Source organism: Malaclemys terrapin, chromosome 2 (assembly GCF_027887155.1).
Source record: "Malaclemys terrapin pileata isolate rMalTer1 chromosome 2, rMalTer1.hap1, whole genome shotgun sequence".
Lineage (NCBI taxonomy): Eukaryota > Metazoa > Chordata > Testudines > Emydidae > Malaclemys > Malaclemys terrapin.
This window is the reverse complement of record NC_071506.1, coordinates 257,501,006-257,645,184: the sequence shown is the minus strand read 5'-3', so window position 1 is coordinate 257,645,184 and position 144,179 is coordinate 257,501,006. Positions and strand designations below refer to the sequence as shown.

General features: G+C 42.1%; 1 protein-coding gene and 1 long non-coding RNA gene across 2 annotated transcripts; both read left to right on the top strand.

Annotated features, from left to right (window-relative positions):
• Nucleotides 1-76,045: 76,045 nt before the first annotated feature.
• Nucleotides 76,046-77,343, top strand: LOC128832104 (uncharacterized). The gene is made up of 2 exons (XR_008443898.1): nt 76,046-76,205; nt 76,610-77,343. It is a non-coding gene; the product is annotated as an uncharacterized LOC128832104 (long non-coding RNA).
• Nucleotides 77,344-78,448: 1,105 nt separating this feature from the next.
• KIF5B (kinesin family member 5B) lies at nt 78,449-143,439 on the top strand. Its single transcript, XM_054020903.1, has 26 exons — nt 78,449-78,810; nt 88,702-88,789; nt 91,452-91,525; nt 92,031-92,135; nt 92,596-92,644; nt 93,047-93,102; nt 93,185-93,272; nt 95,077-95,201; nt 97,717-97,821; nt 98,284-98,429; nt 103,292-103,440; nt 106,389-106,582; nt 107,474-107,542; nt 116,093-116,299; nt 121,582-121,725; nt 122,776-122,964; nt 128,094-128,211; nt 128,580-128,641; nt 128,731-128,840; nt 129,589-129,690; nt 132,568-132,628; nt 132,726-132,797; nt 132,953-133,057; nt 134,339-134,555; nt 138,139-138,271; nt 140,826-143,439. The coding sequence occupies exons 1-26, from the start codon at nt 78,685-78,687 to the stop codon at nt 140,830-140,832; spliced, it is 2,901 nt and encodes a 966-aa protein (XP_053876878.1). The 5' UTR covers nt 78,449-78,684; the 3' UTR covers nt 140,833-143,439.
• Nucleotides 143,440-144,179: the final 740 nt, after the last annotated feature.

Below are 144,179 nucleotides of genomic sequence, written 5' to 3'. Positions count from 1 at the left end.
CAGCACCTCCAGCATGGGAGAGACCACCTACTGGCGTTTGCCTGGCTGGAGAGGGCCTGCATTTTGTTAAGTCTTCCTTCCTCATCAAAGGAGAGAGAAGGACCCAGCCTACAGGCACTAAGGGGCTGGGGAAATTTGCTATTGAGTCTCAGCTGCCCTGACAGACCATAAAGTGTGAATCAAGCCCAGCAGTACTAAACCTCAAGTTCTTCTTTGAGTGATGTATGTATCCCTATGTGGATTCCAAACATAGGTGCACATGTGCCAGATCCGGAACTGTTCATAGTAGTGTCCGTTGACCCACATGTGCGTCATGTGTCAACTGCGTAGCGCATCTGAGGTTTTAAGAGGCTGTGCAGGTGGACGCTCCTCCAGTTGCCTCCTACGACCGCATGGCCAGAGTTGGATCCCCTGTTCCTCAGTGCTCTTAGCTCACTAAGAGAACTGCTCTCCATTGGTTTAGTTCTTAGTTGTCCGTTTGCTAGTTGTTAGTTCTTAGTTACTTAGGTTTCTGTTGGAGTTTTTGTTGTACTTTTTCCCCTCCAGGAGCTTCTGCCCAGCCCCCAGACTATGCCCTGACAAGCTGGTTTTAAATACTGCACTTCCTGCCTGTGCTCTTTCTCCATGAGCGACGAGCACCATCACTGTCTCTGTCTTGGTGAGACTCATATCGCTGTCCGCTACTCCATCTGTTACTCGTTCCCACCTCGTACCCATTTAGCCTCCTCCATAAGGAATTTGTATAGGCAATGTGCCCATGTGCGCAATCGGATCCAGCAACTACGGATCCATCAGAGTAATGCCTGCCACTGGTGGCCAGTGCCTCCCCAGACCACCTCCTGCCTGGCATCAGCAGCACCAGCCTGTCCAGCCAAAGCCCATTCGGCGCACAAAAAGCACGTCCATGGCCATAAAGGTGGCTCCCCGACGGGGCCGCCTCTTAAGCACAGCGTTGCCTCCCTGAGCCGTGCCAGATCGGGTAAGAAGTTGTGCGCTGATCCAGACGCTCCTGCTCCAAAGAAGTCTCACATGAAGCACAAATCCAAGCACCACATCCCACCGGTGCCACTGGCAGCCCCAGTGGTGGATCCGCCACCATCACCTTTAGCTCTGTCCTTTCCACCAGGCCCATCGGGACTTGCGCACCCAGCCCCGAGCACACTGGGCCATCTGTCCCCTCTTATGCCCATGGCTGAACTCATGCTGCCATATGCTAATTCACCTCCACGCCCCATTCCTTCAGGCATCCTCTGTCTGTCATCTTCCTTGGACAAGCCACTCCATCTCTAGTCTTGACCGCCGCTCTGCCTTTCTCCAGGCACCCTTTGGGCACACCTTTACTTCTCTTGGATCGTCTGGTCTTCACCCAACCTGCTCTGACGATACTGCGGGCTCCAACAGCCCCACCCTTACCGGACCTGTCTTCAGACTCCGAGTGATCCTTGGAACCAGACACTGCCTTCTCGCCTGCCCAGACGTACAGCGCAGAACCCTGGCACCAACCATACCATCCGCTGTACGCTCCGCTGGCTGATCCATGGTTCTGCTACCCGCGGGCACCGCCAATGTCTACCAACCCCTGTGCTTGGCCCTCCTAGGCTACTTGGAACCCTTACCATGACTGAGGCATGCCACCCAACCTGCATCACCACCCTTCTCTGGCGCATACTGCTCCTCCCTTTGTGTATGAGGAGCCTTTGATAATTTCTGCTCTGGCAGCACCATCATCCTCTCCAGTCCATACGGGTGCCTCTTTGTCTCCTGATGATGCTCTTATCCCGCCCACACTCTTTCCCCCTGACAATCACCTGCAGTACCAGGACTTGCTTCAATGCATGGCTACAGCCCTCAGTCTGCCTGTCAAAGATATCCAGGATCCACAACCTGCAACCCCCTGGACTCTCGCATGCAGCCAGCCCAATCCATTTGGCATACCCCAGCCTCTTGTGCCTTTACTCCAAAATGGACGGAGTGCTGCTACTTGGTGCTCTCCAAGGGCATGGACTTTCTCTTCATCCACCCACCCCACAACTTGCTGGTGGTGCGAGCTGTGACCAAGCATCCCCACCAACATGTCCATTCCATGCCGCCTGACTGGGCTGCCAAGAAGTTGGATCTGTTGGGCCACAAGGTCTACTCCTCTGGTGGCCTCCAATTTCGTATTGCCAGCTACCAGGCCATCCTGGCCAAGTACAACTTCCTTTCATACTCTAAGCTGGCAGACTTTCAGGCCTTCCTTCCCCCAGAAAAACAGCAGGACTTCCAACACCTTGTGGATGAGGGCAGACTGGTGGCTTAAGCAGCTCTCCAGGCCCGGGTTGATGCTGCAGACACTGCGTCCCGGTCCCTGGCATCCAGGGTCATCCTCCACCAGGACTTGAGACTCCAGTCCATCAGCTTCCCGAAGGAGGTCCAGACCACTCTGGAGGACCTTTTCTTTGAGAACAATAAATTGTTCAGTCACAAAACGGATGAGTCTTTGCATTCTCTCAAAGACTCTTGTGCCACTCTCTGGTTGCTGGACCTCTATATCCCAATCCCAGCTCGCCGCCAACAACAGTCATCCTTCCGACCCTGTCCCCGCCAACAACTTTTCAGCCTATACCCCCAGCACCCACCTGACTTTTCCCACCATCACCCATGTTCACAATGATCACACTCTTCCACTACATCTACTTCTTCCATGTCTATCTTTCCACAACGTCCTCCCAAACAATCCTTTTGACTCCTCCCTTGAGACCTACGAACCTTCTTCCACCCCTCCAACCGCCCCGCCGGAGGTTTTCGGGGGTTGCCTCGCCCCCTTGGCTCACAACTGGGGCCAGATTACCGCCAACTGCTAGGTGCTGGACATTGTCCACCAGGGCTACCTTATCAAATTCCTCTCTCTTCCACCCCACCGTCAACCTCAGCAGCGCCAGGGCACTTCCTCGCAGTTCCACCTTCTCAGAGAGGAAGCGGGTGGCCTCCTGTGGAGGGGCACCAGAGAACTTGTGTCGCACTCCTATTGAGGCTGGGGCTTCTACTTCCCCTATTTTCTTGTGTTGAAGAAAGGGGGTAGCCTCTGCCCTATTCTGGACCTCCAGCTCTTGAAAACATTTATCCACAGAATCAGTTTCCGGATGGTCAGCCTTCCCCTCGTTCTCCTCTCCCTTCCCCATGGAGCATTGGTTCGTGGCTCTCGCTATGAAGGATACCTATTTCCATATCCATATCCACCCCTGAAAGTTCCTCTGATTCACAGAGGGCTGTTCCCACTATCCGTTCCAGGTCCTCCCCTTTGGGATCACTACCGCCTCCCATATCTTCACGAAAGCCTTCGCCATTGTGGCGGCATACATGCGGCATGTGGGTCACTCAGTGTTCCCTTATCTGGATGATTGGCTCCTCATGGCACCATCCCGAACCAGTCTCTTGGCCACCATCTGGACCCTACGTTCAATCCTTGATGCCCTAGGAATCTTCATCAATGAGGAGAAATCCACCCTTGTCTCTACCCGCTCTCTTATCTTCAGAGGGGTTCGTCTGGACTCTATTGCAGCACGCACCTTCCTTCCTTCCTTCCTTCCTTCCTTCAGACCACTTCTCTGCACTCATCACGCACCTCTGTTCTCACCCACTAATGCGCATCCGTCAGTGCCTCTCCCTTCTGGGCCTTATGACAGCATGTACCTTGGTTATACCATATGCCCACCTCCATGCTGCCTCCACCTGTGGCTCCACTCCATCTATGACCCACTGTCCGACCGCCTGAGCAAGCAGGTCCTCATCCCCCTCCCCCCCCCCATCGGTCCTGGCCTCTCCCAGCTGGTGGCGCAATCCATCCATGCTCTTAGCCAGCATCCCTTTCATATCCTCCATGCCTCACACCACCCTCATGACGGATGCCTCCCTCGTAGGCTGGGGCGCTCATCTGGACAGCCGCACAGCTCAAGGCCTCTGGTCACCCAGAGAAGTGCAGATGCACATCAACATCCTAGAGCTGGGGCCATTCGCCTTGCCTGCCAAACCTTTCTGTCCTTTTCTCAAATCTCACAACCTTCATCTGTTGTCCAACAACACGACAGCAGTCATCTATATAAACAAACAGTGCGGGGCTCGGACTGGTGCCTCCAACACAACATCACGCTCCAAGCCATTCACCTTCCGAGCACCAGCAACTCCCTGGCGGACATGCTCAGCTGCTCCTTCCATGCCAACCACAAATGGGAACTTCATGACTCCACTCTTCTGTCTCTGGGGCACAACGTGTTGCAGTCTCTTTACCACACCAGAGAACTACAAGCTTCCCCTCTTTTGTTCCAGGGGAGGGCTCGGCCCAGGTTCCCAGGGCAAGTCCTTCCTCTTGTCCTGGACCACCAGCCTCCGCTACGCATTCCTGCCCATTCCCCTGCTCCCCCAAGTCCTGCACAAGGTGTGGCATGACCGTGCGACTCTTCTCCTTATTGCCCCCACCTGGCGCACCAGTACTGGTACACATCTCCGCTTGTCCTCCAATCCATCTGTGACGTTATTGATATAATCTGGGACCATATAGAACATGGTTGCAACCAAGGTCCTGTAGTGGCACCAAATCTTATATAAAGGGGGTCAAATGAGGTGTCGTAGACAAGGTTATAGTTTGCTGGTTATGATTATGCTGTCTGTGTGTGTGTGTGTGTGTATCAATTTTGTAGTTGAAGTTATGAATATTGGCTCTATACTGTCTGTATTTCAAACTTATGCAATGCTTCTGGGAAACATCCCAGACAAGTTGGTGTTAGCTCTGCCTAGCCTGCTTGAAGGACCATCAGCTATACAATTGACCCATTGAGAGAAGGCAGATATGCCTTGCAACTCAGCAAAGTATGCAGGGATTGGCCCATGTGACTCCAGACTCCATTTTGCTGTAATTTTCCACAGTAAGGACAAAGAGATGTTCTTACACCTGGAAAAGACTATAAAGGGCTGCTGCAGCTCCTCCATCTTGTCTTCAGTCCTGCTTCTTACCTCTGGAGGGACTTTGCTACAAACAGAAGCTCTACACAAAGGACTGATGACCCATCCCAGCTGGGGATGTATTCCAGAGACTTGATTTGAACCTGCAGTTTATTCTATTGCCGCTGCAAGCCTGTACTAAAAACTTTGCCATTACAGTATGTAATTGATTCCATTTAACCAATTCTAACTCTCATCTCTATCTTTTTCCTTTTATGAATAAACCTTTAGATTTTAGATTCTAAAGGATTGGCAACAGCGTGATTTGTGGGTAAGATCTAATTTATATATTGACCTGGGTCTGGGCCTTGGTCCTTTGGGATCAGGAGAACCTTTTTCTTTTATTGGGGTATTGGTTTTCATAACCATTTGTCCCCATAACGAATGGCACTGGTGGTGATACTGGGAAACTGGAGTGTCTAAGGGAACTGCTTGTGTGACTTGTGGTTAGCCAGTGGGTTGAGACCAAAGTCCTCTTAGTCTGGCTGGTTTGGTTTGCCTTAGAGGAGGGAAAAAACCCAGCCTAGGGCTGTAACTGCCCTGTTTTAAGCGATTTGTCCTGAATTGGCACTCTCAGTTGGGTCCCACCAGTACCGCATCGTCACACCATCTCTCTGATCTCCTTACGCAAGCGAACAGCCAGCTGACATCCCAGCCTAAGCCCTCTCCATCTCATGACCTGGTATTTGGATGGGGCTCATGCATAGACAATACATGCTCCTCCTCTGTCCACAACATCCTTACCCATTGCCGACGCCCGTCCACTCGAGCATGCTACCAAGCCAAATGGCATCTTTTTACCACCTGAGTGCAGCACCACCAGCACCACCTGCACTCCATCTCCATTCCCACCGTCCTGCATTATCTGCTTTCTCTCCATTGCTTAGGCCTCACCCACTCTTCCGTCCATGTCCACCTGGCCACGCTTAGTGCCTTCCTTCCGCCTGTGGATGGGTTTTCCATTTTCATCCACCCAGCTTACCTCCCTCTTCCTTTGCAGCCTTCTCAATGCCTTCCCTGCCATCCAGAAGCCTTCTCCTTCCTGGGACCTTAACCTTGTCCTTTCCATCCTCACCAAGCTGCCCTTTGAACCATTTGCCACCTGCTCCCTCACTCATCTTTCCATGAAGGTGATCTTTTTGATGGCTATCACCTCTGCATGGTATGTTAGTGAACTGGCAGCCCTGATGGTGGACCTTTCACTGTCTTCCCTGTGCCTCCATCCCAAATTTCTCCCCAAGGTGACCTCGTCATTCCACCTCAACCAGTGCGTGCACACCCTGATCATCTACCCCAAACCACATGCCACTCCTTGAGAACATGCACTCCACCCTCTTGATGTTTGGCGGGCTGTCATAACTATAAAGGGAAGGGTAATAGCTGTCCTGTGTACAGTACTATAAATCCCTCCTGGCCAGAGACTCCAAAATCCTTTTCCCTGTAAAGGGTTAAGAAGCTCAGGTAACCTGGCTGGCATCTAACCTAAAGGACCAATAAGGGGATACTTTCAAATCTTGGGGGGGGAAGGCTTTTGTTTGTGTTCTTTGTTTGGGAGTGTGTTCGTTCTCGGGGACTGAGAGGGACCAGACATCAATCCAGGTTCTCCACATCTTTCTAAGCAAGTCTCTCCTATTTCAAACTTGTAAGTAAATAGCTAGGCAAGGCGTGTTAGTTTTCCTTTGTTTTTTCAACTTGTAAATGTACCTTTTACTAAAGTGTTTCTTTTTGTTTGCTGTACTTTAAACCTGAGACTAGAGGGAAGTCCTCTGAGCTCTTTAAGTTTGATTACCCTGTAAGGTTGATTTCCATACTAATTTTACAAAGATAATTTTTACCTTTTTTTTTTTTTTTTTTTTTTTTTTGCCACCTCCACCCATTGGGCTCCAATCTCCCCCGCCTCAGTTACAGTTTTGGGCTTCCTATCTAGGATGTACCTTTTTATTTCCTCAGGAACACCCTCTAAAAACTGCTTCATTTTTACTAGGGACAGCAGATCTTTCAGAGATTTAACATTTGCTCCTGATACCCAGGCATCACAATTTTTGTTAATGTGGTAGGCATGACGGGTAAATGACACATCCGGTTTCCACTTTAGGGCTCTGAACCGCCGACGGGCATGCTCGGGTGTTAGCCCCATTTTGAGTTTGGCCTTGTTTTTAAAAAGTTCATAACTGTTCATGTGTTCCTTAGGCATTTCAGCCGCCACCTCTGCTAAGGGTCCACTGAGCTGCGGCCTCAGCTCTACCATGTACTGGTCTGCAGTGATGCTGTATCCAAGGCAGGCCCTTTCAAAATTTTTTAAGAAGGCCTCAGTATCATCGCCTGCCTTGTAGATGGGGAATTTTCTGGGATGGGAAGTGGTACCTGGAGGGGGGTTGTTAGCATTGGCTGGTGCATCCTGCTTAGCTTTTGCTACTTCCAGTTCATGCTTCCTTTCTTTTTCTCTCTCCTCCATCTCTTTCTCTTTCAGCTCCATAGTTTTCTTGTGAGCCTTCTCTTTGGCTTTTTTCAGCTCCATCTCTCTTTCATGGGCCTCTTTTTTGGCTTTTTTTTCTCTTTCTTTTAGCTCCATCTCTCTCTTGTGGGCCTCCTCTTTGGCTTTCTCCTCTCTGTCTCTCAGCTCTATCTCTCTCTTGTGGGCCTCCTCTTTGGCTTTTTCTTCTTTGGTAGTTATTTTCCTGTTTTCTTGTGCTGGGTCACCCCCTTTGCAGTTGACAAACTGGGAAGCTCTCAGCTCTGGCTGCTGCAGAGTTAACAGTAACTTTCTAACTAGCTACTCCCGAGGATGTAAAAAGAAAAAAAAACAATTCAGCTTGTAAATACCTTTTACCAGTCATTTGCTAATTGAACCCTTCTCTTAACAAAGGACCTGTAAAAAAAAAACTTAACACCTCTGCCTTCAGGCAAGGAGAGATAAGATATGCATCTATCTACTTCCAGCTCGGCTTTCCAAGCAGCTAGAAGGAAAAAAAAATCTCACTGGCTTTTGGGTTTAAAAATGATCCCACCGCTCCCACCATGTTAGGACTGAGATTCCCACTTTGAACTTTAGGGTACAAATGTAGGGGCCTGCATAAAAACTTCTAAGCTTAATTACCAGCTTAGCTCTGGTTCGGCTGCCACCATTTTTAATGGATTCCCTCCCTGGGAAACCTTGAAAAACCTTCACCAAATCCCTGGTGAAAACAAATCCAACCCCTTGGATTTAAAACAAGGGGAAATTAACCATTCCCCTCCTTTCTCCCACCAACTCCTGGTGAATCAAGATCCAAAACCCCTTTGGATCTAAAACAAGGAAAAAATCAATCAGGTTCTTAAAAAGAAGGTTTTTAATTAAAGAAAAAGGTAAAAATTATCTTTGTAAAATTAGTATGGAAATCAACCTTACAGGGTAATCAAACTTAAAGAGCTCAGAGGACTTCCCTCTAGTCTCAGGTTTAAAGTACAGCAAACAAAGAGAAACACTTTAGTAAAAGGTACATTTACAAGTTGAGAAAACAAAGGAAAACTAACACGCCTTGCCTGGCTATTTACTTACAAGTTTAAAATAGAAAAGACTTGCTTAGAAAAATGTGGAAAACCTGGATTAGGCTTGGCTGAATATTATAGGCAATTTGTACCCCACTACAGCCAAATCGCCGCCCCGCTAACAGACCTAACCAAAAAAAAACAGCCAAATGCAGTTCAGTGGACTAATGAGTGTCAAAAGGCCTTTAACCAGCTTAAGGCAACACTCATGTCTAACCCTGTGCTAAGGGCCCCAAACTTTAACAAACCGTTCCAAGTAACCACAGATGCGTCCAAGCAAGGCGTGGGAGCAGTTTTAATGCAGAAAGAACCGAATCAAAAATTCCATCCTGTCGTATTTCTCAGTAAAAAACTGTCTGAGAGGAAAAGCCATTGGTCAATCAGCAAAAAGGAATGCTATGCCATTGTGTATGCGCTGAAAAAGCTACGCCCATATGTTTGGGGACGGCGTTTCCAACTACAAACAAACCATGCTGCGCTACAGTGGCTTCATACCGCCAAGGAAAATAACAAAAAACTTCTTCGGTGAAGTTTAGCTCTCCAAAATTTTAATTTTGAAATACAACACATTTCGGGAGCTTCTAACAAAGTGGCTGATGCACTCTCCCGAAAAAGTTTCCCAAAGTTAACTGGTTAACAATTGTTTTTGAAATGAAACATATTGTTAGTTTTTATACAATCAGTAGTATGTCTAAAGGTACATGTGTCTTATTAACTCTGTTTTCTCCTAAAACTCCAGGAAGAAATCACAGCCAGTGTGGAACCAAACATCCAACACTATCTGTGATTTGGGGGGCGTGTCATAACTATAAAGGGAAGGGTAATAGCTGTCCTGTGTACAGTACTATAAATCCCTCCTGGCCAGAGACTCCAAAATCCTTTTCCCTGTAAAGGGTTAAGAAGCTCAGGTAACCTGGCTGGCATCTAACCTAAAGGACCAATAAGGGGACAAGATACTTTCAAATCTTGGGGGGGGGAAGGCTTTTGTTTGTGTTCTTTGTTTGGGAGTGTGTTCGTTCTCGGGGACTGAGAGGGACCAGACATCAATCCAGGTTCTCCACATCTTTCTAAGCAAGTCTCTCCTATTTCAAACTTGTAAGTAAATAGTCAGGCAAGGCGTGTTAGTTTTCCTTTGTTTTCTCAACTTGTAAATGTACCTTTTACTAAAGTGTTTCTCTTTGTTTGCTGTACTTTAAACCTGAGACTAGAGGGAAGTCCTCTGAGCTCTTTAAGTTTGATTACCCTGTAAGGTTGATTTCCATACTAATTTTACAAAGATAATTTTTACCTTTTTCTTTAATTAAAAACCTTCTTTTTAAGAACCTGATTGATTTTTTTCCTTGTTTTAGATCCAAAGGGGTTTTGGATCTTGATTCACCAGGAGTTGGTGGGAGAAAGGAGGGGAATGGTTAATTTCCCCTTGTTTTAAATCCAAGGGGTTGGATTTGTTTTCACCAGGGATTTGGTGAAGGTTTTTCAAGGTTTCCCAGGAAGGGAATCCATTAAAAATGGTGGCAGCCGAACCAGAGCTAAGCTGGTAATTAAGCTTAGAAGTTTTTATGCAGGCCCCTACATTTGTACCCTAAAGTTCAAAGTGGAAATCTCAGTCCTAACACGGGCCTTAGCCTTTTATCTTTATCTTAATTTCCCCCCGCCTTCTTTATGTCTACTCGACTCTTCATCACTATTGCAGAACGCTGCCGAGGCCACATGCTCTCTCTTCTCAGTGACTCTCTAAATGGATCATCTGTGCATCACCAACTGCTATACACTTTCTCGTGTCACGTCCCACTCTACGCGGGCATATACTGCTATATTGGCCTTCCTCGCAGATGTCCCATGGCATGATATTTGTAAGATAGCCACCTGGACCTCCGGCCACACCTTTTCTGCCCATGATGCCATCACCCCTGCCTCTGCAACAGATGTAGCAGTCGGTCACGCTGTCCTGCACACCGTCTCTCTTCTCATGAGCCCTCGTACCCACCTCCGCACTGACCACTGCTCGATACTCTTCCACATTTGGAATCCATATAGTAACCATCACTCGAAGCAGAAGAAAAGATTACTTACTGTAATTATACTCTTAGATGTGTGGTCCTATCTGGATTCCAGTCCCACCCTTCAGCTCCTCTGCTCTGGGCTCCCTTCCTTCTGGGTAAGGGAACTGGAGTGGCGTTGACCTGTACAGCCTCCTTAAAGCCTCGGACGCACCACATGGTCAACACACAACGTGTGCAGATCAACGGACCCTACAATGAACAGTTCTGGAGCATGGCACGCATTCACACCCATAGTTGGAATCCAGATAGGGACGACACATCTCGAAGAACCTCCAATTACAGTAAGTAACCTTCTCTCATGTGCTTAAGTTGGTTCCTATACATGTTGATATTCTTCCTATACAGAGCCCATCACCATTAATACCATAACAATATGAAGAGGAGGAAATATTTGTGGCACATTTTCTTTGAAGTGAAGTGAAATCTTACTGCTTTTATGTATTCAGATGCAGTATATGATATAACAGCCCTAAACAAAACAAAAGAATGTAAATAAAAATCAAACTGCTTAATTATTAATATGTTAGCCCTACAGTCTTCAACAGTTGTCCTATGTTCTCACTGGTGGCTTCTTAGCCCCTGAAGCCTGCATATGGATCTGTGCAGACTCACTGAAGTCAGTTGGGGTTCACCTACTCATTACAAGCACAGGGCCATGGACTGTAAGGTCTTCATGATCAGGACTAAAATCCCAGAATCCTCAGATTGAGGTACTTACCTCCTATTGAAACCAGTGGGAGTTAGGCACCTAAATACAGTTGACAATGTGGGCTTCTGTTTAATTGTGTAACTCTTGTAAATGCTTGTGAATAACATTACATATGTGATTAGTGCCATTAACTTCTATGGGACTACTCACAAGAGTAATGTTACTCATGTGCATATTCATTTGTAGGATTGGGCTATGCATTTGTATAACACCTAGCACAACTGGTCCCTGATCCTGCTCAGATGATTCCATAATATAAACAATGTTATCCTAGCTATGAGTATTATCATAATACATGGTAGAATTCATTCATGAGCACTTATGAATTTCTTTTAGTTTGGTAAAATCAGCATCTGTATTATTTTCATTGGTATTAAAGCCTGGTAGTGCACAGCATTGTGTCATTTTGAATTGGTTTCCAGCTCCGTTCCAACTGTTGATTGCCTTGCCTTTAAAAAATCATCATTCCATTCACAGGCTACAAATGAATAAGGCTTGAACAGATGTTAAATAATGTTTTGTGAATGTAGGGCACTTTATGAACCAGGTTAGTATTTCCTAAATACAATTATCTCTCACACACACACACACTGGCATTCAGGTTTATTAATTGCAGCTATTTGATTTCATTTGCCATGAACACTCCTTAGCTAATGTTGGGTGAAATTATCTCATGTGCAGCAAAACATAATACATTACCCAGTATGTGTTAACAGAGAGAAATAACAGTGCTTAGCATACATTGGCATCAGATGCAGATTTTGTTTGCCACACATGGTCAATTGCTTTAAAAAATCTGAATGTATGAATCTAAAACACATGTTTTACTTTGGGCAAACATTGAGGTAAAAAACATTCACAACATTATTATGGACACAGCACTATCAAAACTGCTTCTTTAGAACATGTTCACACATCTCATAAATCAGAGTACTTAAGATATATGTATGGGACTACATCAACTTCATAAAGTTGTTCTTGGCAACCAGCCTCTCACAACTAGGCTGATTAAAAGTTTACTATAGTTTGAAGCCAACACAAAATATAACATAAGCATATACTTGCCAATGGCATAAGTTCTAACTTTGTTTACCCTGGGACCTTTAAGACTCAAGGATTCTCTCCTGTCCAGAACCTCACCTTATATGGAAGGACATTCCTCCTCACAGTGGGGAAGACAGGATGCAGCTCCCCTGTGGAGTATGTGCCGCTTCTGTCCAACTGAAGCACAGCATTAGTGTAAAGCCTCCATAAAACTTCACACATCTACTAGCCCAGGAATCAAGAACTAACTAATTTCAAACTCACATCCCTTTGTGGAAATATGTTGCTACTGCTTGTCTGGCCCAACCTGTAATTTTAAAATTGAAACTGTTCAGTGGGTAATAACATGAGGATTTCATATTTCTAAAACCAAACTTGCTCTTTATTAACAGAACTTTTAGCAGAGGTGTTGCAACTGCAGCTGGCATTCAAACCATAGGCAAACAGAGTGGCTTCCTGGTGCCTCCTTCAAATGCTTGCCTCCTGCAATCTGTGTTCCTTCGTCCAACTCCCATGCAGGTTGCTACATTTAGTATGTCATTTACAAATGAGAAGACATGATGTTAGAAATCTGTTTAAGTTTTAAGTTCTATGACTGCCCCAGTGTGACAGACTGTACCCTATATTAGGCGTGGCCAAACCATGGTTTGTGAACCACATGTGGCTCTTTTATAGTTAGTGTGGCTCACGGAGCCCCCTTCCCCCCCTTCCCCCATTCTCCACCTACCAGATGTGGGGCAGGAATTTTGGGGCTTCTGCTCTGCAAGGAAGGAGGTCTTGGGGCTTTAGCCCTGTGGGGGGGGCGCATCAGGACAGAAGCCCTGCGCCCTGGCAGGCACCAACCCACAGGGCAGATTGTGTGTCTTGCAGCTCTCGAACTTATGAAAATTATTGGATATGGCTTGGAGGGTCAATAAGTTCGGCCACCCCTACCCTATATTCATCCTTTTTACAAGACCATGATACATTTTGTATGAAGTATGCGTTGTGAGGTGGTATTTGAAAACTCATAACCTGCTGAACATTATTGTCTTGGTAAAATGTTTATCAACACTGTATGTAAAGTTATAAGATTCTTCTGTATAATATTGCTGTAACATGTGCCAGCGTTAGAAATGCAGGCCCAAACCCACCTTTTCAGAGACAAAGACAAACTGGCACCCTCGTCAGGTATCAGCATAATTCAGATGAACTGTTATAGACTAGTTAAGTGGCCATTCTGTCGTAGTAAGATAGGTCTGAGTGAGAACTTTACACATTGACAATGGGAAAGTTAGGAGCTTCGAGGAAGAATGATATAAGAATGGAGGGGGGGACACAACACAAATTCTCTCCCTCCTCTTCTCTTCTCACAACATCAACAAAGCTTGAAAGACAAAGAAGGAAGCATTACTGAACTGGGGTGGGAGGTCCTGGCTGCTATTAGCTTTTGGTGAGAGAAACCTTTTTGCTTTAAAGTTCACTTAGCTTGTTAAATTTGTGATTTATCTTTTTATTTTCTTTGTAACAATTATGATTTTGATGCCTCATTACTTGTAATCACTTAAAATCTATCGTTCTGTAGTTAATAAATTAATTTCATTGTTTTATCTAAACCAGTGTGTTTGGATTGAAGTGTTTGGGAACTGCCACTTGAGATAATAAGGCTGGTGCATGTCATTTTCATTGATGAAATGATGGACTTTCGATGAGCTTGTATTGTCCTGAAGAAGAGAGCTGGGCAGTACAAGACGTACATTTCTGGGGGAAGGGTCTGGGACTGGGATGTTGCTGATGTTGCCTTGTATGTAATTCATGAGTGGCTGGCCAAAGCATTCATTGTAATTCAGCTAGGAGTGATTTTGATACTAAAAACTGTGTGAGCAGGTCCAGGAGTAGTGGTTGTCATAGCAAAGCTGTGTAAAAGGCACCCGAGGTTGGAGATTTGAGGGGACACAGCTGTCAAGCAGTCCAGATTGTACTCTGGGGAAATGTCACACCCAGGTAGTATGACATCTGCATAAAGGGTGGACTTTAAATGATGCAGAGGAGAGTTCTGATCTAGTGTTCAGAGTACATGAGCAAGAGTCAGGATCTCTGGAGTTTTAATGCAAGCTCTCATTCAGATTTCCTCTGTGGTCTTGGACTGGAGCCAGTCAGGAATCGTCTGACAAAATAGTTTTCCCTCAGAAAATGCCAATTTGTTGGAACCAAAATGTTCCGCAGAAACGTTTCGAGTTTGATGAACTTCTGCCTAAATGAAGGCAGGGTTCTAAATGGAAATCGGCTGGTATCCTGACCGCTCACCTAGTGGGCTGTGGGAAGCGTGGGCTTCCAGGGCCATACAGCCTGGAAGCCCTGGCCCTAGTAGGGGCTCTCAGAGTCTAGGTTGCTAGCTCTCCCGCAGGAAGCCTGAGAGCATCAACTCACTGTCTGCAAAATGGGGGACTTCCAGGGCTGCCTCAAATCCTGGAGGATGCCCCAGGCTTCCCTTGATGGCAGCCCAGGGAGCTGGGGCAGCTAGCTGTTCCATTTTGGCTTTGGGGGAAAAAAACAACATGGAAACGTTTAAATTTTTCAGAAACTAAATCTTTTGAAATGGCCTTTCTGTGTGAAATTTCAAAATTGATAGTTTTAATCTGAAAATGTCAGAATTTCCCATGGAACAAAAATTAAAGTTTCAACCAAATTGGACAAGTTCCTTACTTCTGCCTCATTTTCCCCATAACTAAAATATGAAGTTATATCACCCACCCGTTAGGATTAATTAGATGATGTTTTGAAAGCACTTTTGGCTCTCAGTGCAAAATTTTAGTACAGCCAGTATTTCCAACTCACTGTAGTGTAGCTTTTAATGTAGTCAGTTTTGACTTCCAAGGGTTTATTACACTATTAAAAAAGTGTAAGAGAGAGAGACAAAATTATTTAAAGTGGAAATACCTTCTACAAGTACCTTCTTCTTGGAGCTCTCACTCTTCTGCTTATGATGCATTGCATTACCAAAGCAATCCCTGCATAAGAAAATGTAGAAGCCTGATCATTTTAAAAAAGAAACAATCCAGACTAAAAGCCAAATCCTAGATACAGGTCATAATTTCATTCACATCAAGTCTCCTTGCTGACTGGAATTGTATTTGTAAAAAATATAAGAAGGACAACTCTTAAGAATGCAGCACTGTTTTGCCTAAACCCTGATATATTTGTTCACTGCTGCGAAATGGCTAATCAACCAGTCTCTCTACTTTGATACAGGTGCTACCCCTTCCTAATACAGAGATATTCACAGGCTCTTACAGAATCAGGATATTGAAAAAGGGAAGGCAGATTTTTTTATATATATATTTTTGTAACAGTTTCCGAGAACAAAATCAAACGGAAGGAACTGCCCCAACTGTTCAATGGGTGTGAAGTACAGTTCTGGCAATGGATTTATTAACAAGACAGAAGTTTGCGTGTATATCTGGAAGAGGAAACAGTGCCCTCTGGGGGCTCAAAAGTTCATATACGATACAGGTTCCTCTTGCAATTGTGATGTTTCCATTATCATCTGGCTCTTGATATTTGCTTTCTGAATTAATACCAACAGCAGTTTCACATTTTTCTAAACTCTTTGGTTGTTTTAAATCTTTATTCATTTGTTTTTATTAACAAAAGTACCTATCCTTTTTAACCTCAAGTGACATAATAGGAATATTGTTAGATGCATAGGTTATTATTTCTACATAGTTATAATTGTGCATGTGAATAAAAAATAGCATAGCCCCTGCCCTGAGGAACTTAGTCTATTTACATGACAAGCACAGCTGTGGGTAGCAGGAAAGGGAAGCTGGGCTGGGCTGAAAGACAGCTGGAGGAAAGCCCTGCTTTAGGGGAGAACAGTTTCCTTCAGAGAGCAGAGGGTGTATGATAGTTTCACATGAGTTGTAGTTGGCACTCAAATAAGATGGTGATGGACATGGTAGGGGAAATCTGAACAGAAGAAAATGGCTAATTTGGTTTAAAAATTATTTTAATTTGGGAATAAACAGAGGAGAAATCCTGTTAGAGGCTGGGAAATGTGATCATTTAAATCCTACAACCAATGGCTCAGTGAGTTCCCATATAATCTGTCACCCTTTAAGAATGCCAGTATGAGAACCACAGAGCTCTCCTTTTGACCAATAAGATATCTTGGGAGGGGAGAGGAGAAAGAGAGAGAGAGAGTCACAAGTCTTGTGATGGTATCATACAAAAAAAATCTGAAAGCAGGCATTCAGCATTGTCCCAGACTGCTGGAACTTCTTGGCTTACTGAGGGGGATATGGCTCCTGTTCAAGACATGGCACTCAGTGCTTCTGAGCACCGGGCTTTGGCAGAAATTTGGTCATCATATCCTGGTTTTAAATCTGCATCTAGCTTCTTCCACAATGATCTCTTAAGTGAACATTTTCCCTCTGCAGGCCAGGACATCATTTTTACCAAAGCATCAGTAGGAGTCACCATGCCTAGCTATCATGGCACCACTTGTGTAGCCTATTAATATATACATGCCTATTGAGAAGGCAAGTTTGGCATATTTGCGTTCTCCTTGTTCTTTGATTTCCTACATACTCTTAGGAATAAGGGAGTAAGCTCTCGTATTCTCTCAGGGTGTGAACATTCTGATCAGACCAGAGAAGTCAGAATTGAGGGAGCTGCCTTTAAAAATCCAGTACCTCACAATATCAAAATCCATTAACTCAGAGACTTTTCCTTTTTTGTTGTTTGAGGGAGGATGGGGGAAGGGTAACCTCCTTCTCTGGGAAGCAGTCCCTTTCTCTGATGTACTAGAGGGGAGGGGTCTGGCTCTGACAAGGAGCATCTTCCAGTGAACCCGAAATGTATCAATGAAAAACATAAAAATAACACTGCAGCAGGTGGCTGTACAAACTATTAACAACTTTGCACAAAAACAAATGGAATAACATCATCAAACCAACAGATGTGCAAGGAAGGGCAATCCCGGCCGAGATGGAAGACGCATCCAGCATATGAGGCGTCTAGAGCATTCTGTAGGTTTTTCAGGGCTGCATTTAATCAGCAGAATTAATCTGAGATATACATAGTGGACAATTCCTTCCCAGTTCAATTTGAAACATGCATTAATGGAGATGACTTTAGCGAATCCATAGATGTTATGCCAACATTTATTGTTGATGAATGCATTTAGAGCTTTCTCTCCAATCTATCCTTCAAAAGCAATGATAGTTTTTCTAATACATTTATATATCAGAAAGAATGGAATGTTCTAACCAACTTTCCCTGGCATGTCAATTAACTTTAATGATGGTGGCTAGTTTACCCTGGAGTTGTGCAATTAATGCAAAACAACACCACCACCACCTTACAAGTATTCTCTAGAATTATTAAGTGAATGAGCTTTGGGCATGTTCACACCTTTTTAGCATTCACATTCTATTGTGTTATCAGAAAGTGTCCCTTTGAGATTCTCCATCCTCTCCTTAGTGTCTCTGCTTGGTGATATGAGATCAACCGCTCTAACCAGTTATTTGTTTTGATACATTGGGATTTCCTTTTAATGGAAAGTAATGATTAATCTGGTTAAAGAAAGAATATAGATGTTTAGAAGGTGTATAATTGCTAGTGTAGGGTACCAGTGTTATGCTGTGTTTCTGGAAGTATGAGATATTACCTGTTATAGCACTATTGTATATATTTACCTACTGGCTAATCAATAATACAAAATTTATTTGTTTTAAAGAGTTCCTCCTTCAGGACCTGACCCAAAGCCCAGTGAAGTCAATGAGAGTCTTTCCACTGACTTAGGCCTGGTCTACACTACGACTTTAATTCGGATTTATCAGCTTTAATTCGAATTAACCCTGTAACCGTCCACATAACGACGCCATTTAATTCGATGTAAAGGGCCCTTTAAATCGATTTCTGTACTCCACCCCAACGAGCGGAGTAGCGCCAAAATCGATTTTAGCAATTCGAATTAGGGTTAGTGTGGCCGCAATTCGATGGTATTGGCCTCCGGGAGCTATCCCACAGTGCATCATTGTGACCGCTCTGGACAGCAATCCGAACTCGGATGCACTGGCCAGGTAGACAGGAAAAGCCCCGCGAACATTTGAACTTCATTTCCTGTTTGCCCAGCATGGAGAGCACAGGTGACCACAGATACCTCATCAGCACAGGTAACCATGCAGGCTGATAATCGAAAAAGAGCACCAGCATGGACCGTGAGGGAGGTACTGGATCTGATCGCTGTATGGGGAGAGGATTCAGTGCTTGCAGAACTTCGTTCTAAAAGACGAAATGCAAAAACTTTTGAAAAAATTTCCAAGGGCATGATGGAGAGAGGCCATAATAGGGACTCTGAGCAGTGCCGCGTGAAGGTCAAGGAGCTCAGACAAGCCTATCAAAAAACAAAGGAGGCAAACGGTCGCTCCGGGTCAGAGCCGCGGACATGCCGCTACTACGCCGAGCTGCATGCAATTCTAGGGGGGGCTGCCACCACTACCCCACCTTTGTTCGTGGATTCTGGGTCGGGGATAGTCTCGACGCCTGAGGATTCTGCCGATGGGGTAGAGGAGGAGGAGGAGGAGGATGAGCTTGCAGAGAGCACACAGCACTCCATTCTCCCCAACAGCCAGGATCTTTTTCTCACCCTGACTGAAGTACCCTCCCAAGCCTCCCAAGCCAGTACCCAAGACTCTGACTCCATGGAAGGGACCTCAGGTGAGTTTACCTTTTAAAATATAAAACTTGTTTTAAAAGCAAACGGTTTTTAATGATTACTTTGCCTGACTTTGCATTCGCGGTCAGTTCAGCTACTGGAAAAGTCTGTAGCTACTGGAAAAGTCTGTTAACGTGTCTGGGGATGGAGCGGAAATCCTCCAGGGACATCTCCATGAAGCTCTCCTGGAGGTACTCCGAAAGCCTTGCCAGAAGGTTTCTGGGCAGTGCATCCTTATTCCCTCCTCCATGGTAGGACACTTGACCACGCCATGCTTGCAGCAAGTAATCTGGTATCATTGCCTGACAAAGCCTAGCAGCGTATGGTCCCGGTGTTTGCTGGCATTCAAGCAACATCCGTTCTTTATCTTGTTGTGTAATCCTCAGGAGAGTGATATCACTCCTGGTAACCTGGTTGAAATACGGGAACTTAATTAAGGGGACAGAGGTGGCCGTTCCTACTGGGCTGTTTGCCTGTGGCGGAAAATAAATCCTTCCCTGCAGTTAGCCAAGCGCAGATGGGAAATTGGCCCTGAAGTTTTCCGCGTTTGGCTAGCAGGGTTCTTCCCTGTTACCAGCCACGCGGTGGGGGGAGGGTACCGTGATCATCCCAGAGAATTCATGGCGAGGGGGGGGGGTCGGCGGCGGGGGGGGGGGGTAGTTTGGTGCCTGCAGGGATCTTCCCTGATACCAGCCATGCGGTGGGGGGAGGGGTACCGTGATCATCCCAGAGAATTCATGGCGGGGGGGGGGTTAGTTTGTTTTCTGGTGCTGCTGAATGTTAACAGAAAAACCGCAGCACTCTACTTGCCTGAAGGGGCCCAGACAAGCCCCCCCACACTGCCCCCCCCCCAACTGGCTGAGATTGGCCAGGCTTCTGCAGCACTCTACAGGCTATGCTTGGTATGTGGGAAAGGAGGGTGCAGAAGCTGTAAAACAATGGCTTACCATGGCCGCATGCAAGCCGAATTCTGTTGCCCAGACCTGTGATCTCTAGCAGCAAAGCCACAAGCACTCAGCATTAAGAGGCAAAATGCGACCTTGCACAGAAATCACATGTGCTATGTAATGTGAACAGTGTTGGTCACCGTGAAAGAGTATAAGCATTGTTCTGCAAAATGTAGCTTTTAAAACAATTCTCTCTTTTTTCCCCTCCCTACAGCAGCTGCAAATTCCTCAAGCCTCCCTCCTCCATCCCGAAGGTTATCACAGATAAGGCGTCGTAAGAAGAAGACGCGGGAGGACATGTTTTCTGAAATTATGCAATCCAGCAGGAGTGACAGAGCTCATCTGAATGAGTGGAAGGAAACAGTTTCAAAGTATAGGAAAGAAGTCAGTGAACGTGAGGAGAGGAGGGACCAACGTGAGGAGAGGAGGGACCAACGTGAGGAGAGGAGAGACGATCGAGATGAGAGATGGCGGCAGGAAGACCAGAGGATGAAGGATGCAACGCTGGGGCTGCTCCGGCGTCTGGTGGAGGTTCAGGAACGGCTGCTGGAAAACAGACTGCCGCTTCAGCCCCTGTTCCACCCTCCCCCCTCCCCATGTTCCGTATCCTCCTCACCCAGACGTGTAAGAACGCGGGGGGGGAGGCTCCGTACACCTTCCCATTCCACCCCAGTAGACAGCCCAAGCAAAAGGCTGTCATTTTTTTAACCTTTTCTTTGTGGCTTTTTCCTTCCCAGCAATCCTCCTCCCAAATACCACCCGGGTTCCCTCCCTCTTTTTCTAATCTATTAATAAAGAATAAATGATTTTTAAATGATAGTGACTTTATTTGGTTTGAAAGAAAGCTGGGGGAAGGGGCAGGGTGGGTTCCTTACAGAAAATCAGTCAGTAAAGGGGGAGGGTTTTCATGAAGGAGAAACAAACAGATATTTCACACGGTAGCCTGGCCAGCCATGAAACTGGTTTTCAAAGCTTCTCTGATGCACAGCGCTTCATGGTGTGATCTTCTAATCGCCCTGGTGTCTGGCTGCGCGTAATCAGCAGCCAGGCGATTTGCCTCAGCCTCCCACCCCGCCATAAAGGTCTCCCCCTTACTTTCACAGAGATTGTGGAGCACACAGCAAGCAGAAATAACAATGGGGAGATTTCTTTGGCTGAGGTCAGAGCGAGTCAATAATGAACGCCAGCGACCTTTTAAACGGCCAAATGCACATTCTACCACCATTCTGCACTTGCTTAGCCTGTAGTTAAACAGCTCCTGACTCCTGTCCAGGCTGCCTGTGTATGGCTTCATAAGCCATGGCATTAAGGGGTAGGCTGGGTCCCCAAGAATAACTATGGGCATTTCAACATCCCCAACGGTTATTTTCTGGTCCGGAAAGTAAGTCCCTTGCTGCAGCCCTTTAAACAGAGTAGTGTTCCTGAAGACGCGAGCGTCATGAACCCTTCCCGCCCAGCCCGCGTTGATGTTGGTGAAACGTCCCTTGTGATCCACAAGTGCTTGCAGCACCATTGAAAAGTACCCCTTGCGGTTTATGTACTCGGTGGCTTGGTGCTCCGGTGCCAAGATAGGGATATGGGTTCCGTCTATTGCCCCACCACAGTTAGGGAATCCCATTGCAGCAAAACCATCCACTATAGCCTGCACATTTCCCAGAGTCACTAACTTTCGTAGCAGCACCTGAGTGATTGCTTTGGCTACTTGCATCACAGCAGCCCCCACCGTAGATTTGCCCACTCCAAATTGATTCCCGACTGACCGGTAGCTGTCTGGCGTTGCAAGCTTCCACAGGGCTATCGCCACGCGCTTCTCAACTGTGAGGGCTGCTCTCATCTTGGTATTCTGGCGTTTCAGGGCAGGAGACAGCAAGTCACAAAGTTCCATGAAAGTGCCCTTACGCATGCGAAAGTTCCGCAGCCACTGGGAATCGTCCCAGACCTGCAACACTATGCGGTCCCACCAGTCTGTGCTTGTTTCCCTTGCCCAGAATCGGCGTTCCATGGATAGAATCTGCCCCATTAACAACATGATCTCCAAAGCACCGGGGCCTGTGGTTTCACTGAATTCTGTGTCCGTGTCCGTGTCCATGTCCTCATCATGCTTGTCGCTGCGCTGCCGCCGCCGCTGCCTCCTCGCCTCGTTTTTCTGGTCCTGGCTGAGCATAAACTCCACAAGAACGCGCGAGGTGTTTGCAATATTCATGAGTGCTGACTTGACCTCAGCGGGCTCCATGCTTGCCGTGGTATGGAGTCTGCAGTGTTCACCCACCCAGGAAAAAAGGCGCGAAAATGGTTGTCTGCCGTCCGTTGCTTTCATGCAGGGAGGGAGGGAGGGAGGGAGTGAGGCTGTACCCAGAACCACCTGCGACGATGTTTTTTGTCCCATCAGGCACTGGGATCTTAACCCACAATCCCAATGGGCGCAGGAGACTGCGGGAACTATGGGATAGCTATGGAATTGCTACCCACAGTGCAACGGTGCAGAAATCGACGCTAGCCCCGGTACTTGGACGCACACCACCGAATTACTGTGCTAGTGTGGCCGCACTCATTTGGACTTTATACAACCTGTTTCTCAAATCCAAATTATCTAAATTCGGATTAATCCCGTAGTGTAGACATACCCTTAGTGTACTTGGGATCAGGCCCTCAGCCTCCCATGGTATAAAATCTCTGCACATAATTTTTTATAACAAAGGACCAACACCAAATGGTAACACAACATATTACATATCTTAAATGGACAGAAAAAAGCAAGAATTAAGGGGCTGCCAGATTTAAAAATGAGTCCAAATTAAAATAGAAGAGAAAATAGAGCGAAGACAACTAAATTAGAGTTCTAGGAAATAATGTTAGTAACATTAGTCCTCTGTTTCATATAGCTTTGTATTAGCATCCCAACTAGCCTTCTTTTCATCTATCAGGTTTTTGGCAGTATCATAAGAAAAACCCTTAGTTTAAATATACTTGACATTCATTAAAAATCATGAACTCCATGATTGTCTCATAGAATCACATTCACTAGTCCTAGAAAATACTATAAATTCATCTCCACTGTCAGTGCAGGATTCTCCCCTATACTATCCTTTAACAAGTTTTACCCAGACTAGTGGTGATGTCTCTGCTGTTTGTTCCTACCATGACATCCATAAACTTTTCTACTTGTAAACCCAATGTCCTATACATTTTATACCAAATAGCCTATACGCCATACACCAAATGAGCTATACCCATCCTGCAACAAGCCAACTCAGTCTAGCCAAGCTAAGACGAGGGAACAGGCAACATTTATTGATGGCTGTTGTTCATTTAGTACAATTTGTACTTTAACTGTTGGCAGAATAACAAACTGGAGGAGCTCGTGGCCAAATCGGCTTTCAGCTGTGCGTATGTAGCTGGCACTTTCTTTAATAGTGAGCCCCTTCTGTCCATCCGAGGAGAGAATGGCACAGAAGATAAAATTTCCATTATGATGCATTGTCTCAGCCTCAATTTGGTACCTGTTGTTGCTATATTATTTTTGTATTGCCTCGTTTTACAGATTTCTATCACTTCCGTTTTACTTCCAATATTATATTTTATATATAGAAATTGAGCTTTACACCTCTGTACAAAAAATAACAAAACATTCATTATAATCCACAAACCCACAGCAATCCAAGAGGATAGACAAAAATTACCAATTTTAAACTATGTTAAGTTCTGCTGAGTGTGTATTTAATCAGCCCTTAGTTTTATGGTAATAAGTGATTTCCATTCTTTTTTATTTTTACATCAGCTCTCTTTGCAAGGTACCATACTCCTAACATGTTTTATGGATCAAATGTGGAGAAAGCAAAATTTCTGCCATCTTGTGGTACCAAAGTTTACTGCAGCGAGGCAGCACAGTCCCTAGTGCATTTACATCATGCAGTAAATTTACAAATAGTAGGATGACCATCCATCAGAGACTTAGGTGTGCAGGTTGGGGGTTTCAAAACATGCTGTTATGGAGTTACAATCAGGCACATGAAGTGACCATCATTATGTGGCTTTGAATGAATATCTAGCAAAAATCTTTTTAAATACCATTACAGTGAAGCTAAATATCATTATTAGTATTCGTAGTAAATATTATATTATGGCAAGTGTCCAAAGGTCTCCATTGGAATAGTAATATATTGTGGCTTACAACTCAAATCTTATCTGTGATACAATTTTTGTCCATTGTTTATTGTCATGAAGTGGAGCTAAATGCAGCATGTTCATTTGAGCCATGATGAACAAAATAACTTGCCTTCTTGAAAAAAATCTGTATATATGAAGGAGACTGTTGTCTGTAGGATTCCATCTGATTTCTTGCAGAAGTTGGAAAGTGTGTAGTGAATAGGGCAGGGGACTGCAGGAAGAGGAAGAATAATCTTATGATTAAGGCAGTTGAATGCTGCCCTGGAGAACTGGATTCTATCTCTGTCTGACTTGGAGTTCCTGTCTCATGCTGGGCAATTCAGTTAAATTAAATTGTGTGTTCCTTGTTTTCTTGGTGCCCAACTTGATATCCTGGGCTCTGATTTGCAGAAGTGTTGATGCTCACAACTGCAACTGAAGTCAATAGAAGCTATGCTTCCAATATATAAAATGGTAAGTAATCTGAAAAATCAAATTGGGCACCCCAAATTAGTGGACACTTTCAAAATTAATTACTGTGCTTCAACTCTTATCCTTAAATACCTTTCACTCACCTCACAGTGGTATTGCAAACTTAAATTAATTGTTGTTTGTGAAGCACTCAGATACTGTAGTGCTGACACCAGAGAAAATCCCATGAGGAAATTAATATATTGCGAGCAAGGTTTGAATTTTAATTAAAAAGGTGTAAGACCACATATTGAACAATTAGAATTAAACAAAATATTGAATAGTGAGCACTATCCAGCATGTGGACTGAATGAGGCAGGGGTCCTGTGGGAAAAACAGTATGACCCAGATCCATGTAGGAACTTAGGCCTTGTGATGCAAAACATCACAACACCTAACTTTTAGGCACCCAGAAAATGCCAGGAACAGCACTGTGATCCACAAACCTAGGTTCCCCATACAATGAACAGGAAGAAATAGCCACCTTAGACTGTGAGCTACAAAACCAGCATCTTAGGCAGTGAGCTGCCTAAGCTAGCGAATGAGAGACACCAAGCCCGGGGGTCTAGGGGTGTGTGCTAAACCCCACCCCCTCACAGTTGCATACAGGAGGCTCCCCCTAGCCATTTTGTTTTGGCTCCGCATGCAACTTACGTGGCCACAGGTTATCTTTCACAGTTTGTTACTTGCTCTGGGGCATATAGGCAATAGGCGCCTGGATGTCTATCACAAGGCAGTAGTGCACATGCTCAGGAGGGAGATGGGTATCTAGCTTGAGGCTGCACTGTGAATTCCCAGAGGCAAACGCTAAGGCACTGAGTGAGTTTAGGTGCCTATAGAGTTAGGTAACAGCCAAGCAAGAGTTTGGTGGTTCACAGTGGTGCCTAAAAACAGGAATTAGGTACCTAAGTACCTTTGTGGATTGTACCGTTTGTGATCATTAAAGGCTGTATCATAATGCATATGCACAAGGGAGCTGAATTAAGGTTGCTCAGGCAACCTTAACTCTAGCATTTCCTATCTTTTTTAAGTGCTTGATTTACATCCTTAATATGTTCTTTAACACAGTTTTGTATGTACCATATAAATGGTCAGATTTTGGCTCCTGGTGCATCTCCTGTTCACCACTACAGAAGCATTTAGGGACCATAAAAGGTGTGCAATGACGTTTAGGAAAACTCCCCTGTTACACTGTAGGGAATATGTGGAACACTTAGTGACATTGTTGATACCAATATTACAAATTTGCAAATGATCTGACCAGATAGGCCATGTAAGGTATTTATGGAAATTTTATAATTTGCCAAGTATGATAATCTTGTTTATATGTTTGTATCACCTGTGTATGATGAGTTACAGATATACCCTGTATATCTATATTTCCAAACTTGTGCAGTGTTTCTGGGTGACACCCCCGACATAATGGCATCAGCACTGCCTTGTCTGTTCAGTGGCCCATCAAGAGTCATCAGCTGTACAACAAACCCATTGAAAGGAGCCAGAGGACACCTGATGAGTCAGCAAGGCATGAAAGGGCAGGCTGATGGACAGAACTCTAAGGCTTTTCCATGCCAGGTACGGTGAAGCTTGTGTTTGGGACACAGGAGGTACAAGCCACATGGCAAAAGGAATATAAAGGGCAGCTGCATCATAGATTCTAGGACTGGAAGGGACCTCAAGAGGTCATCGAGTCCAGTCCCCTACCACATGGCAGGACCAAATACTGTCTAGACAATCCCTGACAGACATTTATCTAACCTACTCTTAAATATCTCCAGAGATGGAGATTCCACAACCTCCCTAGGCATCATCTCCATTTTGTCTTCATGATTCTTGCTTCTTACCTCTGGAGTAACTTTTCTACAAACTGAAGCTCTGAACAAAGGACTTCATGACCCATCCAAACTGTGGATATGTTCCAGACGGACTTTCAAGCCAGCAACACACCAATACTGCTAAGAACCTGATATACAGACTTTGTAGTCTTATGTAGATATCTGATTGCTTATCATTTAACAACTTTCTTCTTGTTCTTTTTTTCCCTTTAGTTTTAGACACTAAAGGATTGGCTGGCAGCATGGTATTTTGGGTAAGATCCAAACTAATATTGACCTGGTAATGTGGCTGACCCTTTGCTCACATATGCAAAATGTTCTTCTGACCCCAGAGTTTTTAAGTAACTTCTCACTGTACTGGACCTATGTACTGATTGGGAGCCAGGAAACTGGAATGCCATCAAGGGGGCTGTGTAATTTTTTTTTTAACCTTCTTGATAACCAATGTGGGGGATCAGAAGCACAGTTTGTGACTGGTTGGTGAGTCTACTGCTGTCCCTTTTGCAGCCTGCCCTGCCTTTGGCATTTTCAGTGAGGGCTAGCTACCCTAGGAACACTGGGTCACATCTCTCAAAGCAGGAACAATGTAAAGCTGGCAAATATGGCCCTATGCTGTCCCCCTTTACAGTACCTGGCCAGGGGCATACTGGGGCAGGAGAGGGAGTGGTCAGAGCATTCTGCACGCTGGCTATGGGGGGCTGCAGAGCAGCGCATTCTGGGCACAGCCCGATAGCCGTGGCAAAGCTGCCATAAGTTGGACCAATAATTTCAGTGAAGAAACACAAACAAAACTGAAATAAGAAACACAAATGGAGAGAGGGGGAGAGCTTGAAACTAACATAGGCTGAAACTCAACAAGGTCAGGAAAATCAAACATCAGTGCACAGACCCCCTACAGCAGAAAAATAAACCAAGAGAAAAGTCAAGCCAACTAAGGGGCATATTTTATATCGCCCTCCCTGCTGCGCACATGGAACTAGTGTTAATGTCAGTGGCACTGAGATGAAAATATACCTGCAATCATTCACTAAGTGTCTTTTGTTTTCAGCTGCTGAGTTTGTTTTCTTCAAAGGGCAAACTGGAGGAAGCCATCTACCGCCACAGAAGTGGCAGCCATCCAAGAACTGATGCTTGGTACAGAAATTGGTTGAGCAAAACAGTACAAGTGTTCTTGACAAAGCACTTTAAAAAGAATCATAATGTAGGAACAGAAGGATATGGACAGCATAGTCAGCTGTACACTGCCAAGACATTTCCCGTTAAGGCATCCTCTTTAAGATTTGTTTTACAGACTCAATGGATGGGTCACTGCAAAAAGTAATTTTCCCTCTGCTGATACTCTCACCTTCTTGTCAATTGTTGGGAATGGGCAACGCCCACCTTAATTGCAAGTTTCAGAGTAACAGCCGTGTTAGTCTGTATCCGCGAAAAGAAGAACAGGAGTACTTGTGGCACCTTAGAGACTAACAGATTTATTAGAGCATAAGCTTTCGTGGACTACAGCCCACTTCTTCGGATGCATATAGAATGGAACATATAATGAGGAGATATATATACACACATACAGAGAGCATAAACAGGTGGGAGTTGTCTTACCAACTCTGAGAGGCCAATTAAGAGAGAGAGAAAAAAAAAAAAAAAAAAAGCTTTTGAAGTGATAATCAAGCTAGCCGAGTACAGACAGTGTGATAAGAAGTGTGAGAGTACTTACAAGGGGAGATAGTCAACGTTTGTAATGGCTCAGCCATTCCCAGTCCTTATTCAAACCGGAGTTGATTGTGTCTAGTTTGCATATCAATTCTAGCTCTGTAGTCTCTCTTTGGAGTCTGTTTTTGAAGTTTTTCTGTTGTAATATAGCCACCCGCAGGTCTGTCACTGAATGACCAGACAGGTTAAAGTGTTCTCCCACTGGTTTTTGAGTATTTTGATTCCTGATGTCAGATTTGTGTCCATTAATTCTTTTGCGTAGAGACTGTCCGGTTTGGCCAATGTACATGGCAGAGGGGCATTGCTGGCACATGATGGCATAGATCACATTGGTAGATGTGCAGGTGAACGAGCCCCTGATGGTATGGCTGATGTGATTAGGTCCTATGATGATGTCACTTGAATAGATATGTGGACAGAGTTGGCATCGGGGTTTGTTACAAGGATAGGTTCCTGGGTTAGTGGTTTTGTTCAGTGATGTGTGGTTGCTGGTGAGTATTTGCTTTAGGTTGGGGGGTTGTCTGTAAGCGAGGACAGGTCTGTCTCCCAAGATCTGTGAGAGTCTCTGATGATGCGCTGGAGAGGTTTTAGTTGGGGGCTGAAGGTGACAGCTAGTGGTGTTCTGTTATTTTCTTTGTTGGGCCTGTCTTGTAGGAGGTGACTTCTGGGTACTCGTCTGGCTCTGTCAATCTGTTTTTTCACTTCAGCAGGTGGGTATTGTAGTTTTAAGAATGCTTGATAGAGATCTTGTAGGTGCTTGTCTCTATCCGAGGGATTGGAGCAAATGCGGTTATATCTTAGAGCTTGGCTGTAGACAATGGATCGTGTGGTGTGTCCTGGATGGAAGCTGGAGGCATGTAGGTAAGTGTAGCGGTCAGTAGGTTTCCGGTATAGGGTGGTATTGATGTGACCATCGCTTATTAGCACAGTAGTGTCCAGGAAATGGACCGCTTGTGTGGATTGATCTAGGCTGAGGTTGATGGTGGGATGGAAATTATTGAAATCATGGTGAAATTCCTCAAGGGCTTCTTTTCCATGGGTCCAGATGATGAAGATGTCATCAATGTAGCGCAAGTAGAGTAGGGGCGTTAGGGGACGAGAGCTAAGGAAGCGTTGTTCTAAGTCAGCCATAAAAATGTTGGCATATTGTGGGGCCATGCGGGTACCCATAGCAGTGCCGCTGACTTGAAGGTATATATTGTCCCCAAATGTGAAATAGTTGTGGGTGAGGACAAAATCACAAAGTTCAGCCACCAGGTTAGCTGTGACATTATCAGGGATACTGTTCCTGGCAGGCCCAACAAAGAAAATAACAGAACACCACTAGCTGTCACCTTCAGCCCCCAACTAAAACCTCTCCAGCGCATCATCAGAGACTCTCACAGATCTTGGGAGACAGACCTGTCCTCGCTTACAGACAACCCCCCAACCTAAAGCAAATACTCACCAGCAACCACACATCACTGAACAAAACCACTAACCCAGGAACCTATCCTTGTAACAAACCCCGATGCCAACTCTGTCCACATATCTATTCAAGTGACATCATCATAGGACCTAATCACATCAGCCATACCATCAGGGGCTCGTTCACCTGCACATCTACCAATGTGATCTATGCCATCATGTGCCAGCAATGCCCCTCTGCCATGTACATTGGCCAAACCGGACAGACTCTACGCAAAAGAATTAATGGACACAAATCTGACATCAGGAATCAAAATACTCAAAAACCAGTGGGAGAACACTTTAACCTGTCTGGTCATTCAGTGACAGACCTGCGGGTGGGAAAAACTTCAAAAACAGACTCCAAAGAGAGACTACAGAGCTAGAATTGATATGCAAACTAGACACAATCAACTCCGGTTTGAATAAGGACTGGGAATGGCTGAGCCATTACAAACGTTGACTATCTCCCCTTGTAAGTACTCTCACACTTCTTATCACACTGTCTGTACTCGGCTAGCTTGATTATCACTTCAAAAGCTTTTTTTTTTTTTTTTTTTTTTTTTTTCTCTTAATTAATTGGCCTCTCAGAGTTGGTAAGACAACTCCCACCTGTTTATGCTCTCTGTATGTGTGTATATATATCTCCTCATTATATGTTCCATTCTATATGCATCCGAAGAAGTGGGCTGTAGTCCACGAAAGCTTACACCTTAATTGCATTGGCCTTGCTAGCACTGACCCCCCACTTGGTAAGGCAACTCCCATCTTTTCATGTGTTATAAAATATATATACTGCTTGCTGTATTTTGCACTCCATGCATCTGATGAAGTGGGTTTTATCCCATGAAAGTTTATGCCCAAATAAATTTGTTAGTCTCTAAGGTGCCACAAGGACTCCTCGTTGTTTTTACAGACTCCGTTTCAGAGTCTTCCAAAAGTTACAGGGCTATAGTTTTCCCTTGTTCCCATAAGCTGCTCCTCTGACTTACCACATCTACACATTCATAAAGCGAGATTCTCACCCTTTCTCTGGCCTCTTAACAAACTTACAAACATTGGAGAGGTGGAAAGGAGTTCTACAAGCCCCATGTCCAGCTGGGGAAGGATTCCCCCAGTGCAAGCACTATGGATAGCCATATGGCTGCCTTCCAAGAATCCTCTCAGAAGCCAGGGTATAGAGTGCCTGTTGGGAGCGGGTCTGGGAGGGGAGGGGGCATGTTGAAGGGTGGAGCCACAGTACATAGCACTTTGGAGATTTCAGGAAGCACTACAGATCATAAAGTAGTCCTTGACACTGCTGTAATTTACACAGGCCTCCAGGATTTCTCCAGGGGTCTCTGCAGTCCATGGAGCAGCCCAGGATCAGGAGGATGCAAAGGTGGCTTGTAGCTAGCTTAGCATCCCCCTTCCTCTTGGGCTGTGACTTCTGTGCTGGGCTCACAGAATCTCACCCGTACATTTTAAGGCCAGAAGTGCTGGAACATTTACCATATCCAGTGGAGGTCAGACAGTGCTGGCGCTAGGCATAAACGGACTTAGCAATTGCTTTGGGCCCCAAGCAGCTCAAGGAGACCCCCTATTCACTTGTGCCCCCCCCTCAAAAAAAATTCCTGCTTAGGGCCCCCAATGGGCTAGCACCACCTCTAAGGTCAGATTAAATTATCCTAATGATCTCTCTGCCCTTAAAATCAATGTCAATAGGTGTGTCATGTCAGGAGTACTGCATGTGGGAACATGTTCACAGAATTTATTTGTATTTGCAGGTATAACTTAAGCTTTCTGGGATTCTTTTATATAAATAACTCTACATACAAAAGAATTGTATTATACATTAAATCAGAATATTCAAATGTCCAAATGAAGGATTCAAGGGCACTTGGTAAAATAGAATCAACTACAGACATTTATTTTTTTAAATTATTGCTTTTCTTTGCTCAAAAGTATAAGATATCCATGTTTTATCAACGTCTAGTATCCCTTGTTAAAATTCACTGCCCCCAAACTTCATTAATATAGAGTTAAGGTTGACCAGCAGTGCTCATATTTTTCCAGAATGTTGAGTACACCTGTATTTAAGCCTCTGAAAACCAGCAAATAAAGAGTGAAAATATAATGGTAGATTTTACAGCACTTAGAAAAATCAGCTGTTAAACTATTAAGCTACTTCACTAACTATAATGGTGCTACTGCTGCACTATAATTCCAAATTTTGTTACACTTGCTGTTATATTGCTGTTTTTAATTCAACCCTTTTTCTTTCCTTGTTACTCTTGACCTATGAATCACAACTGAATAATTAGTCTCATTACTAAGAATGAAAAATAGAAGCTCAAGAGAAGTTAATTGGTCTCCTCACTCACTAGTGCAGGTACAGTACACTAATGAATTTATGCACTAGAAATAATTCCAACATTGCCTTGTGTGAAAATGAGCTTGGATTGTGGCTATCTTTTCCCTTGTCAACAGCATGAGTCAGGTTTAAAAAAACCCTCATCATACTGGGTTGCATCTCCTCAGGACTTTAATATGCAATATGCCAACACCAAACATTCCAAAATCATCAGACAGGCCCCCCAAAAGCAAAAGATTAGCTTAATAATCATGCATTTAAAAAATAAATATTGGGTTCTTTTATTTTCTTTCTGGTTTTTGAGCCTTTAGGGTACACTCGGGTACATTGTCAAGTTCTTCTCTGTAACCATGAGGGCTAGAATCTTACTTTGTTTTCAAAAATCAGAGCTAAGATTCTCACCTAATCACTTGTCCCCAGGAGCTTTAAGTAAGAAACCAAATATCATAAGACATGATAAAACTGCAAGAGTTGGTAATGCTGATGGTTCAACAAAAATAATAATTGATGATGTTAATACAACTGAGGATCAACAGACAAGGTTAAATAATAATACAATCAAAAACTTGTACCTGTATACCATAAACTTTTTATAAGCAAAAAGACCAAAAAAAAATCTTAATAATCATATTGAAGTTGTGAATTGCATATTCCATATAAATCTATTTGTATTTGCATGACACTTACTGGGATAATTCTATGTTATAAAGGCAATATAGATGTATAAAAAACCCAATCTCATAGAAAGTCAAAATAAAACAATTATAGAATTAGCTAATTCTGAGGTTCAACATCCCTTGTAAGTTCAAAGTGTGTTCTCTTCCCACATCCTATCAGAACTACTGATGCAGCTTTCCACAACTGACTGTCTGTGATTTAAGCTTTTTATTATTTTTGCTATAGGAATAAGAATTGCTATATGAGAACAGACTGCACTGGTTCCTTATAAACCTATAATCAGCAATGTATGGTATCCTGTAGACAGCATGATCAATCCTAAATGTTTCTGCAGAATAACAAAAAACATCCATAATACACACAATTGTGCAATACTACACAATAACACAGGGAAGAATTTCTTCCCAACCCAATCAAACCTAATGATTAGTTCATGCCCTGAAGCATAAGTATTGATAATCAATATAACTTCTATCCTAGAAGGTAGTGTTATATCCTAAGATTCAGGGAGAGTGGGCCCCCAATAAACACAAGTAAATCAAGTAATTGTGTGCAAAGCTACCCATTTTCACATGCAGTTACCTTATTTGAAAATGTCAGTGTGAGAGTTTTATTGGTACAATGTGCACTTCTGCAGTTCAGGGTATGTCTACACTACAGGATTAATCCGAATTTATATAATTCGAATTTGGAAAACAGGTTGTATAAAGTCAAAATGTATGTGGCCACACTAAGCACATTAATTCGGCGGTGTGCGTCCAAGTACCGGGGCTAGCGTCGATTTCTGCAGGGTTGCACTGTGGGTAGGTTCTATCCATGGAACGCCGATTCTGGGCAAGGGAAACAAGCACAGACTGGTGGGACCGCATAGTGTTGCAGGTGTGGGATGATTCCCAGTGGCTGCGGAACTTTCGCATGGTCACCTGTGCTCTCCACGCTGGGCAAACAGGAAATGAAATTCAAATGTTCGCAGGGCTTTTCCTGTCTACCTGGCCAGTGCATCCGAGTTTAGATTGCTGTCCAGAGCGGTCACAATGGTGCACTGTGGGATAGCTCCCGGAGGCCAATACCATCGAATTGCGGCCACACTATCCCTAATTCGAAATGTTAAAATCGATTTTGGCGCTACTCCGCTCGTCGGGGTGGAGTACAGAAATCGATTTAAAGGGCCCTTTATATCTAAATAAATAGCGTCGTTGTGTGGACAGTTGCAGGGTAAATTCGAATTAAATCTGATAAATCTGAATTAAAGTCGTAGTGTAGACCAGGCCTTAGTGAATCTGCATGTATTTTTGCAGGTACGCCCATGGCACTCTCAAATCCAACATAATGACATCTATGAATAGTTTTTTTACTTGTAAGAACCTGCCTAGGATATGTGCCACAATACTGGGTGCAATTGGGAGAGATGTTGTCCCCTAAATGAAGAGGTGGATGTGGGGAAGCATGCAAGCAAGCCTTGGAGAAGAAAAGATCCAGAATTTCCTTAATACAGCTTCCTCTGATTTATTGCCATGTCTGTCAGTGACAAAGCATTGACAAACATTTGTGATATGCACTTTGTCAGGCTTCTCTTGTGAATGCTTTGGAGCTGTGCCTGACCGTAGCTGCTGATAGTGCAGCAGCCTTTATCAGCCAAACCTTTATTCATGCAGCTTTAAATTTGGTATCAAAGAACGACCTTCTATATCTCCTTTGATTAGCCCCTGTTCACAGGAGGTATTCCCAATTAGCTTACCATCCTTCACTTCTTTTCCTGCAGCTTCTCTAGTGTTGCCATCTGTCCCTTGTCCATTGCCCTTCCTGTTTTATTTGCATTGTTCCTTGGCATATATCAAATTGGGATTATTGAAGTTCCTGGTTTAAGGGGTTTTGATCACTCAAAACTTGTAATGGGATACAGCGCCTTACCTTGGGGACGTTTGTCTGCATCCAGCATAGGCTTGTAGTTAACAAAAGAAGTTAATCTTTGTTAGCTGAAATGGGTTGGTGGTCTCAAGGCCTGTTCCTGCTGAATATGAATCATCGTCATGAAACCACCGCCGTAACTAGCACTCCAGCGTTCAGACTCAGGAGTAAGGCAAAGGACCTAATGGCCTACACTTTGTCCCCTAAAACAGAGCTGAAGCATGTTGGTGGTGCGGTGTGCTGAGAATTTTGGTTTTTACTGGAATCATTACAGTATTTATCACAATTCTATTTTAAAAAGCTCCTGTTTTAGTGAGAATCCAAGTTCCCATCTCCATCTGCCAGGGTTTCTGAGCCAGTCCCCCTAATAATAAACAGCTACAGCAAAAAATGAATACATTTTACTCCTAGCCACTGCCACCCAAAAGATAAAGGAGATAGTCTGACTCCAACAATGTCAGTCAGTTGTTCACTGCAGAGATGTCTTGAAGGTTTCTACAGAATGGGTCAAGAAGCCATTACTTATAAGTCACAGAGAAACTGATGACTACTCACCGAGATGATTCTTCAGGGCAAGAAACATCTGAATTCCTTCTGTTTCCTTGTGCTTTCAAGTCAGATTTACAAGATAACATTTGCTGGAATTCTTGTTCACTTTACCATTTTCAGTAAGGATCTACAGAAACAGAGCAAGCAACAGGAGCAACTAACAAGAAAATTAAAGCAAAAGAAAACCTGGTACCCATTATTCCGGCAATATAAAACCAAATAATCCAGCTCGGATTAGGACCTTTAGCATATTGTAAAAGTCAAACACCCCTGTTTTGAATTATAATGAAAATAGGTGGAGTATAAGTTTCCGGTCAAAACTGCACACTTCATATTCTCCAGTTTGGATTAACTCCAGGGTTAAAACTGGTGGATGGATGGTTCTGGTGAGGTGAGAGCCTGGCATCAAAGTATTGAAGCATCTGTATCCGACTGTTGTATTTATGTCCTTCCCCAGCAATAGGAACAAATTAAGTATCTTCAGATTCACCATTTTCTGCAGAGACTTTACATATTTCCCTTGTGAACAGTCAGATCATTTTAGTGAGAAACCCCATATTCTATCTTCTCTTTGATAAGTTTAGCATTATTGGACCAGTTATGCAAATAGTCTGCATTCACAAAATTGAGTGTCAAATATACATTGAACCTGTGGTCATAAGCAATGGGGAGAATCCTGTTGGTGCCTTGTCTGTTTAGACAGTTAAAAATATTGCACAAAATATGGACTCATGCGAGTCTCTTCTGTATTGTCATTGGCTCCTGCTGATGCTGATAAGTCGCACATAGCTTTTGGTGATGCTTGGTCCAATAGACCATTTTGACAACAAATAAGGGATAGCTCAGTGGTTTGAGCATTGGCCTGCTAAACCCAGGGTTGTGAGTTCAATCCTTGAGGGGGCCATTTAGGGAACTGGGGTAAAAATCTGTCTGGGGATTGGTCCTGTTTTGAGCAGGGGGTTGGACTAGATGACCTCCTGAGGTCCCTTACAACCCTGATAGTCCATGATTCTATGACTCATGCATTTAGAACTGACTCTGGAAGAGATCCTGAGGTTAGACAATGACTGGACTGCATGATGAGGGAGACATCAAGCCTCTCTGTTCCTGCATTGAGGTGTCTACTCAGTCTTATGCATCTGTTGGGACTGACATTATGACACTGAGATGAAAAGGCACAGATTCATCAACCACCAAAGGGGTTGTACACAGAGTGAAATTCACTAGTGGACTTAAGTAGAGGTTAGACCTTGTACTGATCATCTGCACAGGGGTGAATTTCGTCCACAGGTAATGGAAATAGCTTCCCATGAATGGGTTATACTCTCTATGCCTTCAGTGAGAGATAGGTATTGTCTGGGTCTGCGATGGGGTATACAAACCCCACACTGGGCAATAAGGGGTTGAGGAACTGCTCTGGGCTCAGCCAGACCCTCCCTGTCACAGCTGTAGGAAATGCACCAGCTGGAAGGGGAGTTAAAAGGAGGAGCAGCTCATTTGGCAGCAGCCCAGGGAAGAGCGCAGACCTACAACCTGGAGCTCTAGGAGAGAAAAGGCAGAACCTCCCTTCCCTCAGGCAGTTTTGGCAATTGCTGTGAGGAGAGAATCTGCTACAGATACAGTCTGAGAGGGAAGCATTTCCCTCTCCCTCTAATATAAACTCACCCCTCTTTATTTTGTTTGATTACCCAGCAGAGGAGAGCCCTAGGACTGAGTTGGCCCAGGACGGCGGATCATATCGCAGAAGGAGACAGTTGCCACTCGAGAAAGGAAGAGAGCTACCACATTACACGAAGCTACCAGAAGGTGCCTTGTGGACAGAGGACATCTTTCACAGCACCTTAACCCAGATAGTGACCTTGGGGCAATCGTAAGGTGAGTGATAGGAAGTGGCCCAGGGAGGGCAGCCTTAAGCATCCCCTGGCTGTCAGATCACTGACATCCCTTAAAAGGCCCTGGGTCAGACCCCAGTGGAGAGGGTGGGCCCAGGTTCCCTCATGGCAACCCCCTGCAAGTCATGGGCCTAAGACCCCAAATTTGCCTTCTGGTTTCTGAGCCTTTATGCTCTGTTTTCAATTAATCTGCAACTATGAAGACTAGGAACTTGTTTTTAAAAAAAAATGAAAGCTGAGTGGCTATGTAATCATGTGACTCTAAGGACATTGTTTTTAATAAAGCCCCCAAATATTGCGAGACTCACTGTAAAACTGCATGAGTTGAAAACACTGCACTTCCAGGAGCTTACAGCCAGCTTTTGGGCTACACTGGCCCCCAATTTTTTTACTCCCTTATATATTAGCACCAATCACAATTTCCATTGTTTTTAATGTCAACATCACTTCATTGCTGCTGATATGGCCCTCTAAAATGTAAATTGATCTCACTGTGTAAGTCTGACCAAGTGGTTCTTCCTATTTCAGTTTGTGGATACCTTCTCCAGGGTTTCTCAAGAGGACGTCATTGTTTTTGGTTTAGAAAACAGTGACTGTTCTGACTTAACAAAGTAAGCAGTGTTGAAAAAAGCATAGCAAAAACAAGCAGCACTAAGAACCTTTCCTGGTGAAATGACTTTAGAGTCACCAGTCATATTTCCCTTCAACAGATGTCAATATCACATAATGCACCACCAGAACTGGCATTAGCTGGCAACTTTACAGGAAGTCTCAGCAGAAAGGCCCAGGTTTGAATGAGCCTTGGAGACTGAACTCCCATCTCAACCCTAGTGATGATCCTTTCAAGTCAGGGTTGATTCATGAAGTAAATGGGTGAAGAGAAGGTTCAAGGTCTGGAGAAACGAGTATCGACTCTGCGTTGCATAAGGGAAAATGAAGATTTCCTGGACAGACATCAGGAGATGCTTCTACGGCCACAATGTTCTGAAGATTCAGAGCAGGCATAGCAGAGACAGAAGGATGGTGAAGAAGTTTGGCAGCATGTGACCTCCAGAAGGAGAAAAAGGAGCATCCATGTACCAGCAATGGAGATACAGGTGAGCAATCATTTCTATGTTCTCTCTATAGGTACTAATGTGGAGAGTGGACTAGATGACCCATCTGAGGGAAGGGAGCAGAAGGAGACTCCACCGATTGGCAGGCAAAAGATGCACTGTCCTAGGGATGGGGGTTCCACGACCACCACTCCCAAGAGGAGGAGGAGGGTGGTGGTGGTCGGGGACTCCCTCCTCAGGGGAACTGAGTCATCTATCTGCTGCCCCGACTGGGAAAACTGAGAAGTCTGCTGCTTTCCAGGAGCTAGGATACATGATGTGATGGAGAGACTGCCAAGACTCATCAAGCCCTCAGATCACTACCCCTTCCTGCTTCTCCACGTGGGCACCAATGATACTGCCAAGAATGACCTTGAGCGGATCACTGCAGACTACGTGGCTCTGGGAAGAAGGATAAAGGAGTTTGAGGCACAAGTGGTGTTCTTGTCCATCCTCCCTGTGCAAGGAAAAGGCCTGGGTGGAGACTGTCGAATCGTGGAAGTCAACAAATGGCTACACAGGTGGTGTCAGAGAGAAGGCTTTGGATTCTTCGACCATGGGATGGTGTTCCAAGAAGGAGGAGTGCTAGGCAGAGGCGGGCTCCACCTAACGAAGAGAGGGAAGAGCATCTTCGCAAGCAGGCTGGCTAATCTAGTGAGGAGGGCTTTAAACTAGGTTCACCGGGGGAAGGAGACCAAAGCCCTGAGCTAAGTGGGTTATGGGATCCTGGGAGGATGCACAAGCAGGAGAGTGCAAGAGGGGAGGACTCCTGTCTCATACTGAGAAAGAGGGACGATCGATGAGTTATCTTAAGTGCCTATACACAAATACAAGAAGCCTGGGAAACAAGCAGGGAGAACTGGAAGTCCTGGCACAGTCAGGGAACTATGATGCGATTGGAATAACGGAGACTTGGTGGGATAACTCACATGACTGGAGTACTGTCATGGATGGATATAAACTGTTCAGGAAGGACAGGCAGGGCAGAAAAGGTGGGAGAGTTGCATTATATGTAAGAGAGGAGTATGACTGCTCAGAGCTCCGGTATGAAACTGCAGAAAAACCTGAGAGTCTCTGGATAAAGTTGAGAAGTGTGAGCAACAAGGGTGATGTCGTGGTTGGAGTCTGCTATAGACCACCAGACCAGCGGAATGAGGTGGACGAGGCTTTCTTCTGGCAACTAGCAGAAGTTGCTAGATCGCAGGCCCTGGTTCTCATGGGAGACTTTAATCACCCTGATATCTGCTGGGAGAGCAATACAACGGTGCACAGACAATCCAGGAAGTTTTTGGAAAGTGTAGGGGACAATTTCCTGGTGCAAGTGCTGGAGGAACCAACTAGGGGCAGAGGTTTTCTTGACCTGCTGCTCACAAACAGGGAAGAATTAGTAGGGGAACCAAAAGTGGATGGGAACCTGGGAGGCAGTGACCATGAGATGGTCGAGTTCAGGATCCTGACACAAGGAAGAAAGGAGAGCAGCAGAATACGGACCCTGGGCTTCAGAAAAGCAGACTTTGACTCCCTCAGGGAATAGATGGGCAGGATCTCCTGGGAGAATAACATGAAGGGCAAAGGGGTCCAGGAGAGCTGGCTGTATTTTAAAGAATCCTAATTGCGGTTGCAGGAACAAACCATCCCGATGTGTAGAAAGAATAGTAAATATGGCAGGCGACCAGCTTGGCTAAACAGTGAAATCCTTGCTGATCTTAAACGCAAAAAAGAAGCTTACAAGAAGTGGAAGATTGGACAAATGACCAGGGAGGAGTATAAAAATATTGCTCAGGCATGCAGGAGTGAAATCAGGAAGGCCAAATCACACTTGGAGTTGCAGCTAGCAAGAGATGTTAAGAGTAACAAGAAGAGTTTCTTCAGGTATGTTAGCAACAAGAAGAAAGTCAAGGAAAGTGTGGGCCCCTTACTGAATGAGGGAGGCAACCTAGTGACCGAGGATGTGGAAAAAGCTAATGTCATCAATGATTTTTTTGCCTCTGTCTTCTTGAACAAGGTCAGCTCCCAGTCTGCTGCACTGGGCAGCACAGTATGGGGAGAAGGTGACCAGCCCTCTATGGAGAAAGAAGTGGTTTGGGACTATTTAGAAAAACAGGATGTGCCCAAGTCCATGGGGCCGGATGTGCTGCATCCGAGCGTGCTAAAGGAGTTGGTGGATGAGATTGCAGAGCCATTAGCCATTATTTTTGAAAACTCATGGTGATCGGGGGAGGTCCTGGATGACTGGAAAAAGGCTAATGTAGTGCCCATCTTTAAAAAAGGGAAGGAGGATCCGAGGAACTACAGGCCAGTCAGCCTCACCTCAGTCCCTGGAAAAATCATGGAGCAGGTCCTCAAGGAATCCATTATGAAACACTTAGAGGAGAGGAAAGTGATCAGAAACAGTCAGCATGGATTCTCCAAGGGGAAGTCGTGCCTGACTAACCTAATTGCCTTCTATGATGAGATAACTAGCTCTATGGATGAGGGGAAAGCAGTGGATGTGTTATTCCTTGACTTTAGCAAAGCTTTTGATACGGTCTCCCACAGTATTCTTGCCGCCAAGTAAAGAAGTATGGGCTGGATGAATGGACTGTAAGGTGGATAGAAAGCTGGCAACATCATTGGGCTCAAAGGGTAGTGATCAATGGCTCCATGTCTAGTTGGCAGCCGGTTTCAAGCGGAGTGCCCCAGGGGTCGGTCCTGGGGCCGGTTTTGTTTAATGTCTTTATTAATGATCTGGAGGATGGTGTGGACTGCACTCTCAGCAAGTTTGCAGATGACACTAAACTGGGAGGCATGGTAGATACACTAGAGGGTAGGGATCGGATACAGAGGGACCTAGACAAATTAGACCATTGGGCCAAAAAAAACCTGATGAGGTTCAACAAGGACAAGTGCAGAGTCCTGCACTTAGGACGGAAGAATCCCATGCACAGCTACAGACTAGGGACCGAATGGCTAGGTAGCAGTTCTGCAGAAAAGGACCTAGGGGTCACAGTGGACGAGAAGCTGGATATGAGTCAACAGTGTGCCCTGGTTGCCAAGAAGGCTAACGGCATTTTGGGCTGTACAAGTAGGGGCATTGCCAGCAGATCAAGGAATGTGATCGTTCCCCTTTATTCGACATTGGTGAGGCCTCATCTGGAGTACTGTGTCCAGTTTTGGGCCCCACACTACAAGAAGGATGTGGAAAAATTGGAAAGAGTCCAGCGGAGGGCAACAAAAATGATTAAGGGTCTGGAGCACATGACTTATGAGGAGAGGCTGAGGGAACTGGGATTGTTTAGTCTCCAGAAGAGAAGAATGAGGGGAGATTTGATAGCTGTTTTCAACTACCTGAGGGGGGGTTCCAAAGAGGATGGAGCTCGGCTGTTCTCAGTGGTGGCGGCAGATGACAGAACAAGGAGCAATGGTCTCAAGTTGCAGTGGGGGAGGTCCAGGTTGGATATCAGGAAAAACTATTTCACTAGGAGGGTGGTGAAGCACTGGAATGCGTTACCTAGGGAGGTGGTGGAATCTCCTTCCTTAGAGGTTTTTAAGGCCCAGCTTGACAAAGCCCTGGCTGGGATGATTTAGTTGGGAATTGGTCCTGCTTTGAGCAGGGGATTGGACTAGAGAACCTCCTGAGGTCCCTTCCAACCCTGATATTCTATGATTCTAAGCAGGATGGAGAATTTTGCAGTGCTGCTGAAGATGCCACACACATTCTACATATAAAACTTCACTCTACAAAGCCAGTGATACACTGGACAATAATTTTACAAAGAAAATCTCTCAACAGTTGCTAGATAGAAGTTATTCCTAGTGCGGATAAGATTTTTGATGGAACCCTAGCCCTATTGAAGTCATTGGCAAAATTCCCATTCACTCCAATTGGACCAGGATTTCACCCATTGTGTTTTGAAAGGAGGTGAACTACAGAAGGGAAATTGTTTTAAACATCTCATCAACTTAATGGTGCAATTTTAACTAAGGGTTCTTGTGAGCCCTCGCCAGCCTGGGTGCTCACATTAATTTAGTGGCTGTCAAGTCCGTTTTTATTGTTCCCTCCCTCTTTGTATTCTGCTATTTAGGTGAAAATTTTAGGGAAAGATGTGATCCTATGCACTCAATTGGCATTCCTGCTGCACTCTTTGAGAAAGATCCCAGAATATAACCTTGCCATGTGTCTTCCTTTGCTACGTGTACTGACTTTGGTGACTGAGGTGGTGTTGTATACTATCTTATAGGACTCTAATTAATGAATAATTAAAAACTTGCTTGTTCATATCAAATATAAAAACAATAACAACAATGAAACATCTTAAAGGCCTTGAACAGATCTTAATTTTAGTTTTTTTTATAAAAGGAAAAGCTGCCTGTTAATAATAAATCTGAAAAGTTACATTTTACAAATTCTCATATTTTGGAACTTATAGACTATGGATACCAGTGCCATGATTGAATTCAAATAAGCAGACCCTTTCGCCCACACAGAGCCCTATTGACTGCAATAGGGCTTCACATGGCCACAAGGGTCTGTTTGCACAGAATCAGTTGCAGGACTTGGGATGTAAAAAGAACATATGTGTTATATTCCTGGTCATAACTGAACTAATCCAGACAAATATAATAAGATAAGACCCTATAGAAACTTGTTTACAACACATAGGGTTTTAAAACAAACTAGAGACAATGCTGGAGGTCAAGCCAGTACAGAGATTTAAGAGTCCAAGTAATGTATTAGAGTTAGTGTTGGAAAGAACCATGCACAGCAGAATTTTGAACCAGATGCAGTCTATGAATCAGCGGCTCTGGAATGCCAGTACAGAAAGAATGGTAGTAATGGATCCAAGAGGACACAAAAGCATTTGTAGGTCATTCCAAATCTATTTTAGCAAAGCACATGTCTCTAAACTAAAATATATTTCTGTGATGGTATGCTGCACTCATGGGAGGGACACAAATGGGGGGGCACATGATCTCCCCACGTGACCCCCCCCCACATGACTCTGCCCCACCTCCAGCCCAGGCCCCCCACGTCTCCCCGTTCCCTCCCCATGATCCACATCCCTCCCATGTCACCGGGGTCGGAGGAAGAGGGGAGGCTCTGTTCTCCTCCCACTGCGCTGGAGACTTCTGCGGTACAGCCCCCAGGCAGGAGGACTCAGGAGACACAGCTGTATGGAAGGGCTGGGGAGTGGGCTGGGGGCGGTACAGCCGTGACAGAGGAGCTGTTGGTGTGGGGTGGCCCTGCAGCCCCACATTCTGCTCCTTTTGCTGCTGCAGTTCCCGGGAGACCAGGGCTCTCTGGAACCACAGCAGGAAAAGGAGCAGAATGTGGAGCTGCCTGACAGTTCCTCCAGCATGGCTGCTGTACTGCCCCCAGCCCCAACCCCCTCCCCCAGCTCTGTCCTCCAGCGGGGCTTCTGTAGAGACCCGAGGCAGGAGGACTCAGGAGATGCAGCTGCGTGGAAGGGCTGGGGGCGGACTCCTCCTGTGTCTTTCCGGTATGCCGTACCAGCTATAAATATCTTACTGGTACGGTGTACCGGACCGTACCACCGTACTTGCACCACTGGCTAAATCCTACCATGGCTGGTACTGAGACAGACTAGAGGCAGCAGGGACTGCTGTCTCATAATCCTCTGTTACTGACATCTTCCTGGCTAGAGCAGCATTCCTCAGAATGGGTGGGAAAAAGAGACGTACTCTGGACAAGAGCAGCATCTGTCCCCAGCTATCTCAGGCTACTTACTGCATTGCAGCAGGATATATGCCAGCTATCTGGAAGGCTGGTTATAAACCTTTAAATTGCAGAACACTCCCCCACTTAGGGAAGTAGTATGTTGGACCAATGCGTTTCCTGGCCCTCATTACTAACATTCTCTTGAGCACTATGGAAAGATCTTGTCCTGCTATTCATGTAGTGGAAAAGATTCCCTATGCTCTCTTATCCTTTCCAGCCCCCCATTCCCACCTCCTTGCCTCTCTCCACTTGTGCCCTAGCCCAGTACAGGACAGCATTTTTTCTCCAGCATCTTTCAGAATCCAAAAGCATCTGAATACTCATTAGAGAAAAATGATTTTAGACTAAGTTAATGTGAAGAAAAAGTGGAGTAAACGACCTTTTTGTTACAGTGAAGGAGGGGAAAGCATGTGAGCAATGCTAGAAGAATTTTGGAACTGTGCTTTATTTTTAAATGGGTCATAATTCAGGACCTCTTCCCCCTGTCTAACCTACCAATTTTGAGGCCAATATAACCTTTTTGTGCATTTTAGAGGGGAGACAAAAATCAGTCTTGGAATGAAACTCAGTTGCAAACTTAACTGCCATTGCTACATAAAAGCACAAATTGATTAAGAAATAAATGATTTCAGAATAAATTTCCCCCCAAGCTTCTGCACAAAAGAACACAGATATCAGAAAGACTCCTCTAGTTAACTTTCTGCATCAGAAGCAGCTGACTGAATGAGTAGATATTATGCACTGATCAGCATACAAAGAGTTCATTGCTATCATTCGCAGTTTTGACTCTAAACTCTATTAGAAATTACGTGGCAAGGCAATAATGGTTACTGGATGGATAGCTGGCAGGCAAGGCTCTGATAGTAATGGGAGGGACAGCTACTAAAAAGTATCACGTAGTTCTCTGATTTTCAGTTGCGCAGGATTCTTTCACTCATTAGAGTTTTCTGTGAAAAGGCAGGCTATATTGTCAGCAGAACAGAGTGTCTTCAGTGCTTCCTATACCTACATCTATAATCGTCTCTGACTGGAGCGTCTTTCAGCATATAATAGGGGGTAAACTTGTGGCACCTTAAGAAGCACCCGTCACAAACAGGTTCTAGTTTTGAATGGTTCCCTGGGTTATCCAGTAATTGCATTACAATTAATTTCTAAATAACAACATGGAGTCCTTTTTGGAGAGAAGGATAATCCTTCCACCACTACCTGCTGCACTGAAATCCTTGAATGGGATTGGGATGAGGGCAGGCCAGAAATTAGGAGGAAGAAGCGTCACTAGATTTCATGCTGCTTGTCAGTATAAAAAATTCTCAAAGGTATAATGTATTTCAGCAAGGATTGTGGTCCGAGAGAGAATATTGCATTCAGAAGATTATTGCTAAAGTACTGTTCTGAAGAACTGAATATGCTGAACTCTGAGAGCACTTTAAGACACATTCTTTTCAGCCTCGGTATGTCCAAACCAAAGTCTTAAGTGGAACTTTAATGATGCATAAGACCTTGTGTGGGCCACCTACACTGGGGTGAATTTCACCCACAATAATGTGAATGCAGGCAGCAGCAGCAGGACAAGTTTCCCCGCAAGATTCTGCTAATGACCTTAGCACTGGTTTGAAGAATGAGAAAGTAATTCACTCCCCTTTGTTCATTCAGTCCTTGGTCTCTACTGAGACTTTCCACAAGTGTGACAATTAATGTCAAATGTGATAGTGTGGGTGATGAGGACACCTGTCCACTGAGAACTGGACTGAGACCACCAAAATAATTTCACACAAAACACCAAATAAACAACTTGGTAAAAACTGTTGATTACTACCATTGTGAGATTTGAACCAATAAGGCATAAGCCTCTGTTTCCCATTACAAAGCCCCTGAGCCATCCAATCCTCCTTCAAAATTTTCTGTGCTATGAAAGGAAACCACTGAAATCTGTGGCTATTTTCTTTTGAGTTATTGCACAGGGAGGCTTTGTCTTGCCTCTGAATAATGAGACCTGGTTCCTGCTCAGCACCCTACCCTTAATGAATAATTTTAAATAATTCAAATTAAAACTAAGAAATCATTGCGGAGTAATTGTTTTAACCACTGCATATAAAGCTGGTCCTTGGAAATAAATACATCATTAAACAAACAAACATAGTCTGTAATCTTTCCGGTCGAAGACTCAATTCATTTAGATTACTCAGCTGGTCCCTTCCCCAAAGGCTGAGTAAAAAGGGGTCTCCAGAGAAACAGGCAAAAAAGAGGAAACACAACAAAATTATGTCTAATGGTTTGAACAGAATCACTCTCAATATGTGCAAATTAAATAAAACTGTTTAAAAAGCTTATGATTTTGGACATCACCGCTGTTTGTGGGTGGGAAAATTAGGCTGAACAGAGCATATACTGTGTTTTACCAGTAGAATTTCTGTTTTGGAACACTTAAAGTAAAAGTTAACTAGGTATGGTACATCACTGTTGTCATCTAGACAACCAATTGTAATGCATGGCTATGCACTTTCGGATTATTTAATTCTTTATTTTAACATCCTTTTATCAATAACAATGTCTGTGGAAGCTTGTGGGGAAAAGTGCATAATAATCCATATTGGTAGGCTATTCTGTTAATTGTGTAAATGATTACACTTTAAAATCTGATGGCTCATTACTTTTCTTTCAAATAAGCAAGAGGCATACAGAATTTGTCCCTTTAATGTTAAAGTAAAATGTTTGCTTTTCTCTCTATTGGCTTTTTAATGGAGGAAGCATGACAGGACAGAAAATTGAGAAGTCACTGGCAGATTTGGGTGTGCAAGGAATACAGAGTTAGACTCTAAAGTGTGCATTCTCTGTATTAATGCTGTGTGCGAGCTATATCCCTTTATATGCTAACAGCCCATTTTTTGGTGAGCAATAAGCAGACATTTTAACAGTTTAAAGGCAGGCGGTCCACTTCATAAATAATATTAAAGTACTGTACAGAGTCTTAAACTTAAATAAAAATCTTTTATGGATTATTCCTGATCATGCACAAAATTTTGACCTGAGTCAATGGTTTGTTGTGGAGAAGGTTCTTATCTGTAAAGCTAGTGCCAGTAGCATGCCAACACAAAAAAAACAAAACAAAAAAAAACAAAAAAAAAACACTCTGAAATGTTATGTCATTTATTAATTGAGCCAGCTGGAGTCTCAAATACAACTTCTCCAATGGCAGAAATGTCAATGGCGATGCACTATATACTAAGTACATGGTGCAAACATGAGCCACCCTCTATCATAATAACTAGAGCTGCAGTTCCGAGGTTACTTTAGGGCTGTCAATTAATCGCAGTTAACGCAAGTGAGTAACGCAAAACAAATTAACACTTTTTTTTAGGACTGCCAAGAGATTACAAAAATTATTCACATGATTTATCATGCTATTAAACAATAATAGAATACCATTTACTTAAATATTTTTGGCTGTTTTCTAAATTTTCAAATATATTGATTTCAATTACAACACTGAATACAAAGTGTACAGTGCTCACCTTACGTTTATTTTTTATTACAAATATTTGCACTGTAAAAAACAAAAGAAATAGTATTTTTCAATTCACCGAATACAAGTACTGTAATGCAATCTCTTTATCATGAAAGTCGAACATACAAATGTAGAATTATGTACAAAAAAACCTGCATTCAAAAATAAAACAATGTAAAACTTTAGAGGTTACAAGTCCACTCAGTCCTACTTCTTGTTCAGTCAAAGAGAAACAAGTTTGTTTACATTTACAGGAGATAATGCTGCCCACTTCTGTATTACAATGTCACCTGAAGTGAGAACAGGCATTCACATGGCACTGTTGTATCTGACTTTGCAAGATATTTACATGCCAGATGCGCTAAAGATTCATATGCCTCTTCATGCTTCGGCCATCGTTTCAGAGGACATGCTTCCATGCTGATGATGCTCGTTAAAAAAAGAATGCATTAATTAAATTTGTGACTGAACTCCTTGGGGGAGAATTCAATGTCTCTGCTTCATTTTACCCACATTCTGCCATATATTTCATGTTATAGCAGTCTCAGATGATGACCCAGCACATGTTCATTTTAAGAACTCTTTTACAGCAGATTTGACAAAACGCAAAGAAGATACCAATGTGAAATTTCTAAAGATAGCTACAGCACTTGACCCACGGTTTAAGAATCTGAACTGCCTTCCAAAATCTGAGAGGGATAAGATGCGGAGCATGCTTTCAGAAGTCTTAAAAGAGCAACACTCTGATGCGGAAAATACAGAACCCAAATCACCAAAAAAGAAAATCAACCTTCTGCTGGTGGCATCTGACTCAGATGATGAAAATGAACATGTGTCGGTCCACACTGCTTTGGATCGTTATCAAGCAGAACCTGTCATCATCATGGACACATGTATTCTGGAATGATGGTTGAAGCATCCAGGGACATATGAATCTATTGTGCATCTGGCGTGTAAATATCTTGCAACATCGACTACAACAGTGCCATGCAAATACCTGTTCTCACTTTCAGGTGACATTGTAAACAAGAAGCAGGCAGCATTATCTCCTGTAAATGTAAGCAAACTTGTTTGTCTGAGTGATTGGCTGAACAAGAAGTAGGACTGATTGGACTTCTAGACTCTAAAGTTTTACATTGTTTTGTTTTTGAGTGCAGTTATGTAACCAAAAAACCCTACATTTGAAAATTGCACTTTCATGAGAAAGAGTTTGCAGTACAGTACTTGGATGAGGTGAACTGAAAGATACTATTTCTTTTGTTTATAATTTACACAGTGCAAATATTTGTAATAAAAAATAATATAAAGTGAGCACTGACTTTGTTGTTCTGTGTTGTCACTGAAATCGATATATTTGAAAATGTAGAAAAACATCCACAAATATTTAATAAAATTCAATTGGTATTCTATTGTTTAATAGTATGATTAATCGCAATTAATTTTTTAATCACGATTAATTTTTTTGAGTTAATCGCATGAGTTAACTGCGATTAATCGACAGCCCTACTTTTTTTTTTTAATGAGCGTTAATCGCAAATCTCTGTTTTGAACCTCTTCACTGTACTTTATCGCTTGGTGGAATTGGTACAGTTCCACTGTGTTCTCATGATCTGGAGTGATTAAATATCATAAAAAGTTAATGGAGCAAAGCAGCAAAAGTTCAGATCTTTTGAATAGGATGTTTATTTTTTAAAAACTTCGGATCATTCTCTGGAAAAAAGATGGTTATCTGTAGCTATTCCAAGGATGAGTTCCAGTACTATCAAAGTACTTCAAGTCTGCAGTAGCACCTATGTGCTAAACATGCTTTCGCCTCCAGTTCTTGTGCTACAGATAACCCTCCGACAGCAAATGAATCCCACCAGCCATGACAGAGTACACTTACAGAGTTTCAGGATTGCTACAAGCCCATGGATCAAACAAAGTTGAATAGCTTAACCAATGCTATTGCAAAGTGGATAGCTACGGACTGCAGAACACTCAACATTGTAAACGACAGAGGGCTAAGACATGTTATTCAAATTGTATCTTCCAGAATTGCATATTCTATGTTGTAATTGAAATCAATATATTTGAAAATGTAGAAAAACATCCACAAATATTTATAATACATTTAAATTGGTATTCTAATATTGTTTAACAGTGTGATTAAAACTGTGATTAATTGCGACTATTTTTTTCTCGAGATTAATTGCAATTACTTTTTTAATCGTTTGACGGCCCTAGTTACTATGTATCCCTATCAATAGCAGTTTTCTGGAAATCACATTAAGAAAGTTGATCCAAGTTTATTGTGTACAGCAACAATGATAAACTTAAGAATCAGCATGAAATTGCCCTGATTTTCTGTCTGGATAACAATAGTTCACTGACACAGTTTGAATATTGGATTTTGAGTCATGTAGTTGTTTAACATTCTAAAGAGCCTCCTCATCTAGGACACAGTGAATGGCGAATTTAGAATCTCTCTGGGTTATAGAACTTGAAAACAAGTCTGGTGCAAAGTAAAATAACCTTCAGCTTTGCCCAACCTACGTTGAACCCAAAACAAAATATTGATCAGATTCAACCAGATTCAGCCAGATTACAGACCAAGAACCTTGCAGAACCTCCCCACTGCTGGAGATGCAGCCACTTGCATGCCTTGCTATCACAAATCCTTTGATCCTGTCACATGATTGGCCCTCATATGGCCAGGTATCTGCACCCAATGTCTCAGAAGCACTGAACTACCACATTAGCCTTTCTGCAAAACTCTCAAGCAGGATGAGCCCATACCAGCCTATCTAATATGCCATTAGAGTTTTTACTGTTTACAGAAGAGATTTATTGAGATATTAAAATTCTTCTCCTCCCCAGTATGAGGAGAAACTGGATTTATCATCTATCCTCATAGTGAAAAAACATTGTCTAAAGAGGGCAACTGGATTTGTTCTTTCAATCCTAGGAGATGCTGCCAGGTACAAGGCATTTTTATGCCATGAAAACCACTTGTTATGATCACATTTTATTGTAGACCCTTCATCACACAAACTAATGGGTCCTTACTTGGTATGCCCATGCTCATCTCTTTTGGTCTCTTCCTTTCTTTCTCACTTCCTTTCTTTTTTGTTCCTCATGAACTTTTTCTTTGAGAGAGAGATGTCCCTGTGGGTGCTCCACTCCAGGTGTTGGTGCGTCCCTGCGCCTTTGCTCGGAGATTTTTGTAGCAGTACTCATATCGGCCACGCATGTGTAGAGCCTGCCCCCCCGCTCTGAGTCTAGCTTAATAGTGCACATGCGCGGCCGGTCTCCTTAGTTCCTTCTCTACCGTCCCCGGCCTGAGACGGAGCTCAGCAGCCTCGTTAGGAAATTCTTTCACAACAATATCTCTTGTTACAATTACCCTTCTAGTTAGTTAGTTTATTTGTTAGTTATAGTTAGTTACCATTTCTATCTCTTAAAAAAAAAAAAAAATTCCTGTCAGCTGCAGCCGCTTCGGACATGCCTGGCTCCACAGGCTTTAAGTGCTGCTCTAACTGCAAGGAGGCTATCCCCCTGTCAGATGGCCACTCACAGTGTATAAAATGTTTGGGGGAGACCCACATTCCCCAAAGATGTGCCCACTGCAGCAAACTTAGCTCCAGGGCATGGAAGGTCAGGGAGCTTAGACTGAAACTGCTCCTCTTCCAGAAATCCCTAGGCGCAGCTTCAGACCCAGGCGCTGATTCTGGTTCCGCTGCCCACCACAGCCCCCCTGCCTCAAAGAAGCATAAGAAATCTTCAAAAAAAGGGCACCTTTTGTCAGCTTCAAAGGAAACCCTGCGACACAGGATTTCCCCGGGCAGATCTACCGCTTCCCTGCCTGTGCTCCCTGGCTTGAGCACATTTGACGAGCCAGGCTCTTCCGGCACCGCGCGAAACTCGCCTGAAGCTGCAGCGGCGGTGCAAAGCTCCAGTGCCAAAGCTTCAGGCTTCCAGCTGCCTGCCTCTCTTCTGGCACCGTTCGGCACTGCGACAGACACGGTGCCGACATTCCACAACCTTCCTGACCCCCTACAGGCTGAGACTGCTCTCCCAGCACCGGCCACGGCACCGGCACCCGCGGAGCAGATTGGCAGTGAGGCAAGAATCAAAACCCCGGCTCAGAGGAATGTTTCCTCACTGCAACTTCCTCCTGCACAGCCTTCACCTCATACAGGAGCCTCAGCACTTCAATTTACTCAGGCAAGAGATCTATTTGTGTCACCTATCCTGCAGTCACCCCTGCTGAATGCCTGCTTCTCCCCAATGGCTGAGTCAGGGTCTGAACAGCCTTCCTCCAGTGAGGAGGAAGCTGAACCACAGGGGGATTTTTCACCATATCAAGACTCCCATCCCCAGACCCCAGTCAACAGAGGTTATAGAAAAATTACCTCATCTTATTCTCAGAATCCTGCCCCCTGGGGGGTGAACCCCTGGATGGCACCATCTATGCCCTACCCATCACCAGGGCAATATTGGGCACCATGGGCATCGTACCCTCGAGAACACATGCGCTACTCCACCTCAACCAGGTGCAACACTGGTCTAGCAGCACCACATGACAAACCTGCCAATGACACAGGACACCAGGCAGCACCGTCAAACTTGCAGGAGCAACCAAGTCCTGCTCCTATTCCAGTAGAGCCGGAGGTAACGCCTGAGGAAGCCTTACTTCCCCCTCCTCCAACACTGTCGGATGACTACGCAAAATTCCAAGACCTTTTAAAAAGAGTTGCCAGTGACTTGAGAATTAACTTGGAGGAAGTTCCTGAACAACAGCATGAGTTAACGGACATCCTACAGCCCTCTTCTTCCTCTAGGGTTGCATTACCAATCAACGTAGCCCTTTTAGAACCTGCTAAGTCCATCTGGCAGACTCCAGATACAAGCCTATTTATCTGTAAACAAGCAGACCGGAAGTACTTCATCCCTTCTAAGGGCTCTGAATTCCTTTTTATCATCCGGCGCCAAACTCATTGGTAGTAGACGCAGCGAACCAAAGGACCAAACAACAGTATTCCCGCTCCACCCCGGCCAACAAGGAAAGTAAACGCTTGGACCTCTTTGGTCGTAAAGTATATGCATCCTCAACGTTACAATTTTGTATAGCTAATTATACTGCAGTTCTTGCAAAATATGACCACAGAAACTATAATAAATTCATGGACTTTATTGATGACATTCCAGAACAGAAGAAACAACAATTCACAGCTCTGGTTTCCGAGGGACAAATCATAGCATGTACCACTCTTCAAGCGGCCCTCGATGTAGCCAATACTGCAGCAAGATCGACCGCCACAGCAGTGGTCATGCGCTGAGATTCATGGCTCTCCTCCTCTTTCTTTCCTCGAGAAGTCCAGAGTACCATTGAAGATCTTCCCTTTGACGGTGAAAAACTTTTCGCTTCCACCACGAACGACGTGTTTCACTCAATGAAGGACTCAAGGGCAACCCTCCGGTCCTTAGGTCTCCAGACAACTACAACCAGAAGGCGACAATATAGATATCAACCTTACCAACGCCCACGCTACCCCGCATATACACAACACTTCCATAGAGCACAGAAGCAACAACAACAACAGCAACTCCAGAGACTGAGATTCCAGCGTCGTCATCCCAATTCTGCAGGGGCGCCTCAACCCCCTCCAACTAATAAGCAGGTTTGAAGCCTTGGTCGAGGGTTTAGAAAACAGTGTTCCCACTTCAGCCAGCACACCTATTTTTGGACACCGCCTATGACCATTCTCCCATCAATGGCAGAACATTATCTCCGACCAGTGGGTTATAGGGGTTGTTACAATTGGATACACCATCCCCTTCCTCTCCTTGCCTCCCACCCACCCACCTTCCCCGTCCCTCTTCAGGGACCCTTCTCACGAGCAACTACTCTGCCAAGAAATGCAACATGTCCTTCAACTGGGAGCAATAGAAATTGTGCCAGAACGACACAAAGGGAAGCGTTTTTACTCCCATTATTTCTTAACAGAAAAGAAAACTGGGGGATGGTGACCAATCCTCGACCTCAGGCAGCTCAACAAATTTGTCAAAAAGCAAAAGTTCAGGATGGTTATTCTCACCACCATAATCCCAGCGCTGGAGCAGGGCAATTGGTTTTCAGCCCTTGACCTACAGGACGCCTATTTTCATGTGACTATACACCCAGCCCACAGATGCTTCCTACATTTTATCCTTGGCTTAACACATTTCCAATACAGGGTTCTCCCCTTCGGACTGTCCACGGCCCCCCGTGTTTTTTCCAAGATCCTAGCCGTAGTCACTGCCCACCTCAGGAAACAAAGGGTCGTAATATTTCCTTACCTCGACGATTGCCTCCTCAAAGCCTCAACGTTCGACGAAGCTCTCCGATCCACGTGGTTTACCGTCGCTTGTTTCCTATCTCTAGGCCTGCAAATAAACAAAAACAAATCCACATTATGCCCCACCCAGCACCTGGAGTTCATAGGAGCAGACCTTGACTCCCGGACGGGATTGGCATCTCTCCCACCTGACCGCTTCAACTCCATAAGCCTACTGGCCACAAAACTTTGCAACAGTCCCCAGGTCACTGCCCGAGATAGTCTACAACTACTAGGTCACATGGCCTTGTGCACTTTCATGGTCCAAAATGCACAACTATACATGAGGTGCTTCCAAGCGTGATTGGCCATAGTTTACAGACCGAATGTGCATGCTGTAAACAAACCTCTCTCCATACCTTTCGGAGTCAAAGACTCTCTACTATGGTGGACAGTTCCCTCCAACCTCTGTTCTGGAGTCCCTTTTCTCCAGGAGGCTCCATCCCTCATACTGTCTACCGATGCATCCCTGACAGGATGGGATGCACACGTCTCACCACACAGTCCAGGGACTATGGTCTTCAACCGAAACCTCCCTGCACCTAAATGTCCTAGAACTTCAAGCCATATGCAATGCGTGCCGTCACTTCCTCCCACTAATCAGGAATCAACATGTACGCATAATGACAGACAACATCGCCTGAATGTTCTATGTAAACAGGCAGGGAGGAGCTTGCTCCCACTCACTTTGCACAGAGGCTATGAAGCTCTCGAATTGGTGCCTTGCGAACAACATCAGGATATCAGCTGTCTATCTTCCCGGAGTGATGAACACCACAGCGGATGAATTAAGCAGACGCTTTCCCTGGGATCACGAATGGGAAATAGATGAGAGAACCATTCACAACATATTCCGCATTTGGTGTCACCTAACCATAGACCTTTTTGCAACTGCGAAAAACACAAAATGTCCCGACTTTTGCTCCAGAGCGGGACTGGGCAAACATTCCCTGGGAGACGCATTCATGATCCCATGGCACCGGAACTTACTTTATGCTTTTCCCCCGATACCGGTTCTCAACAGAGTCCTGATAAAGATACGAACAGACCAGGCCACAGTGATCCTGATTGCCCTGTTGTGGCCCAAACAACTGTGGTTTCCGTTCCTCACCAGAACGTCAATTCGACCTCCAATTTCATTGCCCCTCATCCCAAACCTCCTATCACAGCAACACGGCCGATTTCTTCACCCCAACCTGTCCATGCTTCACCTCAAAGCCTGGTTCTACATGGTTCTCCCAAAACGAACTAGGTGGCCCTGAAAAGTTCAAAGAGTGCTCCTACACAGCAGAACATGATCTACTCTCACCACCTATCTACGAAAGTGGAAGCGATTCACACATTGGTGTTCAGATAAACACCTTTTTCCCACGTCGGTACCTCTCCTGCTCATACTTGACTACCTATTGGACCTTAAGCAATCTGGCCTTTATTTCAGCTCCATCAGAGTCCATTTAGCTGCTATTACAACCTTTCATGACAGAATTGATGATACCTCTGTTTTTGCTCATCCAATCACCAAGCGTTTCCTCAAGGGATTCCAAGCCCTATACCCAGACATTAAACCACCTACCTCTCCGTGGGACCTTCCTTTAGTACTATCCTGCCTAACTCAACAACCATTTGAGCCCCTAGCCACTTGCTCCCTTTTATACCTTTCGATGAAAACAGCATTTTTAGTAGCAATTACCTCCGCCAGACGGGCAGGAGAAATAGCAGCTCTTACGGCAGACCCACCATATACGCTAATTTTCAAGGACAAGGTTACCCTTAGATTACACCCCAAATTTCTTCCAAAGGTGCATTCCTCATTCCACATTAAAGAGCAGATACGCCTACCAACCTTCTTTCTGAAACTACATGCAAACTTGTTCGAAGCCACAAAGCATACATTGGATGTACGCAGAGCCTTGTCCTTCTATTTGGATAGAACCAAACCTTTTAGAAATTCTTCTAGACTTTTTGTTTCCATCGTGGAGCATTCCAAAGGGACACCTATTTCAAACTGGATTTCTCAGTGCATCCGATTGTGCTATCAGATAAAGAAGGTTACACCCCCTGCCAGCAGCAGAACTCACTCCACTAGATCTCTGGCTGCCTCGGTGGTTTTCTTACGCAAAGATCCCCTGGTGAACATCTGTAAAGCAGCCACTTGGTCCTCTGAACACACATTTGTTAAACACTATGCCCTTATTCAGGGCCCTCTCTCTGATACACGAGAGAGCTGTACTATCTACTGCATTCCTATCAGATCCGAAGTCCCTACCTCCTTGAGACACACTGCTTTTAAGTCACCTGGAGTGGAGCACCCACAGGGACATCTCTCGAAGAAGAAGAGGAGGTTACTCACCCTGTGCAGTAACTGATGTTCTTCGAGATGAGTGTCCCTGTGGGTGCTCCACTACTCACCCTCCTCCCCTCTACTTCGGAAGTGGGGTAGCCTCCATTGTAGAGAAGGAACTGAGGAGACTGGCCGCGCATGCGCACTATTAAGCTAGACTCAGAGCGGGGGGGCAGGCTCTACGCATGCGTGGCCGGTACGAGTACTGCTACAAAAATCTCCGAGCAAAGGCGCAGGGACACACCAACACCTGGAGTGGAGCACCCACAGGGACACTCATCTCGAAGAACATCAGTTACTGCACAGGGTGAGTAACCTCCTCTGTTTTTATTTCATACAGGTTGACAAGGTGCTAATGGTATATTGTTAGACTGCACTCTTTTCTTAAGAGTTTGATTTTTAATGCTCTTGCATTTTTGCGTGCTTAAAAATCTGACCGTAAGTTATTTTTTTCCTAATTCCTTCTCTCACGTAATGGCAATCCCTTGGACCAAACCAAACCTTTAAATATTTCCCTTTAAAGTTTCCCTGCTCATTGCTTTCTTATATCAAATTAAGTTTCCTTGTATGGACTCTGTCCAATCTGCTATCACTTTACATCTGTACTTTGTTTATATGTTTATATATAAAAAAAAAGTATTTCATGTTAATAGAAAAAAAGAGAGCATTCTAAAGAGCTATTCCATTATAAACACAGCCTTTTAATAGATAAAAGATCACTCTTTTCTTACCCTTTAAAAGCATTGCTTGATAGTGGTCTAAGAAGAGGCAAACTAATCTGGATAAAATAATTGATCTGAAACTTCTTTTAAGTTTGGTTACCATTTCTTTTTGTTTATTTTAATGTTCTTGTTCCTGGGTTGGAGGTACTACTAAAAAGCTATTCTTTTGACTCAGCCAAAGTCAGGAAGTACTGGAAATCTCAAGAGAAACCTGTTATTTCAAAACATCTAGCCCTGAAAGGTTCAGATAAATTTTGTTACGTAAAGGTTCGATTATTTATTAAGAAGACATCAAATACTCACAAATAACCAAATTTATTAACCCATGAGTACTAGTCAAAGATCAGTTAGCACAAATACAGAAAGTTAAGAGTTAAATACTTTACTATTTAATTGATTATCTGGGGATGCAATCAGCAGCATGGACTGTTCCAAAAATATAACTGGCTGCTGAGGAGTATATATACCTTACGTTGTTACCATGGGCACAAACTCTCCAAAATTAGTTTGCATAATTCTTGCCCTAATATTTCCATTTCTGTGCAGTCTGCCAAGATTTGCTAGCCAAGTTTGTTGGAAAATTTTACCTAATTTTTAGCACAATTATATTAGTTGCTTCTTATTTTCACAAACCTCAGCAAAATACTGTTTTATCTCTGTGTGAGCTAAGAACAAAAGCTTACACCCAGTTTATAATATATTTCAGTATAGATGATTCTGGGGAAATGGTTTACTTTAGCATAAGCATGGATTCCCTTAAAATATATAATATTGACTGAGTAATTTTGGTAACAATTGGAAAAGTATCTGAATTTTTGATTTGATTCAAACAAGCATCCCAACCACCACAGTTTTTGAAGTATGCTCCTTATGGAGTTGCACAAATGTACTTGAATGGAATATTGTTAACAACTCTCCTGCTGCTGCACGAGAAAGAGAATAGAATTTGGCTCACTCCCTCTCAACAGGCAATACTTTTTTGGTCATTAAAGCCAGCAAATAAAACTTTGTATAGACAAAGAAAGCAGATCTCATTCTCAGGTCATCACTTTTTCAGGATAGAACCATCCTTTAAAGTAAAGCAAAAACAACCCCCACCCGCCCCTGCCCAACACACACACACACACACATTTACTTTATATATTAAAAGTAAGGACTCCTTTGTATTCTTGATAATTTCCCACTCATTATTACTTATGTTTGTAGATCTTCTAAATCTCATGAGGCCTTCCAGGGTCTCACTAAAGATTCATGCTCACATTGGCGTTGCTGGTTAATTTAAAAGTGATGTAATCAGCAGTCTAACATTCTGTGTCTGTTTTATAGTCCAAGTCATACTGCTCAGCAGTAAAAAGCAATAGCTAAGGATATGTCTGCCCCCCAGGTAAAAAGCTGTGCCACACCCACATGCAAACAAGAAACAAAAATGCACTTCAGACCCAAAGAATTAACTGGATTGTCAACAATCTCCAAGCACTCGCCTGGAATTTTTTAAGAAAAGGCTTAACTTTTATTAGACCTAGAAGGAAGTGTTCCAAGCAGTTTAGATCAAAAGAGCCAGCCTTCCATGCTTACAGAAACTGCTTCTTCCTCTGCCTCTAGATTTATACCTATGTGCAATGTAGAACATTAGCTGTAACAATAAACTATTGTCTGTCTGTTCACAGACAAATCTAGCTTGTGGGAACACAGTAGGCACCGGGTGTGTTGTTCTTTGTTTTAAAGAAACAAGAGCTTGTAATTAACCCTTAAATTATTTTTATTGAAATGTTACGGGTGGGATCCATAAAGGAACTTAGGTGCCTAAGTCCCATTTTTAGGCACAACTGCGAGCCACAAAACCTAGCTTAGTTGCTTTCTAACTCTGTAGGCATCTACAGTTGCTTGGTGTCTGTTTTTTTAAGTAGAATTTCCCTAGGTGCCTATGTTTCTGTATCAAGCATGCATACTGCTGCCTCTCTCTAGGCACCTGGGTGCCTATCTCCCATCTAAGCCCTACAGCAATCATGGACCAGGGGAAAGATAGGTGTTTAAATTGTGCATGAGGTCTGATCCAGTAGGTGTGCTCAGAGGCCCCCTAACCAATAGGCTATAGAGTTAGTCTAATGCTTTCTCTAGTCCAATTAATATGTAATTGAATTAAAGTGGAACAACTTTAATAAGAGAGATTGACGGAGCCCTACATCAGAATATTCCACAGGATAGTGATTAGGGTTGCCAACTTTCTAATAGCACAAAACCTAACACCCTAGCCCCCCCCCCGCCCTGCCCCTTGACTGAGGCCCTGCCCCCTGCCCCACCCCTTCTCCAAAGCCCCGCCCCCTACATTACCCCCTTCCTCCGTCACTCGCTTTCCCCCACCCTCACTCACTTTCACCAGGCTGAAGCAGGGCATTGAGGTGTGGTAGGAGGTGAGGGCTCCAGCTGGGGGTGCAGGCTCTGGAGTGGGGTCAGGGATGAGGGTTTTGGGGTGCAGGAGGGGGCTCTGGGCTGGAGTCAAGGGGTTTGGAGTGCGGGGACTCAGGACTGGGGCAGGGGGTTGGGGTGCAGGAGAGGGCCCAGGGTTGGGGCACGGTGCGGGCTCTGGCAGGGCGGCGCTTACCTCAGGCAACTCCTGTTGGTGGCGTTGCGAGGCTAAGGCTGGTTCCGTGGGGCACCCCGGAAGCAGGCGGAATGCCTGGCTCCTAGGCATATGTGGGGCCAGAGAGGCTTCTTCTGCTCAGAGTCTCCAACTGCAAACCCCATTCTTGTGTGAGGCACCCAAGCCAGATCAGCTGTTTAGGTAGTCCATGTGACTCCCATTTGCTTTTTATTTGCCTGTTTTAGTATTATGGGAAGGGGGCCAAAAATATTCTGCTTATGGCCCCCAATGGCCTTTTGGGTGTGGTGTTCTGTCCCATTTAGTGGCACTGAACCCACTTAAAGAGAGAGAGATAAAATGAGTCTGCTTTACAGCCTTACCTAACAGCCAGTTGGCTTTTAGCTCATGCACTAAGTTCCAGAGGCCCCAGGTTCGATCCCACCCATCGATGACCGGGGTCTGTCGACGTTACACTAGCACTGGCTCTAAGTCCTGATTTGCAGTCTGCTGACCCAAATGCTGGAGCGCTGCTCCGGTCTGTGATGTGCTCCAGCTGGCTGCAAGGAGAGGCTCAGTCAGAACAGAGATCCATGTACCTGGCCTGAGGGGAGTCGGGCACCAACATCCAGCACAGAAAGGCTAAGGCTGGTAAATCTCCGGCTGGGGGGGCACAGACACTTTGCCTCCACCCTGTGCCTGGTGCTGTGCCTGGGCAGTGTCACTGCGGCCTGCGGTATTGGGTCCCTGTGGGATCCTCACTGCTGGGGTGGACCGGCTTCAGGGTGTGCTGTGCAGCGCTGGCTGCCTCCCTCCAAGTTCCTCTTGGCTGCAGCGCCCGCCCTTCATTTTTCGGAGCCGGAAGTAGCAGCCAAACTGGGGGTAGAAGCCAGAGGCAGTGGTTCGGCCCCAGGGTGAGTGCCTGGGTGGGGGCCGCTGGGCCCAAGCCACTCAAGAACAGACCTGCCGGCTGCTTCCAGGGCACTGCAGGGAGCCTGTGATAGCACCACAGCGCCTCTCTCTCCCCATTCATTGTACAGGGAGCTTAGTCACCAAACTCAGGCTTTATGGATTGCAGTGTTGTGCCTGTGATTTTCTAGGCACTTAAAAGTTAGCCTCAGTCCCTTTTGTGGATCTGGGCCTACATAACTCTAACATAAGAGCACCAGAAACTGGTGTTTACTACAACCAGCAGTGCCCTGCAGGACAGACCCCATCTTCCAAAAATGAATGATGATCTTTGGTCTATGTAGCCAACCCCCCCATCCTTACACAAGGATCCTTGCTCCACACATCTGGCATCTACTTAATCGACACAGAGAAGACTTCAATATAACTAGCCCTGCACAAACACTCTCACAACTATAACCAAGGAGGGAGGCAGCCGCATGGTGCAAACAAACTTGTATTACATGTCTTCCACCAGGGCTGTTTATACTGTGTTCCTGAAAAATGTGCAGAGTATAGTGACACTCCAGCACAGTATTCACTGTGTGTAATTAGAAAAAGACTTTTATTGGGCCATTCCAATAGCAAAAATATGGCTCTATTTTTATGAGCCCTGGAGACAAGCAATTTCTGGCAAGGTGGATTCTATTCTCCTCCCTCCATTCTGGTAGTGTAATGTTAACCACAGGCTCTAGAGAGCCCCAGAGAGCTCTCACCAGCACATCTATTTTCATGCTTTATCCTTTCAGTTGGAGTGAAGGGTCTTACACCTTTGGTAGGGTCATTTTGTTAACATCTGCCATAGGATGAATGTTTCTCAATCATAAGATAAAAGAAAATTATGACACTTCCCTACTGCTGAAATCACAGGTTAAAATTCTTAGGTCCAAAAGAATCTGCTCTCCTGCTGTGACCCATAACTTCCCTGTGGCATTTATTAACAGCGACCCCATCAACACAAATCCTAACTCATCCCTTGTGTAACATTCTTACAGGTGTATCAAAGGAGATCTCATTTTATCTTGGCATATGTGATTTTTTTTTTCTGGGAATTTGCATATCCACACCTCCAGAATCACTTGATTGATTAATATATTGCTTCCCCTAGATGAGTCACATCCACTAACATTAAAGACCTCAAGGTTTGGTCTGAGGAAGCAACAATGCAAAATCCTTATCAGCACTTCAGCTGTGTATACCTGAAAACATTTTTTGCATAAAAATTCACACTCAATTTTCTGCTGTTTCCTTTTGGATTATTTTTGTGCTTCTAAAATTTACTTTTTCATGAGATTGCTAAAATGCCTCGTTTTGCACTGAAGCCTGAATACATTCAGGTGTTTTACATTTCTTTTTGAATTTCAAAGCAATTTTTCATTTGAAATAGGCCCCTTTTCCACTGGCAAAAGGGGTCATTTTTGAGAGAAAAATTCATAAACCGTAGTATATTTTGAGAAAATCAATCTGTTTTTTAAGTTTGGAAGGAAATAAATGAAAAGAAAACGAGAAGTTTTGCTTCTTGTTGTAACTATTATACCCACTTCTGCTCAGCAGGTTGTGCTACCTGAGTAACAGGAAGGAAGAGCAGCCCATTTGTTTTGGATTGGTGGCGCACCAGGCAGGAAGATGGGCGTGGAACAATTCTGAGAGTGAGCTAAACTGCTACAGAATAGCAGAGAACAAAGGCAAAGAAAGGAGATTGTGAAAGCTTTGAAAATGGTTTTACAATTCTCTTCTTGTTGCTGTTGCCTTATCTATGCTAGTCCCACACTTTGCTAGGAGTATCCCCTTTTAAACAAAGGAGGTACCTGCTTTGTAGATGCTCAGACTTCACTGTCTGTTATGTAATAGGTGTATCAAATTAAATTCACAGAACAAAATATAGAAATACAGTAAATAAGATGGGAATAAAATTCCTGGATAGCAATGCCAAAGAAGAAATTCAATACTGTACTACCAAAGACAATATAGATAGATCCAGCATATGGACCTGTGCAGGCAGACCCCTCTGTCTGTTGCCCACATGGATCAATTTACAGGATCTGGCATATAGTAGGCATGGTATATAACTATTCTCAAACCTTAGTGGTGGTCTGCTTACCCTGCTTTCCTTCTTCCCCTCTCCTATGCTGGTGCTGTGCTATGAATTACAAAGGCTATTGGTAAGCCTTTCAATACAAATACACATTTTATGGTGAATATTAGACTGATTTCACTGATTTTTGTTTGAGGACTGGGAGTCAGGAAGAAGCTCAGGGATCCAGGAATCTTTTCTGTCTATTATTTTCACTATTTATTATTTGTTTCCAGTAGCACTTATGATGCTGTGCAAACACCTAGGAATACAGCAGAGTCCCTGTTCTGAAGAGTTTTGGGAGAACTGAGGGTACAACACACAAGTGAAGTTATCGAAGGGATGACAGACCATGTCTTCATAATACATTAAAAGTACAAAGTGTATATAAACTATTCCCAGTTGTCCCTCTACTTTGCCATTACTAGTTGGCTAATTCTTGTAGGCATCAGAATAGTAGTGTTTTTTTAGGAAGAACTGGTAGCAGCTTACAGATCAGCTCAAGAGGGCATTTCATGTGTAAAAAGTGATGTGGTAGAAAGCATAGAGCCAGTTGTGGGAGAAGTAGACAAATAGTGTACTGAAGCTGGGATCATTGGCAGAGCAAAGAGGATGAAGATGCCATGAAAAGAGGCAAAGACAGATAAGTAAAGAGAGATAGGGTTATGCAGGGCTTTAAACACAAGAGCAAGGATCTTGAACTTAATACAGTGGAGGTATTCAAAGAAGGAGTGATATGATCAGAACAATGGGCAAGAAAGATTATTTTAGCAGCTTTGTTTTGTATGGATTAAATGAGTCAGTGTAGGAAATAGGAAAGCTAGAGAGGAGGATGTTATAATAATCAAGGCAGGATATGATGAGAATTTTAGCAATAGGGATGGAAAGAAAAGGTAGGATCTTAGAAATGTTGCAACTGGTTGACAGCATGAATGAAATCTAGATGTAAATGAAATTTACTCATGATGATAAAAGCTGAGCCAGGGAGTGATTAGCAACTACCTTCTACCTTACCTCATTTTCTTTTTGACTCAGCCACTCCCATGTGTGCTAAATCAGCACTTCTAGAAGCAGAAGCTCCTGACTAACCACCAAGAGCCTTTGCTTTCAGAGATGCCAATTCAGTGTTGTAAGGACTGGGCAAACATTCAAGTTGGAAAGGAGATCTTTCCTAAACACCCTGAAAAGCTATTGCAACCCCTTTGTTGTATCCTGTGTGTGTGGCACGATGAATGAGCGTGGTGGTGGAGTGATTCTGAGGTGATTGAGAACTTTGTTTTTAAAGCTTGTACGCCTGAAGCTATGACACTATGACATGCACACGCATGCGCACACAAATAACGTCACACCAACTTTTGCAAGCTTTCCAGCAAATGAGGCCTCTTCTACTTCTTTGTATGCAGAGAACACATCCATTTATGGGAAGATCAGAAGTCAATACTGTTAGACTGTTTTGTATGAGGTTAGCAGGAACAATAGCAGAGGTTAATTTTAATATATGGTTGTACTCTGAAAATGGATCTGTAAAAACAGCATAAGGTTCCAAGGTCTATCATTGCCAGAGAAATTATGCTCACTTTACAACTTTAAAAAAAAAATCTTTCAGCCTGACAAACTCAGCCTGGGTTCTGAAAGTCAAGATACATTCTTTTCCACCTGTATGACTCATGTATTAGAAGCAGTAATAAATATTGTAACCTAGTTAATTGTTTTCCTGATAAGCGAGCTAACATACAACTCAGATCCTTCTCCCATAGGTTTGTTGGCTCTGCAGAGCTTAAAATAGTAGAATTTATTAGAAAGTAGTAAAAAAATATTTGTCCCGTTATCAGTTCTGATCTGTAAAGTAATGCCTCTGTCCAAACTAAAATCTCAGCCTGTCTCTCTGACATCTCCTTATGGATATCAAGCTGTCAACTCAGGTTGAACATAGCTAAAACAGAACACCTAATCTTCCCACCAAGCCCTCCCCACTACCTCCATCACTGTGAAAACACCAATCATCCTGCTCGCCTCAAGCTCTCATCATCTCACATCTTGATTGCTGCAACATCCTTTCTCTGGCCTTGACAAGTTCAGTCTTGCCCCACTTATATCCATTCAGAATGCTGCTACACAGATCATTTCCCCAGCCCACCGCTTTGACCATATCAACTTTTTCTTTGTATCTCTCCACGGGACTCCCCTTTCTTTATGGCACCATATATAAGATGCTTGTGTTTACTTTCAAGTCTTCATGATCAATCCCCACCCTACCTGTAATCTCTTATTGGCTAATGGAACTGTCAATACTCACCGCTGATTGCCTCATGATGCCAACATCCATTGCCCACTTGTAAAATTTTCAACTAAACACCTTTGTGCTTTCTCCTATACTGCCCCACATGCTTATTGAGAGGTGCTCTCTGTAAACATCTGCAGAGCAACCTCATTATATCCACCTTCAAATTCCTCCTTAAAATTCTCTTTTTGCTATGATAGCTATAAAAAAAAAAACTTACCCTTTAGGCAGCTGGTGTGCTGAGACCACAGCCTAACATACTGACCAATACTGTCTCACTGTTTTCTCTCCCACCTGTCTGTATCCATCTGTTATTTCTTGTTTTATACTTAGATTATAGTTCCTTGGGGTAACGATCATCTTTTTGTGTTGTGTTTGTACAGCACTTACCACAATGGACTGCTGATCCATGATTAGGGTTCTTAGGCCCGATGGTAATACAAATAAATAAATACATAAATAATAATAATAATAAATAATTACGTGTATATAACCACTTTTCCAATAATAACCACTCATGAAAAAATAAATTGTATGTGAATTTAGTTCATCCGTCATCTCACAGTGCAAGACATGTATTTCATTTAACTTTTAACCATCTTGCTGTGTTCCTGCTTTTATATTTTCATCTCTTTTTAAACTGTTCAAGTTGACAAGCACTAACAAATTAGTAGTAGTAATAACTGTCTCTTCTCTATATAATATTGTATGTGAAGTTATAAACCTCTTTCGGCAAATAAAAATTGGGTTTATATTTGTTTAAACACCCCTCCTCATTCAGTGCACAGCCTGGCCAGTGCTCACTGAATGAGCAGCTATTCAGTATTTTTTCCTCCTCATTGTTCAATGTGAGCATACTATTCATACAGCGCTCTGAAGACAGAAATATTAATTTCCTCCTGGTTTTTGATGGTGCTCATTATTATTGTATCCACATTAATTAGTTTATCTTCAAAAACAACAAGGAGTCCAGTGGCACCTTAAAGACTAACAGATTTATTTGGGCATAAGCTTTCATGGGTAAAAAACCCACTTCTGTAGATGCATGGAGTGAAAGTTTATCTTCATCACTCCCCTGTGAGATGAGGGGATGGTATTATCCCCTTTTACAAGATGGGAACTGAGGCACTGAGAGATTAAGATCAGTTATCCACTGCTTTTGGGTGCCCAATTTGAGATGCCAAGGAACTGATTTTTTAAGAGTACTTTGAATGACATGGCACTGTATAAGTTCAAAGCACAGCTCCCATTGACTTCGGTTGCAGTTATCAGTTCTCAGCACTTCTGCAAATCAGACCCTAGAGTCTCAAGTCAGGCACTCAGAAAACAAGGAACACCGTTAGTGACCACCTGTGAAAAGTTTAGTTTCGATGACTTGCATAGCTTGCTTAAACTTCCAAAAGGCGTTTGACTTGGATTAAAAAACGAGAACTATATAAAATTAACATGGCCCACATTAAATTGATTAAAAATTGGTTGACTGATAGGACTCACAATGTAACTGTAAATGAGAAATTATCATTGAACAGGAGTGTTTCCAATTAGGTCCAAGAGGGATCAGTTCTTGGCCTTATGCTATTTAACATTTTCATCAATAATCTGGAAGAAAACAAAACAATCACTGATTAAGTTTGCGGCTGACACAAAAATTGGGGGAGTGGTAAATAATGAAGAGGCTACAGAGTGATCTGGATCACCTGGTAAACAGGGAACAAACGAACAACATGTGTTATATTATGGCTCACTGTAAATGTATACCTAAGAACAAAGAATGTAGACCATATTACACGATGGGGGACTTTATCCTGGGAAGCAGTGACTTTGAAAAATATTTGGTGGTTGTGGTAGATAATCAGTTGAACATAAGCTCCCAGTGTGACACTGTGGCCAAAAGAGCTAATGCAGTCCTGGCATGCATAAACAGGGGAATCTCCAGTAGGAGAAGAGAAGTTATTTTATCTCTATATTTTATCTCTATATTTAGCATTAGTGTGACTGCTGCTAGGATACGGCTTCCAGTTCTTGTGTCTACAATTCAAGAAGGATGTTGATAAACTAGAAAGGGTTCAGAGAAGAGCCACAAGAATGATTAAAGGATTAGAAAACATGCCTTCTAGTAATAGAGAGCTCAATATATTTTGCTTAACAAAGGTTAAGGGGTGACTTGATTACAGTCTATAGGCACAGGCACCAACTTTTTTCCGCACTGGTGGGTGCTCGTGCCCCCTCCCCGGCCCTACCCCCGCCCCAACTCCACCCCTACCCCCAAAGTCCCCACCCCAACTCTGCCCCTCCCTGCCCCTATTGGACCCCTCCCCAAATTCCCAGCCCAGCCCCGTCTCCTCCCCCAAGCACGCCGCGTTCCCCCTCCTCCCCCCTCCCTCCCAGGCTTGCCACGTGAAACAGCTGTTTCACAGCACAAGCGCTGGGAGGGAGGGGGGAGAAGCAGGACCTGGTGGCGCGCTCAGGGGAGGAGGCGGAGGCGGAGCGGAGGCAGAGGTGAATTGGGGCGGGGAACTGCGGGTGGGTGCAGAGCACCCACCAATTTTTCCCCGTGGGTGCTCCAGCCACGGAGCACCCATGGAGTTGGCGCCTATGTCTATAAGTATCTAAATAGGGAACAAATATTTAATAGTAGGCTCTTCAATCTAGCAGAGAACATTATAACACGATCCAATGGCTGGAAATTGAAGCTAGACAAATTCAAATGGGAAATAACAGTATTTTTAACAGTGAGAGTAATTAATCATTGGAACAACTTACCAAGGGTTGTGGCGGATTCTCCATTACTGACTATTTTAAAATCAAGATTTGATGTTTTTCTAAAAGTGTGCTTTAGGGATTATTTTGTGGAAGTTCTACGGCCTGTGTTATACAGGAGGTCAGATCACTAGATGATCAAAATTATCCTTTCTGACCTTTGAATCTATGAATCCAATCTCAGTCGCCTCCTAGCCCTCTTCCCAACTCTTTGCCCCACTCTAGCTCATTGTTCCAGTCTCTTTGCCTAACCAGTCCCAGTTCTCCCTGTCCCATGCACCCTGCCTCCTTGTCTTAGCCATCTTCCTCTGCCCTCTGGTTTCCAGTCCTAGTTCCCCCTCAGATCCCAGTTTCAATTTCCTTCCTCACCACCAGAACTAGTCTCATCCGCTACCCTTCAGGTTCCTTTTCCCAGTCTGTCCCTTCCCTCCTGCTTCTGTCCCTCTGCACGAGACAGGCAGCTTCTTCTTCTATGCTGCTTGAGAGCTAGCAGGAGGGGTCACTGATAGCACAAGAAAGACACACTCCCTACTCTCAGTTCTAGTGCCCAGACCATACCAAGCTGCAACAGCCATTGCAGGGAAAGTCCTGGTCAGCCCCTGTAGTCCTAGTATGGAGCATGCTCAGTTGCTCTGTGGGAATAGTGCATGCACCATCCAAAGATACATAGGAACTGTGATCACCTGGAATATGCTCACTGACAACAGCATCTTTGGAGATTTTAGCTGCAAAGATCCAACAACTTTCTACTGAACATGGGCAAACTAAGATTTTTCAAAGGCTTATAAAATGGCCACATTTGGGCAGTTTTACAAGGGCACAGCAAAGGCATTTTCCTAGCACAAGGTTAACGTTCCCCGCCTACTGCCAAATTTCAAAGCACTGCTCCAAAGCTTGGGTAGGTTAGAGCTTCTAAATGACACAGTTGTAAGAATTTTTTTAACATGGCAAAACAGATGTTTCCCTAATCTGGTTCTTGGAAACTGATGAACTGTTTTGGCTGAAAAATAAACAAAACAGCCTGAAGCAGACACCCAGGGTGGACAATTTTCAGTCTAAATGGTTAAAGTTTGACAAAGTTAAAAGCAACTGAAAAAAGGATCTTATAATGGGAAATGTCAGGCAATCTTTATGAGAGGGAACAGTGCCAGTATAGTAGTTGAAAATTTAGATATAAGGTCCAAACCCATGTTCAGTTATCTGAATGGGTTTCAGAGTCAGATTTCTAGCTAGGGAGGTTAATAAAAAAACTTATTTAAAAAAGTATTTATTAAAAAAAAAAAGCTGAGATAAATATGTTATATGTAAGGACAATATTCTCCAGGAGAGTTTTAACTGGTTAAAAAATGGTATGAAATAATATGAAAATAATATGGAGCATGTGAATTGGATGAAAAGTCAAATCTGTTTTTAAGTGTTTCTGATTTAATCAGCAGAAAGAGTTGATTTGTGTAATTACTAAAGATGTACAACTAGAATAAGTTGATGTGCATCAGCATTTGCATCTTCAAAGATGTTCCATCCTGTTGCTTCATTCAGGGCTCTAGATATAACTGAGATAAGAGGTACATTCCATAGAAATTCATACATTTCATATAATTTATGTCCAGAAGGAATCACTGGACTATATGCTCTGGCTTCCTATACATCACAGGCCATTAAATTTTACCCAGACACCACTATCTTGAGCCCATCAACTTGGGCACGTTGCAGAGCTCCCTGAGCTAAGCAGGGAAAACAGCTCCTTTTCAGGCATGTCATGTTAATGAGGGTATGAACGTTGAATGGAAACTGGACAGTGAATTTGAATTAAGAAATTTAACTTGAAGGGTGAAATGGGTTTGCAATCAAGTTTTATTGGATTGGACCGCAATAATATTATTCCTAGTTACAGGCCAATGAAAACATTAAACTGATGTTAATGTTGCTTACATGAAAATACAGGGAAAGAGGGATGAAAGGAAGATATCCGTGACTGTCAGGAGACCACAAATCAAGAAATGTGTGTGAGATAGAGAGCTACACTTGGAAAGGGCAAAGGATCCAGCAAGGCTTAAAATTGGCTAGGTTGCATGTGGAGGCAAATTGGTTGCTGGTGCAGAGATGTTATAAATGTATTTGAATAAGCTGTTAGAGCCCTAAAATATTTGTATTCTAAATTTCCATTGTCAGGCAATAACAGACCTAACATATCTTTGATGCCACTTTAAGCCATGTTGTCCATGGCTTGCTTTTGTCACTAGCACCCAGAAATTCTCTTGGTAGCCCTAGATATATGAAGCAAAGTGTGAGGTAACAAAGTATTTCAGACTGTTCAGAGGATGCCATGTCTGACTGACTATTCTCTCATCTGCCTCTGCATACTGATTTGCAAATTCTAAATAGCTTTGACATGCAATACACTTTGAATTCTGGCAAGTGCTATATATTTCCAGCACATTGAAAATTAAAATGAAAAAAGCACTTGTGTTTGCATTATGGATACTGAATTTTAACTTGTGCTATCAATCGATGAATCTATCATCTCAGTAATTTTTTTTAAAGGGGGGGTAAGTAGCTTTGATTTGCTTCTGCATGAAAACCTGGGTTAAAGATTTAATAAAATATGTTCAATCTTTTTAGATCAACTCAAGATTGCTGTCATTGCTCCCAAAACAATTTTGATGGGGCAATTTCATCATTATTTTGATATAGTTTCACTGTAAGCCTCAGAATTGGCATATCCTCTTTGCTGAAGATGCTGCTCTTATAATGCTGGATAGAGAGAGGAAATCTCAAGTAGCTGCAAATCTCCTTGAAGAATTTCTAAAGTTTGTTGCATAAATCATTAATGAGAAGAAACACTGTTGGTGAACTCAGACATATAAATTACTTTTTTTTACCAAAGTCATCAGTCTTTACCAACCTACTTTACTAAAGTTATCAGTAAGATAAGGTATGACTTTAAAATTATATATAGTACAGGTTCTACACTTGCCAAGACATAATCCCAGGAATCTGTTTGGAAAATTATTGGGGACTTTAAAAAATTCATTCTTTATGCCTACTAATCCTGTGCTTCTCTGAAACTTTGTAAAGGTGTTTTTGTGATGGGAACACCTCTTCTTAAGAACTGATTAAGGCTCAGCAGAACTCATTTCACCCAATAGCAATTATGAGAAGTATTGTCAACCAATATTCCAATGAGTTTGCATGAAACTGGTAACACGGAAGTGAAAAGTGTTTTTAATGATACATTGAGCCAACTCTTGGAGATATCTTTTGTTCAAGAGTAATTCAAATATTGGTAATTATTTATTTCATGCTTCCTTTCTGTGTATTTGTGGCGTTTACACAATTTAAAACATTTAAAAGTTTAACAGTTGGCCCCTTCATGTAATTTCTTGAGAATTACTTCAATTTAGCACTAGAATATTATGGAGTACTTGGGGGCAAGCTATTGCAAACCTGCTCTTGTACTGAAGTTGTTTTAATATTATGCACAGTATCTCATCATATTTAGCTAATGATTTATATTCCCTTTGGTTCTGGATAATGATAATTACAAGTTTCCTAAATGGACCAAAATAAAGGATGTCTCAGCAGTTGAAACAATTGTTTATGTGAGTAATAACCATGGAGGGGAAAGCTTGTTGATTTTGCTGTTAGTATATTTGTTTTTGCTTGGAAATGGATAGAAAAGGAATTTACATTGTAAAAATAATTGACCTCCGTGTTCTTTAAGCAAGGTACATAAGCACATGCCTATTTCTAAGCACGTGAATAACCCTAATAATGGTTAAAATTAGGCATGTGTTTACGTATCTAATCACAGTTCTGAAATTATCAATAAACAGAAATAGGCTCTTTTATTTAGAAATATAGAGGGCATATTCTTAAGGCTGGCAGCCATTATGTTTAAAATATTTTACTACAATTAAAGATAAACACAACTTTGGAGTGACATACATATGCTATACTTCTTACGTTAGATTGCATCAAGCATCAGTGCCCCGTTCACACCCTGTGCCTAGCAAATAATTATTGCATAGAGTACTTATGTGGCTGGAAGGTGTAGCTGTTGCTGTCCTGATTAAGACAGTATGCTCCTGCAAAGGTTTTAACTAGAGCAGAAAGATGGACTTGTTACAACATGATCTTGATTGAGAAGACTGAAAACTTGCTTCACAACACAGAACTAGATTTTAACAAATTATATCATGTATTAAAATGAGAAAAACAGCTCTGGATATATTTAGACAATTGGTAATATTTAGAATGATTCCCAGCTACATGAGCCATGATGCGCTAGTATAATTATTGGAGCTGCACGGTGTCTGAGTGCCTCAAACCCTAGGGTGCCAGTTGCATGCCATGTATACTGCTATTCTGAGGCAAGCACTGTAGGTTCTTCAGCAGGTAGGCTTTGTAGACATTAGCCCTGTTGAGTCCCCATAACCATTCAGATACATGGCTATGTGAAAAGGTATTTTACTAGGGCTGGCAGGAAAGCTGAAGTTTGCAAATACCCTACGTACAGAGGCTTGAATAGTTACAGCTCAAAGTGAGCACTAGCGGTTCTTGGTTGGGCCACTGGGGCAGTCAAGGCTCTTCAGGCCTAGCTGTGCATGCTCCAGTCCAGTTTTTATTCAAGCAAATAGGAACTTGCAGATTTCCAGGCAAAGTTCAGTTAATGCCTCTCATTGGGCCCCTCTGCACTGGCTCCCTATCCAGTCACTGCTGCTCCCCTATGAGTTCCACCCAGACCTGCACTCTGCTCTCATGTCTGGCAGTCACAACCTATTTCCTGAGGATCTTCTCTGGATTCAGCTTCTCTGCAGCTCCTCCTTCACCATCTGGCTGCTGCTTCTCAACAGAGCCTGGCCCCTTCCTGGTTCAGTACCTGGCTAAGGGAAGGGGATATGCAGTAGGGAGGGGGCTGGTGAGAGTTGTAGTCCCCTGTGTTGCAGATCCATCACACTAGTTTTGGAACAGGATCCATCTAAATAACCTACACCCAACAAACACATAGTATTCAACCAAGTCTTTGCTGTGAGAATAGGGTTACCATACGTCCGGATTTTCCCAGACATGTCCAGCTTTTTGGGCCTCAAATCCCCGTCTGGGAGGAAATCCCAAAAAGCCGGACATGTCCAGGGAATAGGGAGGGAGGGCCGGGGCGGGGGCCGGCGGTGCTGGGCCGTGCCGGGGCCGGCAGTGGCGGTGCTCGGCCGGGGGTGCTCGACCGGGGGCCAGTGCCCCCGAGCCGAGCCGGGTGGGAGACGCCAGGGCCAGAGCCTCTTGGCCTGGGCCGGCCGGCTGCCGGAGGGAGTCGCTCGGCCAGGGGGGCCAGACTGGGCCGCACCCCACCCCAGCCCCAGCCCCAGTTTACCTGCTGCCTCCCTGTTTCAGGCTTCCCGTGAACATTTGATTCGCGGGAAGCAGGGGAGGGGGAGGAGCAGGGGGTGGACCGTTCAGTACCTGGCTAAGGGAAGGGGATATGCAGTTGTAGGTCCCCTGTGTTGCAGATCCATCACACTAGTTTTGGAACAGGATCCATCTAAATAACCTACACCCAACAAACACATAGTATTCAACCAAGTCTTTGCTGTGAGAATAGGGTTACCATACGTCCGGATTTTCCCGGACATGTCCGGCTTTTTGGGCCTCAAATCCCCATCCGGGAGGAAATCCCAAAAAGCCGGACATGTCCGGGAAAATAGGGAGGGAGGGCCCGGCGGTGCGGGGCCGGGGCGGGAACGTTGGGGCTGGGGGTGGGGAAGGGGTGGAGTTGGGGCGGGGCCGGGGCCCCATGGAGTGTCCTCCTTTTTTAAAACTAAAATATGGTAACCCTATGTCAGAAGGATCTTGGGGATGGACAGTGCTGTGTGGCAGATCAGTCCCCATTAAAACTCATAATCCTCACATTTAATTTATAAGCACAGCCACCATTTTTGTTCATAAAAGCCATAAATAGTGCAGCTACCATTAGGGGCCATTTAGACCTTCTAAATCTTACTAATTTAAGAAAGGGACTCCCTCATTTTTAAAAATAATTTCATGGCCATTTTAAAAGTTTCCATTTTGCAGGCTGCTAATCTCTGAAAGTGAGCAGACTAAACTGAACAGAGATGTAAATTTGTACTTGGATCCAATTTCCAGTAGTGGAAAAAGCTCATAGTATATCTGAATTTAAATCAGCATGGTAGTAAAACCTGCTTGGAACCACCCCTTGAGAGCCTCCACACTGAAGGATTTAATTGTTTCAATTACATTTAAAACTTCATTAAATTTTAACTCTCTCTCTGAAAATGGTTATAGCCTTAAAACCAACTGATGAGTCAGTTGATGTGGGGAGGTGGAGGGTGGGGATGGGGGAGAGGGTGGCCTTGTGCTGTCTTCTCTTCCAGCCCAGGAGCACAGAGGCAGAACAACAATGATGAGCTTGGCTATTCAATAGTTCTCTCCAACATCCCTGCCACTGCTTTGACAAAACAAAATGAAAGATGTTAGGTAAGCAGGGCCGTCCTTAAGATTTATGGGGCCCTATACAGTATTATTAAACTGGTGCCCCAATGCCCGACGGCAGCCCGAGCTTGCATGTGGTATTTTAGATAAGAGTGGTCTTTTGAAGGATTTATTTAAAAAACTATATGTCTGAAGATCCAAGCATTTAAGGCTAAAGATGAATACTCAGATTATGCATCTAAAAATCTATGCAAGAATTTTGTAGAGATGTGATATTATAATCTTCAGCAACACACTAACGAAATATTTTTAAATCAAATTTTAAACTAAGGTTCTGTAGACTAACATTTTCTGAGGCCTTGGCTACACTCACGGATTCAGACGCGGCTGCGGCAGCGCTGTGAAGCGCGAGTGTAGTCACACCGCCAGCGAGCTCTCGCAGTGCTGCAAGTACTCCACCTCTCCGAGGGGAATAGCTTGCAGCGCTGTGAGCGAGCGTGCAGCGCTGCAGGCGCTGATTACACTGGCGTTTTACAGCGCTGCACTCGCTGCGCTCAGGGGGTGTGTTTTTTCACACCCCTGAGCGCAGCAAGTGCAGTGCTGTGAATTGCCAGTGTAGCCAAGGCCTAAGTAAATAATGTTTTCACCCCTCAGCTCATGCACAACTGTTTTTGTCAGTAAATTCAGAAACTGACAGTATATACCTGGGAGTTGGCAAATGTGTGTTAAATGGCTTCATTGCCACTTGAATGGCTCTTTCACTTTTAACATTGAAACTGTAACAGAGGGTCCTGTGGCACCTTTAAGACTAACAGTTTCAATGTTGTGCTAATAGGTCTGGCAGGCTGGAAGGCTTTTTCACTTTTAAGTACTAGATCCCCTCCAGAGGAAGACTCACCAGGCTCCAACAGCCAGCTGTGGTGGGAGCCTGCAGGAAGGGTCAGATTAGAACAGGGATAGGAAGAGGCGGAAGGGTGGACACTAAGATCCAGGAGTGCCCCAAATTTTTGGGTGCCCTCCGCAGCCGCGTATGCCTAAGGGCGGCCCTGTAGGTAAACTTGACCTAAACTGGACAAAATCAATAGGTTTGTATTGATTAGAGTTTAAAGGGACTGGGACTTTTCAGCTTGGAAATGACACGACTAAGGGGGGGATATGATAAAGGTCTATAAAACCATTACTGGTGTGGAGAAAGTAAACAAGGAAGTGTTATTTATTCCCTCTCATACCACAAGAACAAGGGATCAGTAAATGAAATTAATAGGCAGCAAGTTTAAAACAAACAAAAGTATTTTTTTCACACAATGCACAGTCAACCTCTGGAACTCCTTGCCAGAGGATGTTGTAAAGGCCAAGACTATAACAGGGTTCAAAAAAGAACTAGATAAATTCATGGAGGATAGGTCTATCAATGGCTATTAGTCAGGCAGGGTTGGTGTTGCTAGCTTCTTTTTGCCAGAAGCTGGGAATGGGCGACAGAGAATGGATCACTTGATGATTACCTGTTCTGTTCAGTCCCTCTGGGGCACCTGGCATTGGCCATTGTCGGAAGACAGGATGCTGGGCTAGATGGACCTTTGGTCTGACCCAGTATGGCTGTTCTTATGTTACCTTACATATGGTACCCCAAATACCTATATGAAATGCTTTGTACACCCATTTTCTTTCAATGTATAGTGTGTTTTGTGCCAGCCATCGTTCAAGGCAAAGCCTGTCATTACTTGTCAGATGACAACATTGCAATGAGTCTGAAAAGTGATGACCTGGTCTAGTCTGTGTAAAATTCCTGTTCTGGCCTCTCCAGGGCAGTTGGTGAAGATATGTAGTGGCATGGTGCTAGGGTTACCATACGTCCTCTTTTTCCCGGACATGTCCGGCTTTTCAGCAATCAAACCCCCGTCCGGGGGGAATTGCTGAAAAGCCACACATGTCCGGGAAAATGGCCGGCACTTCCTCTCCCCCTGTGGCTCTGCTCCACTCCTCCTCTCTCAGATTTACAGAGCCAAGCTGCCCGAGCAAGCGCTACTGGCTTCAGGCAGCCTCCGGACCCCGAGCCCCCAGCCAGGCACTTCTCCTACCCGGCTCCAGCTGAGCTGCTCCCACGGTGCAAGGTCCCGAGGCAGGGGGGGTGCTGCCTGAAGCCGGTAACGCTGGCTCCTGCAGCTCTGCTCTGTAAGTCTGAGGGGGCGGAGCCGAGCTCGGCTGGAGCTGGGGAAGGGACGTGTCCAGCCAGCTCTGGGTCCTGAGGCAGGGGAGGGCTGCCAGAAGCCAGCAGCTCGGCTCTTACAGTCTGAGCTGGGAGGAGCAGCTCAGCTGGAGCCCAGGTAGGAGAAGTGCCTGAAGCCGGTAGCACTAGGGCAGCTCGGCTCTTAAACAGAGCCGAAGAGTCAGGGAGCAGCAGCAGTCGCCAGAGCCTGCTCTAAGGTAAGCCAGGGATGCCAGCAAAGCTGGGAGTACCATGCGCCGCTGATTGCACAGGTGGGGGGCAGCGCTGGGGGAGCTGCTCCGGGGAGTCGCCAAAAAGCACTGACTGGTGGGGGAGGAAGGGAGGGCAGTGTGAAAAAGGCAGGAGTGTGCAGAGGGATCAGAGCTCTGGCTGCGATGGGCATCGGGCTGCCTTGCCTGCAAGTGGATCAGAGCTCCTGGGGCTGGGGTGTGCTGTATGGCACTCAGCTCCCCATTTGTGATGAGACACAGCAGTGTGGTGGATCACTGCGAATTGATGAAGAGTGTGACAAATTCTGTGCTGAAGTGAATAATATGTACAGCAGATGCTTAGAATATTTGGAGATGTGGCTTAGACCCCTTGAAGACTTCTCTTGTTACAGGTGGATTACCCTGAGTGAGACACCGAATTGGAGTGATGTGGAACCTTGTATCAAGTACCTGACCGATAAGGGGATGCAAATTGATGACATGAAGTGTTTTGATCAGTTCAGCAACCTGAAGAAGTTTACAGAAAGTTGCAACAGTGATGAAGAGTTCAGTAATTTGCTAGCACACCAGAAGTGGACCAAATATTTTGAGAAATCCAAAAACATTGAGTGTCATTCAGAACTGTTAAAGATTGCACAGTTTTTCTTTGCTATTCCTTCTCACAATGCAAATGTAGAGCGAATTTTTTCACTGATGCAAAGCCAGTGGACAAAGGAAAGGACCAACTTGAATGTTGAGTCGTTGAAAGGAATTCTACTTGTACAGTACAACTTCAGACAAACTTCTTGTAAAGACTTTCATGCCTTCTTAAAGAGCAATCAACCACTGCTGAGAAAAATGCGATCTGCAGAGAAGTATGCGTGGGCACATGAGGAGAAAGAAAACTGAAGAACTGGTGAAAGGAAAGGACTCACTACATATAAAGAATTACGTTTTAGAATTAAAGAATTAAATAGCTCAAAATGTCCGGGATTTTACCCGGCAGGGAGGAGAACTGGGTGCTCCAAGGCATCTGGGGAGCTGGGAAACAGAACAGTGTGAGCTGCGTGTCCTGACCGCTCCCAAAAACGGAGCGCTGGGGCAGATCCTCCACTGAGCAGCTTCATTAAAGTCATGGGAGTCTATACTAGTGGAGTGCCTGACTTTAGAATTGGTGCAGTTGTTTCGTGTGGCTGGGAGGGAGGAGGGGGAATGTGGGGTGCTCAGGGGAAGGGGCGGAGACTTTGGGGAAGGGGTTGGAATGGGGGCAGGGAAGGGGCGGAGTTGGGCGGGGCCAGGGGCGGGGAAAGGGGTGGGGTGGGGGAGGGGAAGGGGCGGAGTTGGGGCGGGGGCGGGGCCGGGGCCCCGTGGAGTGTCCTCTTTTTTCAATGTTCAAATATGGTAACCCTAATGGTGCTCCCTCCCCGCCTATCATTTGTGGTTGCCAGAGCCATACACATTTGTCCAGAAGCCACATATGGCTTCCTATTACAATTTCACGTGGACATGATTTCAAACAGATAGGAAACCACACGGATTATGCATATGACACCATTGCCCAGGCCTTCACGAGCAGTTTCATACAGATGCCCTTGGTACAGCTGGGTGGATCTGTGATATATCACACCATGGTGAATGACGATTTTGTGATGCCAAAACACGTCAGAAAACTGCCCTGGTTTGTGTATTTTGAAAACAGGGTGACTGCTGGGGGGAGGGAAAAACCCAGGGGCTGACCAGCTACAGTGGGGATGGCACTAACAGGCACAGATAGGGTGACCAGATGTCCCGATTTTATAGGGACAGTCCTGATATTTGGGGCTTTTTCTTATATAGGCTCCTATTACCCCCCACCCCCGTCCTGATTTTTCACACTTGCTATCTGGTCACCCTAGGCACAGACCCTTGTAAATGACCCCTGGGCAGCATCGCTGTCGCCGCGCCTTCCCACCACGCTGTTCACACGCCTCATCTCTAATGTGCCCCCTTGACCCAATGACTGCACCTGCGCTACGGCATAGCCCAAACCCCATTTGTGCGCCTGCGCGGGAGATTCTTGAGTCTGCGGGTGGCCATGTTTCCCCCTCCTCCCAGCTAACCTAGTGTGCGCCTGCGCAAAGGAGCTCTTCGGTGGCAGCCGCGGCGCTGTCCTCGACGCGCGCCGGCGCGGTGAGTCTGAGGTGGAGGGGGTGGGTGTTCTCTGCGGAGGGTGACGTCACCCCTCCCTGCTCTGCTGTCGGCGCCGCCTCTGCTCGAGGAGGGGAGGGCCCGGACTCGCCGGCTGCAGGCGCCGCCATGGCTGCCATATTGGGGAGGAAGTGAGAGCAGGAGGCGGCAGCGGCGGCCAGGGAGGAGCCCTTCCCCTCTCCCCTCCGCTCAGTGAGGCGCTGCTTTGCAGGCGGCGGCCGCTCGCAGGACCCCGGAGTGAGCGGCGCGGAGGCAGCGGCGGCCGGGCTGAGCGCCCCGAAGGCGGCGGCTTTGGCCTAAAATGGCGGACCCGGCGGAATGTAACATCAAAGTGATGTGTCGCTTCAGGCCCCTCAACGACTCCGAGGTGACCCGCGGCGACAAGTACGTCGCCAAGTTCCAGGGAGAGGACACCGTCATCATCGCGGTGAGCGCCGGGCCGGGAGCGGCGGGCTGGGGAGAGGGCCGGATACCACGGGGATGGGCGCGGTACGAAGGGGAGAGACAAGTCGGAGAGGAGCGGAGGGGGCCAGGCTAGGGGAGCAGCCGGGCTTCGTGGGGACATGAGAGGGCAGAGGAGGGAGCAGGGCAGACGCAGGGGTTGACTTGGCCGGGCGGAGTGCATGTACTATATAAAGCTGCCACCTAATCAAAACCCCCCTGCCTAGCAGGCCTCTTGCAGCAGCAGCCCTCGAAACTTTGGGCATGACTTTAAGTGGCAGTTTTGAAATTGAGGTGGGACCATCGTGCACGTTTCATACATTGTGGATATGAAAGTTGTGCTTTATCGCAGATCAGTCAGTGCTGCAATGGGTGCCCTCCCCCACGCCACATCAGAGACAGAGAGAAACAGCTCATGTGTGGAGGAAAATGGTGTATACAGTAGTGTGTGCCATTAATGGATTTGGACTGTTCGTTACTGATCACTAGTAACTTACTAATTCATATCTTTGTTTACTAATCAGTCAGAGGAAGTTTGTACTGAACTAAGGTACAAAATAAGGGTGACTCTGGAGAATAGAGTGCCCCAGATATTGGGCTTTCCATTCTTCTGTTTTCAGGATATTGATAGTGGTTTTTTGAATACAGTAGTGAAATTTTAAAATAAAGAACCGACATCCTGGAAATAGGTGTATGGGAAGAGAGAGAAAATCTGCAAAAGAACTAGCCTTCTTTTTTTGTGTAACCTAATGAGTTGGCAACTAATGTAACGTCTGCATTAGTAATGTCTAAGAAAGAAGTTACCAGAGTAATTTGTCCACTGAATAGTTTTGGCAAAAGAAAATCTGCTGAGTGGTTTTTGTGACCAGTACATCGACCAGTGGGCTAGTGGCTAATACTTTGTCCAGCAAAATAAATTGAGATCGCTTATGTCTTTGTGGTTCATCACACATTTGTTTGCAATTTAACAAAAATCACATTCTGCAGAATAGAGGCCTGCTGTGAAGAGATCTTGTTGGTGTCCTGGAAAAGATAATTCCAGCAGTGCCAGTTTGCAATGCAGCTGCTGTAGAGTGAGTTATTGAGTGGAGAGCTAGACTATAATTTGCAGTAACTGTCTTCTCTGGTGTCATTGGTATTTGTTGGTAAATGGGTTGCACAAAGATTTTTTTCCCCCTCTAATGTTCATCTCTCACTTGTACTCATTCTTAATCTGCACATTCAGATGAAGAATTTGCCACACAGTGGCACAATTGCAAATTTAGAGAGGAAATGAGGAATATAACTTTAAAATTTACCTTGCTAATACTTGTTTAGTTTTTAGGTTCTGTACACTATTTTCTTCTTGAAGCAACCCAAATTAAACATATCTATTCTTAGCAGCTTAACTTGGAAGTGGAACAAATGTGTAATAGTAAATAAAGCTTCTGTTAGAAAGCTTCATATTTATAGTACAAGGCTTTAAAGTATTTCTTCTCTTATTCTACTTAAATTCAGTTTTAGAAAACAAACGGATTGCTAATGGAATACGGAACCTTTTGCTGTTTCTGGTATAAATGCAGATCAGGTCAGCAATAAGTAGGCCACTGAAAAGCCAACAAAATGCTTGTGAAATGAGCTGGTATTGGCCCATTCAAGATCTCATTTCAGAGATTGGTGCAGCAGACTTCATTAATTCTCACAGTTACACAGAAGCCTTGACCATCATTTATCTAGACTGTTAGCAGATACAGAATATGACAAAACTGGTGTCGCTATCTGAAGTAAATATGCTCACTTTCATGCTTGGTCCTGAGTATCCATTCGTAGGAGTGTGTCCCATCTGAAATCAAAGGTTGTTAATTCCATTCCTCGTGTATCAGACTTTCTAGGTGATAAATTCTGTTCTGTCCCCACTCTCTAACCTTCTAGCAACTACCTTTTGGGCCAAAGTGCAATCATTGCTAATGGGGCAGGGGTTTGGAGTTCATTAGGAGGATCTGTGGTTTAGGTTTCAAATCATAAAAGTGAGGTAATTTGGAGTGGACATTGAGAAACATTACCATTGTGGTATAGACTGTGTAGGATCTTCCACAAGAACTTCAAGATGGTCAGTTTTTACAAATTAAAAAAAATGATTGAATGTTTTTCTCTTTACAACTTTTTACCACTAATGCAAAAGCTAGACTCACTAAGTCAGTGTGAGGGGAACTAGTCATTCTCCTTAGAGACCACATGGAGCTTGAAATTGACAGAATTAGTAGGGAATTAACATGCATTGTAATGAATTTTTTATTAACCGTATTCCTCTGCAATATTGAAAGCCGAATGTAAAACATCCAGAAGTCTTAGGTCCAAGACTTGCTATTTTCAGCCTTGGACCAGTGCCCAGGAAAGCGCTGATAGGTTGAGGTACCACTGACATTCTTTTAAGTCCTGTCTCATGATATTCCAACCATTGGGATTGTAAACAAATGCTCTTTACAGTGACTATGCTGAAATTCCCATCATTCCAGTAACAAAGCATTTTTACTCCTGATATATGGCAAAATTCTCAAACTCAAAATCACATCCTCTGATTACTAAATAAAATTGAAGACCTAATTCTCCAGAACTGTCAAACTTGCACCTTTCATGACCATTCAGTTTATCTCCAAGGATGAGTTAGTCAGAGTTTGCAAAGCTTCACTGATCTCTAGTAGCCTGAATATTTAACCAGCTAGCCTGTTTGAAATATCTTGTCTGAAATAGCCTTCCTAAAGCCATTCCTCAGTTATTTCCATGCAGACTATATCAGTTTCCCTCTCCTTTTCATGCATATTTTATCGGGCTTCTCTTCACCACTATATATAGTGGTGGTTGCCTGCCGAGCTCTTCTTTCCAGTAAGTTGAGCTAGGATTCTCTTCACAGCCTCCTCACTCAAGGAGAGGCTACAACCTCTTGATTGGCCCGTGGTATTTACAATGCTGCCTCTGCAGGCCCATGCTGAAATATGGAGAAGCTTGCCTCTTACCTACCCAGTAACATTTGGGAGAGTTATCCCTTTTCGCAGGGAGAAGGGCAAGACTGGAAATAAGTTAGGAGACAGAGTGGGAGCAGAGATGCTCCCAGTGCTCTTCTCTGGGTTTGTCCCACTCTAACCATACACATGCGTACCTTGACTTCCCCTTACTTTCTGGGGAAAGCAGCAATAGTTTTCTTTTTCCTACATCTAGAGGCATGCTTGTTATCCTGGACAAGTGAGTCTTTTCTATCTCTGTCTTTTAGAGAAACGATTTATTGTAATTGTAGATGTTATGTATTTCACAGCAATTTGTGGTTGAGATGTTCTCTTAGTTTGTTTTGAAGAACAATAGCTATAAGAAAGATGCAGCTCATTAATAGTTCTCGCATGAGGCCATATCTCTTGGGCTTTGAATTCTAATTCCAAGAAAGTCTTTTCATTTTAGAAATAGTTAATTTTAAGGGAAATCTTTTCTAGCTGTTCTTCCTGATGAATTCATGTGTTTAAACAAATGCACATCATTAAGACAGTATGTGGACTTGTATGCATATAACATTTTTGTTATAGCAGTATAAAGGGCATATGTTTTCATTGTGACTCCAGTTCTTTGGAGGTTGGGTGGGTATTACCCTATTCCTTCAAGTACTGTTAACACTGGGGATTTGCTCAAGATATTTTTTGCTTTGGTGCTAGAAAAAGTTGTCAACCTAACCTCTTTTTAAATTGACTACATTTAAAAAAAAATCTAATTTGTTAAAACACCCTCTAATTTTTAAAGATTCAGAACACAAATTTCTTTAAAAAAAAAAAATAAGGATTTTGCCGATCTCCTTTAAATAATTACAGAGGGTTTTTTTTTCATTTGAGGGATGAACTGACTGTAGAGGGAAATAGTGAAACTGACAATATATTCACTGGTCAAATACACAAGTTAACAAAAAAAAAATAATTCTGTAATCCTATAGTTTATAGTAACCTTAAGTGTTGTAATTATTGTTGGTAGAATATCTTCAGGTTTAAACATGGCATTTTGTGAGGAGCACTGGGACTGTCTGGAAACTGGGCAGTGGAAGTAGCTGTGCCCCCTAAATGTTGTTATGCAATTTAGTCCTAGCATAGCTCCTCCTCTTTTCTCTAGGAAATTGAATTGTGCTTAAATTTTATTTTTAACAAGTTACAAGCACAATAATGACTTTGTGTGTTGTAGGCAAGGACAAATCATAGGGTTTGGGCTGTGCCGACAGTGGTATGTTGTTGGTAAAGCTTTCAAGTGTGGACCAGGCTATGATAAGCATCATGACACCTAACTCGAGGCAACTTAATCTTGTCTAAACGTGACTAATGTCTTAGTGATGATATTTCCTTGATGATTGCAACAGCATAATTTTCAATTGATATTTTTAAGTTATCGTGCTTTTAAAATAGTAAAGCCTTTTCCAGCTAGTGACTCTATTAAAATATTTACAGCATGAATACAGAGAAAACTGGGTTCTTTAATGCAGAATTCATTATAATGCCTTTTTGTTTAAGAATGTATGCAAGGCAAGCTGAAACCTAACACAACTGCTGTGAACATGTTTTTATAAGTCCATATTGGAGTTACCCACAAACTTATATTTCTTCAGTGTTAAATGTAAGTTATGGGGAGTGCTTACTGAAAAGGTCACATGAAGAGAGAAACCAGCATGTTCATATGTATGTGGTTTTGACCTTTATTTTTTTTACACTTGAAACTGTTTGCAAGCAGAGAGCATTATCACTCTGAATGAAATGCTTGTATGCCACTTTTAGTACCTGTACATGTGCTCTTTCTTGTCTTGTTATTGTTTCGTCCCCCCCACATCCTCCCCCCCCCCCCCCAAAAAAAAAAAACACCCAAAAACAAACTACTGTCACACCCAGGACTTTTAGACTGTTCACAACTGCTAAAGTCTGAATTGATATTTGCAAGAGCAGTCTGGGTATTGACATACAAATAAGCAGTGTCCCATTTTTCCTTCAAATGCCTATATTCGGTAATGTAGAGAGCACTCCATCTTTTTCTGTTTTTTAGAAGACATCTGACTGCCTCAGTGTATTTTCTAATTAACTGGGTAGTATCCGTAACATGCAAGGCCTGGTGCCTGTCCTGAATATCTAAATATATCTGGCTTTGTATATTAAGTTAAAGAAAGGTTTGGCTCTGTCACTTTCTTGCAGAACCAGACTAGTGAAGAACTTTCTTCTACTGACTTCATCATCTTGGCAGCGGAAAAGCAATATTCAGAAAGAAAATGTAATTCATATGGAACATTGAAAGAGGGTAGGGCATGCAAGGAGTGGGACACTTACACAAAACAGCAGAAGTAGAACGATGGTATGCTATTTTGTATTTTAGAAGGAAAAAAACACTTCCATACTTGTAAAAGTACTCCACTTTAATATTATAATCTGACCTTATATGGAAAATGCATATGTTAGAAGCTGTACTCTGACCTATAACTGAAGTATTTGGATTTTTTGAGTGGTGGTGTTTAGTTTAATATTTTACAGAGCCTTGATCACTTAGGAGAAGTACAACAGTTTCTCAAAGAATATGGCTTTGACAAACACTGTAATAGTGCAGACCTGTATGGCTAGAAGACTTGTTTCAATATTGAACGAAGTAGACTGTACTGCTGCTGTGCTATCATCTTAGTAATAATCTCTGTTGGTCTCAAGTGTGGTGTTCATTTCTAAAACCTAAAGACACTTTAAATGTCAGCATTGTTAACTATTTCACTGTTGATCCCTTTAGAACAGACATCCAGCTAAAGCGATAATCCCAACCTACCTCCCAGGTCTCCTTGAATGCCAAAATTCCAGCTGTTCCCCACCCATCTGCTAGAACCTCCAGCTTTCCGTAACATCTTCCCTGCTGCAATTATGCATTTTCATTACAAAAACTTCTCATGTTGGCCCCATATTCAGTTTCATCATAAAATGGAGAGCATCAAATTAAATAACAGGGCTGTTTCACTGATAGAATTTTCCTATTTATCCTCTGGCAAAGGAAATGCTGCAGAACTTTATCCCTACTTGTTGCAGAGTATCCAGAGCCTTATATTTGATGTACTATATAAGCAAGTAAGGAACCACTCAAATTTCAATCTTAACACAGAAAAATAAGAATGGAAGACAGGAAAACTAAGGTCCAATGACATACCCTGCACCCTCTACAGTTACAGAAAATCAGTTTTATATGCATCTTATTCTTCTCATGCACTTCAAAAGAATTGAAAAGCATCATTTTTCTTACTAGAAGCAGAATACTATACTGGGACTCTGCTTGCCTGTCTTTTTTGCTACTTTGAATTCTGTTACTGATAGAGCAAAAATACATTCTTTCAAACTGGGAAAGAGGATTGGGAATGGAAAATAAATGTGCTCTCAAATTAATGGGAAAAATTTTTGTTAAAATCACTCAGTTTGGGATAGCAATACTATATCATACCGTTTTGCATTGGGAGAAAAGCTGTTTTTTAATACCTCAGTCTTTTATAAACTGTCTTGTGTTCTTCATGCCAAGAATAAGCCAGCTACAGTGTCAGACAGGATGGGTTTATAAAATGATGCATTACATTAGCAAAAAGAATATGCCTTAGAGTTAAAAGCGCTGTGTACATTGTGATAGAGAAATGGAACGTTACTGGCTGCTCATCTTATAGTATCAATAATGAAAAGACTATTCCAGGTGTTAAGGATCAGAAAACAAGATGATCCAAGCCACACATTGCTATGGATGGACTCTGAAAATCTTACAGTAAACTTTAAAACTATAGAGTATGAATGCAATAGAAATAAATACTTAGTACTGTTATACAAGTTATTTTCTGTACTTCTGAGGATAACCTGAAGTTAGAGGTTATTCTGTTTCATTAAGAGTAATGGAATTGTCTTCTATGAAGAAGATGCTAGGAGATGATGACTTGCCAGCGGACATCTGTGAAGAGCAAAGTTTTGTACATTTCAGTTGTTTTGAATATATTTGTATATAGGCTAATACTGAAAACTGTTGCTCAGTAAAGCTAAACTGTCCATTAATTATGATGATAAAAAGATCATCTGTGTAAACCCTCCATTAAGATTTGAGTAACTACTGCTGGGTCATGCTGGCAGGTGGCTGCAAGTTAGCTTTAACAAGGGCTTGGAATGTTGCTTTGAGACAGACTGATTTAGGTTCATTTAGAGAAGCGTGAAACCGTAGAAGCAGCCAAGGAGGAAGCTTAGGCTGATGTCTTATGGGGTAATGTTTGTTTACCAGTATAGCCAAACTCTGAGAAAGAGGTGAATCTGGATGTTTAACTCAGGGTCTGTGGGCTCTGGGGAGACTGGAAAATAGGGACTTGGCACACACATGAATAGGCAACCTATAGGCTTAATTTGCAATGTTAACTGAAATATTTTACTGAGCTATTGAGAATCTGATTCCTAGTCAAAAGGATATCTGTATCCCAAAACACCAGGCTTATTACACCTAACATATAGAGTATGTGATGGTCCAACTTGTTTTTTTTGTCACTTATGGTAGTACCCAAAAACTGCAATCCAGAAAAAAGGCCTGATTCTGTACCCTTTCTCAGAAAGCTTTCACTCATAGCTTCTTGATGCAGATAAGGTGTTTGTGGCGAAGTGAGGGAAATATGTGCCACAATAATGGTGCGATCTGGGCACTGAAAAATAGGATTGTGCTTCTTCATAATGTATAGAGACATACTGATAGGTTTTTTTCTGAAGATTTTTTTTTAGAAATTTGGTTGTTCTGCTGTGAGAAAGTAGGCCACTGGAAAAACCAGGTAGAATTGATATTGCAAATGCCAAATAAATGAAACCTGTTTGGAATTACACAACAATCTTTCAGAGTGTTTTTTGTGATCAGTGTATATGTAGTTCTTTTAAAATTAGTCACAGTAGTAGCCAAAGCTGTTCTTTATCACCTCTGCTTATTTTGGCATTGAAATATTTTTTTTAAATTAACAGTTGTTGATGTTTGACAAATACGGATCAGTGGAGATGCCTGAGCTAGAGCCTCATTGGTATAAAGTGTGGTGGGAGGGAGTGGACTGTAGGTAGACAATTCTGTTAGGGCACTGAACCTTTGGAATTTTGCTTCCCTAGTTTGGTCTGTAATCACTCAACTTTCAGGGCATGCCACCAAGACCACCTTCTTCCTGGTCAGTAATGAGAATGGGGAATCTAGTGGGGATTCTGGTAGACTTAGTAAATTTGTTACAGGGATCTGTGTTTTGGAGTTAGTCTGTCAAGGATTTCTGAAGCTTGTGATGTATTAACTTATATATTTAAGATCAATTGAAATAAGAGATTCACTGTTTGAGAAGTCCTTAAATATAGATTAATTCCTCTAACTAATCCATAAAATTCAACAAGGCATAGTATGTATAGTGAGTAATCCTATAAATCAGTAGGAGTGGGAAGAAAATTAGTTTTTTAGTTGGCAACGTGATCCAGCAATAGGGATGTTCACTTCATATGAAGTAATGCATGCAGACTTGTACGTACACCTCTACCCCGATATAATGCGACCCGATATAACATGAATTCAGATATAACGCGGTAAAGCAGCGCTCCAGGGGGGCGGGACTGCGCACTCCGGCGGATCAAAGCAAGTTCGATATAATGCGGTTTCACCTATAACGCGGTAAGATTTTTTTTGGCTCCCGAGGACAGCGTTATATCGGGGTAAAGGTGTATTAGACAAATGTTACCTGTGAGTTATAATGGAGTTGGCCTGCAACACACACAATAGCAGATGTGCCTGTTAATATTTCTTTTTTTCCAAGTCACTACAGGAAGGTTGAGGAAATGGCTGTCTATAGCTGTATCCTTTATTCAATGGCTAATTTTATGTATGTGCTTATTGAAACTTCAGCCTCACACCTCAAGACTGATAGTAATTGTTAAAGAAGGCATCTCTCTTTCTAATAATGTAGCAATGTCCATCCCAGTTTTAATTTGGATTGGATAAACTTCTTAAACTGTATTAAAAGAAACTAGCATAAATCATGGGTGGGATTTCCAAAAGCACCTGAATGATTTGATGAAGATCCGTGGATCTTGTGTCCTAAATCACTTAAGTGCTTTGGGAAATCCTACCCCAAAATACAAAATTTCTTTCATCATAATGCATCTACCATCCCAATGGGAGTGGTTATGAGTGTCTCAGCATACTCATCAGATGATGGGAGTGGTAGCAGCATACTCCGGAAAAAGGGGATAGTGACATACTCTACCTCAGTGACATAATACTACATTGTGTCTTTAGTCAGATCAGTGTGTAGTCACAAGAATATCCAAAATAGTAGTAATGGACACCTCCAAGAGCCTGGGTCCAAAACTAAGTCTGCACTAATTGAAACACTTGGAAGTAGAATTCAGTACTGCAGCAGCTTGAATATTTCCTTCCATCCAGAGAATAAAATATAGGCAGCAGTCTGCTTTTCCAGTGTAGACTTCAGCTACCTCAGGTTTGGCTTCTGCCGATTAAGCACTGAAGTTTCTTGGCATACTTCCTCTAGAACGCTACTACTCTTCCCTTTCAAGAGGGGAGACTATCAGAATCCTGAAGTAATAACCTTGTAGTCCTTTTCCCAGAGGGAAAAATGTTCTTGGGTGTACAGTACTAACCTGAGCATTTTGGTTTAAGGTTTGTGTGAAAACTTAAAATGAACTGACTTGTTGCTATCTTTCACTCAGGTAACTTGTGTATAAATCAGTTCTTATTGAAGGCTTCAAGTATACAAACGAGCAAAAAGATACTGTAGAAGCAGGCTATTAATATGGACAGTTCAAATTTGAAAAATGTTCAGTTTTACTTTTTGTGACTAGGATTTTTTACTCTTCTTGTGTCTTTTCAGTCCAAGCCGTACGTGTTTGACCATGTATTCCAGTCAAGTACATCGCAGGAACAAGTGTACAATGATTGTGCTAAAAAAATTGTAAAAGGTAAGGAAAAACATTGAACTTGACAATAAGGAGGCCATCAGTAGATTAAGTGGCTTTTTCTGTTGAAAATTGTGTTGTAGTTCCAGCTCTTCTCTTCCTACCCATCTTTCCCCCAAAAACTGTATCTAAAAGAAACAGCGTGAATTATAGCAGGAATGGCAGCAATCACTACAGGTAAAGTTGATGAATGACATCAATTCTGAACCCATGTATTCAGTTCATAACTGTTTGAAATGTTAATCTTGTCAGGTTGCAATCTTTCAGGCCAGGTCTCTTCCATTAAAATTTTCTCTTGGACAGTTATAGGGGGGGAAGGAAAAATATAACTTTTCTATTTTAAAATGATGCTTGAGACTCTTTAAAAAAAAAATTGCAGCCAAAATCAATGGGGTTGAAATATGGCATAGGAATAGATGATGCTATGGAAATATCTGTTCCAGGAAAAAGCCTTGATTAGTATGAACCTTCAAAAATCAAGCATAGGCAATGTTTTTCTAAGCTTGAATAATACATATCTAAGTAAGAGTTTGAGATCATCTTAGTTGACTAAAATTCTCATTGCACAACTATAGTGAAGATCCTCTACAGATAGAACTCCTGCCTCAATGCTTATACATCTTAGAGTACAGAATCTCTGTCCTTGAATATATTAAATTGGTTGCGGCAATACTTTTAAAATAGAATTATAAAAAACCTAGAAAATCATCATGTGATAGTCTAACCAGTTCATCTTCTGCAAAATAAAATCTTGCCTTACAACTGTAGTAGAATCCCTTGAACAGGTCAGTAAAATATTGGGTAAAGGAAAGGCGTCCCAGTAGATGTGAATTATTTGAGCTTTCAAAAGGCTTTAAACCAAACCTTCACAAATAACTAAAAAAAAAATTAGTCTTGGTGTAATAGGCAATTTACTGGTAAGGATCAGAAGCTGGCTAAGAGATAAAACAGAAATAAATGTTAAATTTTCATGATAGCTGAAGTTAAGCAGTGAATTGCTATAAGGGTCTATAGTAGCACTCGTTATGAATGCATTAATGATTTTTAAGGGGGGATGAGCAGTTTGGTACTCAGACTTGCAGATACAAATTACTTGAGCAAGACTGCAGAAGACTGAGAAACTTCAGAGGATCCTTACCAAGCTAGGTAAATGCATAACATGGTGGCAGATGAAATTAATTAATAACAAATGCAAAGTAATGAGCACTGGAAGAGATAATTTGAACTAATCATACACCTTTCAAGGTTCTAAATTAACTCTAAAAACTTAAGAAAATCATAACTGTGGACAGCAAAATTAAGACTTAAGCTCAATATGCAGCAGTTGTCTAAAAAGCAAATGAAGTTAGGAGGCATAAGGAACGACAGAATGAATAGTACAGAAGTATTATGTCAATTGTATAAATAGTGTGTTCTAACCTGGACTGCAGTGTTCTTTTTAGTTATTTTATGGGGGGGAGGGATAGCTCAGTGGTTTGAGCATTGGCCTGTTAAACCCAGGGTTGTGAGTTCAATCCTTGAGGGGGCCACTTGGGGATTTGGGGCAAATCAGTACTTAGTCCTGCTAGTGAAGGCAGGGGGCTGGACTCAATGACCTTTCAAGGTCCCTTCCAGTTCTAGGAGATGGGATATCTCCATTAATTATTATTATTGCCTCCCCAAAAAAGATATTGCATTATTTGAGGAATTTCAGAAGATGAGCGATTAAGGGGATGTGTAAACTGTCATGAAGAGTTTTAAAGATTGGTACTACTTTTCATTGTGTCCCTCCTTACTAGTCTCCTCTCAGGTAATTAATAGTATTGAGAAGGTAGATAAGGAACTTCTGTTTGTCCTCTCTCATAACAAAAAGACAAGGGGCCATTTAATGAAACTGGCAAATGGCAAATTCAAAACTGATAAAAAGGATTTCCTTTTTCACACAAGTCACAATTAAATTGTGAACTTGTGGCAGTGAATTAATCATTTAGACAAGTTACCTAGGAGACTTCAAAAAAGTTCAGACATTTATATGGATAACAAGAATATCAGTTCTATAAATATTACAATTACAATAAATTTGAAATGTTACATATATTACAGTCACAATACTTAAAAAAAAAAACACAACTAGCTTTAGAAAAGATACAAACGTTTACGTTTATGGCATAAGCTAACCTCTTAACTACTGGAAGTTAGAAAGTTTCTGTGGGTGGGCTGGTTATCCAATAACAGCATGTTGCAGGATTTCTTCCTCTGTCCTCAGAAGCACAGTATTTGTGTTCCTAGTTTTTCAGTTTTCATAGTTTTCCAGCCTAAACAAGACACTAATTTCTAATTTAAACTTTTTTAAAAAGCCTTTCACTCTGCCTTTGTATACTAAAAAGAAGCAAAAAGGTACAATCCCATTTTTTTCCTTTGTCGCTCACCTTTTAAAAGTGTCTGTATCTTGGGTCTGAAACTCTTATGTAATGCATTAGTTTACATTTTAATCTATTGATGTAATTTCTCCTACTCTAGCAACATGCAATTCTATTTTATTAGACTTGTGTTCATAGTGGAGACACCTTGTAATGGTCAAAATTCATTTGGAATCAAAATCCTTTGTTAGATTATTTGTCCATCAAACACTAAATTATCTTCTTGCTTAGAAAAGAACCCTAATGCATCAATTCTTTCTTGTTAGATGTACTTGAGGGATACAATGGTACAATATTTGCTTATGGACAAACATCATCTGGGAAAACACACACTATGGAGGTAAGGTATCTAAAAAGGACTGTCTCATAATATTTCTTTTTCTGCTGCTGGAGGACCAAATAAGGCTCCACAAATTAATTACTGCTATTTCCAGACTCATGGTAATAATGATGCCCAAAATACTATATTATGATCAAGCCCACCAAGAAATTGTGGGAGAAGGGATGCCAGATGAACAGAGGAGACTGAGGATTTTTATTTCAAAAGGAGAAGGGTAGATAACTATGGGGAAAAAATGATAAAATATTAAGTATTCCATTAATAGCAGCTTTTTGCTCTTCAATTTATTATTTAAGAGATTACTGGGGTCATTTTTTTACCCTAACAAATCTTCGTCCTAAATGGGTTGGCAAGACTTGTTAAAAAATTTCTTTCTAGTTACTATTCTAAAATCAACTCCTTCAGGTTCAGTTTGTCGTCTTTGAATAGTCTGTTGTGTGCATGAAATTATAACTGATAAAGAATATTGCATTTAGTTGTCTTTTTTTTTTTTTTTTCTCAAAAGGGAACACTTCATGATCCAGATGGGATGGGGATTATTCCAAGAATAGTGCAAGATATTTTTAATTATATTTACTCCATGGATGAAAATTTGGAATTCCACATTAAGGTAAATTGTTTGGTTTAAGAAGTACTTTTGAAACAAAAAAAAAGTTGCATCTGATTTTAAAATAAAGTAATTGATGGCTAAATCTTCGGGGGTGTTGGGGGGTGTATATACAAGTCTCCCATTTAATTTGGAAGATATGAATCCAAAGACAGTTGGACCCAGAGGTTGGGAATTCATTGACAGTAAGATGCTAATCTTTAACAGTGAGGGAAGTTATCCTTTGGTAACTTAGGTAACGGTTGCGGTAAATTCTCCATCACTTGAAGTCTTAATTAAGATTGGATGTTTTTCTAAGAGATGCTTTGGTTCAACCACAAATTCTTGGGCTAGGTGCAGGTATCACTGGAAGGAAGAAAGTCTCCTGTGTTAGGCAGGAGGTCAGACTACATTATTATAATGGTTCCTTTTGGCCTAAAATCTATGAATTACTGTGTTTTTAATGCTGTATCTTTTTTATTAGGTGTCATATTTTGAAATATACTTGGATAAAATAAGGGACCTTTTAGATGGTAAGTCTGTGCCCTTTATATAGGATGGGGATAGCAGCTTGTTAGACTGCAAAGAAGGGGAAAGAAACTTTACCGCCAGATTAGGATAGTTATGTAGCATACTAATGATACATTGTAAATGGCAACTATAAATGTAGTCTTTCATTGGTTTTCATAATCTTATAATTGTAAAATTAAGTATAGCTCTGCCTTTGCTTTGTATAATGTGTTATCTGTATAAAAGCATAAAAGTTTCTCTAATGGCCATTTTGTGTAAATCCTTGTTCCGATGTTAGAATATAAGAATTGCATGGGATATCATGGGAAATGATGTTTGTTTCCCTCGGGATATATATGCTCATTCCCCATATTATTCTTTTGAACAAATGAAATATCTTATCTGTAGAGTTTTTTTTCTTCCAGTTTCAAAGACCAATCTTTCTGTTCATGAGGACAAAAACAGAGTTCCTTATGTAAAGGTGAGTATAAGTGTTACACTATTGAACTAACCTATCTTTTCTCTGTGCACATCGCTTATTTATGTTTTGTCAATTTTTAAAGGGCTGCACTGAACGTTTTGTATGTAGTCCAGATGAAGTTATGGATACTATAGATGAAGGAAAATCTAACAGACATGTAGCAGTTACAAGTAAGTGGTATTTTCCCCCATGGCATTCTTTTCCTTTCATTAAGTTTATAAACGAGAGAAGCCCAAACTGTGAATATAAGTGAATGGTTCTAGTTTTTTTGAAATATTGACTTGTGTGACTCACCTCAGTGTGTCACTTGGGGGAGACAAGAGTAGGTTAAGACAAATTAAGACAATCTTGGTCTACTTAGTTTGTCTCCCCTTCATTTAACTTCCTGTTTCTAGGGCAGTGTTACTCAACTTGAGGTTGCATGCCCCCTCTTGGAGTAGGGGCAGAGCACAAGCATGGGGTAGTGAACTTTCATGATCCCAGATCCATGTCCCTCACCCCTTGAATGTACTCCTGTATCTGAAAGTAAAGCAATTTGTCTCTCATGAAGCCACTTGCTTTTTGTCTCTACTACTGCAGAGGCCTATAACAAAGCTGATCTCGAGATGCCCATGTTTACTTGTCTGCAGATTTAGGCAGCATCCCATAGGTCCAAGTTTCTCTTTGGTCCTATGGCATTCCACTAAGTTGTAAAAGCATGTGCCTTGTGTCTTTGGAGATGTCAGTGGACTCTCTCACTGTAAGCAATATGTAACCTTCTACTGAGTGGGACGTAGGGAGGGAAGCTACAACATGAGATGGCAAAAAGAGGAAAAACAGAAAATGCTGCATTGGGGACAGAACAGAGGCAGAAAAGGTAAAACTGAGGCAGAAGAAAAGAGAATATAAACAAAAAATATGGCAGCATTTGGCCAAGGGAATGGACAAGCTTTTCATCTACAGAGGACTTCATCAGAAAAATGTTCAGAGCTGCTGTTTTTGGCGGAAATTTCCTGTTCCTGCTGCCTTTTCTTATTTTATCAGTAAAAGGTTGGGGAAGGCAATCAAATATCAAGGCCAAGCCTTCTCTGGCCCTCCCTTTGATCAGGAGAGTGTTTTTGGAGGAGTGATAAGCCAAACACAGTTACTTTTTTTTTTCTTGGTGGCAGCAAGGAACAGAAACCAGAACTGGTCAGCATTTAAAAGCTGAGGAACAGGGAAGTAACAGTGGCTGGGAACAAGGGACTATTCCTTCTTTACACTTCCTCAGCTTCTCTTGTAGCTACCCCACGTCTTTAGAGGGCTGTGGGGGATTTAGGGTTGTTTCTGTCTGACACAGAGCTAGAGAGAAGACTAAATAGGAGGCTCATCTTCTCCCTCTTCCCCTCCAAAGTAAATCAGCTCTCCCTTTTCAAAGTAAATCAGCTTAGACTTCTGTTACTGAACTCGAAGAACTGTTTTAATTCAGTATGAACTGTGTGTCTTTAAAAGTTTACTTGTGCTTCACATATCTTCCCTATGCTATGAAGCATAAAGGAAAAAAGAAAAAAAATCTATCTTTAATTTATAACAAAAATGAAATAGTTTCTAAAGGAAACTCTGACACGTTGAGTCAGTATGTAACAGCTTTGAAAAATTTTTTGACAAATGTTCTAGTGTTTCTTATAATTTCCAAAAATACTTAAGCCCAGAGTAAAAGGCCAGATTAGTAAACTGTCAATACACTTTACATTTTATTAATAGAAATGTATAGAAAAAAAGATGACTTAATCTATTGAATAATATGGGATTGACCCTTCATTTGCCTACTTTAGTTTAAATACGCTGTATTCATCACAAACTACTGTAAGGCTGTCTATCTCTAGATATATTCACTGAGAGGTTCATATTAGTATACTAAATGTTCAGCTAAAGTCAAATTAAAGTAATAATTATCCAGGACAGATTTGTTGCGTAAGCAAATGTTTTGAACATTCTTAAATATTTTCATTATAGATATGAATGAACACAGCTCTCGAAGTCATAGTATCTTCCTTATTAATGTAAAACAAGAAAACACTCAAACAGAACAGAAACTGAGTGGAAAACTTTACCTTGTGGACTTGGCAGGTAGTGAAAAGGTAACTTTTTCTTTATATATTTGAAAACTAAAGGAACATACGGAATCTTGTTTAACGTAGAGCTTAGGTTGCTGAAGTATCACTTCCTAAGAACACACAAATCATAATACTGACTCCCCAGTCAGCTTCATGACTCTTCTTAAATCCAGCGCTCATATGTGAAACCCAGACTCCAGTATAGGCTAGTTTGACATGCTCCCTATTGATAGATAAGCTTGAATTTGGTAAAAGGTGTCGTGATTTTTTTTGTACATGAAAAAAGTAGATTGAAGTTCCATTGACCCTGTTTAAGTGTGATATGACAAACTGGAGGTGTGGGTTGTGATTGGTTATATGTTGGAATTGAAAAGGAGTTTGTTGTGAAGGTGGTGCCAGTGTGGATATTGTGTAGGTTGTGGTTGCTTGTATTAACACTGTCCTAACTGGTGATCACGTTGACTGGAAATGCACTTGAGAAACCTTAATTCTGAGACAAGGCTGTTATGTGGAAATTTCTTCCTTATTTTAACTGAATGAAATGGAGTCACCTTGTGCACCACTCTGCCAGTACTGTGAGCTCCCTATTTATGGGATCCTGTTTGTCCCCTATAGTCCACCAGGAGGCCCACATTAGGCCTGAGTGAACTATGGTTTTTAAATTGAGTTTGAATAGTAGGATGAGCGATAGGCGCAAAGCATTTGACCAAAGACAATCCCCCTTTCTCATGATCTTATTCTTTGTTAAGTTTGTAGTGGCCCTTGAAATACCAGTGTTATCTTAAGATTTGGGTTGAGGTAATCAAAATAAAGAAAAACATGGCTAATTGGATACCCACCAGGTGCAGGAAATAATTAGTTATATTAGTTTGTTTTGAAAATAAATTCTTGCTCCTGTAACTAGGGGACAATATAGCAAAGTGAGATGAGGAAACCTTGAAGAGAGCAGGTTTCAGCCCTGAACTGCTTCATCTGGCTTTAGTTAAGGTCCAATAACCAGCAGTGACATCACTTGTTTATTTACAGTGTATAAAAAAACCAAGGTTTTAAAGGTTTCTTTGTCTCAGAGCTTTTCCTTGCCGCTCTGGAGTCATGCCATGATGGGAAGGCATTTCCAGGCCTGATCCTGTTGTGAGTATTTGGCCAGAGGAGTGCAACAAAAATGACAAAAGGTTTAGAAAACTTGATCTACAAGGAAAGGTTAAAAAAGTGGCCATGTTGTCAAATCCCCTTTATTGTTTAACTGGTTCCTAAAAATGGTCAATGAGCAGTTTTCCAACAAATTATGCACCCATCTTCTAGCATATGTATTTGTGTTTTAGTAGTTTACACTTAACGCTTGTTTACATTAATAAAATAAAATGTAACTTCAAAATTCTTTCAGTGTAGATTGGGAGAATGTGAGGGAGGGGAGATGCAGATCATAGAACTGTAGAGCAAGGTTGGGCATTTAGACTAGGGAACTAGGCTGGGCAGCAGAACTGGGGAAAGGTGTTAGTAGGAACTGGTGACGCTTCCTGTTCTTCAGTCTCTCCCATCTTTATCCATGACCCTCAGGTACCTTCTGAGGGAAGTCAGGTTACAGTAATTTTCCACTGCAATCTTCTCTGCTCTTGTAGACTTTCAGTGTCAGGAATCTGTATCTGAGGTTTTTTTGTGACAGAGGCTGTTTTTGAATCTGGTCTATATAGTCTTTCCCTATTGTTTAGAATGGTAACTTTCCTGCCTGACTTGATTGACTTTTGGATTAATTAGTGTCCATAACTTTGAATTTCTTAGCCTTATTCATGTGCAAAAGCTAAGATTTTTGTCTTAGAGGTCATAGAAGTCACGGAATCGGTGATTTCCAGAGACCTCTGTGACATTTTCGCTTCGGCCCTGGGGTAGCGGGGCTGAAGCTGTCAGCCAGTGGGGCAACCTGCTGACGCGGGCAGACCACTGCATCTCCGAGCTGCTGCCAGGAGCAGGGGGATCCCACACTCTGTTACTGAGAGTAGGGGGAATCCTGGAGGCCCAGCAGCAATGGGTGCTGGACCCTCCTCTTTCCCCATTTTGTCATAGTTATTTTTAATAAAAGTCAGGGACAGGTCACGGGTTTCTGTGAATTTTGGTTATTTCCTGTGACCTGTCCATAACTGACACAGTCTTAGCCTTACGCATGAATTGTTTGCATTCAATCCTTTTTTTTTATGACTGAGTACAGTTGGTCAAACTTTTCACCAAAATTTGGGTTTTCAACTAAATTAATTGTTTTCACAGAAAGTATCTGCTTTCCTTGGTAAATTTTTGATTTTCATTGGAAAAACTGAATAGTCTTGAGCTGAAAACTTTTTGTTTTTTGATAGAAAATCAGAATTTTTCTTCAGGTGGTGTGGAGTGAGGGAAGAGAATCCATTTTCCCAACTGACTCTGCAAGTTAGAGGTGCTACAGTGACACTTCGTTTTAAAAAAGAGCAAGCTGTTCAGGCTTTTTTTATAAGCACTGAACCTGAATAATGCTTTCTAGAATGTTTACTTTTATTTACTCAATCTTTTTTAGGTTAGTAAAACTGGAGCAGAAGGTGCTCTGCTGGATGAAGCTAAGAACATCAACAAGTCTCTCTCAGCTCTTGGAAATGTCATTTCTGCTTTGGCTGAAAGCAGCGTAAGTGTATTTTTTTTAAGTCCAGAAAGAGAGACAATACAGATGTAATAGTACCCAGGAACTATGGGCTGAAATTTTCAAGGCAGTGCATGAGATTTAACCACACATCTCCCCATGCACTGCCTTAAAAATCTCAACTATTGTATCACTACATTGCAAGTGCAATAGTGTCTGTTAGTCAGTCTTGCTGTGTAAAGCAGAAATCTTAATGGAAGCTTCCTCTACCCTAAAAGTACAAAAGCTTAGACATAACTCTTTTTTTGAAAGGTTTGTACTTGTACCACTGTGTTGGGCATTGTTTAAGAACCTGAAGAGAAATTACCTTTTACTATTCTTCTTGCTAATTTATTGGTTTTAGCTGAATTAAGTGCAGATCCTTATCCAACAAACTAAATAGTTAAGTCTGTCAACTCTAACTTATTCCTTCAAACATATGCTAATCTGTAAATTTATTTATTCCAGACTTACGTTCCATATCGTGACAGTAAAATGACCAGAATCCTCCAGGATTCATTGGGTGGTAACTGTAGAACCACTATTGTAATTTGCTGCTCTCCATCATCATACAATGAGTCTGAAACTAAATCTACGCTCTTGTTTGGTCAAAGGTGAGTAAACACTTCAAAAATGCTAGTAGGGAGAGACATTTGTTTCATTGAAGTCTTGTAAGTCATGAAGTACAAGCATCTTTTTATTAAGCTCCTATGCATCTTTTCTGGTAAAATTGGTGTAAGTAAACACATTCGATGAAATGATAACTGCCAAAGGTGTCTGCTCTAATCAAGCAAGGTAGGTTGAGCTCTTAAATTCTACTGCTGACTGCATGTTCAACTATACACATTTGCTTTTTAAAAACCAAAAAGCTCAGTGAAGAAAGACACTAATACAGAATAATTAATTTTTAATTTAAATTCACAGATGGTTACGGTTCCTATATCAAATATAACATCAACACTTAATATTTCTTTAACTCGTGTATACACACTGCTAAGCATTTTAGTGCCTGATTATGTAATGTGCCTAAAATATCCATAAGCAGGGCTTGAAAAATCCACTCATCATGGCAAGTGTAAGAAACTTTCTTGTGAGTGTGGAGGACCAATATCATCCTTTTCAGCAGAGTTTACTTTCATTTAAAATAAAGCTCTCATCCTTAGTTTCCTGACCAGGTTGACAACCTCAGAAACTTCATCCTTGAGGCTCAGTACTGTGGAGGCAAGGAGTCCACCAGTACTGGTGAAATAGGAAAGTGCCGCAGCCCTAAGGCTAAACATGGCTCTGGGAAGGCTTTGATACCATCTAGTGGAGATGGTCAGAACGAGCTCAGATGTTCCATACCATCAGAGTTTACTCTTGTTCTGTTACCCGTATCGAGTTCTTTGGTACCAAATAAACTTCCAGACACATCAGCACCATTTGTAAAGCACTTCAAGCTATTGGTACTGTCTGCCAAGGACAAGCTTACAGGTCCGTCTCTCACACAGACGTTTGGCTCGCCCATCTGATACAACTTCATAACAGGCTTCATCACTGAAGGATCAGTTTTGACAGAATGATTGAGGGTTTGACCCCCTCCTGCCTCATTTACCTGCCAGCTTCAACATTTTGTCCACCTCCCCCCCCATTTGGAGACCGACTGTTCCATTTCCAATAACCGTGGGAACGTATCACCTTGGACAAATGGGTGATGGAAGTAATATCGTTGGGCTACGCCATCCATTTTACCTCCCTCCTTATTCCCCTTTTCTGTCCCGCTTCAGGGACCTCTCTCTAACAAATTACTGGTAAGACAGGAAATAAAATCCCTTCTTCATTTAGGGGTGATAGAACTGGTCACCACTCAGCACAGGAGAGGGTTGGGGAGGGGGGCTTCTATTCCCAGGTGTTTGCTTGTACTGAAGAAAAATTGAGAGTGGAGACAAGTATGAGATCTAAGACTTCTGAACAAATTTGTGAGGCCTCAAAAGTTCAGGGTGGTGATTCTGGTAGTTATCATTCGTTCTCTAGAGTCAGGGGTTGGTTTTGGCCCTTGACCTTCAAGATGCGTACTTCTGTGTAGCGATACACCTGCCTCACAAAAGTTCCGGCAGTTTGTCATAGGCCAGGATCATTTTCAATACGGGGTGTTCCTGTTCGGGGTCTCCTTGGCTCCAAGAGTGTTTTCAAATATTCTATCTATGGTGACTGCCTGTTTGCATTGTCAGGCAATTATAGTATTCTGTACCTCGACGATTGGATACTCAAGCATCAGTCATACCAAGAGGTGTTGTCTGCCACAAGGACAGCACTTTCTCTATTCTTGGACTTGGGTCTTCAGTGTAGAAAAAATCCACACTGACTCACGTTCAGAACATATGATTTATAGGGGCATCCCTGGATTCCTTGGCATCCAGGGCCTTCAACCCCCTGGACAGATTTGTGATTTTATCACACCTTGTCAGAACTATTCAAGGGAGCCCCCAGACTTCAGTCAGAAACTGTCTTCATCTTGGTCACATGGCAGCTTGCACCTTTGTGACAGTGTGTGCAAGGTTATGCCTTCACTGTTTTCAGGGGTGGCTCAAATCCGTTTACTCGCCCAACAGGCACACCTACTTGTCTAGACTGTCAGTTCCCCAGCAGGTGAAGTATTCCCTAGACTAGTGTAAGGTCCATTGCAAGGTAGCAGCGGGGATTCCCTTCCTCCAACATAATTGGTTGACCACGGATTCATCTCTGTTATGGTGGGTGGAGGGGCACACCTTGATTCTCTAACAGTGCAGGGCAGATGTTGATCCTAGGAAACCACCCTCCATCTCAACCGGTTGGAGCTCAAAACAATCAGATATAGCTGCCTTGAATTTCTGCCTCTCATCAGGCAGATCTGTCAAGGTCATGATGGACTACATAGCCTGCATGTTCTGTATCAGCTGGCAGAGAGGAACAAGATTGCCTTCTATCTGTGCCGAAGCAGTGAAATTATGGAAGTGGTGCATAAAATATTGCATAGGAATTTCAGTAGTGTAACTTCCGAGCAGACAAACTGTCATGGCTGATGTTCTCAGCAGGTGGTTTTCCCAAGACTATGAATCGGAGTTGGATCTCCAGGTTCTAGTTGGTATTTTTTAGACTTGGGAGTTTCGAGAAGTCGACCTCTGCCACAACTGCAAACAAAAAATGCCATTTGCTTGCTTTGGGGAGGGTAACGTCACAATTCCTGGGAGGACACCTTCCTTCTCCCTTGGATGAAAAAGCAGTTTTATGCTTTTCTCCTGATGCCTCTGATCCTCAGAATGACAAACAAAATCAGACAGGACAAGACCAGAGTCATCCTTAAAGCCCCGATGTTCAAGGCAAGCATGGTTTCCTTATCTGTTCCACCTAGCTCTTTATCCACTGATAAATCTTCTGATCACATCTGAACCTCTCTCTCAGGACACCAGTCGACTGCTGCATGCGAATCTGAGCAGTCTCCTCGAGGCGTGGCTCCTCAGTGGTTTGCGGGGCTAGAGGTTGTCCTGTTCTGGAGAGGAACAATACAGATTATTCAATAGTAGGAAATATTCAACCAGAAATACTTACCTTTAAAAAGCACCCTCTGTTGCTTTTTACAGATTCAGACTAACACGGCTACCCCTCTGATACTTACCTTTAAAAGTGGAGATGAGTTAGTCATTAGTGTGAACTCCAGAAAGCTGTCCATGAAGTTGCCTTGCTTCTGCTCATTTTGGAATTCTTGTTGCAGCTTAAGAAAGCAGGACTTTCACTTAGTTCCTTCCAGGTTCTTCTGGCTGCCCTGACGGCTTTTCACACCACTATTGAGAGATTCTCCCTGTTTGTAAGGTTCATGAAAGGTCTGGGAAATCTCTTCCCATGGGTGAAAGTCCCTACCCTATTTTGGGACCTTTTAATTTGGTTCTTAAGTCATATAAAGCCTCCTCTTGAACTGACGGCGACCTATTCCTTATTGAATTTCTCTATGGAAACAGACTTCCATATGGCTATTACCTCAACCCACAGAGTTCAAGAGTTTGGGGCATTAATGACTGACCCTCCTTTCACAATATTCTACAAGGATAAGGTTTCCATTACAGTTGCATCCTAGTTCCTTCCTAAAGTGTCTTCTAAGTTTCATCCAAATCAGATAATTTAGTTACCAGTCGCCCTCCCCGCCCCCCAAAACTGCACAGTTCCAACCGGGAGGCTGTCCTCCATATTCTAGCAGTCAGAGTGTTATCCTTCTCTCTAGATAGAACTACACTTTTTTTGTGACTCTCCTAAACTGTTCACTTTCTTTGCAGACAGATAAAAAGGTTCTGCCTTTTCTACCCTGGGACTATCAAAATCAATACAGGCGTGTCATCTCATTCAGTGAGGTCACAATCTATGTCTGTGACTTTACTCAACACACTCCAGTTGCAGATATCTGCAGAGCTGCTACATGTTTTTTGGCACATACCTTCTCCAGACACTATGCCTTAGTCAATGCCTCCAGATCTGATGCGGCAGTTGGCATTGCAGTTCTTTCCTTTAACTTATTTGACTCTGAATTGCCTTCCTCCATATGGGAATGCTGCTCCGGAGTCACTTGAAGTGGAGCACCCATAGGGATACTCAAAGAAAGAGAAGTTACCCTATGCAGTAACTGTAGTTCTTTGAGATGTGCATTCCTATGGGTGCTCCACTACTTGCCCTCTTTCCTCTCTGCTTTGGAGTTTTTCTGAGACTCAGATGTGGAGAAGGAACTGAGGCAGATTCACCCATGCAGTCTGATACAGCTTCAGTGTTGGGCACAAACATATCAGTGGCACATGCAGGGGCTCAACAGACAGTGATAATAGAAAATCTCCATTCGAAGGTGTGTGGGGCACATGAACACCTGTAGGGGGACACATCTCAAAGAACTACAGTCCCTTCTCTTTTTGCCCTAAACTAGAGAACATGAAAGAATCTGAGAGATTCAGATAGTTTGTCAGGGCACATATCCTTTACCTCAGGCTATTCTCAGTTTAAACCCTACTTCGTTCCCCATCGTTGAGTCCACATTAGTGATTCTTCTAAAGTTGGCATTTATGTAGAATTTGCAGAATTAAAATCTGCATATGTCTGGCACTGGAATTATCTTTATGATTGAAGTTAAGGCCACCCACTGGTTGTTGAGCATATGGAGCTTATCTATAGATGGTTGGAACGAAGATGGTGGTGGTTTAGAAGGGGAACTGATTAGTGCAGTGTAGACTGGATGTTTAAGAACTTCACTGCTTAACTTTTGATGTACTATGTAGTTGTCTTATCACAGTTTTATTGAAGGTTTTGTGCATGGCAAGAAGAATAAGGACACAGTCAGGCACAATATTGTGCCTGTTGGATAGGCTAGGTAATGAATCAAATCTGATCAAGCTGTGAGTAGGCTGGAATCTCTGTATCAGACTTGTTCAGCCTGGCTAATTTTCTGTTTTTTTTTTTTTCTTTGTTTTTTTTTTCCCTCCAGAGCTAAAACTATTAAGAACACAGTCTGTGTCAATGTGGAACTCACTGCAGAACAATGGAAAAAAAAGTATGAAAAAGAAAAAGAGAAAAACAAGACACTGCGTAACACCATACAGTGGCTTGAAAATGAGCTCAACAGATGGCGCAATGGTAAGAAGTTATTACATTTTTTGTTGCTTGAATTTTAGCTTAGTGAATATAGTTGAGTTAGTCAAACTAGATCAGGCGTGGCCAGACGGTGGCTCGTGAGACAGATGAAGCTCTTTTATAATTAGTATGGCCCATTCTCCACCTACCAGACAGGGGAATGGGGAGAACTTGGAGCTTCTGCCCTGCAGCGGGGTGGTGGGGCTGGGGGCTTCTACCCTGTGGGGGAAGGGAATGTTGCGGGGCATCAGGGCAGAAGCCCTGCGGGGCAGATTGTGTCTTGTGGCTCTCAAACTTCTGAAAATTATCATACGCAGCTTGGAAGGTCAGTAAATTTGTCCACCCCTGGATTTAGATGATCATCGTAATCCCTTGGAATCTATGAATCGTTGAAAAGTAAATTTAAAAAAATGGGTATATCAAAAACTGATAAATCATAAACTGTAGTGTCAATCTGAAGTCTCATCTTCCACTTTGCATTTCATGGCTTGTTACAGCCATAATGATACTGAGTTCTAGGTTAACTCTTCAATGTTACGCATTTTGTTTGCATTTTGTGAATCTGAGGTAAGGCCTATTAATTGCTATTCTTTTCCAAATAAACTCAATACACTAATTGAATCTTATTAAATTAATTTTAAAAAGTTAGTTTGGTACAGTTGCAGGTGTCTAAATGAGGTACAGACACTCCCTGGGTTACACAAACCCCGACTTACGCAAACCCACACTTACAGAAAAAGTTCCATAAGCGTGGGTTTGTGTTTTGATTTTTTTGCGTAATTGTCGGGTATACGTCCCCAATTTATACAAAATTCGACTTATCGGAACGCTTGCGTAAGTCAGGGAGCGTCTGTAAACTATTTTTACCCTTATATAACTTAGACACTGACCAAATCTATTTTTCCAATTCAGTTTGTGTTACTATAAGACTTTGCTGACAATTTTAACCAGGAGCAAACTTTTACAGACACATTAATGGCCTGTGAAAATTAGGGTTGTATAATCTTGAAACATGCTATTAAAATAGCATATAATCTTTGAGGCTACTGTAGTAGTCCTTATTCCTTTTAAAATAAATTGTACCTGAAACTACTGAAACGTGTGTCTAAGAATATTCCTTCATGTTCCAGTTGAGATGACATGAGTTAGCTTTCAATTTACTGGATTTTTACTTCAGTAGACACTGTATTTGTGTTAGGTGTTTAACTTCTAGGAAAATATTGATTGCATTAAACCAGGGGTTCCCAAACTTGGTTCACGGCTTGTCTTGCGGCCCACCAGGGGCTTACCTTGAACAAGCTGCAAACCAAATTTGGGAACCCCTGCATTAAACTGTTGTACTTTTTAAATACATTAAATTGTATGGGAATGGTGACTGTTTAAAGTAAATGTGCACTAATATGTTAAATGTTCTTTGTGGGAAGCACTTGTGGGATTATGGAAAGCGGAAACTTGAAATGCTGTGTTTTGGAAAATTTACTGTCTGTGGATGGCAAGATAGTTTTCATAATACTAATATTTAACAGGATTCTATTAATTAAAGGATAAGAATATAATGAATGCTACTCAAAATGGTTTAATCAAACAAACAGATTACATTCTCTGAGATTACAAATTTGGCTGATAAAGGTAATTACATACATGAACTAGACTTGTATAATATGTTTGATTTAGTACTCACACAAGTCTAAAAAATTTGCAATATTAAAGCACAAATTAAATAGATTAAGAACTGGTGAATTGACAGATCTCAAAGTAGTCATCAGTGGGAAATCATTGAATGGTGGGAGGGCTAGTAGGGTTATGACTTTGATAGTATCAATAGCAGTGTTAATTACTGTTTAGTAAATACTATTTACTATTTGATATTATTTACTAATATTTATATACTAAATATTGACACTATTTAACTGCTTGGTAAAGCCATTCAAATAATATGCATTTTAATATAGCCAAATGCAAAGTTAAACATCTAGAAACAAAGAATGCAGGCTATGCTGTATCCTGGAAAGCAGGGACTATGAATGATATCTAGGGATCATGGTGAACAAGCAACTCAGCCTGAACTCCCAGTGTGATGCTGTGGCTAAAAGGTCTAATGTGATCCTTAGCTGCATAAACAAGGAAGTAGAGACTATAGGAGTTGGGAGGTGATTTGACCTGGGTATAGTAGTAGTGTGATTGACTCTAGAATACTGTGTACATTTCTGGTGTCCACATTCTAAAAACTGGAGTGGGTGTGGAAAAGAGCTGTAGAAGTAATTCAAGGGCTTGAAGAATGCCTTATCAGAGAGAGACAAGGTGGTTGATATCTTTTATTGTACCAACTTCTGTTGGTGAAAGACAAGATTTCAAGCTTACACAGAGCTCCTCTTATAGCAAGAGACTTAAAGCTCAATATATTTATCTTGTCAAAAAGAAGATTGAGAGGTGATTTGATTACAGGGTATAAGTGCCTTCAAAGGGAGAAATGCTGGGTACTAAAAAGCTCTTCAGTTTACCAGAGAAAGGCATAACAAGACTCAAACTGGAAGCCGAAGCAGAAATAAGACCTACGTTTTTAAGTGAGGGTGATTTAACAACTGGACCAAACTATCCAGGGAAGTCGTGAATTCTCAGTCTTCAAATAAAAGCTAGATCCTTTTCTAGAAGTTATGCTTTAGTCAAACAAATTGTGCTTACTCAAGTACACAAGTTATTAAACTCAGTAATTAACTGGAATAATAACTGGGTGAAATTTAAGGCCAGAAAACACCATTCGCCCATCAAGTCTGACTTCCTGTATATCACAGGCCCTTAAACTCTCTGGAATATTTTATTTACCATTTAACTACTACCTGTCATAACTACGGACTATCTCATATATAACTTCTCAGGGATACTTCACTTTGAAAGACATTTCTAAACTAACTGTGATAAGAGAACATATTTATAAAATCTCTTTACTTAAGGGGAGATTGTACCAGTTGATGAGCAGTTTGACAAAGAGAAAGCCAACTTGGAAGCTTTTGCAGTGGATAAGGATGTTGCTATCAATAATGATAAACCAGCTGCTACAATTGGAGTGACTGGTAATTTTACTGATGCTGAAAGAAGAAAGTGTGATGAAGAAATCACTAAATTATACAAGCAACTTGATGACAAGGTATGTTGTTCTTGTTAAATATAAAATCTCTTAGTAAGCATGTTTGGAGCTACAGTAGTTGATTTTTAATTCAGACAAATCTTCATTTGTTAGTACAAATGAGCATGGTGGGTGTTCTCAATCCATATAACATGGTCTGACTGCAGTTCCCATGGATTAAACACAGCAGAAACAATCCCCTCATTTGGGACTAATTGGCATTCTCTTTGTCAATTTCAACAGGCGGGGGCGGAGATTGAAAGAATAGAAAGAACAAAGCAAAGTGGGCAGAGCATAGAAAATAGATGAAAATGGAGTCTGATGTAGGCAGAGTAGAGTTGAATGCAGAACATTCTTTGAGACCACTCAACTCCTTGATAGTTGGATGTCTGTGATAACACAATACTAATGGGAGGGGGAGGTAATATGCAGTTAAACTGATATTTGATCTGTTTTGGAAAAGCTGAGAGATGTTGCTTATTTGTCCATTATTATATTTTACAAAATATGCCATTTGGTTACATATCTCTAACATGTAAACAATATTCTGGTACTAAATATCTTAAAGTAATAAATTTATCTAAAGTCAGGAGAATTTTCATTCCAAGTAGGTTACTTGGAAGTTACAGAGAGCACATGTCCTAGTTCTTGAACTTGGAGAAGACATTGTGACGTAACAAAGGGGTAGGATTTTGCTCTTGGGTGCAAGGTAAATTACTACAAATGCATCTAAAGCTAGAAGCCTACTATATTTTTTTTCATATCCCTTTTGAGTCCATGAATCATCGGTCTTGTATTTAGTTTTCATTTTTGGAAACAATTATCAAAGGTTGGTGAACAACTGACTTCTAATGTGTGTTTGAGATTTTTGTGTGTTCAAACTGTTCAATGGATTGCTGGTTTTAATTGCAGGATGAAGAAATCAATCAGCAGAGCCAATTAGTAGAAAAGTTGAAGACACAAATGTTGGATCAGGAAGAGGTGAGTTTCACTATCGTGTATTTTATTTTGGGTTTTTCATTTGATTAAAAAAAATAATTGGGGATATTGCAGAAAAAAACCCACCTTAAAGTCATAACTAACTTTTCAGTAAACTGAAAGTAGGATGATTATATAAGGAAACCGGTTTATTCATTTACCACATCATAATCCTTCTCCAGTTTTAAAGTCAGAATCTAACTGTTCAATGTCTATCCAGAGCTCCCCATTTGATGTACTTTGGCCAGTCAGTAACTACAGATTCACAAACCCCTTTACCAATTTAGTGTGTCTGTTCAGAGTTTTGTCGCAGTAGGACTTCCCCACCTTTTCCATGAGTATCAAGAAGTCTCAGTCTTTAGAAGTTTCAAAATACTTGCATTCCTCTGTAGGAAGACTATGAAATGGAGGGGGAAAAAAAACCATCTAGTGTTCATTTTAATCACCATATTTTGATTACAAAACTATTCAGTTTTACAATGCATTAAGTTGTGACATCATAATTTGTATACAGTTATCCTCTTATCTAGGTTTGCTGGAAGTATTGGACATGATGTTTTCTTTTTATTTATGAACTGTATATGAATCTGCTCTTGCTGTGTAATGCCAACCAAAAGTATTTAATTTGGTATGATTTATTTAAAAAACAAAGCTTTTACCAGATCCTTCTGTTTCTGTTAATTTTGACAGATGTTTAGATTAGGTAATATTAATATCTAATCTCCATACAAAGCTAATATGTTTTTACTAAAAACTAGCTCTTTCGGTCACTGAATTATTTCTTAATTTTAGATGCAAATGATTCCATTGCTAGAGAAAACAGAAGGGAAGCATGGGCAACCTTGCCTGGCTCTCCTATGTGAGAAAATAGATTTACGTAATTTTAAATATTTGTCTGAAGCCATGTCTACACTACAGAGTTCTATTGACTTAAGTTAGAGCTATTCAGGCTGGAGCCGCAGATGCCAAAATGTCCACCAGTTTGAGAGATTTTTCCTGGACCACCTGTGGTTGGATATCTAGGGCCATAGCCATCCTCCTCAGCCACTCCTGATGAGTCTTAAAATTGTCCCAAGGTGACGAAATAGACTTCACTACAACTGCCTCATCTGGGGATGAGGAAGAGGGACTTAAGTTATGTCGACGATCATAAGCCACTTTAATTACATCAGTTGTGCATGTCCACACAATGCTCCTTGGGTTGGCGGAATGTGTTCACAGTGAGTGCTTCGTTTTGTGCTGTTTTTCAACAGCCCTTGTTAACTGTGCGCCCACCATCTCTGCCTGAAAGCATGGATCCTGAACTGCTGACCAGTCTGGTAATGAGCATTATGAATACAACAGGGCTGGTTCTGCAGTATTTCATGAGCTGTGAATCGGTGGTGCCTGCCCTGCTGCCTGCCATAGAAAGAAATAATTCAAGATTGCTGCTTGCATTCATGGAGCAGCTGCACACAGTGGACCGTCAGTACTGAGCTCGGGGAAACAAGCACAGAGTGGTGGTATCACATTGTGATGCAAGTATGTGATGACAAGCAGTGGCTGCAGAACTTTCAGATGCACAAATCCACCTTCCTGGAACTGTGTGCGGAGCTCACCCTAGCGCTGCGGCACTAGGACACCAGAATGAGAGCTGTCCTCACTGTGGAAAAGCAAGTGGTAATCGCCGTGTGGAAGCTTACAACTCCAGACTGCTACTGGTCAGTCATGAATCAGTTTGGAGTTGGAAAGTCCACTGTAGGAGCTGCGGTGATGCAAGTATGCAGGGCCATTAATCACCTTCTGCTATGAAGGACTGTGACTCTCGGTAATGTGCAGGAAATCATAGAATATCAGGCTTGGAAGGGACCTCAAGAGGTCATCTAGTACAACCCCCTGCTCAAAGCAGGACCAATTCCTAACTAAATCATCCCAGCCAGGGCTTTGTCAAGCCGGGCCTTAAAAATCTCCAAGGAAGGAGACTCCACCACCTCCCTAGGTAACACATTCCAGTGTTTCACCACCCTCCTAGTAAAATAGTGTTTCCTAATATCCAACCTGGACCTCCCCCACTTCAACTTGAGACCATTGCTCCTTGTTCTGTCATCTGCCACCACTGAGAACAGCCGAGCTCCATCCTCTTTGGAACCCCCCTTCAGGTAGTTGAAGGCTGCTATCAAATCCCCCCTCATTCTTCTCTTCTGGAGACTAAACAATCCCAGTTCCCTCAGCTTCTCCTCATAAGTCATGTGCTCCAGACCCCCTAATCATTTTTGCTGGACTCTTTCCAATTTTTCCACATCCTTCTTGTAGTGTGGGGCCCAAAACTGGACACAGTATTCCAGATGAGGCCTCACCAATGTCGAATAAAGGGGAACGATCACGTTCCTCGATCTGCTGGCAATGCCCCTACTTATACAGCCCAAAATGCCGTTAGCCTTCTTGGCAACAAGAGCACACTGTTGACTCATATCCAGCTTCTCGTCCACTGTGACCCCTAGGTCTTTTTCTGCAGAACTGCTACCTAGCCATTCGGTCCCTAGTCTGTAGCAGTGCATGGGATTCTTCCGTCCTAAGTGCAGGACTCTGCACTTGTCCTTGTTGAATCTCATCAGGTTTTTTTTGGCCCAATGGTCTAATTTGTCTAGGTCCCTCTGTATCCGATCCCTACCCTCTAGTGTATCTACCACACCTCTTGGTTTAGTGTCATCTGCAAACTTGCTGAGAGTGCAGTCCACACCATCCTCCAGATCATTAATAAAGATATTAAAGAAAACCGGCCCCAGGACCGACCCTTGGGGCACTCCGCTTGAAACCGGCTGCCAACTAGACATGGAGCCATTGATCACTACCCGTTGAGCCCGACGATCTAGCCAGCTTTCTGTCCACCTTACAGTCCATTCATCCAGCCCATACTTCTTTAACTTGGCGGCAAGAATACTGTGGGAGACCGTATCAAAAGCTTTGTTAAAGTCAAGGAATAACACATCCACTGCTTTCCCCTCATCCATAGAGAGCCAGTTATCTCATCATAGAAGGCAATTAGGTTAGTCAGGCACGACTTCCCCTTGGTGAATCCATGCTGACTGTTCCTGATCACTTTCCTCTCCTCTAAATGTTTCATAATTGATTCCTTGAGGACCTGCTCCATGATTTCTCCAGGGACTGAGGTGAGGCTGACTGGCCTGTAGTTCCCCGGATCCTCCTCCTTCCCTTTTTTAAAGATGGGCACTACATTAGCCTTTTTCCAGTCATCTGGGACCTCCCCCGATCACCATGAGTTTTCAAAAATAATGGCTAATGGCTCTGCAATCTCACCCGCCAACTCCTTTAGCACCCTCGGATGCAGTGCATCTGGCCCCATGGACTTGTGCACGTCCAGTTTTTCTAAATAGTCCCGAACTACTTCTTTCTCCACAGAGGGCTGGTCACCTTCTCCCTATACTGTACTGCCCAGTGCAGCAATCTGGGAGCTGACCTTGTTCGTGAAGACAGAGGCAAAAAAATCATTGACTACATTAGCTTTTTCCACATCCTCGGTCACTAGGTTGCCTCCCTCATTCAGTAAGGGGCCCACACTTTCCTTGACTTTCTTCTTGTTGCTAACATACCTGAAGAAACCCTTCTTGTTACTCTTAACATCTCTTGCTAGCTGCAACTCCAAGTGTGATTTGGCCTTCCTGATTTCACTCCTGCATGCCTGAGCAATATTTTTATACTTCTCCCTGGTCATTTGTCCAATCTTCCACTTCTTGTAAGCTTCTTTTTTACGTTTAAGATCAGCAAGGATTTCGCTGTTTAGCCAAGCTGGTCGCCTGCCATATTTACTATTCTTTCTACACATCGGGATGGTTTGTTCCTGCAACCGCAATAAGGATTCTTTAAAATACAGCCAGCTCTCCTGGACCCCTTTGCTCTTCATGTTGTTCTCCCAGGGGATCCTGCCCATCTATTCCCTGAGGGAGTCAAAGTCTGCTTTTCTGAAGTCCAGAGTCCGTATTCTGCTGCTCTCCTTTCTTCCTTGTGTCAGGATCCTGAACTTGACCATCTCATGGTCACTGCCTCCCAGGTTCCCATCCACTTTTGGTTCCCCTACTAATTCTTCCCTGTTTGTGAGCAGCAGGTCAAGAAAACCTCTGCCCCTAGTTAGTTCCTCCAGCACTTGCACCAGGAAATCGTCCCCTACACTTTCCAAAAACTTCCTGGATTGTCTGTGCACCGCTGTATTGCTCTCCCAGCAGATATCAGGGTGATTAAAGTCTCCCATGAGAACCAGGGCCTGCGATCTAGCAACTTCTGCTAGTTGCCAGAAGAAAGCTTCGTCCACCTCATCCCCCTGGTCTGGTGGTCTATAGCAGACTCCAACCACGACATCACCCTTGTTGCTCCCACTTCTCAACTTTATCCAGAGACTCTCAGGTTTTTCTGCAGTTTCATACCAGGGCTCTGAGCAGTCATACTCCTCTCTTACATACAACGCAACTCCCCCACCTTTTCTGCCCTTCCTGTCCTTCCTGAACAGTTTATATCCATCCATGACAGTACTCCAGTCATGTGAGTTATCCCACCAAGTCTCTGTTATTCCAATCGCATCATAGTTCCCTGACTGTGCCAGGACTTCCAGTTCTCCCTGCTTGTTTCCCAGGCTTCTTGCATTTGTGTATAGGCACTTAAGATAACTCCTCAGTCGTCCCTCTTTCTCAGTATGAGACAGGAGTCCTCCCCTCTTGCGCTCTCCTGCTTGTGCTTCCTCCCAGGATCCCATATACCCACTTACCTCAGGGCTTTGGTCTCCTTCCCCCGGTGAACCTAGTTTAAAGCCCTCCTCACTAGGTTAGCCAGCCTGCTGGTGAAGATGCTCTTCCCTCTCTTCGTTAGGTGGAGCCCATCTCTGCCTAGCACTTCTCCTTCTTGGAACACCATCCCATGGTCGAAGAATCCAAAGCCTTCTCTTCGACACCACCTGCGTAGCCATTCGTTGACTTCCACGATTTGATGGTCTCTACCCCGGCCTTTTCCTTGCACAGGGAGGATGGACGAGAACACCACTTGCGCTTCAAACTCCATTATCCTTCTTCCCAGAGCCACGTAGTGTGCAGTGATCCGCTCAAGGTCATTCTTGGCAGTATCATTGGTGCCCACGTGGAGAAGCAGGAAGGGGTAGCGATCCGAGGGCTTGATGAGTCTCGGCAGTCTCTCGTGGATGGCTGTGAGGCAATGGGATTCCCTAACTGTGGCAGGACAATATGTGGAATGAATATCCCAATTTTGGCCCCAGGCCATCTTGCAAACGAGTACATCAACTGGAAGGGCTACTTCTCCATTGTGTATCACCAAGGCCATTTCACTGACATTAATGCGGGGTGGTCAGGAAAGGTGCGCACATCTTTAGGAACACTGGACTACATAGAAAGCTGCACAGTGGGACTTTCTTTCCTGACCAGAAGATTCAAATGGGGGATATGGAAATGTCCATAGTAATCCTGGGAGACCCCTTTTTCTCCTGGTTGTGACTTTGCCGATTAAAAGATTGCTGGTACTGCCTTTTGGCAGGTTGATCATTTTCAGTCGACTGTGCTCCGCATAACATTTGCGAAGCAAAGGGAGAAAAGTTTCCCTGGGATGGAGCGCTGAGGTAGATCAGCTGGTTACTGATTTGGAGCCGCTAGATACCCGGGCAATTAGAGGGGCACAGCAGGGAGGGGGCTATTCGAATTAGGGAGGCTTTGAAGAAGCATTTTGACAATGATTTGCAGTAATGTGTCTTTGTGATGCATTCGGCCAGGCAATATTTACTTGCCACCCTGAACAATCCCTTTAGTGCTTGCTTCCTGAGCTTTAATTGTACTGAGTAAATATTCCTGCCAATAGTCACTGTGTTTAAATGTTAGCACCAACTAACATGTATGAAACAAATAGACTCATTTTATTTCAAAGACTAAAGTTTAATAACAGGACGAAACACAAATTTTGTCAAACAGGACATGGTAATGAGGAACAGTCTCTTGGTTACGGCTCTCAGAGCTGCATGTAACTGCAGCTTTCATTATGAAACCAGTCCTTGGAGTGCACGGGGTACTGCGAGGGACTGGGAACATATGAGGAATGTGGTGGGGCAGTTTGGGGAGGGCATGGAATGAAGTTCTGTATTGGCTGCAGGGGGTGTCATGCATGAATATGCTCTGATTGCAGGCTAAAAGGGGACTTCAGCATCTCTGGCCCTCCAGTAACTTTATCATCTGCTCCTGCCCCTGTGTCCTTTCCAGGCTACCCAGCCTGAGTCTTGTTAGTTGTCTCCCTCCATGCTCTTGTTTTGCTATGTGCTGCATCTGTTGATTGCAGCACTTTGTGAAACATATCCTCCTTACTCCTTCTGGTTTGCCGCCTTATCTGATTGAGGCGTGGCACTGGTGTGGAGGAATGGGTCTTCAAGGGCACATCTGCAGAAGCCAAACAATTAACAGACAGTATTGTGAATTCACTCAGAGCCATGAATCACAAAAGTTACACACACCTCTTTCTCACTGTCCCTTTGCTAGCACACAGCTTGGTGAGAGTATCAAATATGGTGAGTTTGACGGGAGGGGGGGGGGGGGTCGGAAGTGGGGAATGAGCAAGAAGGGACAAAGGGTCTGGGTGGTTTGCAAAGAGGGTCACTACATGCATAATCAAACCCAATATCTTACTCCTAAGGGTAACCCAGGATGCATCTCCTGCATGCATGCGGCTTCAGACTGGGTCTGTATGCTGCTCTGATCCCTGCAGAAATAATTTCCGGTTGGCATGGCAGTTTCCTACAGCGGGGGGGAAAACAAGGCAGCTCTGCCAAGGAACTTTCAGCAAAGGATTGCAGAATACCTACAGAAAAATTTCCTAGAGATCTCTCCAGCGGATTCTCAGGACATGCAGGTGTACATTAAAGAACTTTTCTGCTGGGCCCGCGCTGCGTAGAAATTTGTTAATTTCTGTGCCTTATCCCTCCTCTACCATATAACAAAGTACATGAGCTCAATTTCCTCTCACCATGCTGTATCAAAGCAAAATCAGAGCTTACCAGAGCTCGCGTCCCTTGCTTCAGGAACGCCAGAGCTGGAGTGCTGGGACTGGCTGGACCTCTCAGGAGTCAAAAAGAGGTCCTGACTCACCACACCACTGGCTGACCCTGTCGTTTTCCACAGCCTCCTCCAACTCCACTTCCTCATCTATCACTTTACCACTTCATCCTCAGGGTTGACTCTGCTGGCCGCTGCCTCAAGTCCTCCCGAAGTATCCTTGGGGTTTTTGGTGGTTGAGGTAGGGTCGCCGCCAAGGATGGTGTGCAGCTCCTTGTAGAAGCGGCATGTCTTCTGCACTGCACCAGAGCGACGGTTGGCCTCCCTTGCCTTCTGGTATGTCTGTCTTGGCACATTGATCTTAGCACAGCACTGCTGTATGTCCCTTTCATGCCCCTTCTGCATCCCACTAGTAATCAAGCTCTAGGTATCAAAGTTCCTATGGTTGAAACGAAGCTGCAACTGCACAGCCTCTTCTCCCCACAGACCCAGAAGATCCAACAGCTCTGGTATACTCCACGCAGGAGCGTGTCTACTGTGGAAAGCTGGCATGGTCAGCTGGAAAGGTGCTGTGTTAACTGTCCATGCTGAACAAACAGGAAGAATGTTATTTCAAAAATTCCCAATCCTTTAAACGGGGCAGGGGCGCATGCCTGTGTTTCTTCAGGGCAGCAGAGTTCAAACTGCTGACTAGAGCAGTCATGATGGGCATTGTGGGACATCTCCCGGAAGCCAGTTAGAGCAACATAAGCGCAGTGTCTACACTGACACTGCGTTGATCTGCCTTTTGTCACAAAAAGCTCTACACCTCTCGTCGAGGTGATTTTATTTTGTCGGCATAGCAGGAATGTTAAACCAGCGGGAGGAGCATTGTAGTGTGTACACCTCCACTGTTTTGTTGATGAAAGCTGACTTTTGTTGACAAAACTGTGTAGTGTAGACAAGGCCTGAGCATATAAGACTTTGACCATACTTCAGAAAATGGTTTCAGCTCTGTTTTTTCAATATTTTGAAAACTCTCCATTCTGCTTGGTCATGTGCCTATTCAGTAATGAAATATTAAAATACAGGGTGAAGTACTGGCCATGTTTAAGTCAGTTGGGAGTTTAGAACATTCTAAGTAAACTAATGATTAGCAACTTCTTTAAAGTTCACCAGGAAGATCTGCTATATGATTTTCAAGCCTTCACACTTGCTCCCCACACACACAGGTTTTGACTAATAGTTAACTGTAAATAAAAATGCAGATCTTGTCAGTTAGACCAGATATTGAAATATACAACATGAGCTTTGTCTGCTATCCTTGACAAATAGTTTAACCATCTGTTTATTAAAATATGGTTGTACTAAGGATAAGTTCAGGGATTGCTATTTCATAATGATAGACCATGTACAAATTCTAAATAAATAAGGCTTTATACTCTAGGAGAAAATGTTCAGTAAGTTTAGGCTCCCACTTGCATTTCTTAATGTCACTGAAGTGACAACTTGTGTTTTATTACTTTTTTTATCGCTTTTGTAGCTTCTAGCATCTACCAGGCGGGACCAAGACAATATGCAAGCTGAGCTGAATCGCCTCCAGGCTGAAAATGATGCCTCTAAAGAAGAAGTAAAAGAGGTGCTACAAGCCCTTGAGGAACTTGCTGTCAATTATGATCAGAAATCTCAGGAAGTAGAAGACAAAGCAAAGGAATATGAGCTGCTTAGTGACGAACTCAATCAGAAATCGGTAGGAAATAAGGACAGGGAATTACTAAATGTCTGTAATGTAACTTTTTTTGTTATTAGGAAACATGTTTTTTCAACTGCTTACATACGTTCTCTTTTAAATGGCTTTTTTGAGTGTTAAAACATGAAATTTAGCTTTATTTTTCTGATGTGGAATTGTAATAGTTCTGATTTGATCATCTAAATCAGATTTTGGCAAATATTAATGTGATATGTAGCTTGCACAACAAATCATAGTTAATGGGAAAGATAGAAAATGCAATTTATATCTGCCATTCAGATTTCTCTTCTGGAGTCTCGGCTTGGAGTTGCCCTTTTGAGGAGTTATTCTATAGTTGCTAATTTTTGCAATTTGCCTGGGGGAGTGGTGTCAAAATCCTGTTAAGTCACTGTAGCAGCAGGTTGTACAGTCAGTTCTGTTGCCTAGAGTGAGCAGAGGTAGGTGTTGACTCTCAACATGTTAATGCAATAGGCAGTTCAAACTTATCACCCTTCAAAGGCTACCAGCAGTTAAGGGTGGAAAGTAGGCAGTTACTGTATTATTGATGAGAGAAGTGCCTGCCTGCCTTGCACTCTTGGTGTCCAAGTCTCATTCTGTGGGTCTGTTCTGTCCTCGTCCAGGTGTTAGCGGTATATCACCAACCAAAAGGTGGAGAAAGATTCCGCTCTATACTTTCTTCTATTTGAGCTGCTTCAGAAGTTCTAATGTTTGTCAGGTTTTGAATTCATAAAAAAAAAAAACTACTTAATCCTCTTTCCTGTGGATTCTTTCAATACTTTTCAAAACGATTACCCAGGTAAAATATTTTTCTTGTTGATTCAGTTTCCAGAACTGCTCTGTTTTTAGGATGAATTTTGCCTTTGCTTCCATCACACTAGTAACACACAATTTTCTTTGTTTTCATTGCTTATATAAAAATTGTGTGGTTTCAGATAGGCAACATAGACATTTCCATTTGTTTCCTTACCAAACAGTTGCAGAGTTTCTTAATTAAAAAAGCATTTTGTGATACAAAACTGTATCTTCATTTGCATGAAACATTTTAGTTCTGTCAGCTGTACTCCAGCTTGGGGAATTTTCTTTTCTTCTCTTCCCTGTGCTGACTTTCTTTATTTACATTTCACTTCCTTGCTATGCCAATGAGTAAATAACTGGATACTAGCTGATCACTAGTTTTTCTTAACTCGGTGTGAGGTGTCAAGGCATTGCTGTATATACCCCAGTGAAATTTTTTTGTTTTGGGTATAAATTTTCTGTTTAAACAAGATTTTGACAACTGGTGTCCCTTTGTCAGTGACAGGCTTGTCTCTTCTGGGCATGTTTGTGCCAAAATTGGGATAATTGGTTTCAGGCCTCCCTTGGTCACAGGTGTGACTGGGATCCCTGCGGTACAACCTGGAACTGTGAGACTGCTGTTGCCCCTTAACTCTCCAGCCTGGGCTGTCTCTCACAAAGCTATGCCAGTGACAAGCAGCAAAACTCCTGTGATCAAAAGAGGTGCTGTGATCACTCAGCCATCAGCATGTGGAGTCTCACACCCAGCTAAATTACATGAATGCTCCCTGAGCCACTCATGAATGTAGAGAGAGCCACCAGCAAATCACTCTAGCCTTGCACCCTGGAAATTTACAGTCTTACATTGCTCAAGACTCACTTGGACAGTGCAAGCTCATTAATTAGTTTGCCACTTTGTCAAAGGAAAGTGAACATGCATCAGCCTTTGTAATCTGAGCTGAGATTCCCCAAGGACTTCAACCAAAAACACACTGTTCAGGTAAAATATAAAAACAGATTTATTAATTACAGAAAGATTTTAAGTGATTGTAAGTAGCAGGTATATAGATCAAAGTTGATTACATAAGTAATAGAATTTAGAGTGTGAATTTATTTTTAACTTTGAGACTAAGCAGGATTTGAATCAGTCTCTCACCCTAATAGATCATACAGGCAGCTCACAGTTCTCAGTACACAGGCTGGATGCCCTTTCCAGCCTGGACCAATCTCCCCAGCTCAAAGTCTTTGTCTTTCAGATGACCTTCCAGGTTTTGAGATGGGGGAAGAGAGGCCAAATGATGACCAGCATGCATTGTACAAAACATAGCATAATCATATGACAGTGGTGAATATGGGGGGTTTCATGGTGCTACTTTGAGGTCTAGAGAGTCACAACACGTGTAGTTGATGTTGAGCTTATTAATCCCAACTTCATTGGAACATTGTTGGGCTTCTGAAACTTGCCTTGATACAAGTGTACTATTTGCATTCCAAGCTTTATGTTAATCTTAGTAAATCATTCCTTAGCAACAAGGATGGGCCTCACATTTTTACTAGAAGTAGTAAACAGTCTCCTCTGTGTAGCTTCCCCCTCCACCTTTTTTTAAAATAGTTTTTGCCAGAGCCTTTTAAGTGTGTGTAGAGTGCAGTTTTAACTTGCCTGTCATAGAATGGTATGATTTACATGGGGCATTCTTCAGAAACATCCATGATTGGCTGTGGGATTTGTTAACAGTTGTTGCCATGATCCAGTGAACACACCCGAAAGCTCCTCTGGTTTCGTACAGTTCTTTAGCCAAGTCCTTTTCAAAAACCAGTCTTAAGACTTAAAAGTGATTTGAGACTTTATATTGGTGCCATAAATCCAATAAGGCAGGCACTGGTGTCATTCTCATCATTGTAAAACACCTAGCTGGATCCCATGCACTACTTCTGCTGCTCTGTCAAGGCTTTGATTCCTCAGGTGCCTGAATCTGCTTTATTGAGTAAGATGTCACCTCTGTCCATCGTGATCTTTGAGAGTGGACCATGCTTGATTTGTAACATACTCTGCTCTTAACTTCAGAGACCAAAAGTTTCTGGTCACTTCAGGATAGACCTGGTACCTTTGACGGTGTTCCTGGTCTTTGCACTGAAGCACTGGCCTAACAGCTGTAATGGTCAGTGTCCTCTACATCCTGGAATACCTGGGTGCATTGGCTTTGGTACCCATGCACTGAGTCTTGGACCATAAATGCCATTGCCTTGGCCACATTGTTGACCTCTTTGTAAACAGCGTATGTTGCTGCCAGTGCAGCCACTATGCTGCAAGTTATTACAGCATACTGATGTTTGTCTGGGATGAAGTGAATGCTGCTAAGGAACAGGAATGTTAGAAATTTGTTTCGTGTTGAGAAGGACACGAACTACCAGTTTTCCCTCAGGATGATCCAGCTTTGTTTTTTGTTTAAAGGTAGCTATAGTCATCCCATTTGAGATGGAGACCATCCAGGAAAGCCCAAGGGCTTTGGTATTATGGTACTAAAAACAGAGATACTTCCCACAGAAAAGTTTCAGAGTAGCAGCCGTGTTAGTCTGTATCCGCAAAAAGAAGAACAGGAGTACTTGTGGCACCTTAGAGACTAACAAATTTATTAGAGCATAAGCTTTCGTGGACTACAGCCCACTTCTTCGGATGCATATCCAAAGAAGTGGGCTGTAGTCCACGAAAGCTTATGCTCTAATAAATTTGTTAGTCTCTAAGGTGCCACAAGTACTCCTGTTCTTCTTTTTTCCCTCAGAAAGGGCCCTTATACTGTACTCTGGATCAGTTGGTAAAATATGGCAGAACACTCAATTGTAGAAAGTACCATTTGGATTTAGGACGTCACAGGCTGTTCTTCCCACTATGCCTATGGTACAGCGTTCCCTAGCCATGATTCAGAATACCAAGATGCCTTTGGATGCAAGATAAGAGTGAGCAGTGTTGGCAACATTCGTTCGGACTGTCTTCCTGCTAAAATATCAGCAAACTGGGAGATGTTGCACCTTTGTTTAAAGAATTCACAGACTAACATGCTACAGTGTGGACATGACCACACGTCAGGTGCAAGGTTCCCTTGATAATGTATTGATATCTGTTTATTTGTGATGTTTGAGGTAATAGCGATAAGTATTTATCATTGATGCTTGCAGTCATGTATGGCCGCATTCATCAAGCCTTTGTATTGATACTCAGCAGAAGGTAAAGAACCTGGCAACAAACCTTTGAAAATGGAGTCACTCAAAGACTAAGGAAACTAAAACAACCTTCTGTCCTCTTAGGCCTGGTCCACACTAACCCCCCACTTCGAACTAAGATACGCAACTTCAGCTATGTGAATAACGTAGCTGAAGTTGAAGTACCTTAGTTCGAACTTACCACGGGTCCAGACGTGGCAGGCAGGCTCCCCCATCGACTCTACGTACTCCTCTCTCGGAGTAGGAGTACCGGCATTGACGGCGAGCACTTCCGGGATCGATTTATCACATCTAGACAAGACGCGATAAATCGAACCCAGAAGATCGATTGCTTACCGCCGGATCCGGACGTAAGTATAGACATACCCTAAGGGTCATTATCCAGTATTTGTCTACCTCCATCTATAGAAAAGGCAGTCTTTTGGTATAAGTTTCTGATGCTGAACCTAAATGTGCTTCGGATGACTTTATCAAAATTAAGGTTGGAGAACAACGAAGAAGTGTGGTCTGTTTGACTGCTGGTATTGGCATAAAGTGGCTTCTTCAATTTAAGACTAACCCTGGATTTAGAGTTAGCTGTTGGTGGCACGTGGATGGGCCAATCCTCAGTCTGTGTAAATTGTCATACCTTTGTTGTGAATGTCTGCTCTAGAATTAATGGCACTGCACAAAAAGACAATTTAGAAACTTCTCCCACAGCCATATCTGTTCAGAAAGCTCTAGGCAGGGATGGACTGAAATTGATGTAATCTGCTTCTGTGCAGTGGACAGCAGATAAACATCTAAATTGTTCCACCAGCAAAACATACATAGTGATGAATGTATGTCTTACTATGAGAGAAAGCAGATAAAGGATGGGTCACATTTTAATGTCTTTGAGAAAAACCCCTGTGCTGTCACACATTGGTAAATGTAACCATAAATGCTCTTCTAGGGTGTTGGCAGAATTATTGGCAGAGTTGCAGGATTATGTATTGTGTGCTGAAGGGCTTTGTGTCTTTCAGAAAAGAACTCTAGGAGTTTTGGTGAAATACTATTAGTTGTTGAAACTTTCGTTTTGCATATTATGCTACTCTATAGTGCTTGCAGGTTTTTAACAGTTACTTTTAAAACATAATGTAGTTACCAGATTGGGGCACTTTAATGGAGGGAAAAGATTTTGCTAATATCTAAATAAAAAATTAGAAAATTAATTTTGAGATTGCAGGATGGAAAAACAAAGAAAAATATTCCCATGTTAAGATTTAAACTGATAAAATCTAATTTTACACCTTCATCTCTTGTTCTAGGTAATTTTAGCCAATATAGATGCAGAGCTTCAGAAACTTAAAGAAATGACCAACCACCAGAAAAAGCGGGCAACAGAGATGATGGCCTCCTTATTAAAAGATCTTGCGGAAATAGGAATTGCAGTAGGAAATAATGACGCAAAGGTAAAAAGAGGAGCTGTCACAAATGTAAAATGATACATACATTTATTCATGTTTAGGTCTTTTCAGTCTAGTAAAGATGTAATAACTAGGGTAATTTATAACACCTGTAACCGTATAAATGTCTTCCTGTAAGGTTCTGAGAGAGGATAAAGAGAGCCAAGTGTTAGTATTTGCCTTTTACAGCTTATACAGTGTTCATCTCTGACTTATTTATAACAAGGCATAGTGTACAAAGTCTGAGAACAGTTTAGTCTAACTATGCAAATACAGTGCAAACATTCCTCAACTTAAGTCACCAGATGTAATTTGGCACAGTTGATGGTACCTGCTTAGGAAAGGCTGAGCACTGACCGGGAATGGTTGCTTTTACTTCTAGAATAGCTATTCCTTCCAGAGTAATTGAGTTAACTAATAAGCCATGTACAGAAGATACTACAGCTGCCTATACCTTCCCTGTGGGTGAGCATTGGCCTGCTAAACCCAGGGTTGTGAGTTCAATTCTTGAGGGGGCCATTTAGGGAACTGGGGTAAAAATCTGTCTGGGGATTGGTCCTGCTTTGAGCAGGGGTTGGACTAGATGACCTCCTGAGGTCCCTTCCAACCCTGATATTCTATGATCTAAGACGACTTCATTTTCCACTTCAGTTAGTTTCTTTTCAAATACTCACATGTGTTCAATTAGAAAAATCCCAAATAGACTAAAAAAACTAAATTATTTTGAAGAGTTTGTCGGTGACCTGTAAACATTTGCAGTGAACTACAGCTTGGCAAACACAAGTCAGAATTTCTTGAGAGGAAAAAAGTATGACTTATACTAGCCTTTCCAGTGGGAAGCAGGTGGAGTTAAGTTGTGTGAAAATGAAAAACAGTAGTAGCTGTGGCTACCATAAACATGGTCTGAAATTGAATAGCAGTGCCATGACTGTGTACTAGGGACTAGGCACTTCTGTTTTCTGATTGCACTTTGAGCGGCCGCATCCCATATTTAATATGAATATTAATGGTTTTTTTGATCACTTAAACCTTTCAAATTCTGAATTTCTCTTTCAGCAGCCTGAAGGAACTGGCATGATAGATGAAGAATTCACAGTTGCAAGACTGTACATTAGCAAAATGAAATCAGAAGTGAAAACAATGGTAAAACGCTGCAAGCAGTTAGAAAGCACTCAAATTGAAAGCAATAAAAAAATTGAAGAAAACGAAAAGGAGCTGGCAGCTTGTCAGCTTCTTATCTCACAGGTAAATGTTGCATTACTCTAGCTTTGCTGATTCAAGTCACTTTTGAAACATGATTCTTATGTTGGTTGTTTATCTAGTTACTGGTCAGTAGCTAGGTTGCTCTCACTTAACCTATGCATACATTTTTGAAAATAGACAGACAAGGTGGAAGCAGTAATATCTTTTATTGAACCAGCTTCTGTTGGTGAGAGACAAGCTTTCGAGCTTACACAGAAGTCTTTTTCAGGTCAGATTTTGAAAATAGTAATTCAGAGGTTTTGATCTGAACTTCTTTTTGCAGAACAAGTGAGAAGTCAGACATCTGTTTCTTCAAACTGTCTTAATGTTGTATTAATCAACCTGTTTTTAATATCAGTAATACACTAAAGTGTTTAAGATTATCTTAAAAAATCTTATCATTCCTGATACAAAGTACACTGAGAACTGTAGACACCAAGGGGACTTAATGCTTCCTGTGAAGCATAAGAGCACAGTTGAGTGGTTTCGGATGTCTTAAAACCCCAATATAGGTTCCTAGACTTAAATCTCCATTTTCATAATTTTATATTTAACACTGAAACAACATTCTTATACTGGGTTAATCTTACTTTTGTGACTTGTTGACTTCCTTTTGCTGTTGGAGGAGTGTTGCATACAAATAACAATTTCTCAGCTTGAAAAAGCGGTCACTTTTTCTGAAGTGCTCTGAGGAGACTGCCAGTTTAAACACCAATTGAAAGGAGGAGGAGAGGCAAGGCATCAGGGTGTAGACCCAGTATGAGGGAGGTTATCACAGTAGAACAGCCTTTTTTTTTTCCCCCCCTTTTCAAAATTTTCAAGTTAGCTGTCCATATGTAATAATCTGGCTGTTCCCCTAATTCTTTTCTCTGTGGGACTGGTATGACTTTATCTCCATCTTATAGGGCAAGCAACTTTCCATTTCTGGATAGATAAATCCTCAAGTGCAACAGAGTGGATTGATTTAAATCAAGGCAATTTAAATAATCATTTTGAATCAACTTTTCCATTTATACTTCAGTTATTTTCTAAAGCAAGGTGCACTCTCATTGGTTGATCTAACCATTAAAACATGTTGATTTATAACTAAATAGCGCCTCCACACTTGATTTGGTACATCTTTTTGACACCTAGGAAGCTACACTATAACTAGATACATTTCTTTAAGCAACTATATAGCTCAATATTTTCAGGTTCTTATTAATTATACATTTTAAGTATGTTAGAAAATGGTAAACGAAATATTTACTAGATAATTAACTTTTTGCTTATGATGTGTGTCAAGCTGCATTAGGATGGTAACTGGTATTTAAACAAACACACACAACCACATATAACATTTATTTTTATTAAACAAAATAACCTTAAATGTTTTGGATACATAAACTTATCAAAACATATTTCACATTTACAACTAAGTGATTTATTAAAGAAACAGAGGTATTAACAATAGTCAGTGAATTAAACTAATTGTTTCAGGTCTGCTGGGGACATTTTTTCAAATATGCCTTAGTAAAAGTGACTGGAGCTGAAGTTCCCACTCACCTAAGTCTCTTGAAAATGAGACCGCAGTCTCCTAACTTACATAGGCTGTCCTACAGACTTTTAAAACAGTAAATATCATCCCCTCCCTCCTCATTTTTAGTCAGACTGCTTTTTCAGTTCCCAATCAATTTGTCAACTTCGAATTAGTCTAAATGAAGAAAATATTCCTTCTGTGCCTGCAGAAGAAGCTAGTGCTGTCAAAAGCTGGGTTAGCATTTCAACAATATCTGATTCTACAGATTTCCATCAGTTCATTAGTATGACTTTCTTTAAAACATCATCAGCAAACATGTACTGTTTGAGTGGTTCACTTCCACTCCTGAAATTTAATACGTTTGCCTTGATTGGTTGGTGCCCATGTTACAGCAGCATCTTCTCCAGCACTTAGCTATCTACCCTGGTACTTTGCGTTGAGAATATTGACAAGAAAATGAGATGGAGTAAGTGCTTGATCCATCCATTTCCGTACTGCCTGCAATTTAACTTTGTTATTGGGCATTTCTTTCTCCAGTGTCTCTTGAAGTATACTTCCAAATTTCAACGCCATCAGCAGTACAGCAGCAATCTTTCTGAAGTTTGTCCAAAGCCGTGGAAATACATTTCAGAGTATTCAGTTTCAGCTTATCTTCATGTCTGTTAAATCCATACTTTGGCTTAGATAGTTTCATTTGTTTTGTTACAATTTTCCTCACAAATTGTCATCAGAATAGGCCAGTTCTTAATAAATAGCACAAAACAGTCATCCACTGAATTCCATCATACATCTTGGAGAAGAATTAGTTTGGATTGTCCTACTCTCTTCAGTGAAGCTGAAGCAAAGTGTTTGTTATGGAAGTATTTTGCTATTTCAACATTTTCCTTTATTCCTGCAGTTGTATTTACATCTTTGGCTAAAAGATGCATCAGATGGGCATGGCCCCCATGTTACAAGTTTCAGGTTCACTTCATTATCTTCTCGATTTCTTCTCATCTTTGCTACATTTACAGCATTGCCTCTGACAGTTATGCATTTGATACTTGAATTTTTGTCCAGTTTGTTGCAGTGCTTTTTTTTTTTTTTTTTTTTTTTTTTTTTTTTTAAGTATTCTGATATATGGCCATTTACTGATTGCTTCAATTGTTTTGGTAAGATAGATAGACAACCACATCTTGTGTTACACAGCACATATTACTGGATCAGTGTGTGCATGGCTAAACCATCAAGACTGTAATTAACAAATTTCCTGTCAGTTTTTTGGGCACTGTTCATTTTCCTTCTCATACACTGTATGTCTGCTCTGCTGAGTTGAGTATAGCCTTGTCATATTGATTGTACCATGTCAATAAAATGTTTGTTCTGAACAAGACAAAAGGAGCGAACTTGATGCATAAATAAACCATGCATCCTTTTCATCTGTGGAGTCTTGCTAGAATTTGCTGATCCAGATTATAAATTCTTCCATGATTTTACGGGATGATGAAGAAAGCCCGCAGTCCCCCTCCCCCCCTTTCTTTTCTTTTTTAAGCAGGTGATTTACTATCTGGTGTCTGTTGTTAGTTGCAGCACTGCTGGTGATACCAGCAGATGACTCTGAAGCTGTAGACATTGCAGATGGATGTTCATAACTCTTTATGTCTAAACTGGATTCTGAAACAAAAAAGTGCCACTCACGCTGAGTATTACTCAGTGAACTGCTTTAATAGTGCACTGAGATTTGTAAATTGATTCATCCTACTGCAGCTGTTTGTTTGTAAACCCAACTTCATAGGGAAATAATTAATAAATCATAAGTATTATCTAAATCTATTTAAATCTTTATTTCTAGCAACAAACAGCTTGGGGGGAAAAAATTAAAAATGTTAACATTTATGAATGACTAATAAAACTTTACTGTTAAACAGGAAATCTGCACCTAGGACGTTTGATCATGTTAGCAATAAAAAATAGTCTCAGAAGTTCAGCAGTTACAGTAAAATGTAATTGATAACTACTCCTACAGCAAACTAATATACCAACTATAGTTTGAACAGACATTTTGAAATTCATAAGTAATCAAGCAATCCAAAACTCAACTTAGATAATTGTCAAAAATGTATTATTCTCTAACATAGTAAAACATGGTAGGCAGTGCTTAAGAGTGGTGCAAAAATAAGTTGACCAATCAGTTGATCCAAATTGTTTCAAACATGTCCACATCATCATCTTCAAAGTCATTGCATTCTGAGGAGCATTTTTCATAATGTTTCATTCTGACAACTAGGTCTTACATCTTTGTTGCACTGTTTACATTTGGCACATGTTCCTTTTTTTTTTACTCTGAGGTACAGGATTTTCTTGAAAATACTCCCTAACAGGGTCTATGACGTGCAGCCATGGCAGTTTTTTCCTCCTGTTTCCAGGTGTTGAAATCAACACTAGAGGCTGCACTCAAATGAATGTCATCCCTTCTTCACACAGTGTCCTGCTTTGACACCAGTGTTGCTCCCTTTGGGTAGTGTACACTACTTCTCCCTTATTATATAACTCCGCCATCACTGCCCCCAGAAAAACAAGGACTAATAACAATCCAGGATTGTTGCTTGTGTAACCCACATGCCTTTTGCACTGCAGTATTTTATTTGTTTGGAGACAGAGAGAGGCAATTAAGAAATTAATGGATTTCTGTTTGTAACTCTGTGTACACATGCCAGGAGACAGAGCAAGGTCATTAACTTGAAGTGTCCAGAACCAACATGAAGCAAGGGCTGGTAGTTACTAGGCAGATCAGTGTTTGTCCATGAGCTGGAGAGTAAGTTTCAATGGAAGGTGGAATCTTAAATATCCATAATTTGAGATCACGTAGAGAGAAACTATAAAACAGGAGTGGATGATCCTAATGAGATGCATGATGATGTCTCCTGAAGTCAGAGGCCAGAGTCCAGTGCCTGTGATGATTTTGCCAGTCTCTTACACCAAGTAGCACAGTCCCTGGGTCCCCCACAGGATCAAACCCTTAAATAGTATATGATGTATTATGCCATATTTATAAAGTTTGACCTCAAAAGCCAGATATTTCCCCCCTGACTTTCTTTATAGAGAAAAGCAGCCTTTAACTCAGTTTTTGATAGAGACTCATGGATTCAGCATATTTTTTTATTTTAATGTTTTAAGAGATTATAATTTTAGGCCTTAACAAATCTTGCATTAGATTCAGATTTCATTGTAAACAGGTTTATTTTAAAAATAAAACTTCTTATGTAAATAATAAAACATTTAAATTTTAAAAAATAATTTTTAAATTTTTTCCAAAAAAAATCAATTTTTATCCACCTGATGTACAAAGATAAAAATCTATAGCTTGCCTTTCTCTCATTCCATCAATGTATTTACCTGTGAGCAGAGGTTTTTGAAGTATTATGATAGTGTGTACAAGGCATGCTATGAGGGTCTTGATCCTGAATTGGGTCAAGCCTTCCTTTTTCTAGAAAAAGAGACTATTTGTATGCATTTGGTTTTCAGATTAGTTATTTTTGCCTTTTAAATTTTTTAATATTTTTAAGTGTTGCATGGAACTTCACTTTGATATGCCTAGTTTAAATGTAAATTAATGTCGTTTTCATTCTGAAAGCATGAAGCCAAGATCAAGTCACTGACAGAGTATCTTCAGAATGTGGAACAGAAAAGGAGGCAACTAGAAGAATCTGTGGATTCCCTTAATGAAGAACTAGTCCAGCTTCGGGCACAGGGTCTGAATTATTCTTTATATTTAAGTATGTAACCATTAATGTGGCTATGCAGTATGCATAACTGGCATCGGAGAAGATATGTGGTTAGTGTTTGTCCTATTAAGATAGCAGTCTAGTGCTATATAATATGTAATTTAGAAGTTTTAGAAAACAAAGTAAAGTCGTTAGAGATAATATATTTGGAGACACTTGTTGTCTGAAAGAACTATTCAGAACAGGTTTAAGATACAGATATAAGACTGCACCTTAATCTGTCTGCATATGAAAAACTAATTCAAGGTTTAAAATGAAAGGGTGTAAGTATAAATCTGACAGTTGTTCCTGTGATTGACTAGGCTCTGTAACTGAAAACTTTATTTTCTCTTCAGAAAAAGTCCATGAAATGGAGAAGGAGCACTTAAATAAGGTCGAAACTGCAAATGAAGTCAAGGCAAGTTAACGTATTTTGCTTTTCCTTAATAGTGTTATATAAAACTTCATATTTTAAATAGTAAAACAAATATTCTTTTTTTTCTATAGCAAGCTGTTGAGCAGCAGATTCAGAGCCACCGTGAGACACATCAAAAGCAACTTAGTAGCCTAAGAGATGAAATTGATGCAAAGGAGAAGCTTATTACTGAACTTCAAGAGTAAGAGTTGTGCTGTTAAAATATTTTATTGATTTTTACTTAAATTTTTAGACTACTGAGGTAATTATTACTTTAACCATATACCTAGCAGATTACTGAATTCCTTAGGATATTAATTTCTGGGTAATATTTGATTATTCTGATTTAATTAGTTCTTCAGTTAAGTCTTTAACCATTCTTCATAGTAGTGAGTAGGATAACTCATTGCTGTCACCTGAAGTACAGTGCTCAAAACAAAGCAGAGAATGTAATCCCTTTTTTTTTTTTTTACTCTGGTTTGTTGGTGCTGAGTTTCAGGGTTTCTACAAGTGATGAGTAATGAAAAAACCAATGACATTTAGCATTTGGAAATCCTAACTTTAGTGTGAATAAAATAAAGATAATATATTAGGCATCTATTAGTATAGTGAAAAAACCTTCTTTCCAACATTGTAAACATGTTTACTGTGAGCATGATGCTTTGATAAAGATTTCATTCATCTGACAGATGATCATTTCATTTGTTGACCATTTATCAGATAATCAGACCTGCATAAGAGTTAGTTGCTAAGATTTCTGATTAAATTTATAATGCAGTCTGAACAGACTCCTTTTGGACGTTATAATCCTTTAATAAAGGGAGCAGAGCACGTCCTGTCTCAGCTTAGTTTTGTTAAGAATGGTATATAATGATGAAGTCTTGGAGCATTGTCAAAGTATCGTCATGTTTCTCTATAATTGTATCTTAATCCTAACTTTCTGTGTCCAGCCAAAACCAGAAGATGATGCTTGAGCAAGAACGTCTTAGAGTTGAGCATGAGAAACTGAGAGCTACAGATCAGGAGAAAAGCAGAAAACTGCATGAACTTACGTAAGTAATAATCTTACTTCAGGCAAGAATGTGTGGCTGGGGATCTTAAAATTGTAAATACTGGTGAGCTGAAGTGGTGTGGGAGATGTTCATTACTTAACACATTACTAAGGATACGATTCTGTCACAGAGGTCACGAGTTCTGTGGCTTTCTGGGGACCTCTGAGACTACTTCTGAGGCAGGGTGGGAGCAGCTGTCAGATCCGGGCTGCCGGAGCAAAGGTTGCTGGAACAGCTGACCGGTGGCCACCCGGGGGTCGACGGAACAGCTGGCCACCATTCAGCCCCAGAGCAGGGGGCCGGTGGAACAACTGGCTGGCGGGGGGACCACCAGAGCAGTGGTTTGGGTTGTGTGAGCAACAGTGGTCAGCCCCCTGCGGGGCTGGAGCAGCTGCAAGCCCCAGCAGCTCTCTTTGTCCCTCTCTGCCCCCCAAGGTTGCGGGCTTCCGTGAATTTTTGTTTGTCTGCGGCCTGTCCCTGACTTTTACTAAAAAATATCTGATAGAATCTTAACCTTGCATATTACGTAAAGGCTCCAGAACTGCTCAGCCTCACTATCCATAGTCATGTTAGTTCCTCCAATATTAGAATGTTATGTTAGTTTCGAGCCACTTCACTTCAAAATAGTCCATATTTTAAGAGAATTGTTTTCCCTCCCCATGGCAGCCACAGTTACTTGAGATGTTATTGTGATTTAAGAATTCCATTACTGTTCTGAAGTGGAAATGGGCTACTACTTGTAGGATTGTTTACTCATCTTTAATATATGTTCTTCCTCTCATCTCACTGTTCTCCCCCTCCCCTTTTTAAAAATCAAAGTCTGAAAGTGTGACCTGATTCTGAGGCACTCTCCCCCTCCCCCACCCCAAAATAAACATGCTACCGTTTAGTCGGCTGTAATGCCAGTTCTTTATGGGAGAACCATTTTGGATTACCCACATGTCAAATTTAAAATGGGTAGTGGTTTGCCCAGTGCATGCAAGATTGAATCTCCTATAGACTTTTTCAGGAAACTAAATAAACTGTTTAAGGGAATTGGTTATGATGGCTCAAAATTGGATGTATAAATGTAAAAAGAAATTTCTCTAAATGCCTCTAGCCAGAGGAGCTCTCATGGATATCTTTTTAAAGACTTTGTCCAAAAATGTATTGATTTATGTGGGGATTGGGACACAAAACATACTCTAGTTTACAGAAAATTGGTGAGCATGTATTTGGAAGGATTACCAGAGAGTTGAATGCATTGTTTTATTGACTGCCTTATTGAACTATGTAATTTACATTTACTGGGTGTCATATTTTGCCCTGTCGTATTGTAGTTTTCCGTAAAGACAAAACCTGAAATTTTTATTCGTGCCTGAAAACTTGTAGATTTTAATTTTGCGTACCTAAAACTTGAAAATCAGTCATGAACTTGGTTACATTGTTCTGGGAGCTGCTGGTCAGTCAATGATCTGTGGCAAAACAAAATCCCTTTGTTTTGCCACGGATGTGAGTGATGGCAGCCAAAGCACGTCTAAGGTCTAATATTATCAGTCGTCAAAGATTTTTAAACAAATGCCCTTACACCAGTGGAAAATGCAGCTTTATTTTATATCCTGGTAGGTTACAATTTTTTGGCCCATAAAGTCACTTCATTCTAACTCTGCTTTATATCCACACCCCCAAAGCAACTTGGAACCAAATTATATCAAGCATTAATCTCTTTAATCTATCGGTTCCTCATGCAGTATGCATAATTGACTCATATTATTGAAGTTTGGATGGCGTGAAGTGCAAGATTATCACAATTAGATGATTTTAAAGTGTAGGCCAAGGTATATCATTTTTAACTTTATACAGTACAGTACCATAAATGCATGACCTTTTCAAACCAAAGACAATGCTGAATACTAACAGTGTAAAACTTCTTTAGTCTCAAACTCAAAAACATATTTATAAATTTGCTGTGACTCCCTCCAGATGAGATCTGAAATGCAGCTGGAGCTCATGAGCATTTCCTGTTGCAACACTAGAAGTGGTAGAATAGCCTAATCAATTTAGACTTCAGACTTTTGGTGATACTGGGTGGAAGGAAATTGTTATAAAGACCAAAAAAAAAAAAACCATTGCAAAGTTCTGTTTCCTTTCTCGTTAAACCCAACACTGGTTCCCTACTTTTCACCCTTCACTATGTTTTTGATCATAATAAAGTGCCTGGGTCCTTTCCCCAGTATCCTGCCTGATCTCTCCAATTGCCTCATAATTTGAAAGAAGCTGAAACCAGAGGCCTTAACAATAAAGTTGATGCTTATTTCCCAGGAAGGAATCTTAAATAAGATGTTGAGAGAGACCCTATAATGTGATTGGTGTCATTAGGCTGTTGTATCTTTTGGAAATTGGAAATCTGAACTGCTAATACATAAAGGAAGAAATCTGCATAACAACATGAAAAGTTTTTTTCAAATTGAAAAATCCTCCAGCCCATCCCCACATACTATCTATTATCTCCTTGATCAGTCAACGCAAGAAATATTTGTAGGACCAGTAGCTCTTTCCAAGCAATGGCTCTGGACCTATAATCAGAAGTTTTCAACCTCTGGTATGTTAATATGGCGGTTTTAGGGTGTTCTGTAACTCAGCTGTCTGAACTGACTTATTAAAATCCCTTTTAACGCTAATTGTATACAGATTTTCACACAATATCCCTGCTCTTCTAGTCTTGGGCTCTTGAATGCTCTGCCATCTGTGACTGATTGTAAGGTGGTTTTGCCCTTTGCATAATTAAGGATTAATCTCCTTTCTATTTGGAACATAAAGTAGGATTTATAAGGTTTGTATTTTACACAAATATAAATGTTTAGCTGTACTAGTGTGTATATATTCTCTAATTGTTAGGGTTATGCAAGACAGACGAGAACAAGCAAGACAAGATTTGAAGGGTTTGGAAGAGACTGTGGTAAGTTAGTTATTACAATGTGTACTTAAAATAAATGCTTGTAACTTTTGTTCATGTTAAGAATTCTAAACTGTAAAATGCTTATTTGTTGTTTTAGGCAAAAGAACTTCAAACGCTACACAACCTTCGGAAGCTGTTTGTTCAAGATCTGGCTACCAGAGTTAAAAAGGTAACATGACATGATAGTAAGACTCATCTCTATTTTAGATGTGGAAGGAAGGAAGGAAGTGAGCCTAACTAATTTAATGTAATGTAGTTCCTTTGGTTCCGGTTTTATTAGAAATCTGAACACCCACATATCACTATTTTCTGTTATTACCATAGAGTGCAGAGATTGACTCAGATGATACGGGAGGCAGTGCTGCGCAAAAACAGAAAATTTCCTTTCTTGAGAATAATCTTGAGCAGCTCACAAAAGTCCACAAACAGGTATAGTAAAACTCAAGACTAAATGAATTTAACTTTAGAACTTTAAAATACATCTTGAACAAGGAACAGTTTTTGAAGGTATAATGCATGTGTACATATTTGTATCGTGGAGTAGTTGTTCAGACATTTCAGAGATGCTTGCTTGTCTCAAATTTTAACTTCAATTTTTAATATTAAATACATAGACTAATGTATTCCTATGAAAGTTTTTTTACAATAATTTAGACTTAAATGGTGGTGTGTGTTTGTATATATAATGTAGTGATATCTATATTTAGATAAGTGGTGTAGTTCTATTGACTCTTAATACTTAAAAGGAAATTTTACTGCTCATATGTATTATTTTAATTACCGTATATACTCGTTCATAAGCTGAATTTTTTTTAAGTAAAAGGAAGCACGAGAGAAGGGGGTCTGCTTATGAGAGGGTATAGAGAAGGGAGAGGTGGGACACAGCCCCTTCCCCCCCAGCAAAGAGAGGCAGCCCAGCCAGCAGAGCCAGAATGGAAGAGGTGGGGCCAGAGTGTCTCTGCTTCTGGGCACACTGCTCTTCCCCCAGCCTCCGAAGCAGCTGTGCAGCTCTGGGGCTGGCAGGCTGCAGCCGGGCTGCTTGGCCCCGCCCCTCAGAGCACCCTGCGGCCATGCCGCCCGGCCCAGCCCGCTGGAACATGCTGTGGCCATGCCACCCAGTCTGGCCCTCCAGAGCAACTCCAGCCAAGCCAGAGACATCCTTGCCTGGCCCTCCCCAGGTGGGAAGGGATGGGATGGGGAGAGTGTGTGGGTCCCAGACTAGGGATGGGGAGAGTGTGTGGGTCCCAGACTAGGGATGGGGTCATGTGGGGGGTGGTCACAGGGGTTATTGCCCTGACCCCCAGCTTCTCCCTCCTCCCCTCTCCCAAAATTTCCCCACCAGTTGCTGTCCCAGCCCGTCAGGGTAAGCAGCTGGTGCGCCGTGACACTTTGTTTACTTAGGTTTACCTCCGTGCCTGCGGACACTCGAGGTAAACAAACCATCTCTGCCCCCCCAGCGGCTTATCCTGTTGGCCCGGGAGCCAAAGTTTGCTGACCCCTGAATTATAAGGTCGGCTTATGAACATGTCATAAATGTTTTCCATTTTTACTTATCCATGGCGGGGGGCGGCTTATAAACGAACCGGCTTATGATAGAGTATATACAGTTTATTCAGTTTAAACTTTCAACAAAGAAAGTATTGTCCCATCTATTATGGTTACTTTCATCTTGCTACAGTGAAAAACTAAAGATATTTTGCTTATCCTCAGCTGGTACGTGATAATGCAGATCTTCGCTGTGAGCTTCCTAAACTTGAGAAACGACTTAGAGCTACAGCTGAGAGAGTTAAAGCTTTGGAGTCTGCACTAAGGGAAGCCAAAGAGAATGCATCTCGTGATCGCAGACGATATCAGCAAGAGGTAGACCGTATTAAGGAAGCCGTGAGATCCAAGAACATGGCCCGAAGAGGACACTCTGCACAGATTGGTTAGTAAAGAAGATACTGCAGTTTCCAAACATGTTTTGCTTAATTTTCCTTTCCTTTCCTTTCTATTCTATTCTATTTTTTTTTTTTTAATAACTTCAGGCCAAATTCTGTCCTGCATACATGCCTGCAGCTCCTAGTAATGTCAGTGAGAGTTGCACATGTGAAAAAAGGCAAGATTTGTCACTTAGTACAAAAACTGCTATAGTTAATTTCGGTGTACAATACATGCAAATCTTTGTAAGTCATTGCTTTGTTGACCTGATTTGTCTCTTCGGTGGTTGGGCTTTCACACCATATAAAACCTCACCTGCATGGAACACTAACTACCGAGGTGAATGTTCTGTCTCCTTTAAAAACAAAACAAAAGTTTGAACATAAACCAAAAAATTCTATAATTTGCCCTTCAAGTCTTTGCTGTACTCTTGTGATGGCAAGATTACGAAGTGGCTATCAAAACAAGGGAAGGACAAGAAACTTAAGTGTACCCAATTTCATAATCAAATTATTAATGCCTTTGCTAAAGCAATAAACAATTTTCTCAGTACTTTTTTGGTAATTGATTTGCTTAGTTAAGTATTTTGAATAGAAGGATTTCATCAAAACTTGACTATCATTTCTTTATAAAACTGGAAAATCCAAGGAGAAAACGCAAGATCTAAGACTTCCGTAATTCAGTGTTTTGAACTTAAACGTAAGGATCACAACAATCCTCATCACCTTCCATTCCAAATGCAAGGTCCATTCCTTCAACTTTGCCTTCTCTAATATCTGTACAAAGCAAAATGTACTTAAACAAACAAAGCCCAATCTCAAAACACTCCATCGCTCACAAAATTTCCCCTCTGGAGAGGATGAGAACAAAACCACATATGACTAATGTTACTCAAATCTCTTAATGCAAGGCTGTAAGGCACTTGGATACTGTGGTGATGAGAACAGTATAAGAACATGGAATAGTCCATACATTCTATTAATTTATAAAAAGTTACCCTAATTTTCACTTTAAACAGTAGGATAGGTACAAGTTACTATACACAGTAATTATCATCTGTAAAGCCACTCCTCTGCACGCTCAAATATTGAAGGTGCTTGCCAATCAAAATAGAATTCTTTTTACTCAAGGATTTAATGCTGTGGCCATTACCTTAGTAGCTATCACCTACCATGATCTATTACACAACATAAAGAATAAGATGGTGTCATCTCTAAAAAGAGGATGTCAACCTGTGAAATTCGTTGCCAAGGGATGGTTGTGAAACTATAACTGGGTTCAAAAAAGAATAGGTAAGTTCATGGTGGATGGATCCATCAATGGCTGTTAGCCAACATGGTCAGGGATGTCCCTAAGTCTCTGACTGTAAGATGCTGTGACTGTCTGACAGAGGATGGATCACTCAATAATCACCCTGTTCTGTTCATTCCCTCTGAAGCATCAGCATCTGCCACTGTAGAAAGACAGGGTACTGGGCTAGATGAACTATTGGTCTGACCCAGTATGGCCATTCTAATGCTGGGAACAGAAGGTGATTAAGAGAGTTAATCTCTCTAAAATGTCTTGCTTTCACAGAAATTGATCGGGATGTGCAGAAGTATTTGCTCAGAGAGCAAGTTCTGTATCCAAAAAATATGAGTCACTAGACAACTTTTATAACTTGCATTAATCCAAAATACCAGTTATTAAACAGGAGTTCACTTGACACAAATTCTTCTGTCTGTGGGAAGTCACTGAAAACAATTCTGATATCCGATCTAGCTAACCTGAGGGTGGTCTAACAGCATTATTATCCATTTTTCTTGTGTTATACAGTAACAACTTTCAACCTCACATTTCAATGGCAGATTAAACCACATCAAGAGTATTTGCTTATTTAAACCTGAAAACACAGTAGAATCTTGCTAATCTATACTTTAGTAAACCATCAGTCTATATTGAAAATGGATTTAAAGATTTGTTGCTCAAAGTAGGAGGAATCTGGAAAATTTTCCTTGTGCTGCTGGGATGGGGCCAGTGCAGTGAGCTAACGCTCCCCACTGGTCAATAGTGGAGCACCATCTCGTCCACTAACCTTAATCCAGTCTTCACTGAAGCCCTGCGACAGGACTGGAAAAGCTGCTCCCATCTTGCCCGTCTCCTTCCTCTCCCCTCCCCGCCCCCCCCAAAAAAAGCCTTGCTTCTGAAAGTGGAATGGGATAAACCATGCAGCAAGTGTCTGATGTTTGTTTGCTGCAGAGGTAGAGGGGAGAACTGCTGTATTAAAATGGCTTTGGTTGTGCAGACAGTAGTTTGCTTTGAGGGGAAAAGAGAGTCCCTTATTTCTACTTCCTCTTAGATCACCAGAAGGACAAGAGAATGGGGAAGATTTGAGGGTCTCTTTCTACCTTTATCACAGAGCATAGGGAGAGTCCTCTGATATGCTAGAAAATGGCCCTGGGCTGACCTATTAGGAAAGATTGGCTGTCTATGAAAGGCCAAAAGCTAGCTGGACAGGGAAGGGAGGAGGTAAACTATTTTAGTCCAAATTTATAAAATTGTGCATGCAGATTTCTCTGAGCATACCAATTTTAACTATAATACAAGCACAGAGCTTCTTGTGCTTCCAAAATCCCAGTTTTAGAGCTGTACCCTCTCTTCCTACTGCTGAGGTCAGCTAGGCAGGAGAAATTGCTCCAACTTCAGATCCCTAAGAGGGAAGTGGGACATGTCCCAGGCCTTTTTTATGATTTTTTGCTATAAGTTGGGGAAGGATGAGGGAGGAAAGGCCCCTTCCCATTCTGAGTTGCTGGAGAGTGATGGCTGTGGTCCTGTCCCTGATCTCCCATCTTCTCCCTGGGGGATTTCTAAAGAGGAAGAGAATCTGTATCTTGGTGTGGGCCATAGCTTCAGTTTTGTCAGGGAGTAGCAGCTGTTTGTCAAGATAAGACTTCATCCCACTAGCTTTCAGCCTTGGCTCCAAAACTTCTCCAGCTGATGCTGTCAGCTAAGATGATACCTAGTCAGGATGTAAAAGAATGTATGACCACCATGAACCCAGTTGCTATATATGATGATCACACTGACAGATCTTTTGATTCAGCTGTTTGAAGGGAGGATCTGACAGTAAATGCTGAATGCCTGATGTAGTACACCTTTAGCCATTAGCAAAAAGTTGGCACCTCCACCTTTGGATAGGGTGCAGCTTCTGCAACTGCATAACTCAAGAAGCATATACCAACTGCATAACTCAAGAAGCATATACCAACAGCAGAAATTTCAGTAACTTGTTTTCTTGATGAGGCAGAATCAGGCTGGTTGGGCCTTAAGGTGCAGAGTGCATGGTTATAGATTTGACATTGATCTGTTTCATACAACCAATCATAAGATACATTGCCTGAGTCTAACGATCTTGTTGTTATAATCCCCAGAACATCACTTCCTAGATTTTAAAAATGTTTCTCATTTTAAAAAGCATGATGCAAATAGTAAGAATATGCCTTTCTCAAGGTGTCATAAAACAAAATATTAATGAATTTGAACAACAAAAGGTCAAATGATTAGAATTGCTTGGTGTATGATTTCTAACCGTCACATTTTATTTTGTGTAGCTAAGCCTATCCGTCCCGGCCAGCATCCAGCAGCTTCTCCAACTCATCCAAGTGCAATTCGTGGAGGAGGTGCATTTACTCAAAACAGTCAGCCAGTCACACTGCGTGGAGGTGGAGGACGGCAGGATAAAGTGTAAGTTTCTCTTTATAGGGGCCGTTTTTAGTGTCTCCTTAAGATAGTGTATTTCATAGTTTGTGTTTGTAATCCATCCAACTGTGTGAACAAACCAGTTGAATATTCTGTGGTTATGTCTTGCCGTTAGAGGACTGTGCTAAAATATGTAAATAAGCAGCCCATATTGTTGCCTCCTTTTATACAACCAAAGTCCAATTGTGTAGTAAAGGGGCAGTTCTGGGGTTAGGAATCGTACTTCTAATTGAACAAAATACAAAAGCTGTAATGTATAGATCAATTTGCCACAACTGTACTACATAAAACATCTAATGTAGATTTTAAAAAACTCTTGCTGTTTGAGTTGAGTTCTCAGTGTTACTCTTTTAAAGTACTATACAAAGTGCTTCAGTGATCAGATTTTCAGCAACTGAGACTAGTATGTGATTTAAGGGGAAAAAAAGGAGCATCATATGAGTATATATTACAGCAAATGAGTACTTCATTGAAATCAATGGGACCCTTCACATACTTAAGTACCAGTGTTGATCTGGGGCTTTAAAGCATATTTTCACACTAATAGATTCATGGCAGTTGGTCGCTCCCCTCTGCTCACTGTAAAACATCGGCCCCATTTTGAGTATTCCATCTGTCTGAGCATCTTGCTGCACAATTAGTTGTCTGTATTGAAACTGTCTGCATCTTAGATTGAAGCACAGAGCACACTTAGAGCCCTGTGGGTCCTCAGATCCTGTATATGTAATAATTCTCTCCTTAAGGACTCAGAATTTGGCGTTTATCTTAGCCTTCCACAACTAGGAAAGAATGGAACTATTAGGGGTCATGCTTTTTGTTCCTGGGATTAGAGAGGAGTCAGGGAACAGGAGTGTGAAGTACAAAATTTTTAAGTCCAAGTCTCCTAAGTATCAGACAGCTAATTGATGCTGGCAGTTGATTAGCACCTAGAAACCATGGTGACTGGGTGTTTTATAAATACTCAGATCATAATTCTCTCCCATTGATAAAATTTGTATATTGACTTTCTCTTACTCTCCTTGCCTATTGATCTCACATCTCACTTGAAAAAGAACTTTCACTCTTTGTAGCTGTATACTAGTTGGCATTGGGAAATTCAAGCAGGGAGACTGCTAGCTGTTAGACTGAATTCTTAAGTATAGCAGATTAGCCAGCTAAGGGAGATAAGTTACATAACTTTTGAAGCCTTACATTTTTGTTGTCAGTGCTGCGAAAATTGCTTCTGCATTAGGTTATTGCAGTACTCCCCTGGGGGGAGGGAAGGAAAAGTGGGATAGTCATCTGGGCTAGTTAGAAATGAATTTTTACACAATGACATCGGTAGTAAGTGTCCATGTGTCCATCAAAGGCATGGGAATGGTCCCTAGTATTTATGCTTTTCACATTTAATTTATACTGGTAATGTTTTTTACTCTGTAATGGGCAAATGGAGTTGTACTCTCTTTGAGCAGTTATATCAGTGTTACCATTGAAAACTCATAATTTGCTCCTCGGTCTGCAGATCATGTCAAAAACCTTATTGCCTGTTCCCTCTCTACCTCCCCACTTTCCAGCCACCCAACAATGGTATTTTGTTCTGAACAGGTGTGCAGCAGAGTGTGTGGGAGATTAGAAATATAGGTACATTATTTAACCATTTCTGCCAGGGTTAGTATGGATATTTCTCACTTAAAATTTACTGAGTGGTAGGCTTTTAGGGGTCTTGGAAGAAACAGGGAGTCCACTTTTTAACAGGTAATGTCATTTAATTGTTTTCATGCAAAAATATTAAATCAAAAGAAGGGTAATTATTAGTCTACTACCCATACAACCCAGCCTTTTGGGAATGACTAGTGGGTAAGGATGTCTCATTCCAAACACCCCCTTCTTTCTAAAACAGCTGAAAAGATTGTTTGAAGAGCATCTTTATCAGGTGCTGCACCCAACCACCACCCACCTCTGTGAAAATTTTGCATGCTGAAAACTGCCAAAATATCAGTTCTAAGTAGCTATCAACTTGATGCTGGATACATGAGCAATGATCATAGAAAGTATTGGCATATAATGTGCTTGTATTAACGGCCATACTGGGTCAGACCAAAGGTCCCTCTAGCCCAGTATCCTGTCTTCCAACAGTGGCCAATGCCAGGTGCTCCAGAAGGAATGAACAGAACAGGGAATCATGAAGTGATCCATCCCCTGTCGCCCATTCCCAGCTTCTGGCAGTATAAAAGAAAAGACATTATAGAAAAGTCTTTTTTTCCTGCCTTCCCGGAAGTTGGCTACATAAAACAATCATCATTACTGCAAGCTACTTACCTTCCTGTAAATTGTAGACATCAAGGTATTTAAAACAACCACGCCTGTTGTTCATTTTGACATTGTCAGGTATAAAGCAAACTTCAGACCATCAATTTGATAAAAACGACTAAAGGTTGAAATGGATATTATATTGAAAATAGCACTAAGCACCTTGTTCTTAATTAGTGTAAATAATTGATTATATTTCATGTCTTTGGCATATGTTTGCATATCAATTTAACTGTCTTTTTCTTTATAGTTGCTGAAAAGTGAATGAAATATGAAGATGATTGGATATCATGCAGAGAGAGTCATTCCATGACAATAATCTCTCCCATTGAGGATTGTAGGATTATTTTTTGAAAATGTATAAATTATACCTGGCCTGTACAGCGCTCTCCCCTCCTACAAATTCTGCTGATTTCCCAACAAAACTAGAGTGCAATTTTGGCGTCTTGAAAAATGACATGTTACTTCAAGTGTAGCTCTGTCCATTACAGTTTGTCTTTCATGTCTTAAATTTAGTCTGCACTGTGCCAAGTTGAATGTATGTTAAGAAAATCTTAGTTCGAATTTCCTGGTTTAATTTGTGTACATTTTATTGTCTTAGGGAATGTGGAACAACGTTGAAATGTTTTTTTTTTTTTTTAATTTTTACCACTTTAAATAACACTACTTGTCCCACTCTGAGTTAGAGCAGCACTGTACATCGAAGTTCTCCTGAAGTGATGTTCTATTTAGCCAGGACTAATATTATTTGTACAGTGTGGAAATACTGAAGTGTGCTTATGACAGCTGCCATCAGGCACTTAAATCTTGAAACCACAGAACTAAAGATTTCAGTTTGAACAAGGCTGTTTAACTGTTATCTGATTAAATACCTGTTATGTTATTTTTAGTTAAATACTGTAAAAGTAACAAGAGTAAACTTAAGTTTACATGGGAAAAGGCTTTGGCAATAGAATATTTAATCTGTCCTGTTCTTGATTCTACACATAGCATAGCCTGATGGAATGAAAACATTCTGCTTCATTCTGATGAACATTCTGTTCACTATCACCAGAGTTGGACAAATGAATATTTTTCACTAATTTAGTGTACACTGAAATGAGCTAGAATAATCTAGGATTCAATTCTTATGTTTCCAATACTGTATACATACTGGAATTCTTGAGATGAAATTTAAATTTTCAATTTAAGAAAATGAGTCAATTGAACCATTGGATAATGAATTAAAATCCACTAATAATGGAGGCAAAGAAACATTTTCATAGCTGATACAGCCAGAAATCCCAGAGATGTGTAAAAACTGTGCTACACTGAATTGTATTGTAATCTGTTTACTTCTAGAAATAGTTAAATGTCTACTCTACAGTAGTTTATCAGACTTTTTTCTTTTTCTTTTGCAATATAGTTGTGTAGGATTGGCTAACAACAAGTAAACTGTTTTGGTTTTGAGCTGATTCTCAAAAGTTTTGAGCACCCATAACTCCCACTGAGGTTAGGATCAGGCTTTTAATGTTGTAATTCCATCATTTGTGTAATTTATTCCTAGGGTTGTAGCCACTACATTTTTAGAACAGTACTTCTCAAAAGATGGAAATGTTACCAGATCTTTGAGAGGGAAGGAACTTAGCAATATGAAAGAGAGTTCAAATAATTGTTTTTTCCCAAACCAGCTAATGTTATCTTTAATATTAGTGGTCTGACTTTTTTGGCTATTCATCAGTTGTTGTGGAAACGTAAAAGCTCCATAAAGACCTCAATGGTAAATCACTTTTAAAAACTTTTTATACAAAGTAAAATATTTGTGCTATGATGGAGCATAGTCAAATCTTAGACCTTAATTCAACTTACTGTTTTCTGTTTCCTTCCAACTACTGCAGCTTGACTTTTATAATAGGTTAGATTTTTAAACCTATTTGCTTCAGTCAGAAATCCTCACTGTTTTGGAGTTTTCAACCTTTAAACATCTATTTTTGCTCTTCGGAGTGTTTGTCTCTGAGTCCTAATCTTGCAAATTCTTCTGAAGCATGATAAAGGCAGCATATCAAGGAAAGAGGACAGTGAAGTAGCAGTTATGATAGATGGTTTTAAATGGAGTCCTCTTAATGGAAACAGCCTTGTCCATTATCTCTCAATATTAACTGCACATTTTCAGACTTCTGCATATTTTACTTTACACTGGCTAAAAACTGGCTTCCTTGGAAATATTCTCAGATGAAGCAGGATTTTTTCTCATGTAGATGGTAGCTTCATTCCTGTAAGTAATGTATCACGGGTATTGGTGCTGAACATTGCTGTGTAATAAGCAGTAAAATAAACTGTAACTAGCATGTAGCTCAAAATGTACATCACTTTTTTTATATCTAAGCTTTTTTATTTTAAGCTTTTATGAAGTTTACCAAGAATTGCAACTTACAATTTTCAAAGAAATTGCTATTTTGTTCTTTTTGATTCAGTTATGGTAGGTCATCTGGACAGGACAGTTACTGTTTTGTAAATTAAATCTGTAATAGAATGTTAAATGCATTGCTGTTTCAATTTGCAGTCTGAGTGGTTTTTATTTTTATGTTCCTCTGGATCATATTTTTTAAAAATGGTTTAGAGTAGGAACTGAATTAAATAAAGGAATAATATTTATTCATGGTGATCAACTAAATTATTTGCATAACTTAAATACTGACTCACTACTGTGTGTAACTCTAAATTTGACATGAGATGACAAGTCTACCTGTGGAACACAGTGACTTAATTTCAAGTACATGAAGATGCATTAAAACATAATTGGTTTGGGGAAGACGCCATCTAGTTTTAACTTACCTGCATGCTGTAAATGTATCTGTGTTTAAATAAAGAGGAAAACAAAAATCTTTGAAATGTAGTGAACTTTATTAAGACTTTGCAACAGTGTCATTGAGTCAGCTTCATATTAATACTTTTCACTTGGCAAGACATGTATTTTGCTGTGGGTTACAATCAGTATACTTCTTCACTTTATTAGAGCCTTTGTTGTGTCGTTAATGTCAGTTAGTGTAGGTATTGGAAAAAGATTGTTCCATCAGTCTTAACAGTTTGCGTTTTTTCACTCTAGTAAATTCATGTTATGAAAAGCTTCCAAGATTGATTGCATCTTATTCATGACAAGACTTTTAAATATGGTGTGAGCTGCTTCAGCTGTGGATTTGTTGGCCCATCACAAAGACAGAGGCAGTGATAGCATATACTGTTTTCCTAAATAAACTGATATGGAGAAGAGGGCTTGGACTTGATTTCCTTTTCACCAGTATCTTCACTGACTCCTACAGTTACTCCTAATTTTTAAGTATGAAATCAGGATAAAGCCAAAATCTTTCTCTCTCCTCTACCCCCCCCCCCCCCCCCAGCTCTTCTCAGAATGATTTGAAGGGGAGTAGGCTTGATGTAGAAAACATACACAGGCATTCTAAATACACAGGCATATGTGGTAGGTGTGAGAAACTTCTAGGTGTAGAGACGTCCCTAATTGCTCAGTGCAGCCCTTTCACTTCGGCTTGTCAGTAATAGTGGTCACACAGAACTGGCTAAAGTCTGACTTATAGCAGCCAGTTCCTTTTCCTTAAAAATTGGATAA

What these genes read in the sequence shown, in the direction of transcription:
- KIF5B (XM_054020903.1), top strand. Translation starts at nt 78,685, where the DNA reads ATGGCGGACCCGGCGGAATGTAACATCAAAGTGATGTGTCGCTTCAGG. An exon ending in ATTTGGAATTCCACATTAAG is followed by an intron (nt 92,136 to 92,595) that starts GTAAATTGTTTG and finishes CTTTTTTATTAG; the next exon opens with GTGTCATATTTTGAAATATA. An exon ending in AGAAAACTGCATGAACTTAC is followed by an intron (nt 129,691 to 132,567) that starts GTAAGTAATAAT and finishes TCTAATTGTTAG; the next exon opens with GGTTATGCAAGACAGACGAG.